Source organism: Notamacropus eugenii, chromosome 5 (genome assembly GCF_028372415.1).
Source record: "Notamacropus eugenii isolate mMacEug1 chromosome 5, mMacEug1.pri_v2, whole genome shotgun sequence".
NCBI lineage: Eukaryota > Metazoa > Chordata > Mammalia > Diprotodontia > Macropodidae > Notamacropus > Notamacropus eugenii.
In genome coordinates, this window is record NC_092876.1 from 4026958 (window position 1) to 4171136 (window position 144179).

A 144179-nucleotide genomic window follows, 5' to 3' on the forward strand; every position below is an offset into this window, starting at 1 on the left:
AGTCTTGGTCTCTTGGGACAATAGTTTTATATTGTAGTTGATGTGATCTTCCTTTGTGTCTTTAGCATTAACTACTTGAATATCATTTGTTGTTTTTGGTCTAACTCCGCCCAATAGAATATGAGGCCCTGGAGCCTACCTGTCCTTCCTTTCAGCCCTTTGTAACCTTCCAAATCTATGGTGCCCATCCCGTATCCTTAGATATCCCCTTGTCTGTGCCACATTCAAGAAGGGATGGTCACTTCCCTCCAGGGCCCCCTCATTTTCTAAGCCAATGTCAAATTCCTTCTTTTTGGTGACAATCTGATGGAGAATAGATTTTTTCCCCCCTGTAGGTTCCCATACCTTTGGAAAAATTAATTTATCTTGAAAAGCTGTTAATCTATCATTGATTCCTGTCCTATTTAGAGAAATCAGAGGAGAGATGGGGAGAGGGAGAAATGAGAGGAGAAGAGAAGGAGAAAGAGACCTAATGAAATTTCCCCAGCATTACTGTCTCATGTACCTGTTCCAGGCTTTGTCCCTTTTACCTGCAGGACCAGCAGATGCTTCCTCCTTGGATGGTTTTGGTGGGTCTGGCTCTTCTTGCATTAATTATTTTGTCCTTTCTGCTAGCTAATGTCTAAACTCCAGCCAGAATCTGACAAAGAGGTTTTATTCCACCCAGAGTCTGGCAAATTCCACCTGGCCTTGAGGGGGAGGTGTGGTGTTCACAATTCAGCTAGCAGTGCTTATATAATACTGGAGAGAAAGGAAAACAGGTGGCTATCCATTATGGTGAAACTGGTTATGCCATCACCTTGTGAATCTTTAACTACCATTGGTAAAGGAAGGTTTATCCTTGTTAGTATAACTAGTTACCCTAAATCCAAGGGGACTATTTGTCATCTGAGATAATGAAGAAGGGAGATTCCAGGGAATGTTTTCTTTAACCAATTTGAAGAGGTGAACCTGTTGTTGTAGCAGCTGGTCCTGAGCTTTGTACAAGGGTCATACAAAACAAAAGGTAGGTTATGGAACACAATGGAATCAGTCATGTCCTCCCAGAAATTTGCTTTCAACACTCCAAGGCTGTGCTGGAGCCAGCTTAAACTGGCTGGGGAGGGCTGGCTGCTCAATATGTCATGTGATCATCTAGTTCAAGGAAATCCACAAAAGCTATAAGTCAGGTATTGATGGTTTGGATGACTTTCTAGGCACAATGAAGTGATGATCCCAGTGAACAGAAAATGTAAATGTATATTGTGCTCACTTTTTATTTTTCTTTAAGAAAGTCATTTGTGAAACCCTTAGTTGCACATCACTGTTTGACTCACTTTGTGGTTTCTTTCTTATAGGGATACCAACAAATCCTTTTCCCTGTTCTGGGAAGGCATCAGGAAAACCACTAATCCCTTTTGCCCTGGACAAGAGTAAATGGGAGGTAGTGGCTAAAAGCAATAGGGCTTGGGTAGCAGTACTCCACTAACTATAACAAAAGGGGGAAGTTGCCTAAGTTTAAAATGGTAAAGACAGAAGCTTTAAAAATATATCTAGACCCAGAAACCAAGAAGGTCAACTTGTGAGAATAATAAAAAAAAAAAATGAAAAATGAGGGATAGCTCTGGAAAACAATTGAATCAAGGAAAATACATGGGAGTATTACAATCAGATTCTGAAACCCCCAGCTCAAGGATAAAATATTAAGAGCAAGAAGAAAAAAATATGAAAATGCCACAATTAGAATCACACAAGACCTAGCAATGGAAATACTATAAGACTACAGGTCATGAAACACTATATATCAAACAGCAAAATAACTTTGTTTCTGGCTAAAAATATACCCTGGAAATTTAAGCACAATCCTGAATAGAAAAAAAATGAATATTTGACCACCTGTGAGACTTTCAGGCCTTTGTCAAAAAAAATATTGAACCTAATAGAAGATTTGACATACAAGGGGCAAGAGAAACACAAGGTATGTGCCAAAGACTGATTACAAGGGGTTCAATAAGTAGAGACCATTTACCTTTTATATTTGTACAATGTAAAATGTATGTCTAACATTGTCATTAGTCATTGAGTTGTTCATAAGAAAGGTTGAGGTCGACCTGAGTATATGACTTTCAAAAGTAAAAACTTTTTGGAACAGCTAAAAAGAGTATCTGATCCAAATGAGGTGCAAGAGGAAGACAACACATAACAATGAGATGTGTCAGGAGGGTGGGTAGTTCTGGTAATCTAATTTTCATTGAGAATGGGTTTAATAGGGAACAATACATTATATAGATGGAAGAGTATAAAAGTCTTCTAAATTCAGAAGAGATAAAATGTAAGAGGAGAGGAAAATAGAGGGATCCCTAGATAGGAGCGAAAGGAAATAGGTTAAAGGGGGGGTATTGGAAGTGGTTTAGTTCAATGAGAATCAGGAAAAGGAAGGGATCTCTACAGGGGAGTATGAAGGAATAGGTTATGGGTGTTATAGAAAGGTGGATAGATTCATGGGAATGGGAGAATGGTATAGATCCTTGAAGGTGGGGATAGGCTATGTAAGGAGGGCAAGATCGGGAGGGACAGGAAGTAAGAAATGTAAACAAACAAAAACAAAAATTAGGAGTAGAATTTATTAGGAAAAATTTATGTTTATATATACATACACATGTGTATGTGTGTGTGTATGTGTGTAGAGAAAGAGGGAGAGAGAGTTTATATAGTTGTGTTTGTTCTTAAAGAGGACCATGACATCAGGGAGATGATAATATGACTTGCATTTGAGTTTGATTTCAGTGAGGGAGACCTGTGCAAGGTCACCAGTCTCACTTAGACCTCTCCAGAGCCATTTTGGTCTAGTGGCCAGGTGTTCATCAGAATAACTGGATTAGGGCCCAGGATTCAATGAGAAACTCTAGCCCTTTTAGGCTAAGGTCTTTTGAGGTTCAGATTTTGTGTGCAGTAATGCCCATTTAGCGAGTAAGCCTCTTTAAGAAGTGAATCAAGGCATGGTCCCTTTAATGAAAAGAAAAATCAAACAGAGGAAGACCCTTAGGATTTCTGGCCCAAAGAGAAACAGTTACTATTTACATGCTGTCTGAGCCATTAAGTAGTGCTTGATCAAGGACCTATTGTTCTCCAGTCCATGAGCTCCAGCATGAAAATGGGTTGAACGTTTGGTCTTTGAGAAAGAAACCTAGCCAGTAAGCCCCAACTAAACTTTCAGCCATCAAAATTCATCTTAGTCTAAAAAGGCATCCTGGACCTAGATGTCTCTGGAGGAGAAAGTGAGGCTGGTAATTTTGCACAGCCCTCCCTCACTCAAAGTCAACTACATCTTCCTGACGTCATGGTCCTCTTTGAAACAAAAGGCAAAGAACTTGTAAGCTGTCCAGGGTGCCAGAATGGGAACCCAGCCATTTGGGTAACTGGGCTTGTCCTCTCCCTGTATCTGTGCTTGTGCCTAAGCCATTCCTCTCCAAAGGAAGGTGAATTTTGTGTATTTGTGAATAAATGTGCATATATCTATAAATATGTCCACAGAGTTATAACCTTTGGGTTGTGGGAAGTAAACTGCACAGCAGAGAACAGAAGAAGCAAAGAGAAGATGGACAGCTCTGAGCACACTGTGCAGTGTTTATCATACGGCCGTTCTTGAAATGAAAATTCAACACTATATATTTGGAATCCTCTTAGGTCTTCCTATGCTCATGACATTCTCTTTTTCTTTTGTGTTTAAGTTTATGGCAGGTTTTTTTTCTTTTCTCTTCCGCATTTTTGTTTTGGTGTTTGAGTATAAATTAAATGACAGGAAAAAACTAAAAAGAAAGACCCAATCCATCACCAGCTGTTTATGACAGGCCTCCTATGGTTCATGCCCTCCACTAGGAATGAAGTGCAAGGGGACATAGAATAAAGTCAATTCTACTCAGATGAGTTTAGAAACCAATGGAGGAGAAAATGGGTGCTTAAATAAGCCCATAAAACTAGAAATCACAAAAATTTAATACAAAGGGACAAAATACAGGGTGGCTTACAAGGAGGGGGCCAGCAGGTAGCATTTCAAGGAAAACATAGCCCGTGGACCGTGTCTTATGAGATGAGAGGGATTCCAAGGTGAAGGGAAGGATGAAGCTCCAGGGTAGGGGTCAGGCAGTGCCCAGATTCTTCTGTGAGAAACCAAAGTTCCAGAGAGCTGAATCCCAACATGGCAGTGAGGATTGTCTAATATGGCTGCAAAGAGACATTGATGCCAGGATGTGTAGGGCTTTAGAGCTTTAGGAGAGGGGTTGGTATTTGTTTCTGAAAGACAAGGAGGAGACACTGGGATAAGTTAAGGTGGGCCCATGGTGAAATCTCTACTTGAGGAAAATGAATTTGGCAGGACTGTGGAGGATGGATTGTGTGGGGAAGGACATGAGGCTGGGCAACCAGTTATGAAGGTGGAGTGGGAAGGGAAGTGAAGAAATTGAGAAGTTATGTAGCACTCACTGTGTGCCAGGCCCTGTACTCTGTACTTACAAACAAAATTTCATTTGCCTCTCCCAACAACCCTGTTATTTTCCCCATTTTCCAGGTAAGGAAGCTCAGGAAACAAGTTTAGTGACTTAAGAAAGTTTCATATAGCTAATAAATCTGAGGTTGGACTTGGAACTGAGATCTTTCTCATTTCAGCCCTAGACTGGCTCTATCCAGTTTGCCCCCTAGCTGCCTTTATTCTAACATCTCATTGTAGAAATTGGATAGTTTCCCTAAAAATGTATTGGGACCATCCTCTGGTTGTGTCAGGGGTCTAAAATTTCAAGCAATTAATTCCCTGTTCCCATGATCACAAGGAGCCACAGGGAGCTCCACATGTACCCAGATACTTGGCTGAAGTGATGGACCCTGATGAGAGTTGACTGAATTGAATCAATGGTCAGTTTTGTCCTCAGTATTGATTCTAACAGAAAATTCTCTTCCTCTGCTGACTGAGCACATCTGCTTTTAACTGTTAAAATACTTCAAAGAGTCTGATGTTTTCAGTCTATCACCTAAACTCCCAGAGATCATCTTGGGTCACTCCCATCCCAGAGCAGTGGCTGCTGTACTAACCTGGAGAAGTGATGGAGTCCTGAAAGATGGTGGTTGCTGTGAATGTGGAGAGGAGGACTCAGATTTGAGAGATGAAGTAAAGGTAGTGAAGGTGAGATCTGGCAACTGACTGGATATGTGTTGTGAAAAAGAGGAGTGTAAGACAGTGACAGGCCTGTGAAGCTGGGAGGCTGGAAGATGGTGGTGACTTCCAAGGAAAGAGGGAAGTTTGTAAGAACGGGAAGGTGCAGGGCAAAAAATTTGGAGTTTAGGTTTTACATGTGTTGGGGTTAAGTGATCTTTGAGACAGTTGGAAATTTCCAAAAGTAAATGGGAGATGGGACTGAAACACAGAGGAGGGATTGAGGGATTGATCACACAGTCATTTGTATAGTGATGCCTCTTAAATTAATCCAACGGGGAATAACAAAGGACCCAGAATGGAGCCTTTGGGAATATGCACTAATTGGGTTGTATGTGGTCCATGGAATGTCAAAGAAAACTGAAGAAGTGTGATCAGACAGGTTGGAGGTAAAGCAATAAAGAAAACCCCCAGAGGAGTGAGAATCCAGGAGAAGGTACTGCCAACAATATCCAGTACAGAGAAAAGGTTCCCAGATTGGACCATTTAGAGTTCATTGATAAATTTGGAGGGAACCATTTGGGAGACTGAGGATGAAAGTCTGTTTCTAAGAGATTTTAGAGAGAAGGAGAGATCAGAGTTTAGTGTGTTAAGAGGGATTTTTCAAGGGGTTTGGCTAAGAAAAGGAGGTGAGAGAGAGCTCAGTGTGTGGAGAGGGTCTGGTAAAGGGTCTCTTGTGGATGGAGGAGGCAAGTGTATTTGAAGGCATCAGGAAAGGTAACAGCTGATAGAGCAAAGGTGAAATTTTGAGAGAAGGGGAAATGAGTGAGGCTGGGGTCAAATGCCCATGTAGAGAGGTGGCCTTGACAAAAGCAAGGGTAACCTCCTGAGAGCCTTGAGGAAAGAAGCTACTAGATTACATGAAGGGGTTTGGATGCAAAGAAAATGAGCGTATTTAGCCATTCAATAAACATTTCTTAAGTGCCCTCTGTGTGTTAGACACTGCTTTATGTTAACGATTGAAAAAAGGGAATATAAAGGTCTGCCCTCTAGGAGCTCCACAAATAACGGGGGAAACCACAAGCAAAGAAATAACTTGCCAATACGCTATAGGCAGGATACACTTAAAAGAGGGAAGACACTGGAATGAAGAGGGATTGGGAAAGACTCCCTGTAGAAAGAGGGATTTTGAAAGTGCTCTATGTCATTGAATGACCATATTTTCCCCTCAAGTATTATAATCAGTTTTGCTGATTCTTGGTTTTAATTCTAGTTCCTTTGACTTCTGGAATATCATATTCCAAGCCCTTCTATCGCTTAATGTAGAAGCTGCTAGATCTTGTGTTATCCTGATTGTATTTGCACAATCCTTGAATTATTTCTTTCTGGCTGCTTGCAATATTTTCTCCTTGACCTGAGAACTCTGGAATTTGGCTACAACCTTCCTAGGAGTTTTTCTTTGCGAATCTCAGGAGGTGATCGATGGATTCTTTCAATATTTATTTTGCCCCCTGGTTCTAGAATATCAGGGCAGTTTTCCTTGATAATTTCATGAAAGATGATGTCTAAGCTCTTTTTTTTTTGATCATGGTTGTCAGTCCCATAATTTTTAAATTGTCTCTCCTGGATCTATTTTCTAGGCCAGTTGTTTTTCCAGTGAGACATTTCACATTGTCTTCTATTTTTTCACTCTTTTGGCTTTATTTTATAATTTCTTGGTTTCTCATAAAGTCATTAGGTTCCATTTCCTCCATTCTAATTTTTAAAGAACTATTTCCTTTGGTGAGATTTTGAACCTCTTTTTCCATTTGACTAATTCTGCTTTTTAAAGCATTCTTCTCCTCATTGGCTTTTTGGGCCTCTTTTGCTGTTTGAGTCAGTCTATTTTTAAAGGTGTTAATTTCTTCAGCATTTTTTGGGGGGGTCTTCTTTAGCAAAATGTTGACTAGCTTTTCATGATTTTCTTGCATTGCTCTCATTTCTCTTCCCAATTTTTCCTCCACCTCTCTCATTTGATTTTCAAAATTCTTTTTGAGCTCTTCCATGGCCTGGGACCATTACATATTTATTTGGGAGGTTTTGGATCAGAAGCCTTGACTTTTAGGTCTTCCTCTGATGGTATGCATTGTTCTTCATCAGAAAGGATGGAAAAAAACACCTGCTCACCAAGAAAGAAACCTTCTATTGTCTTATTCTTTTTCCCTTTTGGGGGCATTTTCCCAGCCAGTTTCTTGACTTTTGAGTTCTTTGTGAAGAGGAGGGTATACTCTGGGGACTTGTAAGTTTTCGGTTCCTTCAAGGTGGCACAATCAAGGGAGAGGAGTTTATTCCTCTCTTGATCTGCGCTCTGATCCGGGAGCAACTACAAACATTCTTTTCTGCGAGTGGATTTCCCTCTCTAAAGCCTCCACCAGCTCCACCAGCCAGCTCTCCTCCTCACCCCAGGACCACCACTCAGGGCTGAGATCCAGATCAGCTGCTCAATTCTCCCCAGGGTCTTTACACCTTGGAACCTACAATAGAAGCTGCCTGGGACCTGGGATAGACTGCTGTGTTTCCTTCTCACCCAGATGAATGAACTTTCTCACTGACCTTTGAAGCTGTCTTTGGCGTTAGTGAGTTGAGGAATCTGGGATCAGCAGCTGCTGCCAGTTGCACCTTGAAGCCTAGTCTAGTAATGTCCTTGATGTAGTTTGGCCAAGGCCAGGCTGTGCTCTGTACCTGGTGTTGCAGAACTTTCCTGTCACCTTCCAGGCTGCCTTAGGCTGGAAATCTCATTCACTCTGTCATTTTGTGGCTTCTGCTGCTCTAAAATTTGTTTAGAGTCACTTTTTACAGGTATCTAATGGGCTGTGGGAAAAGAGTGTCTGGAGGTGAGTCCTTTTACTGTGCCATCTTGTCTTCTCCCCTCTTGGTTCAGGAAAGAGAAATTGTAAGGGGCTTACTAAAGTTGAACTGTCTATATTCCTACATGGAAAGATAATATTTGTAACTCTTGAAACTTTTCTCAGTATTGGAGTAGTTGGAGGGATCACACACACATGCACACACACACATAGATAGATAGATAGATAGATAGATAGATAGATAGATAGATAGATAGATAGATAGATAGATAGATAGATAGATAGATACACAGGGCACAGTGAGTTGAATAGGAAGTGATATCTAAAAAAATAAATTAAGGGGTGAGGTATCTATTGGGAGGAGAAGGGGAGAAATGGAATGGGGCAAATTCTCATAAAAAAGGCAAGAAAAGGCTTTGTCAATGGAGGGAGAAAGGGGGAATTGAGAGGGAAAAGGTGAACCTTACTCCCATCACATTTTACTTAAGGAGGGAATAACATGCACACTCAATTTGGTATGAAAATGTATCTTACACTACAGGAAAGTAGGGGAGAAGGGGATAAGTGGGGTGTGGCAGGGATGATAGAAGAGAGGTCTGTGAGAGGAGGGGGTATTTAGAAGGAAACACTTTTGGGGAGGGTTAAGATCAAAAGAGAGAATAGAATAAATGGGGGGCAGGATAGGATGGAGGGAAATATAGTTAGTCTTTCACAACATGACTATTATGGAAGTCTTTTGCAAAACTACACATACATAGCCTATATTGAATTGCTTGCCTTCTCAGTGGGGATGGGTGGGGAGGGAGGACAGGAGAGAAGTTGGAACTCAGAGTTTTAGGAACAAATGTTGAGAATAGGTTTTGCTTGTAATTGGGAAATAAGAAATACACATAATGGGGTATAGAAATCTATCTTGCCCTACAAGAAAAGAGAGAAGAGGCGGATAAGGGAAGGGAGGAGTGTGAAAGAAGGGAGGGTAGATTGGGGAAAGGGGTAATCAGAATGCACGGTGTTTTGGGGTGGGGGGAAGGGAGAGATGGGGAGAAAATTTGAAACTCAAAATCTTGTGGAAATGAATGGTGAAAATTAAAAATAAATAAATTGGAAAAAAAGAGAGAGAGGGATTGTGCTTGGGACTTGAAGATACATGAAGGCAGAAATCAAGAGAAGGAGCATATTGGCCATGGAGGATGGTGGATAAATGTCTTGGAGCTGAGAGATGGAGAATCTTGTTTCTAAAACAGGAAGGAATCCAGTGTCATCAGATCCAATAAAAGTAAGGTGTAAGAAGAAGGGAAAAGGAAGTGGTGCTGAGCTCACAGAAGGCTGTCAATGCCAAAAGATTTTGTATTTGATCTTGGAGATGATAGAGAATCACTGGAGTTTATTGAGTAGTGAAGTGACATGATTGGATCTTTGAATCAGGCAAATCACTGTGTTGGCAAATTGGAGCATGTATTGGAGTGGGACAGTCTTGAACAAGGCCAACCCATGAGCAGGCTACTAAAGTCCAAGGGTGAGAAGATGAGGGTCTGCACCAAGAAGGTTGAAAAATCAGTGGAGAGAAGGGAATGCATTTGAGAGATGTTGCTAAAGTGAAAGTGGATAAGATGGGATGAGAGAGAGGAGTCACAGAGGACACCTGGATCGTGAGTCTAAAGGGCTGGGAGGATGGTGTCGTCCTTGACAGGAACAGGGCTGAGAAGGAGAAAGAAAAGGGGTTCACTTTTATACATTTACAGCTGACAGTTATTAGTTGTGTGACCTTGTTCGATTAACCCCAACTGCCTCACTAAAAACAATCTAGTACAGGCTAGGAAATACAGTGTTGGATCAGTGAAAGAGATCAGGTACAAATTACATTATAGTAAGTGATCAAAGTAATCTATTATATGATAAACCCAAAGATCTGAACTTTTGGAACAAAAGCATTATATAACAAAAACTGCTGAGAACACTGGAAAACTGTATGGCAGAAACTAGGTGTAGACCAGCATCTCACACATGTGAGATATTTATCACACAAGATAAAGTCAAAATGGGTCAGTGACTTACACATAAAGGGTGATGCCATAAGCAAATTAAAAAAGTAAAGAATAATTTTCCTGATAGAGCTATGGATAAAGGAAGAATTTAGAATCAAAGAAGACAGAGAGCATTACAAAATGTGCAAAAGACATTTTTGATTATACAAAAATTTAAAAAGTTTTTCCACAAACAAAATCAATGCAATCAAAATTATAAGGAAAGCAGAAAACAGGGAAAATATTTTGTAACAAGTATCTCTGACAAGGGCCTCATTTCTCAAACATATGGAGAACTAAGTCAAATTTCCAAAAGTACAAGTCATTCCCCAGCTGATACTTATCAAAGTATGTGAACAGTTTTCAGACAAAGAAATCCAAGCTATCTACATTCATGTAAAAATGCTCTAAAACACTATTGACTAGAGAAATGCAAATTAACCACCTTACAGCTATCACATTGAGTAGTAATATGACAAAAAAATGGAAAATGATGGATATTGGAAGGGATGTGGGAAAACTGGCACACTAATGCACTGTTGGAGTTGTGAACCGATTCAACCATTTTAGAGAGCAATTTTGAACTATATCCAAAGAGCTGTAAAACTTCCTACCTTTTGATCCAGCAAGACCACTGCTACACCTATATCCCAAAAACTTCCAAAGAAAGGGAGAAGAACCTATTTGTATGAAAATGTTTATACTAGCTCTTTCTGTGGTGGCTAAGAATTGGAAATCAAAGTGATGCCTGTCAAATGGGGAATGGCTAAACAAGGCTGTGGTATATGCTTATAATGGAATATTATTGTGCCATAAAAATGATAAGCAGAATGATTTCAGAAACACCTGGAAAGACTTATATGAACTGATGCAGAGTAAAATGAACAGAACCAGGAAAATGTTGTACACAGTACCAGCAATATTGCTTATTGAAGAACTGTGACTTAGCTATTCTCAGCAATGCAATGATCCCATACAGTCCCAAAGGGCTAACGCTGAGGCATGCTATCTGCCTCTAGAGACATTGTTTGAATACACTCAGGTAAGGTATTTTGCACTTTCTTTTATTCATGTTTTGTTCAAATACATGTGTAACCTATTTGTGATTGCTTTCATCTCAGAGAGAGAAAACAGAAGGGAGGGAAAGAGATAGAATTTGGAACTCAAAATTTTAAATAAAAATGTTAAAGAATTTGTTGCCATTACTGAGTTCATTCTAAGAAAGACAAAATTAGGTTGTACGCTCATGTTTATTCTCTCAGAGCTGGCAGATCACACGTAGAAATATGCATGGGAGTGCATTGTGTAGAATGAGGTCAAGGATGATAGACAAAGGGCATCCTATATTTTTAGAGTAATTCCCTCTCACCCCTCTCTTGTTTCATTGCTCAGGATGCCTATGTAAGCAAAAATTATAGTGTCCATATGTGTTAACTGTAAAATGAGAAAGCATCCCTTAATTAGAGAGACTGTACATACAATAATATAAGAGACTGTCAAAATGTCCATTGAAAGTATAGATCCAGGATGTCTGGGGTTTCTTTGTCATTAACATGAGTAACATGACTGATTGCTGTGAGCCATTTTTGAGCCCCTCTGCCCCCATCACACAAGACAGACCTAAAACCTGGGTTGGCCAGTCAGGAGAAGACACCTTTTGAGCCAGTCTGAGCTTTACCTACCATAGTGCCTGGCATTCCCTCACCTAACAAACATGCTTTACCTTGCTCCCTGAGTGAACCCCCAATGCTCCTTCCTCTGTCAGGAACTACGAGGCCAAGGAGCTGACCAGGAGCATTCTGTTTACGAATGCCTTGAATTGGACGCTGTCTTGAATCACCAGTCTTTCTTATCTTGGTATTTTATGGACACTTGTTCTGGTATGTGATTCTCCCTCTCACCCTCTCCCCTCTCCCTCTCCCTCTCCTTCTCCCTCTCCCTCTCCCTCTCTCCCTCTCCCTCTCCATCTCCCTCTCTCCCTCTCCCTCTCCATCTCCCTCTCTCTCTCTCTCTCTCTCTCTCTCTCCCTCTCTCCCCCTCTCTCTCCCTCTCTCTCTCTCTCCCCTTCTCTCTCCCTCTCTCTCTCTCTCCCTCTTTCTCTCTCTCTCAGACCTCCCAGATCTCTAATTTCAGTTGATAATTTGGCACTTCTCTTATGTCACTTTATTTACAATCTCTCCTCTTAAGAAATTTCTCTTATTATGGCTAACACATGAGGAAAGTATAATTTTGGGTTGACGCAGGCTCCTGATCTGAGATTGCTCTAAGTATAGGAAGAGTCTCCCTCAGTTTGTTTACTCTGAGTTGAGAATCATTTTCTGACTGATGCAAAGCATGATTCTCTGGCTTAATGAGAATAAATAAACACATTACAGCCCATGCACAGCCTGATTCTGTTTGTACATTGGTCAAACTTTTGGTAAGGTGAATCCAATTCTGTTTGCTCTTGAACAGACTTTTGGTAAGGAGGAACCTCATTCTGTTTGTTATCTAGATAAACTTTTGCTTAATGGAGAAACTGATTCTGTTTGTTTTTTCCAAATTAATAAACTGTAATTTTTTTCCCCAAGATACATTTTTCCCACACACATCTACCACACACTGCAACCAAAAGCAGTATTGTATATGAAAGAAGAGAAAACAAATACAAAATCCCTAGCATAGGTAAAGAGGATGATCTAGTTTGGAACACAACTGAGTTTCCAGGAACATGAGAAGGCTCAAAAATTTTCTAAGGATGCCTGCTATCAAGGGTTCTAGCAAGGTGGTTGCTTGAGTTGTAATTCAGTCTTGAATAACTCAAACAGTTCTGTGTTTTCCTTTGTTGTTGTTTTTTTTCTGAGCATTTAGAATAGCCATCATTCTCCTGCAATGGCCAGACCTATCATATCCAGTAAGAGAGGGAGGGAGGGAGTGAAGGAACCACAGAGACAGCATAAGATCCAAATGTAGCATTCAAATATCATTAGTACAGTGGTGCCTGTTGGGGAAGGAGGAAGAAACTCTGGGATTAACCATCTTCTTGGGCAGGTGGGGAGGAGGGGATGTACCAGTCATTTTTTTTTTCATGAATCTGCACCAGGGACTTGTAGGATTGCTGCACTTTTCTCAGACTTAAGTTGTGTTGCTTCCAAACTGGACTCATGCTTTTCCTTTCACCAGGGTGGCACTGATCTGCATGATCATGGACTCTATGGAATAGGCAGTGGTTCAGGTCTGCTTAATGAGTATTTCCATGCAAATGGCACACCTACCCAGAACATGCCCTCCTGAGGGGCCTAGAGAGACAACCCTGACAACTGGTGTGTCAAAAGGAATGTGTCTTTAAAAGAAAAGTTGAGGAGAATGAAGTCAGCTCCTTCCTTCTCTTTGTGGATCCTGAGATCACTGTGCAAAGCACTGTCCTGGTCAACCTTGAGGAGTTTATCATTCCAGTTATATAGGCTATCATTTACTAGTTTGGCTGCATTGTCTCTGCCTTGGAAACTCTGTTATTGGTAAATATTCCTGAACTCCTTCATCAGTTGGTCTTTGGCATGCCTCGAACTGGACACTGCAGCACTTAAGTAATCCTGTCTCTGGTTCTTTTTAATTTTCTCTACTATGGCCAAGTTCTCCTTCCCAATGCCATCATCCTTGGACTTTTCCCCCTCAGTTGGCTCTTATTCTTTCATTTCATTGTGATCTAGGTCCTCTGTATCCTCAGGCATCTCTTAATCTGCATCTTCAGAAGAAACATCTTCTGGTATACACTGCTATGTAGTTGGGGCTGGCCCAGCATCTCAACATGTGGATTCTGAGGGAGGTTTTACAGTTTGCATAAGTCTGAGATGATCCTCTTCAGATGCTGTAACAACAGAGTATTCCCTCTATGTCTACAAGACTCTCTAGCGTAAGGGCAATGTGATATCCATGGCAGCCGTTATGAGTATGCATATATATTTCCAGGGTAAATTTGCAAAATATAATTAACTCTCTCCAAGGCAAAACCAAATATTGATTTGGAACATGCTCAGGGCCTGCCCTGAGCTGTCGCCTGGGGCTTACCTCTCCAACTGCTCCAACAGCCTTACCGGTCGTCCAACGGTTCCGGCCCCCTCCTGTGGGGGAGGGAAATGACCAAACAGTGCACTCGAGGAGCTGCTTACTACACTTTATTGCCTACCCCAATCCTCCCGACCTTCCCGTGTTCCCCCTCATATACCCTGCCGTAGCTCCTCCCAAGTTCCACCCTGGAGGCAGAGCTCAGCTCCGGAAGGGGCGTTCCACCCCCGGGCGTCTCCGGGCTCACCAGGGGGCCATGGTCCAGAGCTCGTCCCATGTTCCACCCTGGAGGCAGAGCTCAGCTCCGGAAGGGGCGTTCCACCCCCGGGCGTCTCCGGGCTCACCAGGGGGCCATGGTCCAGAGCTCGTCCCATGTTCCACCCTGGAGGCAGAGCTCAGCTCCGGAAGGGGCGTTCCACCCCCGGGCGTCTCCGGGCTCACCAGGGGGCCATGGTCCAGAGCTCGTCCCACTACAACTCCCCCTTTTTGTTTAAACAGGGGCGGTGTCCTGCACGTGGGGGTGTTGCGGGGGTGCAAGGAGGGAACGCAGGTCGGCCTTCGCATCCAGGATAGCTCGTCTGATCAGTGCACAAACACATCGCAGTAAGCAGGGAAGGCAGACGCAGGTCACTAGCAGGAAGGCGGCTGGAACCAGAAAGGTGGTAAGCCACTGGAAGTTCACTAGACCATCAAGCCAGTGGATGAGGTCGTTGGCTTCTTGCGCGCGCTGTCGCTGGAACTCAGCACTGGTGTTCCGCAGCTCCTCGATGAACAGGGCCAATTGCTGGATGTCCCCGGTTGCGTTCTCCACAAGTAGGGTGCCCTGCAAGGCAGCGCGTACACTGGTCCAGTCGCCAGGAAAGGAGGTGTTAGTCCCGTTGACGGGCAACGGGGTAACGCAAAGCGGGGCATATTTGTAGTGGCACGGCAGATGCATGTAGAGTTGAGTGAGCTGAAGGTTGTCTCCGAGCCACAGGACTGTGGTGGCAAGGGCCCCGATGGATAGCTGAAAGTGGTTGTTGATGGCGTTTTGGACAGCCCAAGCGCTCAGTTCTTCGTGCATGAAGGTCTGAAGAGTGGACGCCAGGACGTCAACGCTCTGTCGCAGTTCTTGGATCTGGAACTCCTCGTAGATTTCGATGGCAAGGTTCAGGAGCCCAAACACGATGCCGCCCGCATCCCGGCGCACGCGGGTCAAGGGAGCCTCTCGTCGCGTGCGGGTCAAAGGGGCCTTTGGGGGCTCGTGGGCAACACGGTGCCACAGTTCGTCAGTGGGTGTGAGAGCAAACTGTTCAGCTTTGACAGGAAGCAATTGATAGGGGACTCTCCACACTAGGAAGATCAGGCGGTCTTTGTACCGGACGTCGATGGTGTCTGTCAAGGTGGCCTTGAGGCAGGTGACATTGTACCTGGGCAACCCTGCTGTCGGTGGCATGGGCGTGACTGAGGTGTTGTCGGGGTGGCAAAGAAGGAAAGCTTCATCTGGCGGGGTGCGCACGGAAGCGCGCCACCGGTAACAAAGCGTGTCCTTGCCCTCGGTGCGAGGATGGCACGTGCTGTTGGCGTTACCGAACACCGCCTTCCACGTACTGCCCGTGAAGTCACGGCAGTGGGTCAGGGCCTTGGTGGAGTTGAAGCAGGGCCACACTTCCACTGTTGTATTCGTGGGGGCAAGAGCAAGTCCTACTTTCCAGAGTTCCGAGTGGACAGTCCCGTAGGGGAAAGCAACAGGGGCAGGGGCCGGCAGCCGTCGGTACTTCTTGTACTTGGCTACGTGGCCCCAGAAGTGGAGTGACACGTTCCCCACGGTCGGGCCGCAAGAGAACACGCCGGTGGAACAAGCCTTGAAGGTGCCCCACACAGTCCCGTACAAGCCTTCCGGACAAGGGGCTGGGGCAGCAGTACGGTTGAAGTGCGCCTGTCTCTGGGCCTTGGTACAGGCTAGCGAGTGGGGTATGGCTAGCAGGGAAACGTTGAGTCGGGTAGTGTGGTTGTGTAGGTCAGAAGCGAAATGCGGGTTAGATGTAACAGTCACGGGCCGCAACTGCAAGCAGTAGTCAGCAGAGAGGTTGGTGAGGGTAGCCGCAGTGAAGCAAATGGGCTGCGTGTAGGCTACAAAAGTCATGGGGCGCCGAAAGGTGTGTACAGCGGCGGCCTCGGGAGTTCCCAGCTGGGCGCCCCGGTGGATGTCATCGGAGGGGCCGTCTCCCACTAGCACGGTGGCGTTACCTTCCACGAACAGTTTGGAGGGTCCGATCCCCCATCCCAGCACTCTCACGGTTGGGGGGTCCTTCATGACGGCCCAGTAGTGCTGGCCTCGTTCGTCCGCTTGGCGTCGTTGGGGGCTGGTGAGATTGTACCACTTGGAGGGTGAGGCCTGGGCCATGGAGAGACTGAGCTGCAGGAGGAACAGTTCAGCCAGTTTCTTCGCCTGGTTCCTCCGGCTCCTGGTGCGCGCCGTGGGTCGGCGGCGGTGCCCCCGACGACGTCGCCGTCGTCTCGCCGTCAGCTCCGACTCCGGTTGCGGCTGACCCTCCGGGCTGTCCTGGTTGGAGTTCTGCAGCCCAGCGGGTCGGGACCCATCGTTGGTCAGCAACTGTTCCGCCATCTGGTAAAACACAAAGATGACCCTGTCCTCTAATAACAACTGTGCCGGGGCCTTCCCAGCCCCCGGTCGGTGACTTCCACATCACTCGCGCACCTGTTAAGCAGGTGGAGGGATGGGGCTCAGGGAGGGATAACGTGGTCTTAGGTCTCGTGGGGACAAAGAAGCGTAAAGCCGGTGTGGTGTTGTCGTCCCGAAAAGTCAAAAAATTATGGGTGAACACCGCCTGGGCCAGCAGAGCGCCAGAGAGGCGACCCCCGGCTCCCCCTTTTAGTTTAACGAGGAGGGCCTTGAGGGTGCGGTTGGCACGTTCCACGATGGCTTGGCCCTGGGGATTGTAAGGAATGCCGGTGACGTGGGAAATGGTGAACTCTGAACAAAACCGCGCAAAGGCACGGGAAGTGTAGGCTGGACCATTGTCGGTCTTAAGGACTCTGGGGGGTCCAGCAAGGGCAAAACACTGCAGGAGGTGCGCTGTAACGTGACGGGCCGCTTCACCCGGATGTAAAGAAGCGAAAAGGAAGTTGGAAAAGGTGTCAACCGTCACATGTATCAGGGAGGAACCAAAATGGGTGACGTCCATTTGCCACACCTCATTAGGGTAGGTACCACGAGGGTTGACAGCGTGGTCCCGTGGAGGTGGGCGAAAAGGGACGCAGGAGGTACAGCGCTTAACAAGGGCACGAGCCTCGTCCTTGGATAGGCCATAGAGGAGGCGCAAGGAACGGGCAGACAAATGGAACTTGGAGTGGGCTTGCTGGGCGTCGGCCACCACGGGGCACAGTAAGGCCTTGTCCACCACGTCATTGCCCTGATAAATCGGGCCAGCAAGACTCACGTGAGAACGGACATGCAAAACGTAAACGGGTTGAGTGCGAGCAGAAAGAAGGGTCTGCGCGTCACCCAGTAAAGAGGCCACTGGGGACAAACGGGGATTAATGGCTGCCGATGGCAAGGCAGAAAGGGCCGCAGAACAATAAAGGCTGTCCGTTATGAGGTTAAACGGGATGGCCGAAAAAAGCCGCAGAGCCTGGCAGATGGCATAAAGCTCGTTCTTCTGGGCGGACGTGTAAGGGGTAGAGTAGACCGTCAGCAGCTTACAGTGTGGGGCGTAAACAGCCGCGCGGCCGTGCTTTGTAGCGTCCGTAAAAACGTTAGGGCCCGAGACGGGCTGGGAGGACACAACACAAGAGGGAGGAGATAAAGGTAGTGCCGTCCATCCCCGAAGGAATGGCGGCAGAGGCAACGAGACAAAGACACACATAGACAAGAGAATGGCCCATTCTTCATGGCGATCCGCATAAAGGCGGAGGGCCTCTTCGCCGGTGGGGAAGTTGAATCGCGGGTACAGTCCAAAGATTTGGAGACCGCGCTGAGCAATGTCGAGACAATACTGGGCCAACAGGAGGTACCGATTGGGAAGGCTCCTTTTCGCCTTCTTGGGGTACAGCCACTCTATCGCCCCATGTTGTTGGTAAAGACAGGCGATGTGAGAGGCAGGGTTAAGTATGACAGCATAAATGGGGCTAACAGGGTCATACTGCACGATATAGCCGTCAGTTCGGTGTTGGATGTCAGAGAGGGCCTTCTTAGCCTCGGGGGTCCACTCCCTGGGGGAGGTCAGGTCACTGTCCCCCTTCAGAATATCGTACAAGGGTGTCATGAGGTTTTCGGGGATGGGCGTTGTGGCCCGTAACCACTGGAGAGAACCGATCAGTTTTTGGAAGTCGTTCAGGGTACGGACTTTCCGGGAATCAATGTTGGGTGGCTGCCGTGAGGCACGACCGGCCCGTAGGGTGTGGCCCAAATAGAGGTATGGGGCCGTGCTTTGTATCTTATGTGGCGCCACCTGAAGGCCGTACTCCGCCAGACAGTCCAGCACCCCTGTTACGAGGGCTGTCAGCTTGGCTGCGTCTGGGGAGGCCAGGAGTATATCATCCATGTAATGCAGGATGACAGCGTCTGGGAAGGTGTCTCTTATGGGGGCTATCACAGCCGCTACATATGCTTGGCACATTGTGGGGCTGTTAGCCATCCCTTGAGGGAGGACTTTGAACTGGTACCTACGAGAGGGACCCTCGAAATTTAGGCGAGGAACCGAAAAGGCAAACTTATGGCGGTCCTCGGGTCGTAAAGGAATGGAATAAAAGCAGTCCTTGATGTCTATGATCTGTATGCAATAACCCTTCGGTATGAAGGCCGGAGATGGAAGCCCGGTTTGTAAAGGACCCATGGGCCTCATGCACTGATTGATGGCACGGAGGTCGATTAACATCCTCCATGTGCCAGCCTTTTTCTTAATGACGAATACGGGAGAATTGAAGTTACTGGTAGTGGGTTCTATATGGCCCGCCTCTAGCAGGCCCTTCACTATCTGTTCTAAGGCGGTGAGCTTTTCTGCACTGAGGGGCCACTGTTCTACCCACACAGGGAGTTGGGAAGTCCATTCTATTCGTGGGCATCTCACCATACGAGTGGCCCCAATCAGTTTTCCGCCACGTGCTCTGGGGTGACTAAGCGCACGTGCATTTGCTCGAGGACGTCCCGGCCCCAGAGGGCTGACGACAGCCCTGCTATTTTTAATGGCCTGAACAGTCCAGTTTGTTCTGCGTGAGTCCATGTCAGGTGCCTGGCTGCCTTTCTGGCTATCTGGTCGCCTCCCACGCCAGCGACCGTGAGGGATGAGGCCTCTAGAGGCCATGTGGGAGCCCATTGTTCGGCGTTTATCACGGACAGGTCCGCTCCAGTATCTAACATGCCGAGAACAGGGCGTCCTTCTACCATAAGCGTCATCATAGGCCTCTGCTTATCTACGACTTGGCACCAGTTTATGTCCGGGGTGTTCTCTTCCACCCACGGGAGGGCGATACCGCGCCCGATAGGAGTCCCCGGGGGCAAAGTAACAGGGTAACAGTGGGGGTTGGTGATACAGACAGCAGAACCCCCTGCTGGGAGTAACTGTGTGTGCACGATGCCGGGAAAGTACCCGGTAGGCCCTACAACCAAGCGAGGAAAGGAGGCCGACGGGACATGAATCGTTGTTGTGTCCCACGGCTTGATTACCACGTCTAGCTCCTCTCCTTCCCCTTCTGCCGAGGTACATGTTAGTACTTCAGTTGTCCCAACTCTCGGCGATACCTGTCGCCCAAGCCTACGGGAAGCGGTTGTGGTCCTATCGGGGTCTCTGGGGCTACGTGGATGGGATAGCTTTGCGGGTGCCGGGGTCGGGGGCCCCCACGAGGAGGGCCCCCTCTCCCGTTTCCCGGCACCGAAGCACTGTACCGCTTGTTCCGGCACCGGTTAGCCAGGTGCCCCTTTTTGCCACAGATCCAGCAGGCCGGGCTAGGGTTTGACCGGCAGTCCCTACTCCAATGCCCGGGCTTGCCACAGCGGTAGCAGGTGCCGCCACCACCCCGCCTTCCGTCCCCAGCGTCCCGCCGGCCATGAAGGCCGGAGAGCAGCCCCTGCGCCAAGGCAGTAGCCATGGCGGTTAACTTGGGGTCTTCGCTGGGTGCGCTCAAGAGGCGGTCCACTACGTCTGTCAGAGTGGCAGTCGAGCTGAGACCAGACAAGGCCTTCTGATATGGGCTCCTAAGCCCCTCTTTCACAATTTGGGTAATGACCAAGTCGGTGCCTGCTCCCTGGCCAAGGAGGCGCTGTACTGTTGTTTGGACCCTGCTGACGAAGTCAGTGGGGCTTTCCTCAGGCCGCTGCTTCAGGCCTGTAAGCCTGGAGCGGCCTTCTCCTTGGGCCTCCACCTTGGCGAAGGCCCGCAGAGCACAGGCCGTGACCCCAGCAAACACCATAGGGGTGTAGTCCATTTGGCTCTGGAGGGTTTTCCACTTCCCAGTGCCAGTAAGCATCTCAAAGGCATCATCAGAGTTAGTGATGTCCTTTTCCTCGATGTAGAGGTCGGCCTCTCTCTTACACAACGCCTCCCAGGTTACATACTGGCCGGGAGTGAGGACCGTTTGTGCTACGTCCTTCCAATCAGCGGGGGTCCATGGCCAGGTAGCAGTGGCGTTCTTTAACAATTGGGAGACATATGGGGCCGAAGGGCCGTACTTCGCCACTGCTTCCTTCAGGTCTTTAAGTATCTTAAACGGTACTGGCTCATGGGCTCTTTGCCCCCCTGGGGGGGCATCTCTCACTGGGAACATCCGTGGTACGGTGTCCCATCCTTCCAGGGTCTCCCCCTGCCTCATAGCCTCCTGGAGGCTCCTAGCCACCATACTCCCTCCTGGGGGCCTACCGCTGCGCCCGAAGGCAAAGTCTGTGGGCAACGCCAGCGCGGCCAGGTCAGCGGCAACGTCCTCTACCTCTTCCTCTCTAGGGTAGCGTCTCCCTGGTTTGGGCCTGGCGCCAGCGCCGGAGGTACTTCCGGATTGCTGCGCCACAGCCCTAGGCCGCACGCCATCTTGCTGCGCCACAGCCCTAGGCCGTGCGCCATCTTGCTGCGCCACAGCCCTAGGCCGTGCGCCATCTTGCTGCGCCACGCCATCTTGCTGCACCACAACCCCTGAAGGACAGGGGGGTGCAGTTGGCTGAGGCCTCCATTCCTCCTCGGAGGTTTCTCCTAGTGAGTCCCCCACTTGGGTCGCACAGGACGCAGCCGCAGCCGGGCGCGGCGCGCCTTGGAGGACTATCTTAATCAGCCCGTACATGGTATAATCCATGTCCGTTAACAGACCGGGCGTGAGCTTCTCACAGGACGCCATTTGCTGGCCTACCAGCGTCCAATTGTTCTTTGTGATCCCCGAATATTCTAGCCATGGGGATACCTTCCAAATATGCTCAACAAACTCTCGACAATGGCTTAAATGGGGCTTAATTCCTTCCTTCTTGCAGAGCTTATACAGGTGACTAGCAAGCACTGCCTTCTCCTCAGGCTTGATCAGTGGGACACTATACCCCTGACCCATGGTTCCCGTATAACTGCGAGGCGCTGCTACCCAGCGACTTCTTCCCGCTTCCTGCGAGGCTCTCTCTGCGCTGTTAATCAGCGACTTCTTCCCACTACGCGCGTGGGGATCTCTGCGCCGACTGACGGCGACTTCTTCCCGCTCCCAGCGGGGCTCCCCCGTCTCCCCACTGCACGCAGTGAGGGACTCGCGCTGGCTGTCCAGCGACTTCTTCCCGCGGTTAGCGGGGATCTCTGCGCTGCCTGGCAGCGACTTCTTCCCGCTCCCAGCGGGGCTCACCTTACTCGCTTACGGGCGTTTGGTCCTTCCCCCCGGCTGTGGGGGGCCTACGGTCTCTGTTCGGGCGCCAGCTGCTCAGGGCCTGCCCTGAGCTGTCGCCTGGGGCTTACCTCTCCAACTGCTCCAACAGCCTTACCGGTCGTCCAACGGTTCCGGCCCCCTCCTGTGGGGGAGGGGAATGACCAAACAGTGCACTCGAGGAGCTGCTTACTACACTTTATTGCCTACCCCAATCCTCCCGACCTTCCCGTGTTCCCCCTCATATACCCTGCCGTAGCTCCTCCCAAGTTCCACCCTGGAGGCAGAGCTCAGCTCCGGAAGGGGCGTTCCACCCCCGGGCGTCTCCGGGCTCACCAGGGGGCCATGGTCCAGAGCTCGTCCCATGTTCCACCCTGGAGGCAGAGCTCAGCTCCGGAAGGGGCGTTCCACCCCCGGGCGTCTCTGGGCTCACCAGGGGGCCATGGTCCAGAGCTCGTCCCACTACAGGAACATCACTTCTAGGATAGCAGGAGGCAAGATTTAGAAAGATACTCATCACCATTCCAGGGAACACTGACATCTCAAGCAATCATTCCATTAGGCCTCCACACAAGCAATCCTTTAACATTCCTTTCCACACAAGCAAGTTACACTAAGCCAGTTCTTCCTCCAAAGGGCTCTATGTGACTCACGATGTATTATAGCTGTGAGCTGGACTAGAGGTCACAGAAGCCTATTAATAGATAGGGAAGATCATCCTATTCCATTAACATTATATGTGACCCCAAGATCTTTCATGTCCATTACAATAAGCTTATGGGATTTTAGGAGTAACTTGTATCAACATAATTTTCATAACAATTCAAAAGAAATACATCATGAGATCTATAAAATAACAATCAATTGAAGAAAACAACGTCTTAGGATAGGGGTTTGAGCACCAATACCCCATCATTTCACCCTCATATGAATGGGACCCAAAATCCCTTAGGGTAAAGGGTAAAGATCTCCTCTTCTAAAACTACTTCCCCCTGAGATTAGAAATAGAGCTGTCCCTGTCTTGAGAGGTCCCATTTGATGGGTCAGTTCCTTAGCTGGTATCCAAAGTTTGATGGAAGCCAAGTCTAGGGTTGATTTATCATAGTCTTGGACAAAGGGCAATGTCCAGCCTAAGCAGTCAGTCATCCACAAGTAGAGGGCACTAAGCTTGGAGGAGACAAATCCTTCAAACAGGTTGAATAAAGACCAAAAAGAATAAGGAAACAATAATCAGAAGCAGGGTAAATTGCTATATCCTACACAGCAGGGGTCACCCATAAGGGGACAGGAGCACATGCAGGAATACAAGACACCAAACTGTTCAGGGCACAGCCTGGGCAGGCTCGGGAGCGAGCAACTGCCCCGAGCCACTTCAGGAGTCAGCTTTTACTTAGAAATTGACATCATGGTTACATCCCAAGATAAGGAGAGGCAAACAAACATTTCCTGGGAGAGCACACAGATATACGCTGTATAACTTTTACAGCCCTTACAGCATCTAACCTTTATGGTCCATTGTCCTGTCTTCATGATATAGAATTCTGTACAATTCACTTAGAGGATATTCTGCCTCGCTGTGTTCCCAAGGAGGCATGCTTGACCTCACAGTCATGTCCTGCTGTTGCAGGAGACATACCTCATATACAACTTTTGCTGCTTAGGAGGCCTGTGAAATCAAGCTGCAGTAGGTTGGAGTCCCACAAATAACTATGTATGCTAACCTCCCAGGCCCTCAATCTAACTTCCCATGCTGTTAATAAGAATTAAAGGACCCTAACTTATTGTTGTTGGTCTAAAGTTCTAAGCCTAATAGCTTAATTTTAGATGTTAATTTAGTTTCACATATTCCCCTACCTACATCTATTATTTAATAGATCTGGTATTATGCTTACAAAACTTTTGATCATAGGAAATTGCCATTAAGAGAAGGGACATTTCAGGGAAACAACATCTCCCTACTTTCATGTCAATTCCAGGCAGGAGTAGATTGTCAACTGGCATTTAGCTAGGTATGTGTCAGTGAGGAAACGGAGTCAGGAAAATCCTACCTTAGCTCTGGTGAAACAGACCTTCTCCCAACCTTCCCATGAGATCACTTTTTTGCAATTTATGTCAGCATCTCACAGGCTTACTGGTATCATGAACCAGTGGCTCAGACAGCCTTTCTTACTATCCACCCCTGGAGTTAGACTCAGAAAAATAATTAATAATCCCATAAAATATCAAAATAGCAAGCTCCAATAATCAGTTTCAAATATGACAATAACTTCACTCTGACTGAGGAACATCTTTTGAAGCAAGTCTTAAGTAGCTTGAATGCATCATAAGTTATTACTCTAATAGATTTACATCTGTAATGCTTATCTATACCTTTCTAACTCTGCTCTGTCTAAATGAATGAGCTCCACATATGATACATTCAAACACTAACTTCAAATTATGAGCATGAGATGCATTCAAATCAAAACAGAAAGATTTAACTTTTCCATCAATGCAAAATATTACCAGAGGTTACCTGCCTCTAAGAAAATGGAAAAGGAAGTTCGAAAGCTCACTGAAGAAAATAGTTCTTTAAAAATTAAAATGGAGCAGATGGAAGCTAATGACTTTATGAGAAACCAAGACATCACAGAACAAAACCAAAAGAATGAACAAATGGAAGATCATGTGAAATATCTCATTGGAAAAACAACTGACCTGGAAAATAGATCCAGGAGAGACAATTTAAAAATTATGGGACTACCTGAAAGCCATGATCAAAAAAAGAGCCTAGACATAATCTCTCATGAAATTATCAAGGAAAACTGCCCTGATGTTCTAGAACCAGAGGGCAAAATAAATACTGAAAGAATCCACTGATCCCCTCCTGAAAGAGATCCAAAAAGAGAAACTCCTAGGAACATTGTGGCCAAATTCCAGAGTTCCCAGGTCAAGGAGAAAGCATTGGAAGCAGCTAGAAACAATTCAAGTATTGTGGAAATACAATCAGGATAACACAAGATCTAGCAGCGTCTACATTAAGGGATCAAAGGGCATGGAATATGATATTCCAGAAGTCAAAGGAACAAGGACTAAGACCAAGAATCACCTACCCAGCAAAACTGAGTATAATACTTCAGGGGGAAAAATGGTCTTTCAATGAAATAGAAGACTTTCAAGCATTCTTGATGAAAAGATCAGAGCTGAAAAGAAAATTTGACCTTCAAACATGAGAATGAAGAGAAGCATGAAAGGACAAACAGTAAAGAGAAATCATAAGGGACTTACTAAAGTTGAACTTTTTACATTCCTACATGGAAAGACAATATTTGTAACTCTTGAAACTTTTTTCATTATCTGGGTAGTTGGTGGGATTACACACACACACACACACACACACACACACACACACACACACATACACACACACAGAGCACAGGGTGAATTGAATAGGATGGGATCATATCTCAAAACAATGAAATTAAGGGGTAAGAGAGAAATATATTGGGAGGAGAAAGGGAGAAATGGAATGGGGCAGGTTATCTCTCATAAAAGAGGCAAATAAAAGACTTTTCAGTGGAGGGATAAAGAGGGGAGGTAAGAGAAAAAACATGAAATTTACTCTCATCACATTTGACTAAAGGAAGGAATAAAAAGGACACTCATTTTGGTATGAAAATCTATCTTACAATACAGGAAAGTGGGGGAGAAGGGGATAAACAGGGTGGGGGGATGATGGAAGGGAGGGCAACAAGAGGAGGGAGCAATTTGAAGTCAACACTCTTGGGGAGGGACAGGATCAAAAGAGAGAATAGGAGCAATGGAGGGCAGGATAGGATGGAGGGAATTATAGTTAGTCTTACACAACATGACTATTATGGAAGTCATTTGCAAAACTACACAGATATGGTCTATATTGAATTGCCTGTTTTCCCAAAGGGAAAAAGGGTGGGGAGGGAGAGATGGGGAAAAGTTGGAACTCAAAGTTTTAGGAACAGCTGTTGAGTATTGTTCTTGCAACTAAGAAATAGAAATACAGATAATGGGGTATAGAAAGTTATCTTTCCCTACAAGACAAGAAAGAAGATGGGGATAAGGGAAGGGAGGGATGTTAGAAGAGAGGGCAGATTGGTGATAGGGGCAATTAGAATGCTCGGAGTTTTGGGGTGTGGGGAGGGGAGAAATTGGGAGAAAATTTGGAACCCAAGATTTTGTGGAAATGAATGTTGAAAACTTAAATAAATAAATAAATGAAAAGAAATTTTAAAAAAAATCAAATTAACCAATTATTTATCTATTTTATTTTTTAAATAAAACTTCCTTCATTAAAAACAAAAAACCAAAAAAAACCAAAGACACCATTTCCAGAGCCCCTATGGATTATGTCCTTACAAAAATTGAAAACAGGAGTAACAACATTGTCCTGATCTCTCCTTCTGTATTTTGAACAATTTCTTGGCACTTTGGCATCACAAGCACTAACTTCCCCCATCCTAACGGCTGCCCTTCCATGTTCATTTTTAAAGTTTTCCCTCATGATCTCTGAGTCACAAAGACGACTACTCCACTCATTCCTCTCTGTCTTGTAGGGGTCTTGTCTTGCTCCCTTTATCCATGCCTGGCACCCTTCCCCCACATCCATACAACTGCTCCTCCTTCCCCTTTGCTTCTTTGGCCAAGTTCTCCCTGCCAGACCTGGAAGATAGGATGCTCTTCTTGTCCTGGAGGGTTCCTGTTGAACAACAGTGTATGGGTCTGGTGCATACTGACCCTTCCCTGTCTTGTAGCTGGTTAGACTCTCAAGGGTACACTAAGAAGGCTTCTTGTTGTTGTGTTTGTCCTTGGTTCTCAAAGACGACCATGACATCAGGGAGATAACATGACTTGAGGTTGACTTAGATTTGATTGAGGAAGGGCTGTACAAGTCTCACTTTTGTCTCCAGAGTCATCTGGGTCTCGTGGCCTGATATTCCTCAGGACAACTGGAGGTGGCCCAGGCTGCAGTAGGACATGGTGAAGTTTAAAGGAGCAAATATGAACTAGGGCTGAGGGGGAGGGTGGGCAGGGTCCTGGCTTCCAGCACACTCTGGTCCAGTGTTTTTGGTTATATGGTAGCTCAAGAAAGCAGGTTAAGTTGGCTTCTGGGTCACAGTCACAGGCCCTTAGCAGAGTTGTTTGGACCAGACTAAAGAAATGATGACCTTCTTTAGCTGTTAGTTACCTAGCACTTCTGAAGGGCTTAGCACTTCTCTTGCTAGAGAGGATACTAGGAAAGGGCTGAATTTGGGGAATTATTCAAAGTCCTGGGAGTTTTCTTTTCACCTCGTGTTGTTTTGGTTTACATTTCTCTTATTAGTAGTTTGGAGGGTTTTATAAAAAAAAAATTTCTTATTTGAAATTTTAAAAATTTAAAACAAATACAAGGATTTTTAAAAAAAGGCATTGCCATGTGCACAGCAGCACGACAGAGGATTCAAAACATACATCAGTAAGTTTCCATTTCAGGAAAAGCTATAATCACTCTGTCTTGTGTTTTAGCTGTCCATCTTTTATTTGTTTCCTTGTAAGTTTTCTTTTGTTCTCTGCCATGTACTTTCTACTTTGTTCTTTTTCCCCCCTACTATTCCCCTCCCCACAAAAAGGCTACAATGAAGTGTGGATATAAGTGTTTGGATATATAAACTTGCCCCAAACTACAACTTCGTCTTCATACTATAAAAGTTGTTAGATTGTCTCATTGTTGCCATTCTCTTTAATTAATTTATTAATAATTTCTATGATTTGTTCTTTGATGTATTTATTCTTTAGGATTAGGTGAATAAGTTTCCAATTAATTTTTAGTCTATCTTTTCACTGCCCCTCATTGAATGTAATTTTTATCACATTATGTTCTGAAGAGGCTGCATTTTATATTTCTTCTTCCTCTGTATTTGATTGTGAGGTTTTTATGCTGTACTCCCTGGGCAAGTTTTGTGTAAAGGTCAGGTACTGAAGAGAGAAAAGTATGTTTCTCTCCGTTCTTATTCAGTTTTCTCCACAGGTCTAGCAATCTAACTTTTCTAAAATTGTTTTGCCTCCTTAACTTCTTTCTTGTTTACTTTTAGTTAGATTTATCTAGTTCTGAGAGGAGAAGGTTGATGTCCCCCACTAGTAGTTTTGTTGTCTGTTTCCTCCTGTAACTCATTTAATGATGTTTAAATGGATGTTAAGAATGGATTCCTGGGATACAAGGAACTTAATGTTAGCTAACATTGGAAATAATGGTTGCATCTATTTGTATGGTTCATGTTTAATTTTCTTATTTATATTGGTGACATGTAAATCTCCCTTCTCAAAACTAGTCTATTGTGAGCCATCCAAGTTTATTTTGTACCTGACTTAATGTCATTATGCAATTTTGTGAATTTTGAGAAAAACTTTATTGTGTTGTTTGAATCTAGCCCTGCATGGCTGGGAAACTGAACCATTCTTAAGTGCTTTTAACTATGTTGTGCTGTTTACTCTCCATTATCAAATCATATGTTTTCTGGGAGCCCCTGTCAAGTCTTTCTGATTGTATGGACTCTTGGATCCATCTGTCACATCCATTGCCTCTGCTCCTGAGTGGACATCTGAGCCCATAGGAGGCCTTGCTCTCCAGTTTTGAAAGGACCTGCAAAAGACCACATCACATGTGGACAGCTTTCCCAAGAGTCCAGATCAGACCACAAAGAACAGCTCCCTCACTACCTGAGCCCCTTGCCTACCCAAGACTGGTTGTTGAGAGGTTTTCCATATCTTTCTTGGTCTACAGGGGAAGCCTTCTGCTTACCTATGACCAAAAGGAGGACATTATAACATTTGATATCATTTTTTACTTTTAATAAGGGCCAAAGCTTGAACTACTCAATCAGACTCCTTTGTTTTGTAAAAATGCCCTTTCCTGTGTCAGCAATTTCAAAGACCTGTTTATGATAGGATGTCCACAACCAGAATGGTCTTATCTTGATATGCAGAGACAGAGGAAAACAGACATTCTAGGATCTTAATTTCCAACTGACTCTACCTTGTTAATTGTCTTGTCTCATCAAATTGACAACTTCTACGACTAAGAAAATTCCTTTCTCATGGTAAAGTGTATTTAAGCCTGATCATCCTTCTATCAGGCAGTCAGAGGTTTCCTTCTGACTCCATGGCCATGTAATCACTAGCTTTAAGGAAATAAACTATATGTATTTGCCTGTTGCCTCTTTTAACTAAACTTTCAGTTTGGCACTCACCAAATGTTCACACGGACTATCTGTGCCCAATCTGTGGTAGAACATTCTGAGCTCCTATTGGTTTGATCAGCCACAGTTGGAAACATTGAAACTTGAGTTTATCATGGTGATGTCATTTTGGTCCTCTTCTAGAACGAAGGACAACAATCAGACCAGACCAGACCAGAGCAGACTATTCAGGTCATATCTGTAGGGTATGATGGTTTTCCCTATTTTCTTCACTTTGAGTCTGAATTTTGCAATAAAAAACTCATGATCTGAGCTTCAGTCTTATCCAGTTTGTGATCTGACTGATTTCATCACCTCTCCTTTTTTTCCCTAGACAATGTTTTAGGTTTTCACAGAATTGAGCAACTTTGGCCTCCTTAGAGTCAGTGTTAGAAGATAAACTTGTTACTGTGATGTTGAATGGTTTGCTTTGGATTTGAACAGCACTTGAATATACACTGGAAGAATTTTGCTGGAGATCAAATTTATGGATTAGGTGAGGTCACTTGTTCAGGACCTCATTAGATTTCCCAGTATAAGAGACCTCTTTAAATATCCAAAATAACTTACTGTGAATCAACCTCTATAAAGAGCTTCATGACTTTCCCCCCTTGAAACCTTATGTTTCTCATTACTCTTCGATAATATTCCCTTCAAGTCATATACTGTCATTTCTTTACCTATCCAGCAATTGATGGGAACTCACTTTGTCTCTTGCTCTTTGCTGGAATAAATATTTTGATAACTGAAAGTTCTGGAATAAATATTTTGATAACTGACTACAATCATCGCTAGACAAAGTGATTTTCTATGTAAGATAATTTGGAAAATATATTCAACTGAATTGATGTCATTCAATTGACAGCAAGTTTTGTTTTAAATCTCTTTTGTCAAAACAATAAGATTTGCTTCAGATCTATAATATTGCTTCTTTATTATGCTTCAAAATTTCCTTTTATTGTGATTTTGGGAAATTAATTGATAAGAAATGTTCATTTTTAAAATATTACCTAGAGGGGGATGCCATTGTATTCTTAGGAAATCAACTTCTCTTTTGATCTGGATGCTGTGAAATGATGAATTAAACTATTGGAGAATGTGGTTATAATGCGTGAAAACTGCTAAGTATTTAATTGGATATACACAGCATTTAAAAGAATAATCAGAATAAGCTACTGTTTGGTAAAAGTAGAAAAGGCTTATAAATTCTCCTTCTCTGGGAAGTTCTTTGGAGACTAATCAAATGCTTTGGCATCTTCTCTTGGAGAAAAGTCACCAAGTCTTATCAGCCCTGGGAAAAAGTTGCTTAAAGAAAAGGCTGTCCACTTCTAAAGTAATGGAGTGCTTGACTGAGTAATGGAGACCTCTAAGAGTCAAGGTAGAGTATGGAGAGGGGGGAGCTGGCAATTTATTTATGCTAGACGAGTTGTGAGAATTTGTCTGGTCGCTGATTATGGAAATTATAAAATTCCACCCACAGTAATATGTATGGCAGTTACCCCTTTGACCCAACTCAGGCTCAACAGACTGACAAATTCAAAATAGGACCCGTTCCTTGACAATTGATACTGTCAGATCTTGGAATGCAGAAAATAAGAGAATGGCTCCAATGCCCATGATCTGTGGACTGCATGGAATCAATTCAACATGCCTTGATTATGTGCCAGGCTCTGTGCTAAGTGCTGGGGGCACTAGGCAGGTGCTAGGCCCCTGCCCTCAAGCACCTCCCATTCTAATGGGTTTAGTCAACAAGCTTTGGTTAAGCACCTGGATTGGTATGAGCAGTTAGGAGGTTCTTGGGATTCCAAAAATGAAAAAAGAAAGTAGGAGACAATTTGCAAACAACTTACATAAATACATACATATCTACATACTTACATATGTACATACATGCATAATTACCGGGAGGTACAGTGGATAGAGTGTTGAGCCTGGAGTGAGGACCTGAACATAGATGTGGCCTCAGAGACTAGCTAGTTTGCCTCAGTTTTCTCTACTGTAAAATGGAGCTAATATGACCTATTTGTAAAGTGCCTGCCACAAAGCAGGCTTTTTCAAAAATGTTTGTTTCCTTGTTTCCTACGTGCAAACTATATGCAAGGTTAATTGCAGGAAATCAAACAGGAAGCCTTCTTGACGGAAGCCAGCGAAACCAGAAGGTGAGACAAGAAGGGACACCATTCAGGGTGTGGGGGGAGGGACTTTGGGGGTACCACTGAAAATACATTCAGGAGATGGAGATGTTGAGGTTCCGGTCCTGGGGACTCCGAATATACCAACACGCCAGGTCCTGCTTGATTGAATTTGACCCACACCTTCTTAAAGCCAAAGAAAAAGAAAATGTATTAAAGATTCTCCACACTGGGAGCCTAACCATCTGTGATGCTGGTATTGGCAAGCAGACCAGATAGAATCTTACCTAGACAGAGCCTGTGCTGGATTAAATCTGAATGCTGCCTTCAGGAAGTGAGATGGAATTTAAATAGAGAAAAAGACTGAGGGAAGAATCCAGGTGTAGCCAAGTAGGCTGTGATCCCAGGGATGGTCTTGATAGGGGAGGTCCTCCTGGAAAGTAGATCAAATCCAGGGAGGACTTTGTTGGAAGTGGCCCATAGTCTGGATGGTAGGATTTTGGTAGGATCAAGGATCTAGGGTTGGGAACAGCTGAAGGGAGTAATGGAGGGCTTAGGTGGAAAGCAGGTGGGAAAATCTAGAGCTACCTTGGCCTAAAGGGGTCGAGATCTTCCAGTGCATCCTGGGTCATCTCCAGTCATCCTGATGAATATCAGGTTGCTGGATTCAGATGGCTCTGGAGGAGAAGTGAGGCTGGTGACCTGCACAGCCTTCCCTCATTCAAAACAAGGTCAAGTGCAAGTCATGTCATCGTTTCTCTGATGGCATGGTCTTGTTCAGCAAAAAACACAAGAACAGACAATGGAGAGCCAGAATAGGGTAAGGGTAATAGATCTGAGTATGAAAGGCCAGATTAAGTGAGGAGATTCCAGGGGAGCTCTAGGAGGTTCCCAGGGTCTGTACCCCATTAGACAGTCACGTGTGACCAACAACAAGGAGACTCATGTCACTGGATCCCAAGTACATGGAGAGGAACAAGATGAGTGACACCTGGAGAACTAGCATCGGGAGAGAAATCGCTCTGGTCTGAGTTCTTGTGATGGATCATTGCTGCCAGAGAACGATTTTCCACAATGCAGACATTATGGAGGTGAAAAACCAGGCTTTAGTATTAAGCTCAAGTATGAGTTCAGGCCTCAGAAAAAAGTCCTGAGGATTCTGATGAGGCTTGTTTGAGGCAGATCTGCATCAGAGGGACAGAGAAATCATTACAACAGTTACCCATAAAAGCTGGCTCCATCTTGATTCCCTTGCTGACCTGAGGTGACCAACCCCTCAAGGTGTTGCTACCTTGACACAGGATAAGACTCTTAAACATTCTCTTTGTCCCTCTCTTTGCCTCCTTGATCAGGGTGAAAGGCTGAGTGAAGAATTTACAAAATCCTTTCTACTTTTCTCAGTCAATTCTTACTCATTTTAAAGCCAAATATATAGGTTTTAAACATTGTAATCACTCTCTTACAACTTAATTCATAATTTCCCAGCATTCAGATCAAAAGAAGAGCTCCTGTCAACCATTCACCAAAGATCTGGTCCAAAGAAACAAACAGATTCAGTTTCCCCCGTTAACACATGATTTGTCCTAAGAACAAACAGAATGGGGTTCCCCTTGTGTACTCTTCCCCAAACCGATTTGAGGGCCCCCCTCACCTGAGAAAGGCCTAAAACCTGGAATGGCCAATCAGGAGACAGATATTTTGGCCCACTCTGAGCTTAACCTTCCACAATGCCTTGTGTGTTCTGGCCTAACAGACATGCATTACTTTGCTCTCAAGGAACCCCACAATGCCCCTTCCTGTGTCAGCAGCTACAGTCGGCCACATGAAGCTGCCTGGAAGTATTTTTCTATTGATGAATGTCAAGGACAACGTGCCTTGAACTGGACACTATCTTGAATACTGGGACTTTTTCTTGGTATGTTATGGACACATGTTAAGCTATGTACAGTCATGTTAATGATACAAGAAACACAGACCCCTTGGATTAATCATTTCAATGGTCACTTTCACACTTCTCCTATCTTATTATATTTACAGCCTATTCAGTTAAGAAATTCCTTTCCCATGTCATGGTTAACACGTATGGAGACTGTACTTTTGGCTGACACAGGCATCCTGAGCCAGGAAGGGAGGGAGGGGGGAGAGGAAATTACTCTGAAGCCATAAAATCCCCTTTTCTGTCCTTCCTGGGCTCATTCACAATGCACCCCTAGGCATATCTCTGTATGTCCCATGCATGTCTCAGTAATGGCTAACGTGTTTACTTATTCTCATTAAACCAGAGTCAGGCATGATGGAGTCAGAAAAGAAGAAATAAAAATATTAGGGGTCAGCAGGTTAGAGCACACGTACAGCCTGATTCTGTTTGCTCCTTGTTCAGACCTTCAGTGAGGGGTGTCAGCCATTACTGAGTGTGTTCTAAGAAAGAGAAACAAAATTAGGCATTGAGTCTGTTTGTTTCTCTGGAAGCTGCTGGATCATGCATGGAGAGATATGCAGGGGGCTTCACTGTCTGTCATGCCAGAGCACGCAAGGCATGATGGTAGGTTAAGGTCAGAGAGGGCAACAATGTGTCTCCTGATGGGCCAATCCAGGCTTCAGGCCTTTCTCAGGGGAGGGGGGCTCCAGAGGGTTTGGGGAGGCCCCTGGCTGGTCCCACTCCTTTTCTAAGGGCACAGTTGCATGTCCCTCTAGAAACCATTTTTCCAAATTAAGAGCATAACTTAGAGCACGATTTCCTCCACATCCCCAAATGGAAAAATGTGAAGCAAAGTAAAAACATAAACAATGTTACAGTTTCAACACATGAAACAAAGTTGCCAAAGTACATCCTTCACTTGATGATCTCAGATTGTCTCAGATATAAAACCACTGTATCCATTTCTCCTTGGCCCTGCAGCCTGAATCAGAGAGGACAACGGGGTGATTCGGACCCACTTGCCATTTAATTCTCATTCCCTCAGCTCCTAAACACACCCCCTCACATGCCACATTTTAAGTGTATTTTACAGTAAGGGTGGCTCTGCCCTTAGCTGGTCAAACATCCCCATGATCCCCCTGGGATCTGCCTGGAAATGAGCCCACATTCCACTCTGCCATGGGAGAAACGTGAGAACCCAAGTGACTGCATTTTGGGAGCAACCTCCACCCCGAAACAGCAGAACTCAGCTTTACTGGGAATCTCGTGCTTTCCTGTCTAGCTCCTGGTTGTCTCTTCCGGGCTCTCCCCCTCCCCCCAATCAGGTGGTAGTGATAACCAGGAGATGACGGACCTGGCGGGTGGTGCCCAGGTGGAATCAGAGCCCGGGGTGGAGTTTGGAGGCCTGGGAGGGGTCTGGGGCAGGGGAGGGCTCATCCCACTGAGGAAGGTAATTGACGGGATGGAGGGCGGGGCTTGGGGCGGAGCTCCTGGCCCTGGGTGTGATTGGAGGAAACGGCCCATCCTGGGGTCTTGGGGGTGGGCAGAGGGTGGGAGGACCCTCCCAGGGGGCTGGCTGAGAACAGGAACTTGTGCTGAGGTGGCTCCGCCTTCTCCCTGCCCTGGGAGCAGAAATCTGTCCGCCTCTCTCCCGCAGGTCCAGATCTCTATCTCTTTCTCTCCCAGAGCCGAAATCTCGCCGCCTTCTCCTGGACCTGAGATCTCTGCCCTCTGGACGCCAGCTCTGTGGGTGCATGTCCCAGGTAGGTCCGTGCCCGGCCGGCTTCTGCTGGCAGTCCCTACTTCTGGGTCTCCTCCTCCTCTGACCACGTGGTCTGTGCCCCCTGGTCCCATCCTCCCCGCCAGGTCTGGCTGCAGGACAAGCTTCCCTTTGCTAAAGCTTTTCCCGACTCCCAATCACCTCCCAAATGACTAGGGTCAGTCTCCCCAGATTTAAGATGGGGTCACCCTTTCCCAAAGTTCAAACCGTCTCCCTACCCCATTTTTGGTTCTAGACTCAGTGGTTCTTTCTTCAGACCAAGCCCCTGTAAGGACCCAAAGCTCCCCCACACCTTGTCTGGACCCCCAGTTCTTGGACTGCTCCCTGTCTGATCCCAGCCACTGGCTCCCAGTGTCTGATCTCCCTTGAGAGATTCTAGTCCTAAGCTATTCCAGAGTCCTCCTGAGCTCCTATTTAGACCCCAGGACACAGGCCTCTTGCTCTCCTAGGCTCACTGTCCCCCTGGAGCCCTTCTGCCATTTTAGTGCAGTCCGTGTCATGAGCTGGGGTAGAATGTCTTCCTCTCAGACCCTACCTGGTCTCCCCTTCCCCAGGCCTCCTGCTTCCCTGCTCCCTCTTCTTTCAGAGCCCTCAGGCCCTGTGCCAGGGGGCTGAATCCCACATTGAATTTGGTTTCCCAGCCTCAGGCTTCTCCTGGACATTCCTTGGGAGCTCCATCCCAGAGCCCTCCCCACCCTTCACCTTCCTAAGTTTCCTTCCTCCCTAGATCAAGCAGTCAGTCTGTTGTCTAGATAATGTGTGTGTGTGTGTGTGTGTGTGTGTGTGTGTGTGTGTTAGTTGGGGAGAGGGTGTGCAGGGAGGGCAGAGGACCAACTGGAGGGAGATCTGTGAATGAGGAGATCCCAAAGCCCCTTCTGCCTCTTGGGTCTCTGAAAGAGAGGAAGGGGACTAAAGAGAAAGAGTAGGTGAGGGTGGGGTCATCTTTTCCAAACCCTACCTTACCTGTGGGTTGGAGGTTCTGCCCTGAAGGCAGGTCCTCACCCTCTGTAAACACCTTTAGCCCAGTCTAGTGCACTGGAAGAAAAGGATCCTACCTCCCCAGCTCAGCCAGCAGAGGACCCAAGCAGGGAGCCTGGAGCCAGAGGGAATGGCCCCTGGGAACTGCAGCCCCCCAGCCCAGGTGAGTGCACTCCGTCCTCAGACTTGACCACAATCAGCCAAAGAGGCCATATCATTGACAAGGAGGGATTGTCTGTAAGGCAGGCAATCCTCTCCTTATGGAGTGTTTCTTTACAAAAATAGGCAGGAAATTGAAAACAGTAGGAACAACACTTCCCTGCCCTCTCCTTCTGTGTTATGCGATGACTGAAGGCGTTTTCGCATCACAGGCTATAACTTACCCCCACCTCCACCATGCCCACTTGCTGCCCTCCCATGTTCATTTTTTAAGGTTTCCCTCACAATGCCGGAGTCACAATGACGACCACTTCGCTCATTCCTCTCTGTGCCATGGGGATTTTGTCTTGGCTCTCTTTTCCATGCCTATCACTCCCCCACACACATCCATCGAAGTGCTCCCCCCTCCACTTTCCTTCTTTGACCAAGCTCTCCCTCCTAGACCTCGGCTTGTCCTCCAGGGTCTGAGCTACACATGCAGTTTATCAGGCTAGTCTACACTGACTGGTCCCTGTCCTGTTGCTGGTTTGAATCTCAAGGGCACACTAAGATGGCAGTCAGGGCTGAAAGGAGCAAACATTAGAGGAGTTGGGGCTAGGGGTTTGTGGTCCTGGCCTCCTGCGTGCTCTGGTCCAGTGTTTCTGGCAAATACAGGAACTCAAGAAAAGAAATTAAGTTAGCTTGTGGGTCACAGATTCACAGGCCCTTAGCAGAGCTGTTTGGACCAAGCCAAAGGAAACAGTGCCTTCTTTAGCTGTTAGTATATTAGGATTTGTTAAGGGCTTAGGACTTCCCTTGTTAGAGAGGATGCAGGGAAAGGGTTGAGTTTGGGGAACTATTCAAAGTCCTGGAAGTTTTCTTTTCCAATGGGGAAAGGGGATACTGACTGAGACACCCAGTTCTTGTCAGAGACGTCTGGCTCGAAAGCAAAGACAGAATGGAGGGACTTACTTTCTTTCCAAAATCTACCTTTTTGGCCTTCTTCACAGCAACTTTATATCAGAGGTGTTCTTAGTGTCTTTATTTCACAGTTCAGGAAAAAGGAAAGAGGCTTAAGTGACTTGCCCAGGGACTCATTGCTAGTAAGTGTAGGAGGCCAAATTTAATCTCACATCCTCCTGACTCTAGGCTTTGTGCTACATCCACTGGGCAACCTAGATGCCATTGGCTATTCATCTTTTCGAAATAATATTTCGCTTTTTCCCCAATGACATAGAAAAATTCCTGCTTTGAGTTCCCAATTCTCAACCTGCCTCCTTCCTCTTACCCCTCCCATAGATGGTATGCAATCATAAATAGGTTATACTCTGCAATCCTGTAAACCATTTCCATATTAGTCATTTTGTGAAGGAAAACTTGAACCAAAAGAGAGAAAGTGAATGTATGCTTAGGTCTGCATTCAGACTCAATTAGTTCTTTCTATGGAGAGGGACAGCATTTCTCATCAGGAGCCCTTTGGGGTTGGCTTAGATCCAGGTATCCCTGAGAACAGCTCAGTTATTCAGTGCTGTCACCACACAATGTTGCTGTTACTATGTACCTCCTCCTCCTGGTTTTGCTGACTTCACTGCATCAGTTCATTTAAGTTTTTCTAGGTGTTCTGAAGTCCTGTCACACAGCACAACTTCTTAAGGCATTCCCCACTTAATAGGCATCTCCCAATGTCCAATTCTTTGGCAGCACAAAAGAGTTATTATAAATACCCTTCTCTAAATAGGTCCTTTTCTCCCCCTCTTTTTAAGAAACCTTTGTGTATATGGACTTACTAGTGTCATTGCTGGATGAAAGGTATGCACACTTTCATAACCCTTTGAGGATATTTCCAAATTGCTCCCTAGAATGGTTGGATCAGTTCACAGATCCACCAACAGTACATTAGTGTCCCAGTTTTCCTACTTTCCTCCAATATTTATCATTTTCCTTTTATGTTTTATTAGACAATTAAAGATGAGGTGGTTACCTGGAGTTGTTTTAATTTGTGTTTCTCTAAACCATAGGTCTTTGTAGCATTTTTATGTGACATTATGTGACATTTTTGATTTCTTTGTCTGAAAACTGTCCGTTCATATTCTTTGACCATTTATCACTTGGTTCATGACTTGTATTCTTACAAATTTGACCCAGAGGTCTATATATTTGAGAAAAAACACCTTTATCAGAGATACTTGTTGTTCATTTTTTTCCCAGCTATCAGTTTTCCTTCTAATCTTGTTTCATTAATTTTGTTTCTGCAAAAAACATTTTTAATATAACCAAAATTGTCTATTGTACAGTTAGTAATGCAGTTTATGGGTGAGTTCATTCCGTTCATATTTACAATTATGGTAACTGTGAATTTCCATCCATCTTATTTTCTCTCTGTTTATCCTCTCTCTCTTTTCATGCTGTCCCCCCTCACCAGTGCTTTGCTTCTGACCAATGCCTCCCCCAACCTGCCCTTCCTTCTATCAATCCTGCCCTCCCATTTGTCCCTGTCCCTTTTCACTTCCCTGTAGGATGAGATAGATTTCTTTTTTTTTTTTGTTTAACTTTTAACATTCATTTTCACAAAATTTTGGGTTAGAAGTTTTCTCCCCTTTTATCCCCTCCCCCCCAAACACCAAGCATTCTAATTGCCCCTATGACCAATCTGCTCTCTCTTCTATCATCCCTCTCTGCCCTTGTCTCCGTCTTCTCTTTTGTCCTGTAGGGCCAGATAGCTTTCTATACCCCTTTACCTGTATTTCTTATTTCCTAGTGGCAAGAACATTACTCGACAGTTGATCCTAACACTTTGAGTTCCAACTTCTTTACCTCCCTCCCTCTCCATCCCTTCCCTTTGGAAGGAAAGCAATTCAATATAGGCCAAATCTGTGTAGTTTTGCAAATGACTTCCATAATAGTTGTGTTGTATAGGACTAACTATATTTCCCTCCATCCTATCCTGTCCCCCATTACTTCTATTCTCTTTTGATCCTATCCCTCCCCATGAGTGTCGACCTCAAATTGCACTCTCCTCCCCGTGCCCTCCCTTCTATCATCCCCCCCACCCTGCTTATCCCCTTATCCCCCACTTTCCTGTATTGTAAGATAGGTTTTCATACCAAAATGAGTGTGCATTTTATTCTTTCCTTTAGTGGAATGTGATGAGAGTAAACTTCATGTTTTTCTCTCACCTCCCCTCTTTATCCTTCCACTAATAAGTCTTTTGCTTGCCTCTTTTATGAGAGATAATTTGCCCCATTCCATTTCTTCCTTTCTCCTCCCAATATATTTCTCTCTCACTGCTTGATTTCATTTTTTTAAGATATGATCCCATCCTCTTCAATTCACTCTGTGCACTCTGTCTCTATGTGTGTGTGCATGTGTGTGTGTGTAATCCCACCCAGTACCCAGATACTGAAAAGTTTCAAGAGTTACAAATATTGTCTTTCCATGTAGGAATGCAAACAGTTCAACTCTAGTAAGCCCCTTATGACTTCTCCTTGCTGTTCACCTTTTCATGGTTCTCTTCATTCTTGTGTTTGGAAGTCAAATTTTCTTATCAGCTCTGGTCTTTTCATCAAGAATGCTTGAAAATCCTCTATTTCATTGAAAGACCAATTTTTCCCCTGAAGTATTATACTCAGTTTTGCTGGGTAGGTGATTCTTGGTTTTAGTCCTAGTTCCTTTGACTTCTGGAATATCCTATTCCATGCCCTTCGATCCCTTAATGTAGAAGCTGCTAGATCTTGTGTTATCCTGATTGTATTTCCACAATACTTGAATTGTTTCTTTCTAGCTGCTTGCAATATTTTCTCCTTGACCTGGGAACTCTGGAATTTGGCCACAATGTTCCTAGGAGTTTCTCTTTTTGGATCTCTTTCAGGTGGTGTTCTGTGGATTCCTTGAATATTTATTTTGCCCTCTGGTTCTAGAATCTCAGGGCAGTTTTCCTTGATAATTTCATGAAAGATGATGTCTAGGCTCTTCTTTTGATCATGGCTTTCAGGTAGTCCCATAATTTTTAAATTGTCTCTCCTGGATCTATTCTCCAGGTCAGTTGTTTTTCCAATGAGATATTTCACATTATCTTCCATTTTTCCATTCTTCTGGCTTTGTTCTGTGATGTCTTGGTTTCTCATAAAGTCATTAGCCTCCATCTGTGCCATTCTAATTTTGAAACAACTATTTTCTTCAGTGAGCTTTTGAATCTCCTTTTCCATTTGGCTAATTCTGCTTTTGAAAGCATTCTTCTCCTCATTGGCTTTTTGAACCTCTTTTGCCAATTGAGTTAGGCTAGTTTTCAAGGTGTTATTTTCTTCAACATTTTTTTGGGTCTCCTTTAGCAGGGAGCTGATGTGCTGTTCATGCTTTGACTTCATGTCTCTCATTTCTCTTCCCAGCTTTTCCTCCACCTCTCTAACTTGATTTTCAAAATTCTTTTTGAGCTCTTCCATGGCCTGAGCCCATTGGGTGGGCTGGGACACAGAAGCCTTGATTTCTGTGTCTTTGCCTGATGGTAAGCATTGTTCTTCCTCATCAGAAAGGAAGGGAGGAAATGCCTGTTCACCAAGAAAGTAACCTTCTATAGTCTTATTTCTTTTCCCTTTTCTGGGCATTTTCCCAGCCAGTGACTTGACCTCTGAATGTTTTCCTCACACCCACCTCACCTCCTGATCCTCCCAGCCAGCCTTTGGGGTCTGAGATTCAAATACTGCTTCCAGCCTCAGGGCTTTGGGTGGGGGCAGGGCTGCTATTCAGTGTGAGATTAAGTTCAGATGCTCAGGTCAGGGCAGGGCCGCCTCACGGGCTCAGTTCCCTCAGGGAGTTTATGCACAGACCTTCAACAATGGATCCAGGCTCCTGCCTGCTTGGGGAGCCCTGGTCTGCCGCTGCCTCAGCTTCTGTCTCCCGAGGGGGCCCGAGCCATGGGGGCACCCCACTCCCCCCTCGACCCGCCAAAGAGACTCTCTCACCGACCCCTGTCACCTGTGGGTGGAGGGAGTTGTGCGGCCACTGGAGATCCTGTCCCTGAAGCCTGCTCGGATCTTTTCCTCTCAGTGCCGCAGCCGCGGCAGGGCTGTACTCAGCTCCCAGTCCCGGCGCCCAGCCCGCAGCACGAAGGACCTTTTGCGTGAGGTTTGCAGGTCTCTCCAGAACAGAAATCTCCCTCGCTCCAATGTTCTGTGGCCTCTGGGTGCAGAATTCGCCGTGAGTTACTTCTTTGTAGTTGTTCTATGGGTTGTGGGTTTGGAGCTATGTGTATGTGCATCTTTCTACTCCTCCATCTTGGCTCTGCCCCCCGAGATAGATTTCTGTATTGAACTAAGCATGTATATTATTCCCTCTCTGAGCCAATTTTCATAAGAGTAAGGTTCAAGTCCTCCCTTCCCACCTCCCCCATCTTCCCCTTCACTGTAATAACTCTGCTTTGCTGCTTTTATGTGAGATAATTCACCCCCTTCTACCTCTCCCTTCCCTCTTCTTGGAATATAATTCTCTTTCTCACCCCTTAATTTTCTTTTTTTGAATATCATCCCTTCACAGTCCACACTCTCAATGTATATTCCTTCTAATTGCCTTAATAGATATAACTGTCCTAAGAGTCTCAGGCATCCTCTTCCCATGTAGGAATATGAGCAATTTGACCTCATTGAATCTCTTCTGTTTTCTCTTTCCTGTTTACGTTTTGATGCTTCTTTTGGGTCTTGTATTTGAAGGTCAGCTTTTCATTGAGCCCTGGTCTTTTTGTTAGGAATGTTTGATTGTCCTCTATTTATTGAATGACCATTTTCTCCTGAAGGATTATACTCAGTGTTTCTGGGTAAGTGATGCTTGGCCTTCATTCTAGCTCCTTGTCTTACAGAATATGATTCCACACTCTCTGATTTTTCAGTGTAAAAACTACTCATTTCTGTGTTAGCCTGACTGTGGCTCTATGACCTTTAATGTCTTCTGTCTGGCTGCTTATCCTCTTTTCTCCTTGACCTGGGAGCTCTGAGATTTGGCTGTAATGTTGCTGGGAGGTTTCCTCTTGGGATCATTTCTAGGAGGTGATTGGTGGATTCTTCCAATGTCTACTTTGCCCTCTGGCTCTAAGACATCAGGGCTGTTTTCCTTGATAATTTCTTCACCCAGAAAATATCAAATGGGCTCATGGAGGGTCAGACATGACTGAAACAACTGAACAACAACTATAATATCTATACAGAGTGTGCTGTAAGATGCTGGTCTAATCCTAATGTCTTCAGCTGTTATCAATAATGTGTTGATTGAAGAAAATCCCGAAGGACTGATGAGGAAGCCCAGTATCCACCTCCAGAGAAAGAACTGACATGGTTTGCAGACAGACTGAAGGAGCTATTTTCACTTTCTTTTTTTTTTATTCTTTTTCTTTTTTTTCCCAGTTTTCCTGTACAGAATGACAAATGTGGAAATGTTTTACATGATCACATATGTAATCTATATCTGATTGCTTACTGTGTGTAGTGGGGAAGTGAGGGAAGAAGGGGTAGAATTTGGAACTCAAATTTAATAAATAACAAACATTAAAAAAATTTAATATGTAATTGTGGGAAAAATAAAGGATATTTTTTTAAATGTAAAAAAAAGAAGAAAAAATAGAAGTTCTCCACCATTCAGCACTGTGCTATCCATTGGTTACAGCAGTTTGAGAAATTTTGAATCCTCTGAATAAGTTCCTTTACCTTGACCATGTGCTTTCTAGCATGTACACAGAAGTGGTGAGGTTGGGAAAAGAATGACCTTTAAATCAGTATTTAATTACTTTGATTTATTTTTAGTTTCATTGTAGGATTAAGTTCCCTTCTTTGGGAAAAGCTTGCCTTCACAGCTAAGCCAACCTAACAGAGATACCCTTCCAAGTCTACATTACCTCTAGATGTAGTGAATACACAGATAATTTATAAGAACACATATATCTTTGTAGGACTAAAATAGTCATGGGATTGTAAGACTCTTTCCAAAAGTTAATTTCCCCATTCTGGCTGCTGGAGAAAGGGGGTTATTGAAAAGCTAAGTCCCTCTTTCTAGCCTTAGTGGACTAGCTCCTTTTCATTTTTTTTTCACCTGAAGGTCAAGTCGACGTTCAGTTAGTATAGTTTTTTTTTTATAAGGTTTCTGTCAGCTGGAAGATGGAGGGTGTAGTGACTGTTCACTAGAAACCACAAGCTCTTCTTTTCTAGTCTTTCTTCCTTTAAAGTAATATTTTGGTTACAGAACTCATCAGCTTCAGAGCAAGGACTTCTGGGGAAATCTCTCTTTGACAGACAGGCTGATAGACACAAGATAAATCTGGGTGATGAAAACCTGGGAGGATTCAGTAACCACTGCCCAGACTTGTCCAATTGCATTATATTCAAAACATGTTTCTTAAGATTATTGTAATTTTTTGTTCCTCTTTTGTTATAAAAATAAGCTCTGTAAGTCACACCTTGGTTACCAATTACTGAGTTGACCTGACTTAAAGGTAGCCTGTCAGCTGTTATAAGTAAATCATTATCTACTGGTAAATTTTGTGCCTCAGATTATTTTCTATTTTAGATAACTCATTTTAACAGTTGATGTCTGCTTTGCCAGAGATAGTTCAGCACTTGAGAGGCTGCCAAGGAAAGTATGAGAGAGAAGAGGTATTAGACTGATCAAGCTGAAGGTCTATAGAGCTGTTGTGGTGACCTCATTATTGTATGCCTGTAAAAGCTGGGCAGTCTACCAGTGCCATGGAGGAAACTGAATCACTTCCATTTTTATTGTCTTAAAAAGTTTCTGAAGGTCACCCGGCACCGTAAGGTGTTGGACACTGAGGTCCTTTCTCAAGTTAGACTGCCAAGCATTCCCACTCTACTGCAGAGAGCACAGCTGTGATGGACTGGCTGGGTTGTCAAATGCCAAGAGTCTGTTTGCATAAAAGACTATTTTATGGAGAACCCATGCAAAGAAGGTGCTCACATAATGGTTGGAAGAAGTGATACAAGAACATTCCCGAGGTCTCTCTGAAGAACTTTGTAATCAGTTGTGAGACATGGGACACATTAGACACACTGGCAAAGGACCATCCAGTATGGCCTACCCACATCAAAGAATGTTCTAGGCTGTGTGAACAAAGGAGAATTGAAGTAGCTCAAAAGAATGGGGAGATGTGCAAAGTGAGAGCCATCTCCAGCCCAGATGCTCACATGGACTATTTGTGCCTGACCTGTGGTGGAGCCTTCTGGGTCCTGTTAGTGATCATCCATGGTCAGACACACCTTGACCCAGACCTAGTGTCATCATTTTGGTTCACTTTGAGCACGCAGAACAAGAATATGGGAACTAAACATTAAAATAAAGAAATATGTGCTATTGATGAGTGCAGGACTCATAAAGCAAAGGCAGACGATGTTTTGGCCGTGACACATCATCCCCAGGGTAGCCTCGAGCACTCAGAGTAACAAGTCAGCTCTCCACCCTCCTGGAAAGTCTCAGATCCCTCAGTTTAGTCCAGATTGTAATTAGTGTGTTTTATGAATCTTTTTCATGTTTTATCTAGAGAAGACTTTGTTTCAGCTTCTGAGGAAATAAACTACATCTTTTCTTTCTCTTTCCTCTTCTACAATCCTGCATAAATCCCCCAGATTCCCCAGAATACACTTTCCTTGCCACCTTCTCACACATTCCTCACACAGTTTGCTTTATAACACATCACTTCTCTCAGTTTTGAGAAAGCAGAAATTTCACATTTTCTCTCTTTCTCTTCCACAGGTCCTCCGACCTCACAGATAAAACACACACTTTGTCTCAGATTCCATAGGGACGCACATTCCACAGTAAGACCTTTCTCAACTTTATTCCAACTGACCACATCAAATGCTTTTCTCAATATTCCATTGGGCTCTTAATGACTGTGGTGTCAAGTGTTGACTGACACTCAGCAGGGGTATGACCTCTGGGTAAATCCCCTTTCTCTGCTTCTGTTTCCTCCTCTCCCTTGATGAGGCCCAGACTCCACAAATTCTGGAGTCTCTTTCAGCTCTCAGTCTTCTGACTTTTGATGGTTTAGGAGTTGGTGACATTCAAGGATGTGGCTGTGGACTTCACCCCAGAGCAGTGGGGCCTCTTGGACCATCCTCAGAAGGAGTTGTACAAGGAGGTCATGCTGGAGAATGCTGGGAACCTGCTCTCCCTGGGTAAGGACACTTCCCCTGACCTCTCTGAGTCTGCTATAAGAGGGAATATCTCCATTGCTGAGTGTGCTGGCTTTGGAGCATTTATCAGTTAAAAGAAAGGAAAAAGTGCTGGTCATTTCTGTTCTAGAGACAGGGTCCTGCTATTGCCTGGATTTCCTATAAAAGGTCAGAACATTGGGTTAAGAGAATGTGGAGGTTTCCTGGTTGCTCCTGTCTCTTGCCAGTTCTAGGGAGCTTGAGGTTCAAGATCAGATCAGTGTTGAAGCATGTCAGGTGTGGATGTAAACCCCCATCAGGTAATTCAACCTCTCCCTGGACATGAATTGTGTCTGCCCAATGTCTGCCCACTGCTCAGGAGGCTTGGCCCTGCACCCCCTTCCTCTTTGGGAGGGGCCAAGTGTTTAAGACATTCTTCTTTGTGAGAAGCCTCAGTTTGTAGCTCCCAGCTCCCAGCTGTGCCTGGTAGGACACGTTTGTCCTTCTTCCTTTCCATTGCCCCAAATTCCAGCCCAGATGGTGGGAAAGGAAGGAAGGGAATCAGCATTTCTGTTCAGCTGCTGTTCCCCAGCTGTTGTGCTCAGTGCTTTCTTTGCAATGTGATGTCATTCGGTGATATTATTATCCCCCTTTGACATATGAGAAAACTGAAGCAAATAGAGGTTAAGTGGTTTGTCTAGGAGCACACAGCTAGTAACTGTCTGAGGCTGGATTTAAACCCTTTCCTCACTCCAGGCCCAGTGCTCTCTCCACTGCTCTACCAGCTGCCTCTAATTTCTAGATACTCGACTTGTGTTTTCCTTTGTTCTCAAAGAGGACCATGACATCAAGATGATGACGTGACTTGCAGTTGACTTTGATTTGAGGGAGGGAGGGCTGTGCAAGGTCACCAACCTCACCTTCTTCTCCTGAGCCATCTGGGTCCCATGGCATGATACTCATCAGGACGCCTGGAGACGGCCCAGAATGCAATAGGAGACCATGGCCTTGGTGGTATTACCATCCCCATTTGACATTTGAGAAACTGGAGCAAAAGACATGATATGACTTGTCCAAGAGCACACAGCTAGCAACTGTCTGAGGCTGGATTTATACCCTGGCCATCCTGACTCCAGTTCCAGGGTTCTCTCCACTGCCCTACCAGGTGCCTCTAATCTCTAGATACTGGAAGCTATACAATGAGTCCCTCCTCCTATGAAGAAGGGGCACCAAGACCAAATTTTCTGACTCCAGATTGTCTTTATGATCTTCTCCTCACCTCTCCCCAAAGGTCCCAAAAATCAATGCTGTGGAAACCTTGCTTGAGGACTTCTGGGCACCACCCTGTGACCTTGCTTGCAGGCCCTGTCACTGGCAGGAATGACAGACTGACCCAGAATCAGAATTTGACTGAGGTTCATTGAGCTCCCCAGCAGGAGAATGTCACCAGCAGAGGCAAAGACTTCCTGAATGAACAGGAGCAAGGTTTCTGTAGGTTTCAGGGAGTAAGGAGCAGGGGAGGGGCCAGAGCCAAAGCTGATTCATCGAGGTCCCTTTTACTGATGCCCAAGGCTGATCTGGCACATCCTATTCTGGGTTATTTACATTAGAAGCATTAATGAGAGAATAAGCCAGATCTGTGTGAACATGATGGAGTGATTCTGTAGCTTTGCATGCATACTCTTTTCCCTAAAGAGAACTGAATTACAAGGATTTCTCCATCTTCATCCTTGATTCCCCATTCCCAGGATTTCCAGTTTCCAGAGAAGATCTGAGCTCTTGTTTGGAGGGAAGGGAAGCACCCTGGCTGCTGTACCAAGAAGACCTGAGGAGCTGCCATCCAGGTGAGTGAGGGGAAAGCAGGTATGAGAGGTGTGGTTACAAGAAACTTGTGGGTGTGGGGGTGAAGCAAGTGCTAGATCTGGGGCAGGAAGAGCTGACTTGGAATTCTTTTAGGGACACTTTTTAGCAGTGGAGGCTGAACAAGTCACTGAAACCCACTGAGCTTCAGTTTTCCCATTTGGAAAATGTGGAAGTTGGACATCATGGCCTTGAAGCGCCCTTCCAGTGATAAATCTCTGATCATATAAAGAGTCATTGTTTGAAATTTAGGGACAGGAACTCCCCTGGAAGTGCAAAAAGGGGTTGGGATTTCCAATTTGGGCTCTTTCTTAAACCTTCTTCAAGTCAGTGAGCTTTTATTAAGTTCCTGCTGTGTGCCAGACCCTCTGCTATGCACCAGGGGTATAAGAGATACAAGGAACTTCCCCTGCTCTCCTGGAGCTCACAGGCTGGGGGGGACAGAGAACATGCCAACAACTATGTACCCACCTGTCATAATGTATTGCCAAGGCAATATTCATAGCCCTACTGGTGACTGAATATACCAGCGTAGTTCTCAATCGAAAAATATAAAAGACTTTATATCGAAGACAGAAGAAAAACATCTAAATGTACACCAGAAATCCGGATCCTAGAACCAGAAAGCAACATCTGTCATGATGACCAGGAAGTCAATAAACATGATCACTGCAGGAAGCCAAGCCATTTCCAAGCCTCCCCGCCTCAGCCAGGACCTTTTCATCATGACCCTGAGCCTTGCTGCATGTGCCTGTGTTCTGTCTCCTCTGACAGGACCAGGCTCACTGACTTCCTTCTAGTTCTGCTCCACCCTTCTTGTCCTGCCTGTTCAGCAAGCTCCTCCCACCATGTGACTTAGGCTCCCAGGTGATTTAAGTAAACTATATGGGCCTATTAGTGAATGAGAAAGATCTTTCCATTTATATTATTATTACGTTCGTCCCCAAGATTATTATTAACAGAACTTTAACAAGGATAACAGAAAATAAGCATAGAAAACAGTAGCTTACACTGGTGTCAACGGTACTCCACAACAGCATAACGAGGTTCACACCAAATGGGCACATAAAACAATGTTTTCGAGTGGGACGAGCTCAAATACCCCGTGATTCCCCTTTAACAAATGGAGCCGAAAATCTTGGAGTAAGAGAGGCAGATGTAACTACTTCCTGTTGAGATTGGACGTAGAGCTGTCCCTGTCCCAAGAGGTCCCATCTGAGAGATCAGTTCTTTAGCTGGTATCTGCAGTTCGGTCCACTACAGGTCCAGAGAGGGTACATCACTGTCATGGATAGGGGGTGACGTGGCTTAAGCAATCAGGCACCTGTAGGCAGAGGATGCCCACCTAATTGAGGCACTGGGTCAGAGGGTTATGCCCTCTGGCTCTAAAAGGTGTATAAATACTCTGAGGCTGGGGTTTTATTTTGGGGCTTAGTTTTTATAAGAAGTTTTGAGTATCAGACGAGAACTCTGGGATACTACTTTGAAAACCCATATGTCAGTGCTTCCCTCTCTGGTAGTAGCAAAGGATGCTGCCTTACTTAGCATTAATCCAAGGCTCTGCTTTGTGTAAATCATCAACCTCTGCCCTTCCCCTGATCTCTGAGGCTCAAACTTTGGCATGTTCTTGACCAGATTCATTGAGCTGACATCCACTCTCAGTTTGGGAAAATGAGAGGGGGAAACTCCCAGGTGTCCTTAGTCCAAGATGCTTCAGAAGCCTAGAAAGAAGTGTTTGTGATCTTCACTATGGGTCCCATCAGGGTTAGAACTAGACTAAGTGTCAGGCCTAGAGGCCTAAGGGCTACCCAAGTCTTACCTTACCTATCGCAGGTCTTCGGCTGGCCAAACCGGATAAACGTATGAGAGAAGAGACTTTCCAGAGTCGAACAAGGGTTAGGCTTTATTCAGGGTCTTGGTTACATGTGCAGGGGGAATTCTTCCTCAGGAGAGAGAAATCCTCTTCCCAAGGAGGCAAAGATCTTACAGTAAGAGAATGGAAGTGGAAGTGGGAGAGGGGAGAGGGAAGAGAGAAGAGAGGAGACAGGGAAGAGGGGCCTTCTGTCCTCTAACGGCCCCTCAACGCTAAGAGCACCTTCAGGCTTTCCTGACCCTACTTAAGCTCTCCTGCTGCATAGTTTGCACCTGAATACCTGCCTGTTAAACAACAATAGGTGTGCTCAGACCCCGGGCCAATCTCAAGGGCGGGGATGCTCTCTCCCAGCACATTTCCCACGGGAAGAGGTGGAAATGCACGAGATAGCCCAGTCTCACACCTCAATTCCCTGCTGTTCCCTGGGGGGCCTCATGAGAACTCTAAGGTTTAGAAGTCCTCACCTTTACCTGCCCGAGACTGTCCACATGGAACTGAGCTTACACCCCCAACAACTAAGGACACTCACTATAGGAGATTAGATGCAGGGAAGAGCCAGACACAGGGCAGAGGGCAGAACCTGCATTTGCCAACTGAATGACCAGAGTTTAGGGCCTGAGGTGGAGCCTGGGACCTCTGTCAACCCTAGGCCGTGTCAGTCAATATGCATGGATTAAGCACCTTCAGTGCACCTCCAAGCACCTTGCTAAGCTTTTGAAAGATAAAAGTCAATCCCTGCTATCAAGGAGCTCCCAGTCTGGTACAAAAACATGGAGATGTTTGAGAAGAAACAAAGACTTGGGAACTTTGGTCTTAGCTGCTCCAGGGAAAAAGAGAGTGTTTGGGAATGGAAAGAAATGTAGTTTAATGGGATATATGAGAACTCGAAGAGTGAGACTACTAATGGTTTAAGAAGGAGCGGAGAATTAGGGAGCAAAGAGTCAAAATCAAAAGAAGAATGGCAGAAATTTCAGGCACAGCCCAGGGGTATTGTGGGTTCTGTTCCAGAGCACTGCAACACAGCAAATATTGCAATTATATGTGTCAAAGTTGTTTATACTTATAACTTAAAATATTTTATTGCTAATAAAAGCTCATTGTCTTCAGGGCCTGCAGTGGATCATAATCTTGTTTCTGGGGGCAGCTCTAGCCCAGTATTGAGGGCTGCTGACTCATCATGGTGTTGATTGCTCAAGGTTGGCAGTGGCTGGTGGTTTCTGAAAATCAAGCTACAGTGAAGTTTGCCCCATTTATTGACTCTTCCTTTTCCTTGAATGTAAAGCCCCATTGCAGAATTATTAGTTGACCTGATTTCAATGTTGTTGCATCTCAGGAAATAGGAAGATACAAAGGGAGGGAGAGAATGATCAGCTTGCATTAATGAAGTATTTTTTCTTAGAAAAAAACAAAAGAAAAGAAAGTTCAATGGAGAACGACCATCTAGTACCATGGACAGAGCATGCCCACTTGCAGGGTTGGAGTTCTAGTCTCAGCTAGAGGGATACTGGGCAGGTCACTGAGCCATTTTTAGCTCATGGCCTGAGCTGAGACTGTAATGAGAATTTCTGGGTCTGCTTGTGTCACAGCTGTTTGTGAGGATCCAAGGTGATTGTGTGTGAAGCTCTTTGTAAATAAAATTATCCTGTAAGCTAATGGCATTTTGCAATGATGGATTCTGTCCATTGAACTTTGAAGACTTTACACTTAGCCTGGGGAATATAGATCAATTAGTTTACTTTCTGGCAATGGAGGGAAGGGCTTATAATTATATATGGTAGGAACCCACGAGGAAGTGAGGGTGGGAGCAGAGGTGGGGTTTCCCAGTTGTGCCAGGCCTTCTCTAGTTGACAGGGTCGTCTCCTAATTCTTCCTCCAGAAGAAGCCCGGGATTTGGAGGCCGAGGTTCTGGCCTCTAGTTCCTTTTGCCACCGATTATCCGTGTGACCTTGGACAAGTCATTTGCCTTCTCCAGACTCCCGGGTCCTCCTCCTCGGCACCATGAACCGAGGGGGCCCAATGGTCTCGGCACTCTCTTCCAGCTCTCTAGCTCAGTGAGCCTCATCAAATCCAGTAATACTGACAGCGGAAGGCCCTCGCCAGCAGCTGCTCCTGCCTGTGGTTCCAACATGCCTTTGCCCTGGGGCCTGTGCCTGGTGAACAGGATGTACAGGAGTTGGTCAGGACCTGTCAGAAAGACAACCCCATCACTGCTGGGCTCCTCCACCCGGTATCTGATGCTCAGCACACAGAAAAGAATCTCAGATTTTAATAGCTTTGTTGTCCAGACTAATACTTGTGGAGAATTGCATTCCTCTCACTTGGGCCAAGAAGTCACATTGTATGGATGGATTCAGTACAGAAGGCAAAGCTTTTTCCTGGTCCTGAGAGATTTCTATGGGCTAATTCAAGTCGTCATTCCTCAAGATGAGTCAGCTGTTATGTGAAGCTCCCCTAGAATCTGTTGTTCAGGTTACTGGAACTCTTATCTCTTGGCCTCCAGGGGCAGGAAAATCCAAAAATGCCAAGAGGTGAAATTGAAATTGAAGTGAAAACAGCTGAGCTTTTGAATTCCTGCAAGAAGCTACCCTTTGAAATTAAGGACTTTATGATAAAAACAGAAGCTCTTCATATGAAATATCGCTACTTAGATTTACGTAGTTCCCAAATGCAGTATAATCTAAGACTGAGATCCCAGATGGTCATGAAAATGCGGGAATACCTCTGTAATCTGCATGGGTTTGTGGACATTGAAACACCAACATTATTTAAGAAAACTCCAGGGGGTGCAACAGAATTTGTGGTACCATCAAGGGAACCTGGAAAGTTTTATTGTCTTCCTCAGAGTCCTCAACAGTTCAAGCAGCTTTTGATGGTTGCTGGTTTCGACAGATACTTCCAAATTGCCCATTGTTATTGAGATGAAGGTTCTAAGCCAGAAAGGCAACCTGAATTTACCCAGGTTGATATAGAGATGTCTTTTATAGACCAGACTGGGATCCAGAAATTAATTGAAGGTTTGCTTCAGTATTCATGGCCTAAGGACAAAAATCCTCTTACTATTCCTTTCCCTTCTATGACTTACACTGAGGCTTTGGACATATATGGGACAGATAAACCAGATACTCGCTTTGGAATGAAGATTGTTGATGTCAGTGACATATTTAGGAACACAGCGATTGAATTTCTTCAAGATGTGCTTAAGAAGCCCCAAGGCACTATCAAAACCATCTATATTCCTGGAGGAGCAAAATATTTGCAAAGTACAGATTTTGAGGCCATTAAGAAATTTGTGGTTGGCAATTTTAATCAGGAGGTTTCACCCTTATTTCTGAAAACCAGTGAAAGCAGGAAGTCTCCACTTACCAAGCGCTTAAAGGAAGAGGAAAAATCAGCCCTGGTCAGTCTAATGAAAGCCCAGGAGGAAGAGGTGCTCCTGTTAACAGCTGGAGAGTACAAGAAGGCATGTTCTTTATTAGGAAAATTACGCCTGGAATGTGCTGACCTTCTGGAGGCCAGAGGAGTTGTGCTTCATGACCCAGCTGTGTTCCACTTCCTTTGGGTGGTAGAATTTCCACTCTTCCTTCCTAAGGAGGAGGATCCCACAGAACTAGAGTCAGCCCATCATCCATTTACCGCTCCTCACCCCAGCAACATCCACCTCCACTACACTGAGCCAGAAAAGGTTCGAAGCCAACATTATGATTTAGTGCTGAATGGCAGTGAGATAGGGGGTGGCTCTATCCAAATTCATAATGCAGAGCAGCAACAGTACGTCCTGGAAACAGTGTTAAAGGAGGATGTTAAACTGCTCTCTCACCTACTTCAGGCTTTAGATTTCAGGGCACCCCCTCATGGAGGAATTGCTTTAGGGCTAGACAGACTTGTGTGCCTTGTCACTGGAGCACCAAGCTTAAGAGATGTCATTGTCTTTCCAAAGTCCTTCCGGGGACATGACCTGATGAGCAATGCCCCAGATTATGTGTCTTCTGAAGATATAGAGCCCTACCATATCCAGGTCAAGAGACCAGAAGTCACAGACAGAAAAGATATCCAGTCTGTCATCTGTGAAACTGAGTCTTCACAACAGTTCGTCCTTCCAAGCCGTGCTAAGACTTAGAATCTCTTGGGGAAATTGTCTTTGGGCCAAACTTCTGAGATTTCAGAAAGAAGAAAGTCTAGCAAGTATCCAGATAACCAATGAAGATGGAGTGAAGCAAATGGAAGATGTCTCTTTCTCGCGGTAATAGAGCACATCAGGTGTCACAGACTGAAAGAGGCTGTGCCCATCAGACATTGAGGGTCGGTGAGAAAGGCTCCTTTCAGATCAGCCAGGGCTTTGTGCCCACTAATCATGGATGTCCAGTGTATCCAGTGACTACCCCCCATGCATCCTTTAGAGCAAAAATGATCAAAATTGTGTCAAGATGGAAAATGCTTGTAGTCACTGAGATTGTAGGGTCAGGACGGTGTGGTTTTATTATCACCCTGGTAGAACTGGCTGAATTGTAACATTTCACTCTCAGTGTGGAGACTGAGCGCCAGGCAAGAAGTTAGTTGGGGGGCCCCGTGCTAGGTCCAGGTGCCCCAGGGTCATCTCATCTCTCTCAGCTTCAGTTTCTTTATCTTCAAACTAATCATGATACCACTTATTCACCTACTTCACTAGGTGGTTATGAGGATTAAATAAGATAATACCCACTGAAAAATTAAAGTGCTACGCATCTTCTGGATGTTGTTATTAACTATATACATAGAGACAGCTAATCAGTTGTATATTATGACGAATGCCCTAGCAAAGACTAATATCAACAGATTTGTAAATCAGCAGTTCATATTGTTTTAAAGAATAATTCTTGAATCATTAAATGTGATTTCTTTTGCCCTGATTAGAAGCATCAGCATATGACAGTACTAATTAAGATGTGTATGACACAGGTGCTAACTGCCACACTACCTGTGCCTTCTAGGATCAGGACTTGCAACACTCATCTACAATTCCTCAGTTACTGACCTCAGGAGATTATTGTAAGGAAAACATTTCATGGCCTATAAAATAGCGTTATATAAATGTGACCTTCATGGTACTAATAAAACAGAAGAAAATTGGTTCAATTAATTCAAGATTAGCATTGGCAATAGAAATACATAGAAATACAAACAAGAATATGATTAATTAGACTTCCCTTAAATTGGACAATATGCATTTGGTCCAGAATTTTAAAATAGCTTGAAATAAATGGCTATTTTTCATTAGGTTACAGGTGAGAGATAGAAATCTTGGGCCTTGGACATAGTCAGCTAAAAAATAATTTTTTGTGAATAAAATTTGTCTTCAATTATGTTTTGAGTTGTAAAAAAAAAATTATATATGGTATACAAGTGTCTCTGTATATAAGTTTTATTGTTTTTTTTTTCTTACAGAAAGAGAGCTTAGGCCTGAAATGAAGGCGATTACTGAAAAGTTAAACAATTCTGTGAAAGAAACTAATGAGGAAGGTTTAATGTGGAGTAGTCCTTGTGACTTCACTGAGATGCAGATATGTACTGTAGTTCATAGGATCCACAGAGGAGAGAGACATTATGAATGTAATCACTGTGGAAAGGCTTTTCATTGGAGATCCAGTTTTCTTGTACATCAGAGAATCCACACTGGAGAGAAACCTTATGAATGTAATCAGTGTGGAAATGCTTTCACACAGAGGTTCAGTCTAACCAAACATCAGAGAATTCACACTGGAGAGAAACCTTATAAATGTAATCAATGTGGAAAAGCTTTTAGAAGTACTTCTGATCTTGCTGGACATCAAAAAATTCACACTGGAGAGAAACCTTATGAATGTAATCAGTGTGGTAAGGCTTTCAGAAAGAGGTCCATTCTTGTTGTACATGAGAGAATCCACACTGGAGAGAAACCTTATAAATGTGATCAGTGTGGAAAGGCTTTTAAAAGTACCTCTGATCTTGCTGGGCATCAGAAAATTCACACTGGAGAGAAACCTTATGAATGCAATCAGTGTGGTAAGTCTTTCAGAAAGAGGTCCATTCTTCTTGTACATGAGAGAATCCATACTGGAGAGAAACCTTATGAATGTAAGCAATGTGGAAAGGCATTTACACATAGGTCCCCTTTTATTTATCATCAAAGAAGTCACACTGGAGAGAAACCTTTTGCATGTAATCAATGTGGAAAGGCTTTCAGTGGTAGCTCCAGTCTTGCTGAACATCAGAGAATCCACACTGGGCAGAAACCTTATGAATGTGATAAATGTGGAAAAGCTTTCACACAGAACTCCAGACTTGCTGTACATCAGAGAATCCACACTGGAGAAAAACCTTATGAATGTCATCAGTGTGGAAAAGCTTTCACACAAAGCTCCAGACTTGGTCTGCATCAGAGAATCCACACTGGAGAGAAACCTTATGAATGTAAGCAATGTGGAAAGGCTTTCCGTTACAGGTCCAGTTTTGTTGTACATCAGAGAATCCATACCGGAGAGAAACCTTATGAATGTGATAAATGTGGAAAAGCTTTCACAGAGAGCTCCAAACTTGCCCTACATCAGAGAATCCACACTGGAGAGAAACCTTATGAATGTGATAAGTGTGGAAAAGCTTTCACACAGAACTCCAAACTTGCTCTACATCAGAGAATCCACACTGGAGAGAAACCTTATGAATGTAATCAGTGTGGTAAGTTTTTCAGAAAGAGGTACAGTCTTGTTGTACATGAGAGAATCCACACTGGTGAGAAACCTTATGAATGTAATCAATGTGGGAAGACATTTAAACAGTGGTCCCCTTTTACTTATCATCAGAGAAGCCACACTGGAGAGAAACCTTTTGCATGCAATCAATGTGAAAAGGCTTTCATTAGCAGCTCCAGTCTTGCTGAACATCAGAGAATCCACACTGGGCAGAAACCTTATGAATGTGATAAATGTGGAAAAGCTTTTACACAGAACTCCAAACTTGCTCTACATCAGAGAAGCCATATTCAAGAGAAACCTTATGAATGTAATCAATGTGGGAAAATTTTCAATTTCAGTTCCAGTCTTGCAGTACATCAAAGAAGCCACACGGGATAGAAACCCTTTAAATGTGATAAATGTGCAAAGACTTTTAGTTGCAACACTAGTCTTGTGGCAAATCAGAGAAGCCACAGTGAAAAGAAACCTTGTCCATGCAATCAGTGTTGAAAGGCTTTCAAACATGGTTCATTCTTATGGAAACACCTTCAAACAGAGATGGCATCTTGCTCTACATCAGGGAATCCATAGTGGAGAAAAAAATTTTTTTTATGTAATCCATGTTTCATTGTTTGCTCCTATTTCTTCACATTGTTATTTAAGAAAACCTTATCTCTCCTTGCTGCTCTCTGGAATTCTGCATTTATTTCAGTATATCTTTCCCTTTCTCTGTCACCTTTCACTTGACTGCTTTCCTCAGCTATTGGTAAGACCTCCTCAGGTGACACTTTGCTTTCTTGCTCTTCTTTTCCTTTGAAATATATTTAGTTGCTGCCTCCTGTACAATACTTCAGGCACTCTATCTACCAGATCTAATCCCCTAAATCTATTCATTACTTCTACTTCATATCCATAAGCAATGTTATTTAGGTCATACCTGTGCAGTCTACTGCTTTCCCCTATTTGCTTCAATTTGAATCTGAATTTTGCAATAAGGAGCTCATGACCTCAGCCTGTCAGCTCCAGGTCTAGTTTTAACTGATTGTATGGAACCTCTTCACCTCTGCCTTTTTTTCTCCTAGAAAATGTTTAGGTGTTCGTAGAAGTGAGCAGCTTTGGGCTCTGCAATCAGTACTTGGAAGATAGACTTGTTACTGTGATGTTGAATGGTTTGCCTTGGATTTGAACAGTACTTGACTATACCTTGGAATAATCTTGCTGGAGCAAAACTAATGAATGTAGTTAATAAGGTTAGGTCTCTTGCTGAAAACCTCATTTGATTTCCCAGTATAAGAAACCACATTAAATATCCAAAATTTCTTGTAGTAAATAAATCCCTATAAATGTCATGGCTTTCCCCTCTAAAATCCTGATGTTTCTCATTACTCTAACAATTTCCTTTGAATTCATATACTGCGTTTTCTTTAGGTATTCAAGAGCTGTTGGGTGCTCACTTTGTTTCTTGTTTGTTGCAGGCACAAAAAGTTCTGGTGTAAATATTGTGGTAACTGGCTGCAGTCTTGAGTTTTACAATCATAGCTGGACAAAATGATTTCCTTTTTAAATAATTTGAAAATATATTCATCTGAATTGCTGTCATCTGATTGGCAACAAGTTTTTGTTGTCAGTCTCTTTTGTCAAAACGATAAGATTTATTTTAAATCTATAGTATTGCTTTTGTTATTATGGATCCAAATTTCCTTTAATTGTGATTTTGGGTAATTATTTGATAATAAATGTTGTTAATTTTTAAAGTGATACCTAGAGGTTAATACAATTTTATTCTTAGAAAATCAACTCCTTTTGATCTGGATGCTGTGCAATGATGAACTAAACTGCTAACGGAAATGTGGTTACAGTGTTTAAAAACTGCTAAGTAATTCCATATATTTAGATTTAATAATAATAACAGTTTGGGAAAGGTAGAAAAGACTTGTAAATTCTCCTTATTGTTTGAGGACTAAGCAAATGCTTTGGTACCTTCTCTTTGGGCAAGGTCAACCAAGGACAAATCTTATCAGCCCTGGGAAAAAACAGGTTGTCCAATTCTAGGGTAAAACAGTGCTTTACTGAGTAATTAAGACCTCTAAGAGCCAAAGTAGGGTTTGGAGAGAGGAGTTTTACAACTTTGCTTATAATATCCAAGTTTCATGAGAATTTGTCTGGCCTGTGATGATGGAAATTACAAAATTCCATCTGGTTGTTTGTTGTGCTTCATTTTTAAAGAAGATCAAGATGACATCACCATGATAAAGTGAAGTGTCGGTGTGTCCCATTGTGGCTGATCAGACCAATATGAGCTCGGAATGCTCCACCACAGATTGGGCACAGATAGTCCCTGTGAATATTTGGGTGGATACTACAAAGTTGTGCATCCTACTTTTACTTTGTGCTGTTGCAATTCTGCTTTGCAGAAAAGCACAGCACCCTTTCTGATGTGGGCACACCATGCTAAGTGGTCCTGTGCCAGTGTCCCCCATGCTTCACAATCAAATCCAAAGTTCTTGAAAGAGACCTTGAGAGTGTCCTTGTATCACTTCTTCTGACCACCATGTGATTGCCTGTCCCATGTGAGTTTTCCATAAAATAGTCTTTTTGGCAAGCATACACTTTCCATTTGAACCGTGTGGCCAGCCCATTGGAACTGCACTCTCTGAAACATATTTTGAATGCTTGGCAGTTTAGTTCAAGTAAGGACCTAAGTATCTGGTACCTTATCCTGACAGATAGATGATCCTCAGAATCTTCCTAAGACAGCTCAAATGGAAGCGATTCATTTTTCTGGCTTGGCTCTGGTAGACTGTCCATGTTTCACAGGCATACAACAATGAAGCACAATGGCTCTGTAGACCTTCAGTTTGGTAGTCAATCTAATACCTCTTCTATCCCAAACTTTTCTTCAGAGCCTCCCAAATACTGAGCTAGTTCTGGCAGTGAGTGTGTCAACCTCATTGTTAATGTGTACATCCCTGGAAAGTACACTACCAAGGTAAGTGAACTTATCCACAGCATTCAAAACTTCTCCATTTGTTGTAACCAATGGTTCCATGTATGGATGGTGTGGTGGTGGCTGATGGAGCACCTGTGTTTTTTTGGTGTTAATTATTAGGCCAAAATTAGCATAGGCAGCAGAGAATTGATCCATATTTTGTTGCATCTCAGATTCAGAGGTTACATTGAGTGCACAATCATCTGCAAGCAGAAAATTGTGCACCAACTTCAGTTTGGTCTTGGCTTGTAGGCTTTTCAAATTGAAGAACTTAACCATCAGTACACTAGCTGACCTTGATGACATGTTCATCCTCATTGAAAGCATTTGACAACATGACTGAAAACATCATGCTGAAAAGCATGGGAACAAGCATACAGCCCTGTTTCACTACATTGGTGACTGGGGAGGCTCGAGAGCATTGTCCACTATCCAGAAACCAGGCAAGCATGCCATCATGAAATTGACATACAATACTGATGAACTTCTCTGGGAAACTAAATTTTGACAGAATTTTCCATAATCCCTCAAGACTAACAGTGCCAAAGGCCTTGGTCAGATTTTCAAACATTGTGTATAGACCTCTGTACTGATCCTGGCTTTCTTTTGGAATTGTCAGGCAGCAAACGCTATATTGACTGTTCCTTGGACTTTTCTGAAACCACACCGACTCTCATGGAGATAATAGGGAAAGGGAAAGGCTCTAGATGTACAGAAGTGTTTCTACCAGCTCATCTTGTGGAGGCAGAGACTTGGAAATGGAGGAGACACCAATCAATTGGGGAATGGCTGTGTTATGGTATGAGAATGTGATGGCATGTTATTATGCTGTAGGAAATGACAAAAGGGAGGTTTAAAAATTACCTGGGAGGACCTATGTGCACTGATGTAAAGTGAAGTGAGCAGAACCAGGAGGACAATGAAGACAGTAACAGCAGTCTTGTAAAGAAAAACAACTGGAAGGGATTGTGTAATTTTTCTTTGTATCCTCAGCAGTTAGCATACCACCTGGCACATAGCAGTAAAAATGTTTATTGACTGATGAGTAAATGCTTTTTGAATTAACATCATCAAATCCCCAGTTCAAGAAAATGTTACACAATCTCTTATTTTCTGCCCCTCAATATCTGACAGTATCAGCTTTGGTCAAAGAAGGAGGCCCATTTGGAATCAAAGTTCAGGTTTCTTGAGACTAAGATGACTCAAAGATGTCAGTTCAATAGGTAGTCTTCCAGTTGAGATTTTATACTTTTCATAATCAGTGGACCAATAGATAGTCCATCAGATAAAAATCACTTCAAATATTAGACACAAACTTGTAACCAAACTTACAAAGCCTCCTTCCCCTGGAGGTGGTATGTCTCTGTCTTCTTCCTCTGGGCCATATCTCACTCTGCCTTCCTTTGGAGCTGAGATATCTCAGCCTTGTGGAAGCCAACTCTGCTGGTGCAGGACCCAGGAAGGTCGTCCCTGGGCCACACACAGTTCCTGGCTTCTGCTCACTGTTCTTTCCAATGGGTCTCTCTTCCCAATCTGCACCCCTCCCTTCAGCTATGAGAGGTCTTGGTTACTCAGTGGAGTACTTCATCACTTTAGAATTGGATGCTCTTTTTTCAGCAGTTTTTTAAAAAATTATTTTATTTGTTTTCAGTGTTCTACAATCACTTCCATATCTTAGATATTTTTCCCCTGCCTCCTCCTCCCCTCCCCACTCTCTCCCTGAGACAGCATGCCATCTTATATAGGTTCTACACATACATTCCTATTAAATACATTTTCACCTTAGTCATGTTGCATAGAAGAATTAAAATGAGTGGGAGAAACCATAAAACAAAACAAAACATAATACAAAAGAAAATGGTCTGCTTCATTCTGTGATCCAATTCCATAGTTCTTTCTCTGGATGTGGAAGGCATTTTGCCTCAAAAGTCCATTGGGAATTTTTTAGGTCCTTGCTTTGCTACGAAGGACTGAGTCTACCAGAAAATTATTCACACACTGTGGTTGTTGCTGTGGACAAAGTTCTCCTGGTTCTGCTCCTTTCACTCAGCATCAGATCATAAAAGTCTTTCCAGGCCTCTCTGAAGTCCTCCTGTTGGTCATTTCTTATAACACAATAGTATTCCATTAATTTCACATACCACAACTTGTTCAGCCATTCCCCAGTGGATGAGCATCCCCTTGATTTCCAGTTTTTGGCCACCACAAAGAGAGCTGAGCAGCTTCTTCTTGAGGACTAAGAAGATTTAAGGACCTTGCCCAAAGAGAAGGTGCCAAGGCCCTTATTTGGTAAGTTCCCCCCAAATTTCACAGGTAAGGAAAATTTGCAAAGTCCCTTTTACTTTTCTCAAAGAGTAAGTTTATATTATTAGTCATTTTAAATTAAAATATGCCCAGTTAAATACTTCAGATTATCTACACATTGTAACCACACTCTCACAGCTTAATTCATTATTTCACAGCATCCAGACCAAAAGAGTAATTTTCTAAGGATCCAATTGCATTAGCCTCTAGAAATAATTTTTCAAATGAGCATTTTTATACCAGGTTTCCCCCAAATCCCAATATGAGAATTATTAGAAGTATAATAACAACACAAACAAAGCTATGGATTTAAAACATGAAAGAAAATGGCCAGCAGAAGGACATCAAGGCATTTCTGAATGATCTTCCCTAGAAAATTCACTTCATCCTTCCATCCATTTGACACTCAGGACTGCTGGCATTCAGAGTAGAACGGAGTCATTCCCAAGGAATTCCCTTCAATTCTTGTTCTTACAGTTCCTAAACATATCAGCTTAATGCCAATTTTAAGTGTTTGTTCTAGCTGTAGAGGGTCAACCATCCCAATGATGGCTTTGGGAGAACACAGTGGAGTTTAAATAAGCCCACATTCTAACTGGGATTAGGAGAACTCAGTCCAAATAAATCTGGATTTACAGTTGCAGCTGCCATATAGAATCCCAATTTTCCTAAGGGCCATTTGCTGCTAGAGCCTCAAAGTGTAGCTACTTTTTTTTTTAATGGTTTTATATTTCCTTTATTTATTTTTAGTTTTCAACATTGACTTTCATAACATTTTGAGTTCCAAATTTTCTCCCCACCCCCCCCTCCCCACACTCTAAGCCAGCATATAAATCAATAGAGGTTTGACAGGTACGTTCATACGTCTCCCTTTTGATTCCTTCCTTTTTTGTTTTTCACCTTTGAGGGTATTCTGGTCTTTAAAAGAAAGGGCTGTTTGTTTTTTAATTAAAAATGATACTCACCTTGCTCTCTGCTACTTTTCACCTTTTAGAATTGAGAGGGATAATATTTAACAATTTACAAAGCAAGACAGCTGTATTTGTCTCATACCTTCACCAACGTTACTTATAAAAACAGATTTTACAATGTTAATATACATTTCAAGTACCAATTGTTGACATTCTTAATTGATTGCATTTCAGGCAATGATAAAAAAAAAGCTCTGATCAAAGACAAAGTTTATTTTTGCAACTTTAAACACATTACCCTGATGTCGGTCATATTGGGAAAAGTTCCATAGATTTGATTTAAACATAATCTAGAGTTTGGGTTGGATTCCAGTTATACCTGAATTCACAAACTTGGAAGTGACCAACAATTACAAGACTGAAAGAGAACTATCTAAGTTAAATTACTGTTCTTTACACATTATAGCCTGAGGGAACCTCACCCTACCGTTTGGGTTCCTAATGATGAGATAGAAAGGAGTAGGGGGGGCCCCCCCACGGGGCACATGGAGCAAGCAGGAGGCAGAATGTTAGCTAGGAGATAAGATGCAGGATGTGGTCAGAGAAAAGGGAGCAAAGAAGGCTGTGCACCAAAGCCCCCTCCATGGCCTGACCTGTGTGCTTTCACAAAGCCCAGACCATTCCAAAAGAACTTTTCCCCTCCCCTCCCCTCTCCTCTTCTCTGTGCTTATCTGTTTGACGATAAAGGTGCCTCCTGCCTACCTGATATCCCAGGCATTTCCAAGGCCTGCTTGTTCCTCCCATTCTCTTGTCCCCTTCTCCCCTAATTCCATAAAATTGTACTTAAACATAAAATGTATAGAAATATAAAATTGTATTTAAATCATACCTTTAGTCTGACTACAGCCTTTGCTTTTTATAGGAAGCAAGGGTGGAGGTGGGCATGCTCCTAATGCTCTGTTTCTCCCACATGGGAGCAGGCCCACTTGGGTGTGTTGCCCCAGTAATGCCTTTCTTTAACTTGAAGACTGAGTGAATTCTCTCAGGACAATAGGTCACACACATCTATTCCTCATCATTTCAGGTACTGAACTCATCCTGAACTCATCACTCTCACCTAGGAAATACAGGCCATAACTTAAAGACAAAGAAAAAATGCAGACAAAAACATACGGAGTACTCTCGTAATTGTCATAGTTCTGTTATCAGACCCTCTTGGATAGAACCCCCTCAAAGCACTCTGGCAGAAGACTCCACTTCCTGCCAGAAATCAAAGGCTCTTAATGAAACTCTACATGCAAAATGCTTGGACCATGTTTGCTAATTAGAGCAAGACAGAAATGGTTCAGGATCCAATTCCAAAGTAAATCCAAGGCTCCAAGGCAGCACCTCAAGGATTTCTGCCAGATCACCCTGAACACTCCCCAAACTCAATTTAAACTTAATTTTAAAATAGGACGTCTTCTCAAAGTCCTCTTTCACAATTTCATAGGCATGCAAAAGCTGTCCCCATAGCATGTTTGAGGGGAACTTTTGTTAGCGAGAGGGAAAATGAGAGAACAGCAACATCAAAACATTTAAGGAGACAACGAATATTACAATGAGATGGGCTATGTTACAATGAAGGTCTTAGAGAAAGTGACTTGGATTGCCTATGTCTTGGTCAAAGAGACATCAATTTCCACATCACTTGTCTAATAAAAGAAAGAATCAACATTTTCCTAGACTTATCTGAGTAAACACAATGAGCAGGAATCCTCCCATTAGCCTAAACTTGGAATTTCTTTACTGTCTCGTTAGATTTTGGCCTGGGTAAATCTTTGAGAAAGATTTCCCAAATTAGTTGATTTCTTTAAGAAGAAGTAGAAAAGTATTGATTCAATATTAGTTATTAATACAAGAGGGAAATAATAATTTCTCTCAAATTGTTGGCTTATACTCAGGTCCAGTCTTGATTTCCAGTTCAGTGTAGTAGGTGGTGGAGGCTGGGAGTCTAAACCTGATTTCTGTTGAACTCTGCCCCATTTCATGTCAAAATTGAGAATTTTTCACCTGCCCATTTATGTTCTTGATTGAGTATCAAATACTGGGCCGTTGTATTCAATTGCTGTTTTTTCTTCTTTAGTTAGTTCCCCTTCATCTGGTATGAACTGATGCAGAGATAAATGAGAACCATGAGAACCATGTACAGTGTATCCTGTACAAACAGAATGACCACATCAGTGTAACTGGAAAGACTAAAGCAAGCAGACCTCTGAGTAACTGTCCAGAACAGTGGCTATCTCTGAGATGAGACAGTGAGAGAGACCTCCTTCTGAGATTTACCAATGTGGGAAACAAGGAAGTTCTTTTTCCACAGAGTCATGACCTAGGACAGTCAGGTAAAGGTCAGAAACTACTCAGGTTCAATGAGTTGTTTGAGGGGAAGCCTATCAGAGAGGAGAACATGGAGTCACATGGCCAGGGGATGGTGTTGCAGGAGATCCAAAGTTCAGAAAACAGTGTAAGAAGCTTCCATTTTTCTGAACGTGTTGTAATTGTCCAGTAACCTTGCCAGGGAGGCCACCATTCTGGGGGATGGTCGTAAAGATCAATAAAAGCTTTCCTGAATTCACAACAGATATTATTCTTTGTTTAAACTCAGCATGTTTCTCACAGTTGGGGGCTTGTTCGAAAGGCTCTTTTCTTACAATTCCTGGGGGCTTGTCTGGGATTTCTGGCACTAGAAAGGAAGCTTGCCTTTGAGGGAATGGGAGTGCACCCATTGCTTTGCGGTGGCCCAAACACCCACAGGCAAGTTTCCCCTATTCTGACTGCTAACTTCTCTGGGACTGTCAGGAATTGTAGTGAATCCAGGAACGCACCTAAAACAATAGATTGAATAGCCAGAGGCAGCATAAGTTAGGAACCTGAGCAACAGCAGGAAAATATCTGTGGCTAAGTACTGCCTTGTGTGCCTCGGGATCTTAGGCATGACCAGTCCTTTGGGAACCTTTGGAGCATAAGTCCTAAGAAGAGAAATGAGCACTCTTAAAAGATAATGGTACTGGAAAAGGAATGAATAATCCTCTGAGTATTCTTTCTGAAGCCTTTAAAGGAATGCTGGCTACATTCCTTCACCTGTCTGCTCCCAAGACCAGTCCTATAGAAGGACCTTCAGAGAAAAAGAGCAGAGAGAAAGAGGGGGACTACAATTTGTTCAGACCAATGCAAGCTCTTTATATAGTTCCAGGTTTGAACTTCCCACCACACCCTCTATTGGCCACATGACTTCATGTTCTCTTCTCTGATAGGCTTTCCCTCAAACAGCTCATCAAGCCTGCATACAAGTTTCTGCCCTTTTACCTGATGATGCTAGGTCACAACTGTGATTAACTCCCATCACTGAAAGCCAGGAGGAGTTTTAACACTGTGGAAACAGAACTCCTTCCTTTGCTTCCCACATACCCCAATGACCTCATTTATATTTCATACGTGGGGAACAAGAACAGAAACATTTCTTAATGACTGAGCTGCCCCAAAACACCTTCAGTATTTGTCAAGGAGGCATGTGGCTGAAAGCAGACTTAACGGACACAACACAGTGACTTACTCTCTCCCCAAAATCCACTTTTGACAATCTTCCAGTAGGTATGATATTGAGCCAGATGTTATATTATTATAAGATATTACAAGTCAGATATGAGTCAGAGCTTTATTTCACTGTTGAGGAAACTGAGGCAAACAGTGGCTACATAAGTTGCCCCAAATCACACTTTACTAAGTGTCATAGGTCAGATTTGAACTCAGATTTTCCAGGTTCCAGACTAAGATTCCATCCACTGAGTCAACAGTGTCATATAACGGTAGATATAACAGTGTATCCCTCAACAAAAATTAAAAAAAAAAGTAGATAGATAAGAATGTCATAGAACTCTTTTAAATGATGAAAAGGGATTTTGTGAAGGATATGTGTGGAAATTATCACACTTTTTAAAAATCACCTAAACATAACAACAATTCATGATTTCACCTAGGATCAATGATAATTTCTCTTCTATTTTGCTTATGGGAATGTTTTCCCTTTTGGAGGTGTTTATTAAGTTCAGAATAAATTTAAAAACTAAAGAATCCTTCAAGACTCAGGTCAAAAGGCACCTTTCTAGGCAGCTTTTCTGATCCCCAAGTCAGAAAGATCAGAGTTCAAAGGCTACCTCAAACTGCTTACCAATACTTACCAGGTGTCTACACTGGGAGGGGAAGATCTTCAGGGTTGTTGGCCCAAAGAAAAACACTTACTATTGACATTCACTCTGATCCAGGAGGGCCTCAAATCCAGCCATTAGCTAGTGCTTGAGCAGGGACCTATTGTGGTCCAATGTGTGAGATCCAGAAAAGGCCTATTCACTGACTGGGCACTGCCTCACTCAAATTGAGAACCTGAAAAGACCTTAGCTTAAAAGGGCCAAAGTTTTCCACTGTACCCTGGGCCATCTCCAGTTATCCTGGTCAGTATCTGACAAGATCTGAAGGAGAAAGTGAGGCTGGTGACCTTGCACAGCCCTCCCTCACTCAAATCAAAGTCAAATGTGCCAGGCCTAGAGGCTTGTGTGGGCTACCCGAGTCTTCTTACCTCACCTCCGAGGTCTTCGGTTGGCCAAAACCGGATGCTCATATGAGAGAAAGGACGTTCCAGAGTCGAACAAGGGTTGAGCTTTATTTCAGGGTCTCGGTTACAAGTGCAGGGGGGTCTTCCTTAGGAGGAAGAGGGGGAGATTTCCTAAGGAGGCTAGGATCTTAAGGGATTGGAAGTAGAAGTACAAGCGGGGAGAGAGGGGGAGGGGAGAGAGGAAAGAAGAAAAGCAGAGCCTACTGTCCTCTTGGCTCCTCACGTGCTAAGAGAGCTTTCAGGCTTCCTCAATCCTACTTAACCTTCAACCGCATAGTTTGCATCTGAATACCGTGCTGTTAGATAACTAGGTGTGCCCAGATCCGGGACAATCTCGAGGGCGGGGAGATCTCTCTCCCATCACGTTTCTCACGGGAAGAGGCGGAATTACTCGAGATAGCTCGGTTCACCTCGATTCCCTGCCGTTTCCTGGGAGGGTCTCGTGAGAGCTCTAAGATTTAGAAGCTCCCACCTTTACCCGCCCGAGACTGTCCACACGGAATTGAGCTTCCAATCCCAACACAAATGCAAGTCATCATCTCCTTAATGTCATGGTCCTTTTTGAGAACAATGGACAAACTATACAACCACAACTCGGTGTTTTACATTGGACATGTCACTTTGCCTCTTTCTGCCTTAGTTTCCTTATCTTAGAGAAAGAAGTCAATAACACCACTTCTCTTGGTTGTTGTGAGGCTAAATCATTCAAAAAATACTTATTAAGGACCTACTTTGTGCCAGGCATTGTACTATTCTAACCCTTAAGACACCAGAGGTCCTTTCTTGAAGTAAACTGCCAAGCATTCAAACTGTACTTCAGAGAGCACAACTCCACTGGATTGGCCATGTTGTTCAAATACAAAATGTACATTTCACAAAAAGGCTATTTTATGGAGAACTCACACAGGTTTCATCTGATGGCCAGAAGAAGCAATACAGGGACACTCTCAAGGTCTCTCTTAAGAACCTTGGAATTGATTGTGAGACACAGGAAACACTGACACAGGAGTGTTCAACATGGTGTGCTCTCATCAGAGAAGGTGCTGTGGTCTGTGAACAAAGCAGAATTGAAGTAGCTCTAAAGAAACATGAGATGTGCAAATTTTGAGAATCCACCCCAAATATTCACAAAGATTATTTGTACCCGACCTGGGGTTGAGCATTCTCATATTCATCTGATCAACCACAATCAGACACGCTGAAATCGGACTCTAGCACAGTGATGTCATTGGTCCTCTCCAAGAATGAAGGACAAAAACCAGTAGTAGGCCCCAGGAATACCAAAAAAAAAAAGGCAAAAGACACTCCCTTCCTTTGAGGAGCTTACAATGTGATGGAGATGACAAGCAAACAAATGTACACAAAGCAAGCTCTGTAGGAGATAAATAGGAAATAATGAGTGGAGGGAAGGCACTGCAGTGAAAAGGAGAAGTGGAAGGCTTCCTGTAGGAGGCCAGGGAGGTCAATAGTTGGAGCAGAGGAGGGAAAGTATAAGAGAGGGAAAGGGGTGACAGTGGGAGTTGGAGAGTATTGGTAGTAGGCCAACTAGGAAGTCCATGTCACTGGAAGGAAGATAGGTTATGAAGAGCTTTGGATTTCCAACAGCCTTTTATATTTGACCCTGGAGACAGTAGGGAATTACTGGAGTTTATTGAGTAGGAGGGATGAAATGATGACACCTGCTCCTTTGGAAAATCACTGGAGTGGTTGAATGGAGGCAGGATTGGAGTGGGAAGAGGGCTGAGGCCACTGGACCCACCAGGAAGGTATTGCAGTAAGATAGCAGGGAGGTGATGAGGGCCTGCCTCAGAGTGGGGTGGGGAGGCATCTCATCCCTCAAAGGGATTTGCAAACCCTAAATAGCAAAATGCTAGCTGTTTCTATACATGATTATTTTCTTACCTGTTGTGTCCCTCACTAGGACTTTTTCCCTTTGGATGCTGAGCCAAGCCTGACCCAGTGGAAGTGCTTAATACATGCTACTGGCTTCTGGGGGTGGGGTGGGGGGGTGGGAGAGGCATAATCCTTGTCTTGTTCTGACACTTTTTGGGTGATCCATCCCTTGAGGCTGTCTGTGGCACAGAATGGAGCATGGGAAGGGCTCTCAATGCCCATGGTCCTCCCTATCCCCAAAGGGAATCTTCACTAAGAGCCATAAGTGGTCACCCACCTCTCCAGAGCTTGCTGCATGTCTGGAAGCAGCGTACCCTCCCTCCCCCAACAGGGCCAGCTCTCCTTCTTGGGAGGTGTGTAATTAGGGTTTGGTGGAGTCCTGATTTTTCTTATTAAACTTAAAGTGCCTTCTCTATAACATCTGTATTTGTTTCTTAGTTTTCCTCTCTGGAGACCAAGCAAACAAGTTCAAGTAGGAGCCCTCCTCCATAGCATTACCCTAGAATTACTGACATTGAATTTACTGGAGTTTCAGCTTCTGACTCCTGTTCTACTTCCAGTATTTCTACATTTTGTTTTCTGAACTAGGTTTGGTGGTGAGTTCCCTCTGAATCCCTATCTGTCTCTTGGGACAAAAGCTTTATCTTGTTTCTGAAATTATTTTCCTTTGTATCTTCAGGATTAGCTCCTTGAATGTCATTTGTTGTTCTTGGGTTTACTTCCCCTATAGAATATGAGGCCTTGGAGCCCACTCCTCCCATTTCTGAGCCCTTTGTAACCTAATTTTCCCAAATCTATGGTGCCCATGTGCCTATCCCTAGACATCCCTCATCTACTCCACTTTCTAGACAGGATGGTCATTTCCCTCCAGAGTCCCATCATTTCCAAACCAACATCAAGTTCTTTGTTTTGTGGTGATAATCTGATAGAGAATAGATTTCCTCCCCTCCCCCCCATAGTTTTCTGCACCTTTTGAAAGATTAATTTATCTTGAATACCAATCAATCTGTTATTACCTCCTCTGTTATGGAGAGAAATAAGAAGACAGAGGGGGAGAGGGAGAAACAAGAGGAGATGGGAAGGAAAAAGAGACCTAAAGGAGTTTTCCCCAGCATTACTGCCTCATGTACCTGTTCCAGGCTTTGTTCCTTTTCCCTGCAGGACCAGCAGGTGCATCCTCCTTGGATGGTTTTGGTGGACCTAGCTCCAGTTGAATTGTTTTACCCTTTCCCCCAGCTAAGGCCAAAAACCCAGCAAGAATCAGAGAAATAGGCTTTATTGAAGGGAAGGTGTGGCATTCACAATTCAGCTGCCAGTGTTTATCCAGTACTGGCCACAAAGAAAAAAAGGTGGCTATTCTTTATAGTATAGCTGGTTATGCAAACACCAAAAGGTTTGCTTGTAAAGGCCCTTGTTGAAGTGATGGAAGCTGATGAGAGGTGACTGAGTTGATTCAATTGTGGGTGCCCTCTGTGTTGATGCTTTTAGAATATTCTTCTCCTCTTCTGACTAAGCACATCTATTCTGAACTGTTAAAATACTTAGAAGGGTCTAAAGTTGTTCAATCTAGAACCTAAATTCCCAGGAACCACCTTGAGTCAGGCCCATCCTACCACAGAGTCTGTTGCACCAACCTAGGGGAAGATGTGATGAAGTCCTGAAGGAGGTGGTTGCTGTGAAAGCAGAGAGGAGGGCTCATATTTGAGAGATGGAGTGAAGGCAGCCAAGGTGAGATTGGACAGCTGACTGGGCAAGTGCTGTGAAAGAGAGTGCAGGATAGTGACAGCCCTGTGAAGCTGGGAGGCTAGGAAGAGGGTGGTGCCTTCCATAGAAAGAGGGAATTTAGTAAGAGAGGGGAGGTGCTATTAACAAATGAAACAATTCACAAAATGTTTCCTCTCCAACACATCACACCCAGAGCTTCTTCATGCCCTCAACATAGGACTAGAGTTTCCTTCTTCAGGGCAGCCAGGCGGCACAGTGGATGGAGCACTGGACCAGCTGGCAGGAAAGACCTGATTACAAATCCAGCCTCAAACACTCACTAGGTGTGCGACCCTGGGCAAGTCACTTAACCCTATTTTCTTCAGTTTCCTCAACTGTAAAATGAACTGGAGAAGGAAATAGCAAACCATTCCAGTATCTTTGCCAAGGAAACTCCAAGTGGGGTCACAAAATCAGAGATGACTCTACAACAACAAACGTCTTCTTCATTTGGATGGAAACAGTCTTATACCACTGAGTTCAGTCCAGATTGTGATTAGTATTTCTTACGGATCTTTTTTATATTTTCATGTAGATATGACTTTATTTCTAACTTTAAGACAATTAACTAGTTTTTTTCTGTATTACCATACAATATTTTTGCTCCTTTGTGCAATATTCATCTTTCTCCTCATTCATGTAAGTCATTCCAGGATTTCCTGACAGAATCCTGTTCATCATTTCTTACAGTACAGTAATATTTCATCAATAATCATGTTACAACTTTGCCATTCCCCAATCAATGGGCATCCCCTCAATTTTCAATTCATTGCCACAACTAAAGAAGCTGGTATAAATGTTTTTCCACATATAGGTCCTAGATACAAACTTGCCAGTGGTATTGCTTGGTCAAAGGTCATGCATGGTTGTGTAGACCTTCGGGCACTGACCAAATTACTCTTCATAATGGTTCGATCAGTTCACAGTTCCACCAACAATGCATTAGCGTCCCAATTTCCCCACATCTCCTACACCATTTGCCACTTTTCTTTTCTGTCCTATCAGCCAGTCTCATGGGTGAGGGACGGTACCTCAGAGCTGTTTTAATTTGCTTTTCTCTGTTCATTGGCGACGGAGACAGCATTGGATTCCATATGACTAGAGATAGTTTCGATTACCTTATCAAATCTTTTGACCGTTTGTCCATTGGGGAATGGCTCTTTATTTATTTAAGTAAACTTGGCTCAGTTCTCGATGTACATGAGAATGAGGCATTCACCAGAGATAGGGTAAGTGGTCTCCAGCTCTTATCACGTATGGACCTCGGTCTTCTTTGCCCCGTTCTCGCTGTCCTTCTGTCCGCTCTCCTTCTGTCCGTTCTCCGGTTCTTCTTTCTGACCGCCGCTCTCTGCAGGCCCCCTTCACTTCCACCGGCCCCTGCTCTCCTCCCCTTCCTGCCGCACTTTCCTGCGGGGTGAGCGGGCCCCGAGCCCTGGCACAGCCGCCGTCACGGGAGATCGCTGCCCTCCTGCCTTTCCCTTGTCCCTCCTCTCAACGTTTTCCAGGATGTCCTCTCTTCTGCTGCCCTCGCAGCCTGGCCCACGTCGCTGGGTTGGTCCTGTTCTCGGAGGACCCTGGCACCGGGGGCTGGGGGCGGGCTCGGACGGGAGGGAGGCCCCCGCCGCAGGCTCTCCTCCCGCCCTGTCTGTGGCTCCTAAATGTCCAAGTAAGGAGAAACGTCCTCCGCTCCGAGGCACCCGCCGGGCCGTCCTCCTGCCCAGCCGGCCATCGGGCACCACGAGGCGCGATCCCCCGCTCCGGCCCCCGAGGGTGCCCGGTGCTCCCCGGACTGGGCACGATGAGATGACCGTGTCCCCACGGAGCGCTCTAGGACTTCCTGAGGAAAGGCCACGTCTTCCCCTACCCTGGGCGACCTCAGCCATGGAAAAGGGAACAGGGCCAGCATCCTCCCAGCAGGAGAGTCCGCGACTTCCCGTAAAGGGACTAGATTGGGGAGAACCGACCAATCAGGAGCTTGGGCTGGGGGAGGGGATAGGAAGTTCCGCCCCGTGTGAGGGAAGGACTAGGGAACGAGGCATTCTGGGAAAGCGAGTCAGGCTGCAGAGCTTAGGAGACCCATGACCAGGCGGATCCGGTAGGCGCAAAGGCCGCCGGGAAATGGAGTTCGGAAGTGCCGCCGCCGGAGGGGGGAGGGGGGTGGGGCCACACCCTGGAAGGGAAGGCGTAGGAAACCAATGGGCAGGTGGCGCTGGCGGAGCAGGGGGCGGGACTTCCTGGTACGGTCCGGCTGTCCGGAAGCGGCCGGGCCGACGTGAGGCTGGGCAGGGGCTTCGGGGGCCAAAGCTCGGGGATGGCAGGTGCGCTGTGACCCCCTCGGCGGGAGGGAAGGGCCCCGGCTCCGGACGCGGGGAACGTGTGGAAACGGGCTTTCCCGGGGCGGCCCAGGAGGGGGCAGCGAGGACACAGCTGCCCCTGGGGCGGGGCGGGAGGTGGGGAAGGGGGGGAGGGGGCAGCTGTCCCGGGCACAGCCCTGCCCCCTCAGCCCCATTCCGGGCCCTCCCTCTCCCCCTCCCCGAGTCCAGACTCTTTCCTCCAATCAGGAATGGGGGGCGGGCAGAGGGTGGGAGGACACGCCCCCTCCGTGGGCCCGGGGAGTCTGAGGGAGCCCCGCCCCCCCACGGGGTGCCCCGCCCCCATCTGACCCCGGGGTCAGCGCCCTCCAGGTCGGCCCCAGGCCTGGCCGCTGGACATGCTCCCTCCGCTAACACTGTGTCTGCTCTCAGACCCCGGACCCCAGAGCGCCCCCCCACCTGGCCCCCCCCCACCTCCGGGGCTGCTTCCCTACCAGACCCCAGCCTCTGGCTCCCCCCAGCCCTAAACTCTCGCGGAGGGTCCCAGAGCCCTCCCCAGCTCCTAGTCAGACCCCAGGACCCCGGCCTCCTGCTCCCCCAGGCTCAGTGCCCCCCCCCCCCCCCCCGGAGCCCCTCGGTCCCCGCAGTGTCCCTGACCTCCCTGCCAAGAGCTGGGCTAGAATGTCCTCCTGCCAGACCCTGCCTGGGCTCCCCAGCCCCAGGCCTCCTGCTGCCCTGCCCCCTCTTCTGGCAGGGCCCTCAGGGGCTGAATTGGGGCTCCCCGCCTCGGGCTCCCCCTGCCTGGTCTCCCTGGGGGGGCTCCATCCCGGAGCCCTCCCCACCCCCACCTTCCCGAGCTCCCTCCTCCTTAGATCCAGCAGTCAGTCTTGTCTGGATACTGTGTGTGTTAGCTGGGGAGAGGGGGTGCAGGGAGGGCGGGGGAGCAGCTGGAGGGAGGTCTGTGATGCTGAGGCGCTGACGGGGCTCACCCCCCGGATCCCCAGCCCCTTCTGACCCTGGTTCTCTGAAGGAGATTGGGGGAGGGGAAGGGAACAGAAGAGAAGGAGGAGGACCAGGAGGGAAGTAGTCTTCCTGTTGGGACCACCTCCATTTCCAAACTGCCCCGGCCTGCTCTCCCTGCCTCTGTATGTTGGGGTCTCTGTCCTGAGGGCAGAACCAAGGTCATTGTAACTCCCGTGGGACCTCACCCTCTGACTCCCTGCAGGCCAGCCTCCTGCCCAGGAAGAGGAAGGGAGGACCTCTGCCCCTCTGGGATCCTTCTCCCCAGATCAGCCTGCGGAGGACCACGGCCTGGCCCAAGCAGGGAGCCTGGAGCCTGAGGGAATGGCCCCTGGGAGCCTCAGAGCCCCAGCCCAGGTGAGTGCCGTCCATTCACAGACTTGGCCATCATCAGCCAAAGAGACCTTTTCCACAAACCTAGAGGATTGTCTATAAAGGTGGCAATACCTCACCTTAGGATTGCTTCATTATAAAAACAGGCTGGAAATTGAAAACACTAGTAACAACACTGTCCTGCTCCCTCCTTTGGGGGTTTAAACTGATACATTGATACTTTGGCATCTCGTCCCCAGTCACCCCCCCCACCCCAAATTGCTGCCCTGCCATGTTCACGTTTTAAGTTTTCCCTCATGATCCCTGAGTCACAAGGAAGACCACGTCACTCATTTCTCTTTATTCTGTAGGGGTCACATCTCTGTGCCACTCCCTTCCCCCACACCTCCATGGACCTTCTCCCCCCTCCTCTTTGTTTCCTTTCCAAGATCTTTCCAGTACCAGCTGAAGGGACAGGAGACCCACACTGACCCTGAGTCTTGCCTGGCCAGGCTTGGAGCAGAGCTCTGAGGCTCCCCCAGCTCTGGTCCTTTGCAGGGCTGTCAGCAGAGCAGAAATTGTCCTTCTGGTGCTGCTCCAGTCCTCCTGCCTCGGGTCACAAGCCTTCCCAGGTCTCTCTGCATCCTTCCCACTTCTCATGTCTTACAAGCATTCAGAAAGGGTAGGGACACTGTGCTAGCCTACTGCGTATGCAAAGGAAGGAAAACCCCACCCCTGCCCAGTCTGATGGGGAGAAAACCTGTGAGCAGCTTTGTGCAAACAAGCTCTCTACAGTACAGAAGGGAGATGTCTTAGAGGCTCACAGAGGAAAATCTGTTTTTAAGAAGGTGAGCTCTTAGTTGATACTTGAAGCCAGAAGGTGATAAGGAAGGCCATTCCAAGCGTGAGAGACAGCCACTGGAAAGTCACAGAGTCAGGAGACGGCAGGCAGGCGGCCAGTGTCCCTGGGTCAGAGAGGTGGAAGAAGACTGGAAAGGGGTTTGGGGCTGGTTACCTGTGTCTACTATGTTCAGGAAATTGAGGCAGACAGAAGTTCAATGACTTACCAACCAGGGTCACATAACTAGTAAGTGTCTGAGGCTGGATTTGAACTCAGACCTTCATGACCTTCTACCATTTCCTAGCCCCCCCAACATTGCCTTAGTGTGCCCATCTTCCCACACGCCTCCAACATGGGCTGCTGCCAGTTTTTGTCATTTTTGTCACTTTTGCAGACTATGAGATGAAGCCTCCAGGTTGTTTGGTTTACCTTTCTCTTGTCAGTGGTTTGGAGCATTTTTCCTGTGGTTGGGAATATGTGGCAGTTCTCTTTGGAGAATTCTTGGGTTATGTCCTTTGACCGTTTATCTATTGGAGAACAGCTGTTAGTCTTCTGTCTGTTAGTTGTTTACGTATCTTGGACACTAAACCCTTATCACAGAAATTTCATACCAAAGTGTTTGGTTTTGTTTCCCATTTAACTACTTTCTTATCCTGGATTCTTGTCCTGGACAGTGTTGTCTGTGCAGAAGAAGTTTTCAGTTGCAAATCATCACTTTTCTACTTTATTTTTATAATTGCTTCTGTCTCTTGTTTGGCCCAGAATACATCTCCTCCTTGTTCCTGTGAAAGATACATGATCTATTTCTGTCCTAATTTTTTGAATAGTGTAATCTTTAATATTAAGGTCACATATCCATAGGGAAGGGGCAGCTGTATGGCACAGTACATAGAGGCCCCAGTCTGAAGTCAGGGAGACCTGACCTCAAATCTGGCCTCAGACACTTAGGAGATGTATGACCCTGGACAAGTCACTTAATCCTGTTTGTCTCAGTTCCTCATCTGTAAAATGAGCTGCAGAAGGAAACTGCAAAGCATTCCAGTGTCTTTGCCAGGAAAACCCCAAATGAGATTATAAAAAATAGGATGTGTTGGAAACAACTGAACATCAACAGTAACATCCCTGTGGATGTATTGTAGAGTATGGTGTAATATCTTGGTCTAAGCCTCATTTCCTCCCTGACTTTCCTTCTAGTTTTTTCAGGAGTTGTTTTTTTTTTTTTTTTAAGCTAAACAGCTGGTTTTCCACAACGTAGTTGTTTTCTACTTTATCAAACACTGGATTACTGGATTCTCTTGCTTCTGCATCTCCCTTTTCAGTCTCTTCCATTGATTTCTCTCTCATTGTTATTTTACCAAAGTCCAATGGTTTTGATGACTGCCGCTTTATAAAATAATTTGTGTTCTGGAAGTGTTGTTCCATCTTTGTCCTTACAAATTGTACTCATTGTTATCCTATTTGGGATTCTCTTGGTGGAGATATTGGAATGGTTTGCCCTTTCCCTGTCCACATCATATAACAGATGAAGAAACTGAGGCAAACAGGATTAAGGGACTTCTCCAGGGTCCCACAACAAGGAAGGGATGGAGGCTAAATTTGAACTCCAGTTTTCTGACTCCAGGCCCAACCTTCTTTCCACTCTGCCCCCTAGCTGACCACATTATTTTATTAGTATGGCATTAAAAGGGTAAATTATTTTGGCTAGTATTGTCATTTTTATTATTTTGCCTCACCCAAGCCATGAGCACCGAATATTCCTCCTGCTGTTTAGGTCATCTCTCATGTCTTTAAGTAGTCGATTTATACTTGAACCTATACAACTCTACTGTTCTTTGAGGGGCTCATCCCCAAATAGTGTATGCAGATTTTACTTACTTGGAATGTTTCTCCTTGCATTTTATTATTATTCTTATGAATATAATAGATATACTATTGATTTTGAGGACTTACTCTGTCACTACAACTTTACTTAAGCTGTGTATTTTCTCAATATCTTTGCTGATTCTCTGGGTTTTTCCAAGTAAACTTTTATATCATGGGCATACAGGAATCACTCGACCTCTTCTTTATCTGTTTGCATTCCTTTCATTTCTTTCTCTGGCATTTCCAGAATTATATCAAGTAATAGTGGAGAGGGGAAGCATCCGTGCTTCATTTCCAGATTTATTGAAAAGGATTCTAATGTATCCCCATTTCATGTATACTTGCTTTTTGGTTTTAGGTAAATGTTGTAATAATATTGACAAAGGCCCCACTATGCCGATACATTTTATTGTGTTTTTAGCATAAATGAGTGTTGTACTTTGTCAAAGATTTTTTCTCTACATTCAGTTGACCATGTGATTTTGGATACTCTGGTTTTGAATCTGATTAATTATGTTTTCTTAATGTTGAAATAGCATGTTTCCTTGGCAAAAATACCATTTGATCATAGTGGACATTTTTGACTAATTCACTGTGGTCATTTAAATAGTATTTTTCTTCAATGACATTTAAAACTATTTTCGATGATCATTGTTTGTCTTAAGTTCCAAATTCTTTCCCACACTCCCTCTCTAACCAGTCCTTGAGATGGTAAGCTATCTGATGTGGGTTATATATGTCTAATCATGGGAGAAATTTCCATATTATTCATTTTGTTGAAGAAAACTTGAGCCAAGTACGAAGGAAGGAAGAAAGAAAGAGAGAAAGAGAAAAGTGGTATGCTTTGGTCTTTACTGGTACACCGTCAGTTCTTTGTCTGGAGGTACATGACACTTTTCATCATGATTCCTTTGGGATTGTCTTGGACCATTGAAACACCAAGATGAGCTCAGTCATTCCCAGTTGTTCATCACGAGAGATGGTTGTTATTTGTATGATATTCTGCTCCCTTCCCTCTGTATGAGTTCATGTCAGTCTCCAGGTTATTCTAGAATTCTCCGCCGGTCTGCTGTTGTACTGAGAGTTCCTTGTTTAACATTTTTGTCACTTTTCATCAGTGATGCTGCCTTGTGGTTACTTGCTGTGCTTGATCTATGCCGGTTTTAAGTATTAGGTCTGTATTTGTTTCCTAACAGGATTCTGTAGGGTACTTTCTTATTTGGGGGATTATTTATGACCTCTGGGTACTAACTCTTTACAAAGTATAACCAGCATCTCACACTGTACGCCCAGATCAGGTCAGAATGGGCCCATGATTTACACGTAAAGGGTGACACCATGAGCAAAGGAGGAGAACAGGGAATCATTTATCTTTCAGATCTGTGGATAAGAGAAGAGTTTATGACCAAACTAGAGATAGAGAACATTGTAATATGTAAGAGCAATCATTTTGATCACATGAAATTAAGATGTTTCAGCACACAAAGCAATGCAACCAGAATTATAAGGAAAGCAGAAAACTGGAGGAAATTTTTTCTAAGATGTATCTCTGACAAAGGTACCATTTCTTAAATATATGGAGAACTGGGTCTAATTTGTAAAAATACAAGTCATTCTTCAACTAATACATGATCAGAGGATATAGACAGACAATTTTTAGACAATGAAATCAAACTATCCTCATATAAAAATGTTCTAAATCACTATTGATTAGAGAAATGGAAATTTAAAACAACTCTGAGACACCAACTTGCACCTATAAAATTGGCTAATATGACAGAAAAGGAAAATGATGGACATTGGAGGGTATGTGGGAAAACTGACACTAATGTACTGTTGGTGGAGTTATAAACTGATCAAACCATTCTGGAGAGGAATTGAAAACTGCCCAGAGAGCTATGAAACTGTACGTATCCTTTGATTCAACAATAGCACAGCTAGGTCTATATCTGAAAGATGTCACAAAAACTGTGTATTGGGGGAGGAACTATTTGTACAAAAATATTTATAGCAGTTCTTTCTGTGGTGGCTGAGAATAGAAAATCCCATTAGTTTGGGAGTGGCTGAACAAAGTGTGGTGTATGACTGTGATGAAATACTTTTGTGCTATAAGAAATGACAAGCAGGATAATTTCAGAAAAACCCGGAAAGATTTGTATGAACTGATGCGAAATGAAGTTAACAGAACCAGGAGAAGACTGTCCACAGCCCTAGCAATATTGTTCACTGAAGAACTGTGAATGACTCAGCTCTTCTCAGCATTCAGTGATCGAAAACCCTCCCAAAGGCCTCCTGATGAAGCGTCCTCTCCACCTTCAGAGAATGAACTGACACTTTCTTTCTTTCAGTGTTTCTTTGTTTCCAAGTCTTCCGATACAAAATAACTGATTATTTACTGTCTCTGGGAGGGGGAGGGAAGGAAGGGAAAGAGGGGTAGAGTTTGGAATTCAGCAGGAAAGAACCAAACGTTAAAAAGTTATTACATGTAATGGTGGGGATGAAGATACATATATTTTTTAAAATGTAAAAAAAAAAATAGAGGTTCTCCACTATCCTGCATGGCACCATATGAGGAACCATTGATCATAGCAAATGGAGAAATTTTGAATCTTGTAAATAAGTTCACTTACCTTGACAGTGTACTTTCTAGAATGTACGTATAGATGAAGAGGTTGTGAAAATAAATAGCCTTTAAATCAGGTCGTATTTAATTACCTTGACTTATTTTTAGTGTGATTGTAGGATTAAGTTCCCTTCTGTGGGAAAAGCTTGCTCTGTAAACTAAGCCAGACTAACATAAATCTCTTAAGTCTAGGTTACCTGTAGATTTAGTTAATACATAGATCCATAAGACTTTATCATTTAGTGGGAGATAATTTAGAATAAGACATATCTTTGTAGTACTAAAAGAATCATGGTATTATAAGACACTTTTCAAAAGCTAAATTCCTCTTTCTGGCTGCTGGATTAAGTGGGGTTGAGGAAAGGCTGAATTCCTCTTTCCCGTCTTAGTGGATTAGCTCCTTTTTAACTTTTTCTACAGGTAGAGATTAAGTGTAAATTGCGTAGTGTAATCTTCTAAGGTTGATTTTCCCTTTCCGGTAGCCAGAGGATGGAGTGTGACTGCTAACTACAAACCACAAGTTCCTCTTTTCCAGTCTTTCTTCAAACCATAGGCTCCTTTAAAGTAATCCTTTTGGTTGCAAAACTCATCAGCTGCAGAGCAAGGACTTCTGGGTTTGATAGATTCTCAGTTTGATAGATTCAGGAAGAATATGGGTTAAGAAAGCTCAGGAGAAGCAAGTAATCAGATGATCTGCTTTGTCCATTTGAAATATGTTCAAACGTTTCCTGAGATTGATGTATTTTTTCTTCCTCTATTATAAAAAATAAGCTCTGTAAATCACTCCTTTATCACAAATTAGTAAAGAATTAGTTGACCTGACTGAAAGGTAACCTTTCAATTGTTACTGTTAAATTTGTATATACTTGGAAAATTTGTACCTCAGTTTATTTTCTATTGCAGATAATTAGTTTAAACAGATAACAACTGCTTTGCCAGAGCTAGCTCAGTGTTTGGGAGGTTCTGAACGAAAATGTAGGGGAGAAGAGGTATTAGACTGGCTACCAAACTGAAGGTCTGCATAACTGTTGTGTTGACCTCATTGTTGTATGCCTGTGAAACCTGTGCAGTATACCAGACCAAGCCAGGAAATCAAATTGCTTCCATTTGAATTATCTTAGGAAAATTCTGAAGCTTACCTGGCAAGATAAGGTACTGAGACACTGAGGTCCTTACTCCAACTAAACTGCCAAGCATTCAAAGCCTGCTTCAGACAGCACAGCTCCAGTGGGCTGACCATGTTGTTCAAATGCAAAATGTACCCTTGCCAAAAAGACTATTTTATGGAGAACTCACACAGGGCAAGCATTCGCATGGTGGTCAGAAGAAGCAATACAAGGACTTTCTCTGTCAAGAAGTTGGAATTAATTGTGTGGCATGGGAGACACTGGCACAGGACTGCTCAGCATAGTGTGTTCATATCAGAGAAGGTGCTGTGCTGTATGAACAAAGCAAATTGAAACAGCTCAAAGGAAATACAGGATGTGCAAATTTAGAGTATCCACCCCAAGTGTTCACATGGCCTATTTTTGTGTGACCTGTGGTAGAGCATTCTGAGCTTGTATTGGTCTGATCAGCCATAGTCGGACACACTGAAACTTGACTCTAGCACAGTGATGTCATTTTGGTCCTCTTTGAGAACAAAAGACGACAACCAACCAACCAGTCAGCTGGGTAGTGGACAGGACCACAGCTGATTCGTCAAGGTATAATTTGCTGGAGCTCAAGGCTGATCGGCACATCCTAGTCTGGATTACTTGCATTACAGGTATTATTCTAGATCTGTGTGAACAGGATGGAGTGATTCTCAAAATGGGATAGCTTTGTATGCACACTATTCTCCCTAAAGAGAACTGAATTACAAGTTTTTCTCCATCCTCATACCTCATTGCGCGTGGCCAGGGATGCCAGTTCCCAGAGAAGAATTGATTTCTTATTTTGAGGAAAGGGAAGCATCCTGGCAGCTGAGGTTCTGCAGGACAGGTGAGTGAGGGGAAAGCAGGTATGAAATCTGGTATTACAAGAGGTTTCTAGGTGTGGGGGTGAAGCAAGTGCTCGATTTTTTCTGGGTGTGTGATGCTTGGTTGTAATCCTAGTTGCTTTGTCATGCTGAATATCATATTCCATACTCTCTGATTTTTTACTCTGAAAGCTACTCAATTTTGTGTTAGTGTGACTGGAACTCCCTGACGTTTGAATTGCTTATTTCTGGCTGCTTATACTCTTTTTCTCCTTGACCTTTTAACTCTAGAATTAGCTACAGTATTCCTGGGAGGTTTCACTTTGGGATCCTTTACAGGATGTGAGGATTCTTTTAATTTCTGTTTTACCCTCTGACGCTGAAGTGTCAGGGCTGTTTTCCTTGATCATTTTTTTGCCAAGAAAATACCAAATGAGGTCATGAGGGCCATGATTGAAATAGCTGAGCCACAATGACAGCCGTATAGAATGTCTCACAGAGCCAGTCCTCATCTACTTCCTGACGGCTTTCCAGTTTTCTCAGCAGTTTCTTTTCACCATAAGAAGTCTGTTTTCCACTTTGTCAAGCACTGAGTTCCTGACTGCTAGTGATTCTGAATCTCCCTCCTTGAATCTGTTCCATTCATTCATCTCTGTCTTCTGCGTTAGCGATTCCAGGTGGTTTTGGTGAGCACTGCTCTATGCCAGACGTTGTGGTGTGGACGCGCTGCCCCCACAGCCCTCACTGCTCTTCCTCAGGCCCTTGTTGTTGTAGGTCTCTTCCCTTCAGCCCTCCCAAATACTGCCTTCATGATTTTGTGGTCGTTGTTATTGACGCTGTTCTCTCGTCCACATCTTTGTGGTCCATGTGGGGGTTTCTTGGCAAAGATCGGGGTAGTTTTCTTTTTCTCCAGCTCATTTTACATATGAGGAAACTGAGGCAGAGTCAAGTGACTTATCCAGGATCACTCAGCCAGTGAGAGTCTGAGGCCATATTTGAGCTCAGAATTTCCTGACTCGAGACTCATCATTCTGTCTGCTCTGCCACCTAGTGGCTCCCATAATTTTATTAGTATAGTATGAAAAGTGAAAATATCAGTGTCTCCATTTGGATTTGAATCTGTTGTGGTCTCTGAACCAATTTTCCATTCTTATTTTATTAGGGAATGAAAGGATACATTGATAATTTCTGCTTTTTTTACATTTGTTTACAGTACCTTTTGGCCCTAGACCATGGTTAATTTTTTTAAAAGCTAAATGGAGTGCAAAAGAACAATTCTCTTCAGTTCTGATTTTCTTTCTAAATATATTTGTCTCTCTCTTTTTTTTATCATTGAGCATCCACTTTTTATCCCACATTGCTAAGCTCGCATTTGCAGGATAGGTCTCCCTGGGCTGCATACTGAGCACCACTGCTCATTCTTCCATCCTCTCCTCATTTGTAGTGGCTTTGGAATAGTCTTGCATATTCCAGTGTCCTTTGCAGGGTATTAAAGTCTTTTTCCTGGTGGCTTTCAGAAGTCACTTAGCCTCAGGGACCTGGCAGTCTAACAGAGGAAGACAACACACAAAAAAATCATGAAAACAGGTTGGAGAGAGAAGGTACCCCATTTAAAGGGCACAGTGAAGCAGTCAGAGGAGTCCCAAAGATGTTGAGCCAGATGAGGAACGAGATGTCTGAAATGAGCTTTCTCCTCCCACGGAGGTTTGGAGTTCATAACCCTATCCCATGGTGGGGAGTGATGGATGTGGGAGACCTGCAAAGGAAAGAGATTTGGAATAGCTTTTTGGGGTATAAGTTAGGGAATCAGAGATCAGTTATCAGTAAGAGGATTGCCTTCCTGTAGTGAAAGCCCACATGATGACTGCTATGCAATGAAGGACAGTGACTCAAGAGGCTCCAATGGGAGAAAAAAGAATTATAAATTCTTGGGAATCTCAGAAAGTGTAGAAGATCAATAAATACCTTAATTGTTCCAAAGTAAAATAATAGAATAAAGAAAATGAAAGTTGATATATGGGTTAAAAATAGACCATGAATTAGGTGTTTTTAGAAGAAATCATAATGATAAAAAAAGTAAAGGGCAATTTTATGCAGATGATGAAGAATTATTCCCAGATATCAAAATCTCTGATAAAGTGAATGATAGCCTAATGAAGAAAATGGAAGACCGTCACGTTCAATGCACGTTGGCCATACAGACGTCGTGCATGTGGAAGTTTGGAAACAGAGATGGCATCTCCCAAGTATCAAGGTATCTTCAGGTGTTGCCAAACTCTCCTGTATGTGGTCAGTCAGTAGGCTTCGTAACTCAGTGTCTTGACTTTTGCTCTCTCAAGTTTCCAGAGCTGTAGAGGTGTGTTTAGGTCCTTAATTTCTCTCGAAAAATCTGTCAGTGTCTTTCTCATGAATTAGCTGGAATACAACTTAAAAGTTATTAAATTTTGCTTTTTTATTATATGAAGGAACTCTCCACAATTACTCTTATTGCCATGTAACTGAATACCAGAAGGTAGATTGATTCTCTGATGCTTGTGCTAATTTTGTCCTGACACTAATAACAAGAAAATAGAAGTTCTCCAAAAAGTCTAGGATATCAAGGGAATCAGTGAAACAAAATATGAAGGAAGGTGGTCTAGCCATATCAGATCTCAAACTGTAGTAGAAAGTGGTAATTATCAAAACAATCTGGTACTGACTATGAAAGAGAGTGATGAATCAGGGGAATACATTACTTACAAATTACATTATAGTATATGACCCTAGTAAATTGGTATATGATAAACCCAAATATCCAGGCTTTTGGAAAAAAACTCATTATTTCACAAAAGCTGCTGGAAAAATGGAAAAACACAATGGCAGAAACTAGGTAATGACCACCATCTCACAGTGCATGCCAAGATAAGGTCAAAATGGGTACATAATTTATCCATGAAGGGTGATACCACGAGCACATTAGGAGAGCATGGAATCATTTATCTCTCAGCTCTATGGATAAAGGAAGAGCATATGACCAAACAAGAGATAGAGAACATAATAAAATGTAAAATCAGTAATTGTAGTACTGAAAAATTAAAAGAGTTTAGCACAAACAAAACCAATTCAACCAAAATTATAAGAAAAGCTGAAAATTAGGGGAAATTTTTTCCAACAAATATCTCTGATAAATGCCTAATTTCTTAAATATGTAGCTGAGTCTAATTTCTAAAAACAGAAGTCATTCCACAACTGATAAATGGCAAAGGTTATGAGGAGGCAGTTTTTAGAGAAAGAAATCAAAACTATCTAGTCATGTAAAAATGTTCTAAATCACCATCAGTTGGAGAAATACCAATTTACACAACCCTAACTTTTCACCTCATACCTGTCAGATTGGCTATTATGATAAAAAGGGAAAATGATGGCTCTTGGAGGGGATGTGGGGAAACTGTGACAATCATGCACTGTTGGTGGAATTATAGATTGATTCTGGAGAGGAATTTGATACTGTGCCCAAAGAGCTATGAAACTTTGCATTCCCTTTGATCCAGCAGTGCCACTGCTAGGTCTATATTCCAAAGACATCAAAAATGTGTGTCGGGGGGGAGGGAGCATCTATTTGTACAAAAAATATTTATAGCAGCTTTTTGTGTTATCTGAGCATAGGAAATCAAAGGGATGCCCATTCATTTGGGAATGGCTAAAATCTGTGATATATGATTGTAATGAAATATTATTGTGGTATAAGAAATGACAAACAGGATGTTTTCAGAAAAATTTGGAAAGATGTACATAATCTGATGCAAAATGAAGTGAACAGATCCAGGAGAACATTGTACACAGTAACAGCAATATTGTTCATTGAAGAACTGTGAATGACTTAGTTATTCTCAGCAATACAGTGATCCCAGAAAGTCTGAAAGGACAAGGGAAGCATACTGTCCACCTCCAGAGAAAGAACTGATACTGACTGCATAGAGACTGAAACATGGTATTTTTCATTTTCAGTCTTTTTCTTTTTTAATATCTTCCTCTACCAAATGACTATTATGGGAATGTTTTACATGATTGCACACAGATAACATATATCTGATTGTTTGCTGTCTCAGGGAAGGGGGAGGCAAGGAAGGGATGAGGGATAGAATTTGGAACTGAAAGGGAAAAAATGGTAATTTTTTCCTTTATTTTAAAAGTTTTATTTATTTTTAGTTTTCAACATTCACTGCTGTAAATATTAAATTTTCAACCGCTGCCTCCCCCACTTCTGAAGACAGCATAAAATCAGGTAGAGGCTCTACATATTCATTCCTCTTAAGTATATTTTCATATTAGTTGTGTTGTATAGAATTGGAACAAATTGGAGTAACCTTGAGAAAAACATGAAGCAGAACAAAAAAAAAAATCTGCTTCAATCTGCATTCAGAATCCATATTTCATTGTCTGTGGATGTCATTTTTCATCTTGAGTCTTTTGGAATTGTTTTACATCCTTGCATGACTGAGAAGAGCTAATTCTCTCAATCAGTCATCACCCACTGTCACTGTTACTGTGTAAAGTGTTCTCCTGGTTCTGCTCACTTCTCTCAGCATCAGTTCCTATAAGCCTTTCCAGGTTTTTCCGAAGTCTGCATGCTCACCATTTCTTGTAGCACAATAGCATTCCATTACATTCATATGCCACAACTTGTTCAGCCATTCCCCAACTGATGGGCAAACCCTTAATTTCCAGTTCTTGGCCACCATAAAAATTAGAGCTGCTACAAAAATTTTTGTACATGTGGGTCTTTTTCCCATTTTGATGATCTCTTTGGGATAAAATGTTAAAAAAAAAATTAACATGTAATTGGGAGGAAAATAAAAGGTGTTTTTATGTTAAAAAAAAATTGAGGTTCTCCACCATTCAGGATAGTGCCATGTATTGGTTACAGCAAATGGACAAATTTAAACAGGTGAATAAGTTCACCTACCTTGACGGTACATGTTACAAAATAAACATACAGCTGATGAGGTTGTGAAAAGATCCTTTAAATCAGTAGGTATGTAATTGCTTTGATTCGTTTTCAGTTTGATTGTAGGATTAAGTTCCCTTCTTTGGGGGAAAAACTATCCCTACCCTCTGAGCCAGACTAATGTAGATATTCTCTTATGTCTAAGTTATCTATAGATGTAGTGAATACACAGACTGATACAGCTTCATCATTTAGTAGCAGATTATTTAGAATAAAACACATATATTGGTAGGACCAAAATAATCATTGCATTATAAGACTGTTTTCAAAGCTAAGTTCCCCTTTCTGGCTGCTGGAGAAGGAGGTTGGTGAAAACAAGAGTTTCTCATTGCAGTCTTAGTGGATTAGCTGCTTTTTCATCTTTGCTTCAACTGGAGATTGTCTAAGTTGAGTAGTGTAATCTAAGGTTGGGTTTCCCTTTCTTACAGCTGGAGAATGGGGTGTGACATAGGGATGTCATTTGGTCCTCCTTGAACACAAAGAACAACAAAAATGACCAACTGTGGTAGCTAAATTTAATAATGAAGAAATACGTTCTATTGTTGAATGAAAACAACCATAAAGCAAAGGTATAACATCTTTTCACCATGACACATCATACCCAGGATAGCCTCAAAACCTCAAAATAACAACAGATAATTCTGCTTCACTTGAGTGGAAAGTCATATCCCTCAGATCAGTCCAGATTATATTAGTATGTCTTGGGAATCATTTTCATGTTTTATCCAGATAAGACTTTCTTTCAGCTTCTCAGGAAATGAATTGGATCTTTTCTTTTTCTTTCCTCTCTTTTCTATAATCACACAAAAATTTCTGCCCCTTCCCAGAATACTCTGTACTAATGAGATTCTCACAAACATCTCACAGAATCTGAGAAAGAAGGAATTTCACATCATCTTCTCTCTTTCTTCTCCCCAGTTCTTGCTGCCTCGCAGTAAGGATACATACGTCCACACTCATTTCATAAGGAGGCACATTCCATACTAAAACCTTTCTCAGAGTTATTTCATCTGTCCTTATCTACTGCTTTTCTCAGTATTCTGTTGGACTCTTAATGACTGTGGTTTTAAGTGTTGACTCTGACACTCATCAAGGGTACAACCTTTGAGTAAATCCTCTGTTATTGCTTCAGTTTTCTCCTCTCACTTGATGCTGGTGAGACTATATGAATTCTGGAGTCTCTTCAGCTCTAAGTCTTGTGACTTTTGATGGTTTAGGAGCTGGTGACATTCCAGGATGTGGCTGTGGACTTCACCCCAGAGGAGTGGGGCCTCATAGACCATCCTCAGAAGGAGTTGTACAAGGAGGTCATGCTGGAGAATGCTGGGAACTTGCTCTCCCTAGGTAAGGACACTTCCTCTGGCCACTCTCAGTCTGATATCAAAGGGAATATCTTCATTCCTGAGTATGCTGACTTTGGAGCATTTATCAGTTACTGGAAAGGGAAAACTGCTGGTCTCCTGTGTCACAGAGTCAGGGTCCTCCTGCAGCCTAGGTTTCCTATAAAAGGTCATTATATTGGGTGAGGAGAACGTGGAGGTTTCCTCGTTGCTCCTGAAACTCTCTTTTCCAGGTCGTTTGAGGTCTAAGATCAGATCAGTGTTGAAGCATGTCAGGTGTGGAAGTAGTCCCCCATCATGTAGTCCAGCCTCTCCCTGGACATGAATTGTGTCTGCCCAATGTCTGCACCCTGCTCAGGTGGCTTTGCCCTACCCCCCCTTCCTCTTTGGGAGGGGCCAAGTGTTTAGGACATTCTTCTTTGTGAGCAGCCTCAGTTTGTAGCTCCCAGCTGTGCCTCTGGGGCACATTTGTCCTTCCTCTTCCTCTTCATTGCCCCAAGTTCCAGCCCAGAGGGTGGGAAAGTAAGGAAGGGAACCAGCATTTCTGTTCAGCTGCTGTTCCCCAGCTGTTGTGCTCAGTGCTCTCTTTGTAGTATCATGTCATTATTATCATGATATTATTATCCCCCTTTGACATTTGAGAAAACTAGAGCTAACAGAGGTTAAGTGACTAGTCCAGCAACAAAGTGCTCCTAACTATCTGAGCTGGATTTAGAGCCTGGCCCTCCAGACTCCAGGCCCAGGGCTCTCTCCACTGCTCTACCAGCTGCCTCTAAGTTGTACATAATGGAAACTATGCGATGGGTCCATCCTCCTATGAGGAAGGAGAACCAAGACCAAATTTTGTGACTCGAAACTGGCTCCATGATCTTCTCCCCACCTCTCCCCAAAGCTCCCAAAAATCAATGCTTTGGAAACCTTCCTTGAGGACTTCTGGAAACCATCCTGTGGACTTTCTTGCAAGCCTCATTCAATGGTAGGAAAACAGGCTGGGTCAGAGGCATAGTTTGGCTAACTAAGGTTCATTGAGTTCCCCAGTAGGACAGTGTGAGCAGCAGAGGTAATGACTCCCTGAATGAACAGGTCCAAGGTTTTTATGGGTTTCATGGAGTGAGGAGCAGGGGAGGGGCCAGGGCCAAAGCTGACTCATCAAGGACCCCTTTACTGGAGCTCAAGGCTGACCTGGCACATCCTATTTTGGGTTAGTTGCATTACAGGCATTAATGGTAGGATACAGCCAGATTTGTGTGAACATGATGGAGTGATTCTCTAGTTGTGCAAACATTCTCTTTTCTCTAAAGGGAACTAAATTACAAGGTTTTCTCCATTCTCATTCCTGATTCCCCATGCCCAGGGCTGCCAGTTCCTAGACAAGATCTCATCTTTTATTTGGAGGAAAGGGAAGCATCCTGGCTGATGGAGCAAGAAAGCCTGAGGAGCTGCCATCCAGGTGAGTGAGGGGAAAGTAGGTATGAGAGCTGAGGTTACAAGAGTCTTCTAGGTATGGGAGTGAAGTTAGTGTTAGATTTGCAGCTTAAAGACCTGACATGGAATTCTTTTTGAGATGCTTTTTAGCAGTTGGATCCTGGACAAGTCATTGAACCACTGAGCCTCACTTTCACCATCTGTAAAATGAGTGGGTTGGACACCAAGGCCTTTAATCTCTTTTCCAGTCATAAATCTGTCATCCCATAGTTAGTCATTGTTTGGCATTTATGGGCATGGATCTCCCCTGAAAATGCAAAAGGGGTTGGGTGTCTTCAAGTCAGTGAGCATTTAGATCCCTGTGATGTGCCAGACCCTCTGCTAAGCACCAAGGATTTAAAGAGATACAAAAAACGTCCTCTGCTGTCCTGGAGCTCACAGAGTTGTGGGGCAGACAGATGCCAGCAACAGTGTCACAACCTGTCATGATCTCAGCAAATTAGAGCTCATTGAGTGGGGGAAGGCCCCAAAGTGAAGGAACCTGGAAAGACTCTTTGTGGAAGGTGAGCTCTAGCTGGAACTTCAGGGAAGCCAGGGAGAGCATTCTCAGCACTGGGATGGTGAGGAAGACCTATGGAGGCAGGAGGTGAAGTGTCCTGTTCACAAATTGTAAGGGAGGCCCTTACCACTGAAGTATAACATATGTGGTGTGAAAATAAGGTGAAAGAAAATTAGGAGAGTAGGAGAAGGGGAGATGATGAAGGGGTAGGTGATTAACAGCCTTAGAGAGGATTTTATATTTGATCCTTTTATTAGGGAGCCACAGAAAGTTGTTGGCCATGGTGACATGGTCAGTTATAGAACTTTGGGAAGATGAACTTTGAGAAGTAAGTGGAACAATGAGTGGAGCAAAGGGAGGCAGCTGAAGCAAGCAGCAGGTTCTTATAATACCTCAGGTGTGAGGTGATTAGGGTCGGAACCAAAACAGTTTTCAGTATTGGGAGAAAAGGGAGTGTATGACAGAGGTGTTACCAAGATGGAATCACAGGACTTTGCAGCAAACTGAATATGATGGCCAGGAGTGTGAATGTGTGAGAGTCACTGAGTTCATGACACCTCATTTGTGAGCCTGCAATAATGGGAGGATGCCTTAAAGAGAATTAGGGAAATAGGAAGAGGGGATGGAGCCAAGATAGCAGAATGAAAGCAAGGACTCACTTGAGCTCTCCCACAAACTCCTTCAGACACCACTAAGAAGTGAGTCTGGATAAATTTTAGAGTAGCACAGTCCACTGGAAGACAGAGTCTGGCAGATTTCCTGCCCAGGAGAGCCTGGAAAGTTGAGGGGAAGAATCTATTCCTCGGGGGTGGGGGAGTACAGAGCACATGGCCTACAGTAGCACTCACTCAGCCATAGCAGAGGTGCAACAGCCAAGGGTGGACTCAGTCAGAAGCAATAGTGAGGACTCCCAGACTTCTCAGGAGAGGACTGGAGTCCTCAGAATTCAGAGAGGCCCACAGTAGCAGTAGCAGCCACTCCTCAGACTAACAGCCCACAGACTAAATGTCACCTACTTGAACTTCCAGGAGCCAAGATGATGGAGTACATTGTAAATGCTCTCACCTTCCCTTGTTGATCTTGAAAAACCCAGAGAATACTGTCCTAGGAAAAGTCCTGGAATAGTGGAGCCAGCAGAAATGTTATAAAGTCTTTCAGCTCAGGAGGCTAGGGAGATTGACAGGAAGGTTCCCTCTTGTTGTGGCTGAAGGGGACCAGTGCAGGACCAGAAGTGACCCATCAAGCTCCACCTCAGCGGAGCAACAGGAGATCCTGAGTGCTAGTAGGGTGGAGGTCTGTAAGAGCCAACACCAGGACCCCAGGCATGCCTTAGCACAGCCAGGGGAATTGGACAAAACACCAGTGCAGACAGGTTCACCAGCCACTGAGCCTGCCTGTTTTCTAGTGCAGCCCTAGAAGAGGACGAGACCTCCCATGAGCAGATCACCCCTCCCCTGTACCTCACACCAGGAGCTTAAGTGTAACTTAAGGGAAACTCAGAAAAACTTCACCTGGCCTTTGCCTTGGCATATGCAAGCCAACTCAGCACCAAGTAAGCTATAGCATTATATAGATTCTAGCTAAAAGAACCCGAGGTCACAATACACAAAGGCAGTAACCAGGACCCAAGTTCCCAGCACAAACTTGAAACAGAGCCCCTTGTGTCCCAGAAGCAGAAATCCACTTCAAAAGCCAGGAAAAAGTCAATTACCGTGAGCCAGAAGAACATTAGAAAAGCATAGACCCTAGAATCTTACTACAGGGACAGGGAAGGTCAAAATACAAATCCAGAAGAGGACAGCATGGACAGTATACCCACACCTGAAACCTCAAAAGGGAATATAAACTGGTCTCAAGCCCACAAAGCATTCTTGGAAAAGCTCAGGAAGGATTTTAAAAGCCATATTTGAGAGGTAGAAGAAAAATTGACCAATGATTTTAAAAATACAACTGACACAATTAAAAAAGAATTCACTGAGAACATCTCCTTAAAAAGTAAATTGGCCAAATGGATAAGGAAGTACAAACCTACCTGGAGAAAATAACTGTGAAAGTGGAAATTTGAATAAATGAAAAAGGAGGTACAAAAGTTAACTGAAGAAAACAATTCGTTAAAAATTAGAATTGGGCAAGTAGAAGCTAATGCCTCTATGAAGCATAAACAATCCAACAAAATCTGAAGAATGAAAAAATAGGAGAAAATGTAAAATTACTCAGTGGAAAAACAACTGATCTGGAATATATATCCCGGAAAGAAATTATTTTTCTACTGGATACCATGATAAAAAAAAAAAGGGCCTTGTATCGTTTCTTGATTATATCCATATACACAGAGGGCACAGGGTGAGTTTGAATAGGAAGGGATGATACCTAAAAAAATAAAATTAAGGGGTGAGAGAGGAATATATTGAGAGGGGAAAGGGAGAAATAGAATGGGGCAAATCATCTCTCTCTCACATAAAAAAGGCAAAAAATGCTTTTTCATTGGAAGGGAAGAGGGGTGAGGTAAGAGGGAAAAAGTGAATCTTACCCTCATCACATTTGGCCTAAGGAAAGAATAACATGCACACTCAATTTGCTATGAAAATCTATCGTACACTACAGTAAAGTAGAGGAGGAGGGGATAAGTGGGGTGGGGGGATGATAGAAGGGAGGGCAAATGGGAGGAGGAGGTAATTAAAAGTAAACACTTCTGAGGAGGGATAAAATCAAAAGAAAGAATAGAATAAATGGGAGCAGGATAGGATGGAGGGAAATATAGTCTTTCACAACATGACTTTTATGGAAGTCTTTTGCATAACTACACATATATAACCTATATTGAATTGCTTGCCTTCTCAGTGAGGATGGGTGGGGAGGGAGAAAGGGAGAGAAGTTAGAACTCAGAGTTTTAGAAACTAATGTTAAAAATTGATTTTACATGCAACTGAGAAATAAGATATGCAGGTAATGGGGAATAGAAATCTATCTTGCCCTACAAGAAAATAGAGGGGATGGGGATAAGAGAAGGGAGAGGGGTGCTAGAAGGGAGGGCAAATTGGGGGAAGGGGTAATCAGAATGCATGCTGTCTTGGAGTGGGCAGAGGGGAGATATGAAGAGAAAATTTAGACTCAAAATCTTGTGGAAATGAATGTTGAAAACTAAAAATAAATAATTTTTAAAAATACTTTATCACTACAAAAAACTAACCATCATCGAGCCTTTATGGAGTCATAATCTTCTTGGTGAAAGCTCTTGCCCAAAGTTGATGGCTGCTGAGTGATCAGCAGTTACTCAAGATTGGGGGTGACTGTGACAATTCCTTAAAATAATGTGATGGTGAAGTCTGCCACATTGATACTTTTTTTGACTTGAACACTTAGAACTTATCATGGGACTGTTAATTGGCCTATTTTCAATATCCTTGTGTGTCAGGGAATAGAAGACCCAAAGAAAAGAAAGGAATAAGTCAACATTGCAGTAGTAAAATAAATTTTCTTGAAAACAAAAAAAAGTTCAGTGGAGAAAGGCTATCTAGTACCATGGAGAGAGCCTGACCACTTGTAGGGTTCAAGTTGTAGTCTCAGTTGCTGAGCTGTTGGGCAGGTCACTCAGCCACTCTGAGCTCATGGCTTCACTTGGGAATGTAATAAGAATGTGGATCCTGCCATTATGACAGGTGTTTGTGAGGATCCAATGTGACTGTGTGTGAAGCCCTTTGTTAAGCAAGTTACCTGCAGATGGGAGCTAATGGCATTTTAAAATGTTTAATTCTGTCCATTTAATTTTGAAGACTTTTCTCTTATCCTGGGGAAGTAGGATGTAGATCAGTTAGTTTACTTTATCCCAACGGCAGGAAGGGATTATAATTATAAAAGTGTGTACATATTTCTCTATATATGTTTTATTGTTTGTTTCTTGCAAAAGGAGAAATTAGACCTGAAATGCAAGAGGCTACTGAAAAACCAGTCACTTCTGTGAAAGAAACTCACGAGGAAAGCATCATAAGTGGTGGTCCCTGTGACAGTGGGAGACAAATCTGTGCTGTATTTCTCAGAATCCACACAGGAGAGAAACCTTATGATTGTCATCCTTGTGGGAAGGACTTGAGTCAACAGTCATCCCTTTTTAACCACCTAAAAATTCAGACTCTGGAGAAACCACATGAGTATCATGAATGGGGTGAAGCTTTTAGTGAACACTCATCCTTCCTTATACATCAGAGAATCCAGAGTGGAGAGAAACCTTATGAATGTAATCAATGTGGAAAGACTTTCACATGCAGCTCCAGTCTTGCTGTACATCAGAGAATCCACACTGGAGAAAAACCTTATAAATGTAATCAGTGTGGAAAAGCTTTTAGAAGAAGCTCTCATCTTATTGTGCATCAGAGAAGCCACACTGGAGAGAAACCTTATGAATGTAATCAGTGTGGAAAGGCTTTCACATGCAGCTCCAGTCTTGCTGTACATCAGAGAATCCACACTGGAGAGAAACCTTATGAATGTAATCAGTGTGGAAAGACTTTTAGAAGAAGTTCTCATCTTATTGTTCATCAGAGAATCCACACTGGAGAGAAACCTTATGAATGTAATCAATGTGGAAAGGCATTCAGCTCCATCTACAGCCTTACTTATCATCAGAGAATCCACACTGGAGAGAAACTTTATGAATGTGATCAGTGTGGAAAGACTTTCACACAGAGCTCCACTCTTGCTGCACATCAGAGAGTCCACACTGGAGAGAAACCTTATGAATGTAATCAATGTGGAAAGGCTTTCACTTCCAACTATAGCCTTACTTATCATCAGAGAACCCACACTGGAGAGAAACCTTATGAATGTCATCAATGTGGAAAGGCATTTAAACAGAGGTCCCTTTTTAATTATGATCAGAGAATCCACACTGGGGAAAAACCTTATGAATGTAATCAGTGTGGGAAGACTTTCACATGCAGCTCCAGTCTTGCTGTACATCAGAGAAGCCACACCGGAGAAAAGCCTTATGAATGTAATCAATGTGGAAAGGCTTTTAGAAGAAGCTCTCATCTTATTGTACATCAGAGAAGCCACACTGGAGAGAAACCTTATGAATGTAATCAGTGTGGGAAGGCTTTCACATCCAGCTCCAGTCTTGCTGTACATCAGAGAATCCACACTGGAGAGAAACCTTATAAATGTAATCAATGTGGAAAGGCTTTTAGAAGAAGCTCTCTTCTTATTGTACATCAGAGAAGCCACACCAGGGAGAAACCTTATGAATGTAATCAATGTGGCAAGGCTTTAAGTTCCAACAGCAGCCTTACTTATCATCAGAGAATCCACACTGGAGAGAAACCTTATGAATGTGACCAATGTGGAAAGACTTTCACACAGAGCTCCAGTCTTGCTACACATCAGAGAATCCACACTGGAGAGAAACCTTATGAATGTGATCAATGTGGTAAGACTTTCACACAGAGCTCCAGTCTTGCTACACATCGGAGAGTCCACACTGGAGATAAACCTTATGAATGTAATCAATGTGGAAAAGCATTTAAGCATAGGTCCCATTTTACATATCATCAGAAAAATCACCCTAGAGAGAAACCTTATGAATGTAATCAGTGTGGAAAGACTTTCAAACAGAGGGCCCATTTTGCTGCACATCAGAAAATGCACATTCCATAGAAACATGAATGCAGTCAATGTGGAAAGGCATTTAAACAGAGTGCACACTTTGTTCGACATTGGAGAAGCCACACTGGAGAGAAATCTTATCAATGTCAGCAGTGTGCAAAGGCTTTTAGAAGAAACTCTTTGTCTTCCTCAACTTTAGATCATCCCACAAGACAAACCTTACAAAACTCATGAATGTAATAAATATGGAAAGGCTTTCACATAGAAGGCCACTCTTGCTGTATGTGAAAGAACCAGACTGGAGAAAAATCTTTTGAACATCATGAATGTGGAAAGGCTTTCACCCTGTGCTCTATTCTGAAAGATCATCAGAGAATCCCCACTGAGGACAAACTCTTTGAAGGTAGTAAATGAGGAAAGACATTTACATAGCCCTCCAGTCTGCTGAACATCATAAAAGCCACAATGAAGAGAGAGAACTTTTGAATGTAATCAATCTGGAAAGCCATTCAAGTATTGGTCTGTTCTTATGCTTCAGAGAAGCCATACTGGAGAGAAACTTTATGCGTGCCTAGAATGTTGTAAAGCTTTTGCTGCACACTCTTTCCGTACTAAGCACCAGAGAATCCATAAATAGAGGATAACCCTCATTCATGTGATCAACATGGAAAATCCTTCAGGATAAAATCTCATCAGAGATTTCTCATATGTCTTCTGTCACAGAAAATAGAAATCATATTCTTGCAATGAATGTGGAAAGCCATACAAATAGGTTCAGAGCTTGTTAGACATCAGAAAATTCATGTTGAGCACAAGCCCAGTAAGGACTCAGTGTGGGAAGGCCTTCAGCCAGAGAGCTTCTCTTCCTTTTCATCAAGGATTCTTTGTGCAGAGGAGAGTTAGGAATGTGTTCAGTGAGGTCCTGCCTTTTCCTGGAAGATGGAGGTCACAAGACATCACACCTGGTTTCGTGGTGAGAGTCATCCTTCTCTTGTTCTGACACTTCCTGGGTGATCCATCCCTTGAGGCTGTCTGTGGCACAGACTGGAGCATGGCGAGGGAGCTCAGTGACACCTGGTCTTTCCCATTCCCAAAGTGAATCCCCCCTAAGAGCCAGAAGTGGTTATCTGCCTCTTCAGAGCTCCTTGCACCTCTTGAAGCAATGCATCCCTCCTGGGGACAGCTCTCACTGTTAGAAGGTGTTTAATTGGGGTTTGGGTGAGGTTTCTTTTTTATTTTTAAATAAATTTAAAAATGGTTTCTCTCTAACATCTATGCTTGGTTTTCCTCTCTGAAGACCAAGCAAATAAGTTCAAGTATGAGTTCTCCTTTATATGATTGCCCTAAAATTTCTGATAATTAGCTGGACAGTTTCATACTTTTAGTGTCATCCTCTCATTCCTGCTCTTCCTTCATCCCTTCATTTTGTTTTCTGAAATAAGTTTGGTGGGGAGCTCTGTCTAATTCCTTATTAGTCTCTTGGGACAGTAGTTTTATCTTGTTGATGAAGTTATTTTCCTTTGTGTCTTCAGGATTAGCTACTTCAATGTCACTTCTTGTCCTTGGGCTAACTTCCACTATAGAATATGAGGCCCTGGGGCCTACCTGTCCTTCCACTGAGCTCTTTGTAACCTACTTCTTCCAAATCTATGGTGCCCATCCCCTATCCTTAGATATCCAATTGTCTATGCCTCGTTCTAGAAGGTGTGGTTCCTTCCCTCCAGGATCCCTTCATTTTCAAGCCAATATCAAGTTCCTTCCTTTTGGTGACAATCTGATGAAGAATAGATTTTCCCCCTGTAGGTTCCTGTACCTTTTGAAAGATTAATTTATCTTGAAAGAGCAGTTGATGAATTATTGGGTCCTCTGCTATTGAAAGAAATAGGAGGAGAGATGGGGAGAAGGAGAAATGAGAGGAGAGGGGAAGGAGAGAGACCTAATGGAATTTTTCCAGCATTCCAGGCTTTGTTCCTTTTCCCCGCAGGAGTAGCAGGTGCTTTGTCCTGGGATGGTAAATCTGACTCCTGTTTAATTGTTTTATCCTTTTCACAAGCTAATGCTTAAAATGCAGGAAGAATCAGAGTACGGGGTCTGTCAAACTTCACCTGGCCTTGAAGGGAAGGTGTGGCATTCACAATTCAGCTAGTAGTATTTATACAGTACTGGAGACAAAGGAAAACTGATGGTTATCCATTATGGTGAAACTGGTTATACCAACACCAAAAGGTATGCTTGTAATGTCCCTGGTAAATCTTCAACTTCCAGTAGTACCTTGTGAGTATACTTAGTTACCCTAAATCTTAGGGAACTATTTGTCATAGGAGATAATGGAGAAAGCGTTTCCAGGGAATGCTGGGATTTTTTTTTTTTTTTGGCCAATTTGAAAAGTTTACCCTGAAGTAAACCTGTTGTAGCAGCTGGTCCTGAGGTTCATGCAGGGGTCATACAAAACAAAAGGTAGGTTATGGAACAAAATGAAGTCAGTCATATTCTCCCAGAAATTTACTTTCAACACTCAAGGGATGTGCTGGAACTCACTTGAACCAGGCTAGGGAGGGCTGGCTGTTAAATATGTCATGTGGACATCTAGTTCAAGGAAATCAACAAAAGCTGCAAGTTAGGTCTTGATGGTTTTGATGATTTTCTAGACATAAGAAAACGATGATCTCAATGAACAGAAAATGTAAAAGTATATCGTACTCACTTTTTACTTTTCTTTGAGAAAGCCAGTTGTGAAACCTTTACTAGTACACCATTGTCTGGCTCCCTTTTTGGTTTCTTTCTTATGCAGATACCAATAAATCACTTCCTCCATCATGGGAATGCATCAGGAAAACCACTAATCCCTTTTGCCCTGGACAAGAGAAAGTGGGAGGCAGAAGTGATGAGGGTTGCATACTGACACCCCACTAATTAAAGCAAGATGGGGAAAGAACCAAATTTTAAAATGCTAAAGAAAGAAAGGCTGGAAATATCTATGCCCAGAGGCCATGAAGGTCAATTTGTGAGAATAATGAAAACTGAGAGACAGCTCTAGAAAAAGACTCAACCAAGGAAAACACATAGGAATATTATAGTCAAATTCTGCAACCCCCAGCTCAAGGATAAACTTTGAAGAGCAATAAGAAAAAAACAATTTGTCAGTGCCACAATTTGAATCACACAAGATCTGGCAGTTGAGACACCAAAAGACTACAGTTCTTGGAACACTATGTATCAAAGAGTAAAAGAATTGGTGTTCTGACCAAAAATATCATACCCAGAAAATTTAAGCATAATCCTGAGTGAAAAACAAATGGATATTGGGTCAACTGTCAGACTTTCAGGCCTTTGTTTTAAAAATTGAACTTAACAGAATATATGATATGCAAGAGAAACACAGGGTACATACCAAAGACTGATTACAAGGGATTCAATAAGGGCAGACCATTTACCTTTTCTATATGTACAATGTGTAACATGTCTAATATTGCCATTAATCAATGGGAAGTTTATAAGAAAGATTGATGTAGACCTGAGTATAAGAGAAAGAATTGACACATAGGAATTAGGTGGGGCAGGAGGACTGGTAGTTCTGGTAATCTAACTTTCATCCAGAGTGGGTTTAAGAGGGAACAATAAATCTGGAAGAGCACAAAAGATTTCTAAATTCAGAAGAAATAAAATGGTGAATGGAGAGGGTAATGAAGCAATCTCTAGAGCCAAGAGAAAGTGAATAGGGGGTATAGAAGGTTGTTTAGATCATTGGGAGTTGGAGGAAAGGGATTTCTAAAGGGGAGAATGAAGAAATAGGTTATAGGGATTATAGAAAGGCAATTAGATTCATAGGAATGAAAGGATGGAATGGATCCTTGGAGGTAGGGGTAGGCTAAGTAAGGAGGACAAGGTAGTGAGCAGAAGTGAAGTAGAGGAGTCAGGACAGATAGGAGAAGCATAAACAAAAACAAAAATCAGGAGTAGAATTTATTAGGAAAAGCATATATGTATGTGTGTATATTTGTATATATTTGTGTGTGTATGTTGTGTTTGCCCTTCATTCTCAAAGAGGATCATGACATCAGGGAGATGATGTCCTGACTTGCACTTGAGTTTGATTTGAGGGAGGGAGGACTGTGCAAGGTCACCAGGCTCGCTTTCACCTCCAGAGCCATCTTGGTCTAGTAGCCAGATATTTATCAGAACAACTGGAGATGGCCCAGGATGCAATGAGAAACCCTGGCCCTTTTAGGCTAAGGTCTTTTGAGGTTCTTATTTTGAGTGAAGTAATGCTCATTTAGTGAATAGGCTTCTTTAAGAAGTGAGTCAAGGGATGGCCCCTTTAATTAAAAAAAAAGTCAAACTGGGAGAGGAAGATCCTTAGGGTTGCTGGCCCAAAGAGAAACCGTTACTATTTACATTTGCTCTGAGCCAGGATGGCCTAAAAATAGCCATTAAGTGATGGTTGGACAGGGACCTATTGTTGCCCAATCCATGAGCTCCAGAGTGAAATGGGTTTAAGGTTTTGTCTTTGAAAAAGAAATCTAGCTAGTAAGCCCCAAGTTAACTAGGCAGCTTTCAGCCATCAAAATTTACCTTAGCCTAAAAAAGGCCAAGGTCTTCCATTACATCTTGGGCTGTTTCCATTCTGGCCACTGGACCCAGATGACTCTGGAGGAGGCTGCAAACTTTGCACAGCCCTCCCTCACTCAAATAAAAGTCAAGTGCAAGTCTTGTCATCATTTCCCTGATATCATGGTCCTCTTTGAAACAAAAGACAAACACAACTTGTGAGTCCTCCGAGGTGCCTAAATGGGGACCCAACCATTTGGGTCACTCAGCTTGTCCTCTCCCTGTGCCTGTGCTTGTGCCTAAGCCTTTCCTCTCCAAAGAAAGGTAAATTTTGTGTATATGTGAATAAGTATGTACATATCTGTGTATAAATATATCCACATAGTTATAACCTTTAGGGGGTGGGAAGTAAAGGTGAAAAAGAACCAAGTGAACAGAGCACAGCAGAGAACAAAATAAATTTCCAAAGAAGCAAAGAAAAGATGGACTGCTTTCAGCACAACATGCAGTATTTATCATACAGCCTTTCTTGAAATGAAATTTATTGCCACATATTTTGAATCCTCTTAGTTTCTGCCATGCATGTGGCATGCATTTTTTCTTAATATAAATTTATGATGTTTTTTCCCTCCATCCTGCATTTGTGTTCTGGTTTTTTGAGTCTAAAATAAAATAAAAAGAATAAAAGGAAGACCCAATCGAGGGTTGTTGAGTATTTTTTTGCTCCATGTCCTCCACTAGGTATGAAGAACCAAGGTTCATAGAATAAAATCATCCCTACTCAGATGAATTTAGAAACTAAGGAAGGAGAAAATGAGTGCTTAAATAAGTCCATAAAACTGGAAATCACAAAAAATTAACTGAAATAACACAAAGGGACAAAATACAGGGCAGCTTAACAAGGAGGCCGCCAGCAGGTAGGGTTTCAAGGAAAACAGCCCATGACCTGTATCTTATGGGATGAAAGGGGTTCCAAGGTGGAGGAAAGGATGAAGCTCCGGGCAAGAGGGTCAGGCAGTGCCCAGAATCCTCTCTGTGAGAAACCTAAGTTCCAGAGGACTGGATCTCAAAGAATGGGGGTGAGGAGTTTATCATGTGGCTGGAAAGAGAGGCCAGGATGTGTAGGGATTTAGAGCTTTAGGAAATGGGTTGGTATCTGATCTGACAGGCAAGAAGGAGTCATTGGGATTGGTCGATTAGAATGGTCACGTGGTTGTATCTGTACTTGAGGAGAGTGAATTTCGCAGGCATGTGGAAGATGGATTATGTGGGGAAAGACTTGAGACTGGTCAACCAGTTACAAAGGTGGAGTGGGAAGGGAAGAGAAGCGATTTAGAATTTATATAGCACTCACTGCGTGTCAGGCCCTGTGCTCTGTGCTTTACAAATAAAATTTCATCTGATCCTCCCAATAAGTAATAAATCTGTGACACTGGATTTGAACTCACATTTCCTCACTAGCCCCAGAGTACCTCTATCCACCTTGCTGCCTAGCTGCCTCTATCTTAACATCTCATACCAAAAGTTGGATAGTTTTGTTCTAGAAATGTATTGGGTCCATCCTCTAGTTGTCTCAGGGGTCTAAAGATTCAGGCTGTTAAGTTCCTGTTCTCATGAGTACAAGTAGCCACAGGGAGCTCCACATGTGGCCAGATGTTTGGCTGAAGTGATGGGAGCCTGATGAGAGCTGACTGAGCTGAATGAATGGTCAGTGTCCTCAATGTTGATTCTTCCAGAGTATTCTTTTCCTCTGGTGGCTAAGCACATCTGCCCTTAACTGTTGAAATACTTGGGAGGGTCTGATATTTTTCAGTCTCTCAACCAGACTCCCAGAGACCATCTTGAATAAGTCCCATCCCAGAGCAGAGGCTGTTGTACCAACCTGGAGAAGATATGATGAAGTCCTGAAAGATGGTGGTTGCTGTGGGTGTGGGGAGAAGGGCTCAGATTTGAGAGATGAAGTAAAGATAGCAAAGGTGAGATTTGGCAGCTGACTGGATATGTGCTATGAAAGAGAGGGGTATAGGACAGTGACAACTCTATGAAGTTGAGAGACTGGAAGATGGTGCCTTCCAAGGAAAGAGGAAAGTTAGTAAGAAAGGGGAGGTGCAGGGCAAAAAAATTGGTGTTCAGGTTTTAGATGTGTTGGGGTTAAGTGGTCTTTGATACAGTTGGCAATTTCCAGAAGGCAATGGGAGATGGAGGTTTCTAGATAACACAGTCATTTGTATAGTGATGATATTTAATATTTAAGAGAGAGAATAGCAAAGGACCCAGGATGGAGTCTTGGAGAACATGCATTGGTTGGGTTGTATGTGGTCCATGGACTGTTTAAGAAGACTGAAAAAGTGTGGTCAGACAGGTCAGAGGTAAAGTAGTAGAGAAAACCCTCAGAGGAGTGAAAATCCAGGAGGAGAGAGTGGTCAACAATGTCCAGTACAGAGAAAAGGCCACCAGTCTGTGCCATTTAGAGTTTGTTATTTACTTTAGAGAGAACAATTTTATGGAAGTGAGGGAGAGAGCAGAAAGTTCAGTGGGCTCAGTAATTTTTCAAGGAGTTTGAGTAAGAAAAGGATGTGAGAGAGGAAGATAGTTCAAGGGCTGGAGAGGGTCTGGCAAAAGGTCCCTTATGGATGGAGGAGGCAAGCGTATTTGCAGGCAGCAGGAAAGGACCCAGCTGGTACAGCAAGGGTAAAACTTTAAGAGACTGGGGAGATGGTGAGGCTGTAAACTGTTGAAAAATACGGGAGAGGCTGGGTTCAAATGCCCAGGTAGAGGACTGGCCTTGGCAAAGACAAAGGTAACTCCTGAGAGCCTAGAGGAAAGAAGCTGCTAGAAGATTACATGGGGGGAGGGGGAGTTGATACAAGAGAATGGGAGTATTTAGCCATTCAATAAACATTTCTTAAGAGCCCGTTATGTGCCAGCCATTGTGCTTCTTGTTTGTGTAAAAAAAGAAAGTAAATGAAGTTCTGTGCCCTCATGGAGCTCCCATAATAATTCAAGAAACCACAAGCAAACAAGTAACTTGTAAACAAGCTATAGATAGGATAAACTTAAAAAGAGGGAAGACACTGGAATGAAGAGTGGTTGGGAGAAGCTTCCAGTAGAGAGATTTTAATTGGGACTTGAAGGTAACAGGAGACAGAAATAAGGAAGAGAAGTATATTGGCCATGGACGATGATGGAGAAATTTCTTGGAGCTGAGATGGAGAACCTTCTTCCTGAAATAGCACAGAAGCCACTGTCATCAGATCCAATAAAAGTAAGGTGTAAGACAAATGTAAAAGGAAGTGTTGCCAAGCTCATGAAAAGCTGTGAATGTCGAAGTTTTGTATTTTATCTTGGGGGTGGTAGAGAATCACTGGAGTTTATTGAGTATGGAAGTGACATGGTTGGATCGTTGAATTAGAAAAATCACTGTGTTGGCAAATTGGAGCACACATTGGAGTGGGACAGTCTTGAACAAGGCCAACCAGCCAGCAGGCTATTGTAGAAGCCCATGGGTGAGGTGATGAGGGTCTTCACCAAGAAAGTTAAAACATCAGTGGAGAGAAGGGAATGTATTTCAGAGATGTTGCAAAGGTGAAAGCGGGTAAGATTGGATGAGAGAGAGGAGTCATGGAGAACATCTTAATTGTGAACCTGAAGGATAGGGAGGATGGTGTGGCCCGTGACAGGAATAGGGCAGAGAAGGAGAAAGAAAAGGAAGTCATTTTTACACATGTTGATAATAAGACATCTTGAATTAGTCCTCTAGTTAGTAACAAGGCAATTGGAAGCAGAAGGGACTCAGCTTTTAAAGTAAGAGACAAGCTACCCAGATGAGAGTGATTGGGTGGAATGATCAATAAGCATTGCTTAAATGGCTTCTGTGAGTCAAGCTCTGTACTAAGGACTAGACATACAAATATGAATTAATATAGATAGTCCCTAAGCTCAAGAAACTGGCCATTTAATGGTGAAAGACAACACCCCCTTAAAAAGCAGGAAATAGGGGAGGGAAGAAGGTATCCAATGTGAAGGCAGGAGAGAGAAGTGAGTCTGAGAAGGTCCCAAAGTGGGCAAGCCAGGTCAGAAATGAAGAGATGTCTGAGATGAACTTCCTCCTTAAATGGAGGTTGAGTGTTCATAACCCTGGCCCTGGGTGGTGAATGATATATGTGGAAAGACTGGAAAGGAAAGAGGTGTGGAATAGCTTCTCTTGGAAGTAATTTATTAGTGAATCAATTTGGAATCAATTATTAATCAATAAAAAGAGTGACGGTCCCTCTATATCGAGGGATCATGCTTTGACTAAATACCATCCAATGAAGGATAGACACTCAAGACACCCTGGTGTAAAGGAAAGGTTTGTAAAGTCTTGGGAATCTCCAAACATGGAAAAGGATCAATCAATTTCTTACCTGTTCAGAAGTTAATTAATAGAATTAAAGGAGGTTAAAGATGAAATATGGATTCCAAATAGAGCATAAATCATGTGTTTTAAAGAAGAAATCAGAGCAGCTAAGTGGCACAGTGGGTCAAGTATGGACCTGGAGTCAGGAAGACCCCTTCTACTGAGTTCGAATCTGGCCTCAAATACTTCCTAGTTGTGTTATCCTGGGTATATGGCTTAACCCTATTTGCCTCAGTTTCCATGTCTGTGAAATAAACTGGTCAAGGAAATACCAAACCACACAACTATTGTTATCAAGAAACTCCAAATATGGTCTCAGAGAGTCAGACATGATTAGAAAGATTGAACGAAAAAGAATTTTAAATGATGAAATATCGAGAACAATTTTACGTACATAATTAAAGAATTGCTCCCAAATAAAAGAAATCCAGAACAAGTAAATGATATCACAGTCAGGGAAATGGCAGAAAATGAAATGGAAGATCATCAAACACCAAGCACATTGGCCAAACGTGTGTTCTGCATGTAGCAGGTTGAAAAAATTAGATGACCTTTGGAGAGAATGAAGGGATTTTCAGACCTGGCTGAGCTCTCCAATATAGTGTCTTCTATCATCCCTATTTCTAAAATTCTTCTCCTGACTCTTGTTCTCCAATGTTCTAAGAGTTCTGGGGGGTATGTTTATATCATTTTTTGTTCTCATAAAGAACTTGGAGATGTATTTTATGAATTAGTTCCAATTCTAACCACACCTCATAAAATATCACATTTTTGCTAAGTGAAGGACTTCTCCTTTTCCCAATAAAAATACTCTTATGTCTCTATAAATAAACATCAAAATGAATGAAAGTATGCCATTAATAAATGAAAGTAATTGTTAGCCAAGACATAAAATGTTTTGTCTCTAACACATCATAACCACAGCCTTTTTAAACCCTTAGTATACCAATAGATATTCCTGCCTCTGTGCCATTTAGATGTGTGAGTGGGAAGAGCCCTAGGCCTGAACGCAAAAAAATATGAGTTCACATGCAGACCCTTTACTACCTGTGTGACTCTAGGCTAGTCTGTTAACTCCATTTTCCTCAGTTTCCTCATCTGTAAGTGAGCTGAAGAAGAAAATGACAAGTCACTCCAGTATCTTTGGCAAGAAAGCCCCAAATGAGGTAATGAAGAGTCAGCTTTGACTGAAATGACTCAACCACAATAAATCTCTTCTTCACTTGCATGGAAACAGTTTCATACCACTCAGTTTAGTCAAGGCTGTGGTTAATATTTCTTAAGAATCCTCATCATATTTTCATGTAGAGAAGACTTTATTTCGGATTTTATTTCTGACCTTAAAGCAATTAACTAGAAGAGTCCTTGACCAAACAAGAGATTGAGGTTTGCAGAAGATAAAACAGGTAATTTTCATTACATGAAATGTAAAAAGTTTCATCCAACAAAACAAATTAAAATAAAATCAGGAAACTGGGGGCTGGGATTTTTATTTAGTTTCTCTGCAGAAGCTTTTATTTTTCAAATATATGGAAAACGAAATCAAATTTAGTTGATTTCTCTAGTTGATGAATGGTCAACGTGTATGAACAGGCATTTTTTGGAGGAAGAAATCTAAGATATTAACAGTCATATAAAGAAATTATCTAAATCACTAATAATTGGGGAAATATGAATGAAAAATAACTGAGGTTCCACCTTCCATCCATGAGATAGGGTAAAATGAGAGAAAAGGAAAATAACAGATGGTGGGGGGATGTGGGGAAGTAGCTACAGTACTGCCCTGTTGGTGGAGTTGTGAACTAGTCCATCCAGTCTGGAGTAAAATGTGGCTGTTTGCCCAAAGGGTTATGTAACTTTGCATGCCCTTTGACCCAGCAATGCTTTTCCCTGGTGTTTTCTCAATGGAGATAACAGAAAAAGAGAAAGGCTCTAGATGTGTAGAAGTGTTTCTAGCAGCTCTTCTTGTGGTGACAGAGATTTGGAAATGGAGGAGATGCTGATCAATTGAGGGATTGGCTATGTTATGGTATAAGAATGTGATGGCATGCTATTATGCTGTAAGAAATGGTGAAAGGAATGGTTCAAAATTACCTGGGAGGACCTATGTGAACTGATGCAAAGTAGGTGAGCAGAACCAGGAGGACAATGAAGACAGAAAGAGCAATCTTGTAAGGAAGTACAAAAGGAAAGGACTGTTTAATCTTACTTTGTATCCTCAGCAGTGAGCATAGCACCTGGCACATAGTAGGTGCCTAAAAATGTTTATTGATTGATGTGTAAATGCTTCTTGAATTAACGTGATGCTCCCCGGTTCAAGAAAATGTGAGGCAGTCTCTTGCTTTCTGTACCCCAAGATCTCAACAATATCAGCTCTGGTCAAGGATGAGTCCAGTTAGAAATCAAAGTTCAGATTTCTTGAGACTAAGATGGTTCAAAGATGTCAGTTCAATGCAGCGTTCCAGGTAAGATTTTATACTTTTCATAATTGGTGAACTGATAGATAGTCCATCAGATCAAAATCACTTCCATATTAGACAATCTTGTAACCAAACTTGTAAAGCCTCCTTCCCCTGGAGGTGATTTGTCTCTGCCTTCCTTCCCTGGGCCACAGCTCCCTCTGCCTTCCTTTGGAGCTGAGATAGCTCTGCCTCCTGGAAGCCAGCTCTGCTGGTACAGGACCCAGGAAGGTCGGACCCTAGGCCACTCACAGTTCCCTGGCTTCTGCTCACTGTCCTTTCCCCCAGGTCTCTCTCCTCACTCTGTCCCTCTCCCTTCAGCTGTGAGAAGTCTTGAGTACTCAGTGGAGTGCTTCATCACTTTAGAAGTGGACGCCCTTTCTTCAGCAGCTTCGCCCCCAGGGCGCCTAATGACGATATTAGAAACATGCTTGACACTAAAAGGTATCAAGGAAAATTTATTTCAGCGGAGTTCAGAGGAATTGAACACTGTTGGGACTGGAAGCTCAATTCCGTGTGGACAGTCTCGGGCAGGTAAAAGTGGGACTTCTAAATCTTAGAGTCTTACGAGGCCCTCCATGAACAGCGGGGGTTCGAGAAGGTCAGACCGAGCTAGCTCGGCTAGCTCGGGTATTTCCGCCTCTCCCCCGGAGATACCTGATGGGTGGAGTCTCCCTGCCCTCGAGGTCATCCCGGATTGGAGCACACCTAGTTACCTAACAGCACGGTATTGAGATGCAAACTGTGTGGCTGAAGATTAAGTAGGATTGAGGAAGCCAGAAAGCTCTCTCTTAGCACGTGTGGAGCCAAAGAGAAAAGTAGGGCTCCGCTTCTTTTCTTTTCTCTCTCCCCTCCCCCTCTCTCCCCGCTTGTACTTCTACTTCCAATCCCTTAAGCTTAGCCTCCTTAGGAAATCTCCCCCTCTTCCTCCTAAGAAAAAAGATCCCCTGCACTTGTAACCGAAACCCTGTAATAAAGCTCAACCCCTGTTTGACTCTGGAACGTCCTTTCTCTCATACGTGCATCCGGCGTGGCCAGCCGAAGACCTCGGGAGGTGAGGTAAGAAAGACTCGGGTAGCCCAATACAGGCCTCTAGGCTTGGCAGAACACTTTAGCCAAAGTGAGCCCTACCCCTCTTTTCAGGAGGAGGGAGTGCTGATACAGAAGGGAGACCATTCTTATAACGTTAGTTCAGGACAGATTCTCCCATCAGAGGGCAGATTGGTCCATTCTCCTTCTGATCACAAACTGTTTGACATGCTCACTACACATTGCTCTTTGGTGTGCTCCCCCCTCCCAAACATATTTCAACATAGGACCCATGATCAGAAAATAGAGGGATAATTTTATACAGGGTATGTCCACTTATATGCATAAGGTTCCTTAAGCAAGCTCAGTTGGAATTTTAGGTCACCCTGTCATTGACCCCAGCTGGTTCAAGCTGGACCAGTCTTTACCTCCTTGTTTTTGTGAAAGCCACTAAGCCTTTTCTGATTGGTCAGGGCCACCTGCAGTTTGCTAACTTTTTTATCTGACTTATTCAGCAACCTTAGGAGCTAACAACCAACATTTGTGGACACTTAATTCCTTGTTATCTCTTACAAATTTCTGACTTTTTTACCAGACCATGCCAGGGCACAAGTCTGATTAACTGTCACCACTCAAAGCTGGGAATTTTGACCCTGTGGAAGCACAACTCCTTTGTTCCCCACAATGGGATGCTTGGACCCCGGGTTCAAGATCATATTTTTCCCTAGCCTCAAAACACTTCCTCTGGTCATTTTCTCCCAGCCCAAGGACACTATGCCCAGTAATATCTCATGAGTGGGCTCGGTAAGTCAAGCTATCTGTCCCTGTTACACGAACAAGCTGACCTCTGGAGAATTTGGCTTGTAAAAACATCTCTGTCTATTATACCTACAGAATTATCGTGTATTGATTCCCACAGTTATCATATATAATCCAGAGTTTAAGCTATAGACAGAGCTATCTTTCTAGAGAAATAACACCAAAAATGCACCACTTAGCAAACCCTTCCACCAGGTTCCAATAGTGAATCCCCTCACAGACCTGCTGGCTTCGGCTGGCTGTTCCTACCATTGGGTCTCCTCCTTTGACCATGTGGTGAGTGACCTCTGCATCTGCCTAGAGTGATCTTCCCTCCCAGGCCTGGCTAGTGGAAAACCCTGCCAACTCTTTCCAAACTCCCAATAACTTCCCAAATGTCCAGGGACCTCCCCAGACTTACTATGGGATTACCTTTTCCCCAATTTCAGACTGATACCCTACAGATCACAAAATTCTGCTTTCTGTCTCCCCATCAGGACCAGGAGTCCTGTCTCCCTGCCCCCTTTTTTGGTTCAAAACTCAGTTGTTCTTCCTTCAAACCAAGCCCCCTGTAAGGACCCAAAAGTCCTGCCTGCCCTGAGGACCCCACTTTGGATTCAGGAATCAAAGCTCCTGCCTGGCCCCCTTTACCTGGCCCCGCAGCTCCTGGGCTGCTTCCCTACCACATCCCAGGCATTGACTCCCTGTGTCTGATCTCCTTTGAGGGATTCCAGGCCTAAGGTCTCCCAGAGGGTCCCAGGAGTCCTCCTCCGCTTTTAGTTAGACCCAGGACCACAGGCCGCCTGTTCTTCCAGGTTCAGCAACCACCTGGAGCCCTTCTGTCACTGCAGTGTCCCTAACCTCTCTGCCATGAGCTGGGATAAAATGTCTTCCTCCCAGACCCTACCTGGCCTGCCCTTTCCCAGGTCTCCTGCTTCCCCGCCCCCTGTTCTTTCAGAGTCCTCAGGCCCCCTGACAGGGGGCTGAATCCCAGACTGGACTGGGTTTCTCAGTCTCAGGCTTCCCCTGGACATTCCCTGGAGAGTCCATCCCAGAGCTCTCCCCAGTCCCCACCTTCCTAAGCTTGCCTCCTTCCTAGATCAAGCAGTCAGTCTGTTGTCTATATAATGTGTGCAGCTTGTTGGTACAGTGGATGGAGCACCAGTGCAGGAGTCAGGAGGACCTGAGTTCAAATCTCATCTCAGACACTTGACACTCACTAGCTGTGTGACCTTGGGCAAGTCACTTAACCCCACTTGCCTCATCCTGGGTCATATTCAGTCATCCTGATGACTATCTGGTCACTGGATTCAGATGGTTCTGGAGGAGAAGTGAGGCTGGTGACCTGCACAGCCCTCCCTCACTCAAAACAAAGTCAAGTGCCAGTCATGTCATTATTTCTCTGATGGCATGGTCTTCTTTGGCAACAAAGGACTAACACACAGTGTGTGAGTTGCGGGGGAGGGGGTTGCAGGGAGGGCAGAGGATCAACTGGAGGGAGATCTGATTCAGGAGCCATTGAGGCTATGACTGGTCTCATCCCACCTGGTTCTCTGAAGGAGGGGGGGAGGGGAAGGGGACAGAAGAGAAGGAATAGGAGAAGGATCATTTTTTCCAAGCCCTACCCTACCTGTAGGTTAGTCTCTGCCCTAAGGGCAAGGCCTGACCCTCTGTAAATCCCTGATAGCCTCCTACTCTGGAAGGGAAAGACTATCCCTCTGGGATCCTCCTTCCCTAGCTCAGCCTGCCCAGCACCAAGGGAGCCTGGAGCCAGAGGGAATGGCTGAAATTTGCTAACAATTTCATTTAGAAAGTTGTTTGCTCCCGAAATGTATTTTTTCAAGAACAAAAATGGCTATGGTATTGAAGAGTTAGGTAGAATCAAAGGAGTATAGATTATAGCTGAAGTTTTGGTTCAAATTAAATTCTTCAAAGAACCTCACCTTCAGTCAATATCAATCTACTTTTTTTTTGCTTGCCAGAAGTGGAGACATTTTGTAATTATTTTCTTTTAAAGAACAAATAAAAATGAATGAAATTTTTTTTTTTTTTTACAGAATCCTAAAAGTCAAAACTAGGAAAAAAATAAGTTTTTCTTTTCATCTATCTCTAGTAGTCAGAGACTACCATTATGTAAAATCTGGGTGTTCTTGACCACTGTTTTATATAACAGTAAAGGGGTTGGGCTGGTTGGTGCACACTGGACAGAGCACAGGGCTTGGAATCAGAAAGAATCATCCTTATGAGTTCAAATTATGCTTTGGACACTTACCAGCCGTAGGATCCTGGGTAAGTCCCTTAATCCTCTTTCATCTCAGTTTTTCATCTGTAAAATGAGCTGGAGATGGCAATGGTGAACCACTCCCATATTCCAATCCTGCCCCATCCTATGACTCGCTCTGAGTAATATCTCATTTATCCGAATTCCTACATCTACGGACTGTGCCTCTTCCTGACCCCTTGGCCTACATTTTCTTGCATTTTAAGCTATGTTTTTTGTGTGTGGTCTTTCCAGCTAGATATTAAGATTTAATGGGGTCAGAGGCAACGACTTTTTTTTTCTCTCATCACCTTGGATCAAAACTATGACATCATTGCTTAAAGAAAACACCCAGGGAGAAAATTCCCTTTACCAAGATACATCAATACCATTTTCCAAGCTATAGTTTTGGAGCCACATGGGGAAAATGAGAGGTTAAATGATCTGCTCAGTTTGACGCACTTGAGGGTGCTATGGAGAAAGCTTGGACCTGCGAGCCAAATGTGAGCATTTATACTTTGGACATTAGCTAATACTGCACATCAGGGTTTGGCTGATTGTTTTCTTCTCCATTTAGACCAAGGGTTAACAATCTTTTTTCTGTAAATGGCACGATTGTAAGTATTTTAGGCTTTGCAGCAAGAGGTAAAATTGACAATATCGCAGAAGTACTTATAAATCGACAGGAAAAAAACGCAGAAATAATTGATTAATAAAATTAAAACAAAGTAATATATGAGTAATTTTGGGGGTGGGGGCATGTAATGCAAGCCAGCAAATGAAAAGAATAGTACTATTTTTGGACAATAGATTACATTTCTGTGAACTGAAGTTCAAAGTCAGTGTTTCCTACTATCAAAATCATTTGCCACAGAGTATCTGTCAGTGCTGATCTGCAATGTGATCTTATGCATTTGATGTTTGAAAATGCCTTTTTACAGAGATGTGTACTACCAGATATTGACATCGATCCACAAGTATATGATTTTTAACTGTACGTATTCATCACTTAGAAGGTGTTTCTGTTAGACTTTTCGCTTGATTTTTGTCTTTTAGCATGTCATTAAAGTGAAGATACTTGTAATACTTCTAACTGGAGCTTAGGAGGAAATTCTTTAATTGAATAGTTCAATGGATTTTGAAATATGGAAATTCATTTTACATTTGCACTGAGGTCCAAAAAGTGATGCTGGAAATTTTATAACATTTAATATAATTTTTGGATTTTTAATAAGGGCTAAAGCCTGAACTAATCATTCAGACTGCTTTGTTTTGCTCTGAAAATACCCTTTTCTGTGTCAGCAACTTCAAAGACCTGTTTATGACAGGATGCCTGCAAACTGAGTGGTGTGATTCTTCTTGTCTTAGTACCACAGAGATAAAGGAAACTCAGATATCCTGGGATCAGAAATTCCAGCTGACTCTACTTTTCTCATTGTTTTGTCTCACTGTGTTTACAACATATACAAGTAAGAAAATGTCTTTCTCATGGTAAAGTGCATTTAAGCCTAGTCCTTCTTATATCGCAGTCAGAAGTTTCCTTCTGGCTCCATGATCATGAATCTGCTAGCTTTAAAGGAATAAACAATATGAATTGAGCCTGTTTGCCTCTAAACCAAACTTTCAGGTCAACAGTTATGGTGCCATGACTTAGATAGAACTGATGGGCTAGGAGAGAACAGCTCCCCACCTCACTAACACCAAAGACTCAAATGCCTCAAGATTCATTTTTCCTGGAGTCTTAACCTTGATGGGGTCAGGTAAATTTCTCTATTCCCACCTTTCAAAGGACTCCCACTAATTTGGCTGAAGTCCAAAATTTCCCTTTAAAGCTAGCACAGGGGGCAGGGATCAAGTCTGTGGTCAAATGCTCTATATAGATCCCCAGTATGGATCGATCTCAGAAAAAATTAGCACAAGGATTGCTAGCACTAGTGTCAATTAGCTAAAGATAGCCCTAAATTATGTTGGCCACGATAGGGCTCTTTTGGACCAGTCAAAGTTACTTTATCTTAAAACCAAATTAAGTGGAAAGGCCAACAAAACATCTAGCCAGTAGTGGGAATGTGTCATCTTGGGCTTGCTGAAATAGTTGAGGGAGAACAGAAGGCAGGAGCCTCTTCCTTTAAGGCTCCCAAAGCTGCTTCAGCACCACCCCTAATACTGGCTACTTCCCTTCACCCCACTCTCCCTTCTTTCCCAACAACCCCATTCTGACTTTCTCCTCCAAACTCCACTCCTCCTCTGTGCTATTCCTTACTTCCTCCCTCCCTTTCCCTTAAGGATTTCCTGCAGATTATAGCTGAGCTGGCCTTCCAGGTTGCCAAAACAGTAGACATACAGGCTGAGGAGGACCTTAAAGCAAAAAATAAAAAAGGAGGGGGGGACTTAGAACAGCCCCCACCCCTAACGTGGGAAGGGACCACAAACCTGATATTTGTCACTATTGTAAGAAACCAGGGCATTGAAAATCTGAATGTAGGACCCCTCTCAAAGTTATGGAAAGTCAGAAACTTCGGGGACACCAAGACTCCCCTCCCCTCCATGACCATAGGGGTGCTCCAAGCAAAGGTTGCAGGATCCACCTTTATTCTGTCAGGTCTTGAATCCTTGCAACTCTCTTTCCTCGGAATAAAAATAGCCAATTCATGATGGGGATTTCTTTTTTTTTATTATTTAATATGTAATTTATTTATTTTTTAACATTCTTGTCCACAAGAATTTGAATTCAAAATTTTCTCCCCATCTCTCCCCACCCCAGGACAGCATGCACCCCATCCACCCCTTCCTCCAGTCTGTCCTCCCTCTATTACCCACCCTTCTTCCATCCCCCTTCCCCTCCATTTTCCTGTAGGGCAGAATACATTTCTATACTCCATTGACTATATAGCTTAATTTCCAGTTACATGCTAAAATAATTTTTAACATTCATTCTTAAAGCTTTGAGTCCATATTCTCTCCCTCCCTCTTTCCCCACCCTGATTGAGAAAACAAGCAATTCAATATAGGTCATACATGTGTAACAATGCAAAGCACTTCCATGATAGTTATGTTGTGAAAGACTAACCACATTTCCCTCTGTCCTATCCTGCCCTCCATTTGTTCCTTTCTCTCCCTTGACCTGTCCTCCCACAGTAGTGTTTGCTTCTGATTATCCCTTTCCCCAATTTTCTGTCCCTTCTATTATCTTCCCTTTCCTATCCCCTTCCCCCTACTCTTCCTGCAGGGTAAAATAGAATTCCATATCCAATGGAGTGTGTATTATTCCCTCCTTAAGTCACATCCCATGAGAGTAAGGCTCAATTATTCCCTTTCATCTCCCCCCTCTTCCCCTCAATTGTAAAAGATTTTTCTTCCCTCTTTTATGTGAGATAATTTGCTACATTCTACCTCTCCATTTCTCTTACTCCTAGTACATTCCATTCAATAGCAAATTTTGTTTTAGGTATTCTCCCTTCATATTCAGCTCACCCTGTGCCCTCTGCCTATCTCTCTCTCTCTCTCTCTCTCTCTCTCTCTCTCTCTCTCTCTCTCTCTCTCTCTTTCTCTCTCTCTTCTATCTATCTATATGTGTGGGTGTGAGTATACATATACACACACACACATATATATATATACATATGCACACATTATATATATCCACATACATGCATACACCCATGTACATATACATACCTACACATATAAAATATATACATACATACCTGCCCATACACACACACACACACACACACACACACACACACATATATATATTCCCTCTAACTACCCTAATGCTGATAAAGGTCTTATGAGTTACAAATAACTTCTTTCCATGTAGGAATGTAAACAGTTCAACTTTAATGAATTTCTTAAGGCTTCTCTTTCCTGTTTTATGTTTCTCTTGATTCTTGTATTTGAAAGTCAAATTTTCTATTTAGCTCTGGTCTTTTCAAAAAGAGTGCTTGGAAGTCCTCTATTTTATTGAAATTCCATTTTTTCCCCTGAAATATTGTACTCAGTTTTATTGGGTAGACGATTCTTGTTTTTAATCCTATTTCCTTTGATCTCTGGAATATCTTATTCCAAGCCCTTCGATCCCTTAGTGTAGAAGCTGCTAAATCCTGTGTTATTCTGACTATATTTCCACAATATTTGAATTATATCTTTCTGGTTGCTTCTAATATTTCCTCCTTGACCAAGTAACTCTGAAATTTGGCTACAATATTCCTAGGAGTTTTTCTTTGGGGATTTTTTTCAGGAGGTGATCAGTGAATTCTTTCCATTTCTATTTTACCCTCTGGTTTTTTCACACTCTCTGGTTCTAGAATATCAGGGCAGTTTTCCTTGATAAATTCTTGGAAGATGATGTCTAAGCTCTTTTTCTGATCATGATTTTCAGGTAGACCAATAATTTTTAAGTTATCTCTCCTGGATCTGTTTTCCAGGTCAGTTGTTTTTCCAATGAGATATTTCACATTATCATCTATTTTTAATTCTTTTGATTTTGTTTTGTGATTTCTTGGTTTCTCATAAAGTCATTAGCTTCCATCTGCTCCATGCTAATTTTTAAAGAACCATTTTCTGCAATGAGATTTTGAACCTCTTTTTCCACATGGCCAATTCTGCTTTTTGGAGTGTTTCTCTCCTCATTGGTTTTTTGGACCTCTTTTGCCATTTGGGTTAGTCTATTTTTAAAGGTGTTATTTTCTTCAGCATTTTTGGGGATCTCCTTTAACAAGCTGTTGACTCGCTTTTCATGATTTTCTTGCATTGCTCTCATTTCTCTTCCCAATTTTTCCTCCACCTCTCTTATTTGATTTTCAAAATCCTTCTTGAGCTCTTCCATGGGCTGAGATCACTGCATATTTTTTTGGGAGATTTTGGATGTAGAAGCCTTGACTTTGATGTCTTCCTCTGATGGCATGCTTTGTTCTTCCTCATCTGAAAGAATGGAAAAAAAATACATTTTCACCAAGAAAGTAACCTTTTTTCCCCCCTTTTGTGGGCATTTCCCCAGCCAGTTACTTGATTTTTGAGTCCTTTGTCAAGTGGAGGGTATAATCTAGGGACCTGTAAGTTCTCAGTTCCTCCAAGGTGGCACAATCAAGGGAGAGGAGTTTACTCCTCTCCTGGCCTGCATTCTGTTCTGTGAGCAACCAAAACCATAGGATCTGTGAGTGGGATTTCCTTTCCACAGTCACTACCAGCTCCACCACACCAGTGCTCCTCCTCACCACAGGACTGCCACTCAGAACTAAGACCCATATCAGCTATTTGATTCCCCCAGGGTCTTGAGGCTGAGGGTTTCAAAAGTGGACATTGCTGCCACAGTGGCTGCTGCTGCCCTGGAGTCAGGGCTGGGGCCACACCATGCTCCCCTCTCACCCAGGTAAAACAGCTTTCTCATTGACCTTTGAAGCTGTCTTTGGCGTTTGTGGGTTGAGAAATCTGGGAATCGCAGCTGCTACCTGTGATTACGCTCTGTGAAGCCTGCTTCAGTCCTGTGTGTGTCTTGTGGCCAAGTCTGGGCTGTGCTCTGAACTTGGTACAATAGACTTGTTCTATTGGCCTTCCAGGTCTTGGTCTGGAAATCTCTTTCACTCTGTTGTTCTGTGGCTTCTGCTGCTTTAGAATTTATTTAGAGTAATTTTTTACAGGTATTTTATGGGCTATGGGGGAGAGAGCTTCTGCAGGTTTGTCCTTCTACTCTGCCATCTTGGATCTGGCCCCTTCATGATGGGGATTTCTAACAAACTTTGATTTCCCCCTCTCCCTATAGTTAATTGTGAGTTCTGTTTGTATTTGTCCTGTCATTAATTGTCAATTTGTCTGTTAGTGTATCTCCCTCTCTGTATCATGTGTGCTGTGAATGATAACCCTGTTATCCTGTAAGATTTAAAATGCAGGCAGTCAGAGATTTCTAAGGACTGTATCTAGGGAAACAAACAAAACTGTAAGACCCTTTTCTTTGTTGTTCCAGTCTGGCCAACCTGGAATTACAGTGCAGCTGTTGGATGCAGTTGAAAACACCTTAGCAGATTTTGTAGGTTGTGAGATTAATCATCAAAAAGTTTGAAAACTAATCATTTGAAATTTCTATTAAAAAAAACAAAACTCCTAGAGACTGTGGGTAGCTCCAGGAACTCACCTTGCCAAAATGTCCTCTCTCAATCCTGATCACTTAGCATTCCCCACTGCCTCCCTAGAGTTAAGAGAGTATCTCAGTATGGGGATTTTTAACAGCCACAAAGGTTCATGTTAACCCCTCTTATCCCAGATCAGATTGAGGGAAGAAAATTCAGGAAAATAGTAGGGACAGCAATATTTGCAGACTGGCAGTGATCCTAACAGTCCTTGACCCTGGGCTTTACCCTTCTGGATAAATCTTGGAAATGTCACATGGATCCTATATATTCAGAATAAATTTTAAACTGTTTTTAAAGAAGGGGAAATACTTTTAGAAGAAATGTTTGGAAAAATCTTGTGTGACTTTTAGAAGACCTGCTAAAATTTCAAGATAATCTATTGCTAAATAAATGTAATGAGCTGTAAAGCAGAAGAGATCTTGCTGTTTTGATGGGAAATTGCAGTCATTCCATGGCCTAAGCAAGAGTTAAAATTAGTGTTTGAACTTATCATATGTAAACGATTTACTTCCTGAAGTATTTCATTCTTCCAGAGTGAGTATAATTAAGGAAGAATAAACAACCTTGTGAAACAAGGACATAAATCTATCATGCTGTTAGATTAGCCATTAACCTCTTTGCTTTGTTTAAGCTGGAATGGGGTTCCAGTACAGATGGTTATGTTAGTAAGAAGTAATAACTTATGAGCTATCTTGTCTTATGGTTGGTTGGTTGGTTGGTTGTTGTCCATCCTCAAAGAGGACCAAAATGACATTACCATTGTAAAGTGAAATTTCAGTGTGTCTGACAGTGGCTGATCAGACCAATATGAGCTCAGAATGCCGTACCACGGGTTGGGCACAGATAGTCCATATGAATATTTGGGGTGGATATCCCAAATTTCCACATTCTGTGTTTACTTTGTGCTGTCTCAGTTATGCTTTGCTCAAAGAGCACAGCACCTTTTCTTATGCGGGCACACCATGCTGAGCAGTCCTGTGCCAGTGTCTCCCATGTTGCACAGTCAATTCCAAATTTCTTGAGAGAGATCTTGAGTGTCCTTGTATCCTTTCTTCTGGCCTCTGTGTGATTGCCTGCCCCATGCAAGTTCTCCATAAAATAGTCTTTTTGGCAAGCATATATTTTGCATTTGAACAATGTGGCCAGTCCATCAGAGTTGCATTCTCTGAAACATAGTTTGAATACTTAGCAGTTCAGTTTGAGCAAGGACTTCAGTGCCTGGTACCTTATCCTGCCAGGTGATGCTCAGAATCTTCCTATGACAGTTCAAATGGAAACAATTCCATTTCCTGGCATGGCACTGGCAGACTGTCCATGTTTCACAAGCATGTAACAGTGAGATCAGCACAGCAGCTCTGCCAGTTTCAGATGGTTTAAGTATGTTTAGAGAGTGTGAAGAAGTATTTCAAGAAGACAGGAAAATTACATAACTTGATTTTATAATTGATAACTCAATCAAATTTGAGATGATCCTATCTGAAGGATATCAGCCCTTATTTATTTGCTATTTGGGATTTTATAAGACTACAAGTTGCTATTGTTTTAAGCTCTGATTACGTGAATAGTTGCCTAAATTATCATAAAGCCAATTGAAATGTGCTGCAGGCTGAGAACTGCTAACGGTGGATGCCTGGAAATGTTTTGAAGAAGACCTTGGACATGGCCTATGTAGGATCTTCCTAACTCTGTTTCCCAATTTTGCTATATCCTTTCAGAAAAAGGAAAATTCCCCACCTGATTACTCCTAAGCCCTTCTTTGAGCACCTAGTGGCTACATGATTGCCTATCAGATATGACTCATTCTTGAAATCAAACAAAGCTAAGGAATTCTTTCCTTCTTTTAAGATATATGACATTGTCTCTCCTTTCCTTTTATAGCAAATTTCTATAATCAAGAAATTATGTGAGTACAATACTAAGTCTATTAAATGATAGATGGATATTGGAACATCCCTGAGTTACTATCATAGGATACAAGAATGAATAACCTAAATTTTTGTTTTTGTTCCTATTTTGAAGTTTTAAATAGTATTTTATTTTTCTCTGCCTATTCCTCTTAACACTTGCAAGAAAACAGGTGTAGGGTGCAAATAAATCATTGTTGTCATTTTTCACATATTCAGACTTTCTCATATTTGATACCTGCTTTTTCTTGCTCAATGTTTTTTCAGTAACTTCACTCTTTTGCTAATTCTCCTTAGACACTATTTCAATAAATAAGTTTAGGAGTTAAATCCTTTCATATCCATCCATGGTTTTAAAGTACCCTATTCAGCAGACGCTGAAACCAGCAGAGACCACATCCATTCAAAATAAAACACTGTTAGTTCATAATACAATGACTTTCTTTCCTTTTTCTCTTACATACTTATATTTCTTTTATAAAATTTATTTCTAGTCATGAGAATGCTTCTATTAGGAACTTGAGTATAAACCTGCAGGGCAAAACTTTTTTGTAAGGGAGATAACTTTTCAATAAATGAAATCAAGGTATCTCAATAATCCCAGGTCCCAACACCCATTTTTATTTTTTTGTTTTGTTTTCTACTGGCTTTTTTTATTTAGTTAGAATGACTTAGATGCTTACTCCAACTGTATACTTTTTTCCCATGACTATGTCAATAATTTACAAATCTATTTTCACAGGTGTAGTGACTCTTTCCAGAAACATATTAAAAAGTCTTATAGACACCAGTGAAAGGAAACAAATTAAGGAACTTACCCAGGATCACACAGCAATAGCCTGATTGCCTGTTTTTCCAACTGTAAGTCAGGTCTAACATTTTACCTACTGTGCCACTTAGCTGCTTAAGGAACACTCAAGTATTATTCCTTAAATTTAACTGAATAATATAAGAGGCTTAGTCTAGATTTTGCATACTGCTTATTAAAAAAAAAGTTTTCAACAGGGTAATTTTGTCACTACTATATTGTATCTAATTTGTGGTTAAAAAAATATGTGTAAGGTCACAATTTCATATACTACCCTCTTTTTTTTGCTCTTTGTATGTTAGAAATTTCCTGTTTCTTGACAATTGTTAAAAATTCAAAAAAAAATTTTTTTAATCCTCCTTAGCTTCTGCATAAGCTATTATCAATTTTTAAAATATTTTAATATTTACTCTAATACAGTAGAAGAAGAAATGTATCTAGTCAAGTCCTATAGTTATTAGAGAAGAAGCAAAAATGAACCTATTTTCATTTTTTAATTATTGACTACTCTAGGTCTTTGGTTAGTCTTTAAGTTGTCATGAGACCTGGAACATCAGTGTCAATAATTTCAAATTCATCCCCAGGCTTATCTATGATTTGAAAGGTTAAGGAAGCTTAGATCTCCCTCTGATTGTATCATGATTGTTAAATTTTCTTTCATTTTTAGCTTTTTAAAAATGATTATTAACATGTACTATGAACAGCAGCAATGACATCTTGTCAGTTGACTGTAGAAAATTAGAAGGGAAAAGAATGAATTACACACCAAGTGTTTTAGACATTTAAAAAATCGATGTAGCTCTTTTTTTGTTGTTATTTAATTCAGCATTTAGTGTTTTTTTTAAAACACAGAAGGAGGTAGTGATGACCTTTTAAAATATCTTCCTGTTCTTTCTGTTCTTACCTTATGGCCCCATTTGCTACGTCTATCATGATGACAGAACAGCATGAGGGAGAAAGAAAGGTCATGAGTTTGTAAGCTGCAGAAAGAGAAGAAAAATGACATCTTAAATCCAAACAAATCACTGAAATATATGACATGTTTTTCAGCCTTAGCAGTCAGCTAGTGCTTGCTTAGGAACCAACTCAAAGACCATACGCTATTTATTTGGAAGTCTTCTCAAGTAATAAATAGAATGTGGACTGTTATGGGGGAAGCAGGGTGGGGAGAATACTATCAGTAGTAATAGATGAGTCAGGGAATTTAGCAAGCCAAGAAATATCAAGACTATACTGTTCTGACCCTGGAAATATTTTTTAAAAGCATGTATCGTTGTTCTTTATACAGATTTATCTTCATTTCACCAGGTTGCCCTATCTACATTTAAGTAGCTTACTGTCATCTCCATTAAACTTAATTTGCCACAAGAAGTCTGAATCTCCTAAAGAAAAAAAAATTGAATTTAGCTAGTAATGGGCATGGTGGGAAAAGCAGAAAGGGAGAAAACTGATATAAAATCTCACAGGATTTTGTAGAAAAAAACTAAAAAATTAAGCAAATATGGGAGTTAAAAGCAATGAATAATACAGACCACATGGGATGATGGGTAGCTATTAACCTACTGAGACAGTAAGTAATCATCACACAACAAATTGGGTTAGAAGGCATAATACAGGAACTTGTTACTCACAACCTTTATTTTAAACTGATTATACAACGGTTTTTTAATGAACAAGTGGTTATAAATATACCTTAAGACTGCATCTTATTTTTTTGCTAGCTTAAGAAGTACTTTTCAAATGTAAGTTCATATCTGTCTATCCACCTAGGTACACACACCTGTATTTCGATCCATAGAGCTAGACTTCCATTTACGACCAGACTGAATGCCTGTCAGCTATGGATTTATTGCATGTCATCAACTGAACTCTTTTGCCACTAATAACCTCATGTTCAGCCCACTGCTCTCCCTATTAGACTCTCCCTTACTACTTCTTTTGGCCGTAGTTCCTAGCCAATGAACTTTACACATGAACGTTTTAAAGAATCAGAGAATCTCAGTGTAATGGCTATGAAAATGGGAAGATCTTTTCCATTCATTAATAGGCCAATGTGATCTCCTTAAATCACCTGGACGCCTAAGTCACATGTGGTGGGAGGAGCTTGCTGAACAGGTGGAACAGGAAAGGTAGAGCAGAGCAGTGAGGGAGTTAGTGAGAGTGGTTGGGGTGGAGGAGAGAGGATGCAGGCAGGCATGGAGGCATGGGAAGGTCTTGTGAGTGTTGGCTTGTGGGAATGCCCTGGCAGGGGAGGGGAGGCTTGGGAATGCCTTTGTCCACCACAGTGCTCATGTGTGTTGACTTCCTGGCTCCTATGACTGACTTGACTTTCTGGTTTGGGGATTTTGGTCTGAATAAATATTTTTCTTCTGCCTTCTATATGGGGAGTCTGTTATACTTTACCATTCAGAACTAGACCAGCATATTCATAACCCTCCTCAGTGCTATGAATGTTGCCCAGCCAATACAAAGGTTAATGGTGTTTGGTGGGAAGAGTTAAAGATCTTCCCAGACATTAATAAGCCTCAATACCTTTTGTTAATTTCTATTGAGGCACTGCGTCAGAGGGTCCTGCCCTCCAGCTCTGAAAATGATCAAATACTGAGATGAGGCTTTACTTTGGGGCTTATTCATTAGAAGTGTTTGTTTGACCATACCAAACTCTGGGTAGCTGCTAAGGAGTCCCTGGCTTTGAAAACCTAGGTGTTGGTGCTTTCTCTCTCTAGTAACTATGTATGTGTGTCAGGCAGTTGGATCTGTCTGTTGATCTGTGATGTATGCATTGCTTATGGTCAGACAGTTAGCAGCCCTGTCTGCTGGTCTTTATTTTTCTGTTTGTATTTTCTCTGAAGTTCAGGATGCTGACTTTTTCTCTGAACTAAATGAATGATATCTGTGCTTGAGTAAAGTAGATTGTTGACTCCTCAGAAGTTGCTTCCCTTTTTGAAAAGCAGATCTAAGACCCTGTACAGCAGGCTCTGCTGTGTATGCTGGGGTTCTTGCTGTTACACATATCCATAAATTCACATTTTTTTTTGAAGATTCATGGTGACAATCCCAGCTCCAAATTGCCTTTTACTTCCTGGAGTTCCCTGTCCCTTTTACCTTTGAGACTTATTAGATGAAGAGTGGCCCTAAGCATTTTCCATTCTCGTCCTCTTGGACATTTTGAGCTGCATATACTAGAAAATGTATATAAAGTTTTAAGTTAACAACACAGGTCACAGAGACCTTGTTACCTGGGCATAGGTACCCCCAAAGAAAACCAGGCACAGAGGCCCACAGGGTAGAGACCCTAAAATTGGGGGTCAGGGATCCCCAAACAAAACCAGGAGCAGAAGCTAACCTACCTGCCTCCCCCAACATCCCACAGGGGAGAAGGACAACACAGGGTAAAAGTCAGATCAAGCAGAGGAAGATGCCTTTTCTTTAAGTTTTGGACACCAGATTTCTCACTAAGCCTGTCTTGCTTAAGATTCCCTTCAAAAATCGCTTTTCTAGATTATATTGAGACCAGACTGTGTTACAGAACAACCCTAGGGGCTTGTCCTTAAGATCTCCTCCCCTGAATTTCCTGTCCTACCAGTCTCCTAGCAGCCTCTCCCTCTTTGTCTCAGCCTCCCAAGACAGAGGGAAGAAAAAAATGTGATCAGACCAGCAGAAGGGTATTCCCTTGTACAATGGTCAACAGTCCCACTGACTGCCCAGAAGTCAGCGGAGTTTCAGATGCTGCTGGCAGTGTCTGGGCACTCCAGGGGTCTCGCTGCTAGGCAGACAGTAGAAGCAGAAAGGTCTGGGAAAAAAACAAAGGGACGATTGCCTCTTGCCCTGGTGGCTAGGACGTCAGCAGAGTCCAGTGATTGTTATTTGGACTCCTGGTGCCAACACCATTTTATTTTGAGGTCTGGAGAGCAGTTTGGGTGTGAAAGAATTCACATAGACAATGTTCTCCTAGTCACTAGGAGCTTCATTTAATGTGAAAGCATGTGGCCCTTTACTGTAGCCACACAGCTGAAGAAAGGTAAAGGTGTTGGGGCAGGGTAGGGGGGAGAACAGAGTAGGCTTATACAGACAGAAAGCTGTAAAGTCTGTTCCGGATGATGATGTAAGTGCAGTGTTTTATGGTGGTTAACGTTTAAGGACAGGAGGAGGGAGGGGGCCTAAGTTAAGATTACGGACAAAGGGGACACAGGGTAAGGGAGATGAACAATTCTTTTGACACAACTTATCCAGAACTTTTATGGTGATTTCAAGATAAGGGGAAAAGGACTTTAGGATGCTCTCAAGTTACAGGGCGAGTTAGAGAATGATCCCCCCCCCCCCCAGAAGGGGCCTCACAAAGTACTGGAAAAGCAACCCCTAAAATTCTTTTTAAGCCCTAGGGTACCGTTTGTATCCACATCACTATCGCATCCTAGCCACTGGCTCCCTGTGTCTGGTCTCCTTTGGGAGATTCCACACCTAAGCTCACCCAAAGGGTCCCAGGGTCCTCCCCAGCCCCTAGTAAGACTCCAGAACAGAGGCCTCCTGCTCTCCTAGGTTCAGTGTCCACCAGGAACCCACTGCCACTGTCCCTGACCTCCCCCATCCAGAGAAAGAACTATGGAATTGGATTGCAGAATGAAGCAGACCATTTCCTTTTGTATTATGCTTTGTTTTGTTTTATGGTTTCTCCCATTCATTTTAATTCTTCTATGCAACATGACTAAAGTGAAAATGTATTTAATAGGAATGTATATGTAGAACCTATAAGACTGTATGCCATCTCATGGAGAGAGGGAGGAGGGAGGGGAGGACGAGGGGGAGGGAGGGGGAAAATCTAAGATATATGAACGTGATTGTAGAAAACAAATAAAATAATTTTTAAAAAAAAGAAAACAAATTCCTGTTCCAGGATCTCCTCCTCCCAGATAGTCTGAATTGCTCCTCTGAGGAGAGGTGTCAGGGCAGTTTTTCTGCCTCCTGTTGACATCTAGCAGTAACACATTCCAGCCAATCTCTATCCTGAGTGCTCGAAACCAGGTCCCTTGCATGGGCCCTTCCGTTTGAGGCTTAGAAGACACTCCCCCCAACTCTGGTAGCCCAGGCTGGCTCCAGGGAAACGTTCTGGGCTGGCCTGGGGCTGGCATTCCCAGTCCAGCACAGCTAAATTGGAAGATGCAGATCACTAGAATGGAGCTCATGGCTTTGGTTTGTGAAGATCTGCCTTACTGAAAGGCAGATGCTTAGATCAAGGTAGGTGCTGGGCATTCCTGGAGCTGGGCCCTTATGCCGATGCTTTCACATGTAGCATAAGTAGACTGGTCTGTGGAGGGGACAGTCCCAGAAGCACATGCTGATATTTCTCTCCTGGTTCCAGTCCAAGTGACCACATGGAAGCTTGGACTGGGCATGTGAGACTAGGGCAGTACAGAGTGCTAAAATCAATCCTCTATTTGGCTATACAGTGAAACAACTGAAGACTTAGGGGACTGGTTACTGGGGGTTTCAAAGGGGTTTCTTTCCCTGTCTTTTCCTTGATGAGTTTGAGTGAAGCGGGATTACTTTCAGTTGCTTCCCTGAGGGTTGGGGGGGGAGTAGGAAGGGGAGGGTAGCTGCCCTATTTCCCACCTAGGCTGAGCAGTGGTGAGCAGTGTTTCTTCTTGTGTTAGTATTCTGGAATTCAAGAATCCTGGCAACCTGGGGAGGTCATGAGACCTAGAGGTCTCATCCCCAGATAGAGATGACTAATGGGTGGTGTCTGCACCCATAGGGGAGGCTGAAAAACAAGTCATCCAGTGACAGGCACCTTCAGGTACCTTGAGTCCTCCACTAAGAGACTACACAGAGCTGGGACCCATCCAAGAGTGCACCACGGGACCCTTGGGGAAGGCTCTAGAAAGGGAGACAAGGCTCCGAGAGCCTGGACTAGGGGGTCCATGTTGTCTTCCTACCACACCTATCAGCGTTCGTGGGAGAGGTGTAGACAAGGGAAACTTTCAGTAGTGTCTTGACTCATGACCACTTTGGGGGTTGTCTTGCTGAGATACAAATGTAGTAAGCAAGATGGTGCAGGCCCTTAAGCTCACACTCTAATGGAGGAGGCTACACATAAAAGGGAGCTGCTCGGTACACAAATAGAAAAAGCGAGACAGGCCCTGCCTGCCCTCAGGGAGCTCCCAGGTTAATCCTGATGTGGGAGGATTCAGTTAAAGATGTAAATACCCTATGATGCTTAGAGTGCAGTGACAAAACCACATCCATCCGTTGAGTCATCTGACAGAGCTAAGCATGTTGGGAATTAGAATTTTCTTTAGCAGCTGTGGCTGCAGGAGAGGCATACAGGGCTCTAGTACCTTCAGAGGTAGCTGACTCCTCCAAGGGTTAGCTCCCAGCATAAATAACTATTGAGGCTGGGCTTGGCAGCTGGGCTGGGATTGCAGGCTCTTTCTGAGGCTCTTGTGTTCAGCATCTTGGGATGCCCCTTCTGGCTTTGAAGAGAGATGATGGGGATGGTTTGACTGGCATGACCCATAGCCTCTGTTTTATCCCTCAGTTAGTCATCAGGATTTATTAAGCACTTAGCCTGTACTAGGCACTGTACCAAGGACTAAGAATATAGAGAAGGCAAAAACATCGTCCTGCCCTCAGGAAGCTCACACTGTAACTGGGGAACTACGTTCATGCCAAGATAGGTCAGTCTACCTGTCTGTCTGTCCACGTAAGGTGATCTCAGAGGGAAGATAGGGAGAAGATAGAACTGAAAGGCCTGCTGCCAAGGGTGGGATTTGAGCTGTCTAAAAGGAGGTCCCATTATTGAGGTTCAGCTGGTTTGGGTACCTTCAGGTAAGGGATGGTGGGAATAAGTGGGTCCATTCTTCACAAAGATTGCACCTCTGGATGCTGGCTGCAGGAACCAGGGTGATGGTCTAGGCAGCACTTCTATTCCCAAGGTTCTAGGTGTCAGAGACCTGTTTCTTCCATTGAGGTTATGGGGGGTGTGAGGGCAGAGGCATGACTGAATACTGCATCTGGACCATGACCTAAATTCACCATAGACACCTAGATGTCCTCTTATGGTATGTCTCCTTACTTATCTTTGGCATCAACTCCCTGCTGGTCATATTTGTTCCATGTAGTTCCCCATCCCCAGCAGCCTGCTGGGTATAAACTAGATACCCCATCAGAATCTCACTCAATGTGTCCAAAGAGCTCATTTTATTTCTCTCTAAACTCAGCTCTCCTCAATACTTCCTTATGACTTTGAGGACACTGGCATCCCTGCCACCCCCAACCCTTCCAATGAACCAGTTTGGTAAACTTGAAGGCCTCTCTCATTCCTATTTTCTTCCCTCTTCACATCCATCTGCCATCTTGACTCAATCTCCACTTCTCTTATATTTATCCCTTTCTCTCTATGCTGATGAAGATGACCCCAGGTCAAACCCTCCTGTCCCCTTACCTGGACTACTGCACAAGTGACCTAATTGTTGTCCCTGCTTCCACTGTCCTCCCTGTCAACCTTCCCAATCCAACCACCACCTACTTGGCAAATACTCCCCAAACAAAGGACTCCCTACTGCCATGTCTGAGCATCTTCCCTGAGTCCTTACTGCATCTAGGCTGAAATGCAGGGTCTGGCAAGGTAAAACCTTACAATCTGGTCCAACCTCCACCTCTCCTCTTTCATGTACTTTAACAGGCAGACAGAATGCCCTACTCCACTTTCTGGGGCTTGGTGCTTCACTGCTTGTATCAACCGCTGCAAATGCTGCCACCTCCTGATCGGAATGCCTCTACTGTGAATCTTAGCTTCCTTCACCCTTCTGCTTAGGTGAAGGTCTTGGGGGAAACCTTTCTGAAACCCCTTCCCCTAAACTATCACATGTTTGCTTATATGTGAATACATATATTCATACTTATATGAATACAAATCAGTCCCTGTGGAAATATTTAAATATATGTGTATATGTATATATATATACGTACATATGTGTGTGTGTGTGTGTGTGTGTGTGTGTGTGTGTATGAATATAGTAAGGGGGAAAGAAACTTTTCCCAAAACATAAGAGTCAGCAAAAATAGAATCCAGAAAATTACATGAAAAAAAATTCACCATGGTAAACAGAAGCAAACAGGACTTTTAAAAATATATAATAGTTAAAGTTAATGCACATGTTTTTTTTTTATTGAGTAAAATGTAAATATCAGTTTAAGTTGCACTTAAGTCACTTAAAAGTTTTCTCTTTTCAATGGAATTTTTTATGTTCTTTTAAAACTAAGTAAAGAATTTCAAAAAGGAAACTAACCACTTAAAATTATAATTAATATTTTTAAAATCTTGTAGTTCAGGCAACGTTGGAGAAGAGAACAAGCATTTCTTCAGCACCTACTGTGTGCTAGGGACTGTGCCCAGCACTTTACGGAGATTATCTCAGATGAGCCTCACAACACACCGAGGCAGGTGCTATTATTATCCCCATCTTACAGTTCAGGAGACTGAAACAGACAGAAGTGAAGTGACTTGCCCAGGATCACACAACTAGAACATGTCTGAGGCTGGATCGGAACTCTGGCTTTCCCGACTCCAGGCCCAGTGCCTGGAGTAACCTCAGTAACCACTGAGCCCCACGGCTGCCTGAGATCAGGCACCAGTCTTATGTAGCTCTACTGACACCTGTTGACATCTACCGTGTATTGTAGGAAGGTTCAAGAAGCAAGATACAGTCTTTGATCTCTCAGAAGACCAAACAGTAAAGTAGCTGGTAACAACTTCCACCTTCCCAACTCCACAATATTTAACAAGACATAACTTTAAATACTCTTTTATGTTTTATAGCTGTATTACCTCACTGTCCTTTCCTAACGGCTCCTCCCTCCCGCCCAAAGAGCCCTCTATTGCAAAGTATATCTAAGCAAAAACGAACACACAAGTGGTCCGTGTCTAACAAGGAGTGCCTGGTTCAAAGCTCCATCTCTTAGCCAAAAAGAGGGAGACGTGCTTCACTGTGAGTCTTCTGAAGTGGAGACTGGTGGCTCCATTGATAATGGGTTCTGATGGCTTTATGACTGTGGTCAATGTGGAGATGCTTCTTCTGGTTCTAACTCTCCTCTGCATCATTTCAGACATCTCGCCATGCTTCTCTGCAGTAATCCTGCTTATCATCTCTTTTTTTTTATTTTTTAATTTTTTATATGAATTTTATTTATTTTTAGTGTTCTACAATCATTACCGTAGAACTTGGATTTTTTTCCCCTTCCCTCCCTGCTCCTTCCCCTAGACAGCATGCAATCTTATATAGGTTCTACACATACATTCCTATTAAATACATTTTCACTATAGTCATGCTGTGTAGAAGAATGAAAATGAATGGGAGAAATCATATAACAAACCAAAATGTAATAGAAAAGAAAATGATCTGCTACATTCTGTGATTGAATTCCATAGTTCTTTCTCTGGATGTGGAAGGCGTTTTGCCTTAAAAGAGACCATTGGGAATTTTTTAAAGTCCTTCCATTGCAATGAAGTTCCATGTCTACCAGAAAAAATTCTTGCACACTGTGGTCGTTACTGTCCACAAAGTTCTCCTGGTTCTGCTCCTTTCGCTCAGCATTAGATCATATAAGTCTTTCCAGGCCTCTCTGAAGTCTTCTGTTCATCATTTCTTATGAAATTCCATTCCATTTGGATGCCACATTCTATTCACTCAGTGCTCCAATTGATGGGCACCCACCTTGCTTCCTGTTCTTTGTTACAACAAAAAGGGATGCTCTCAATATTTTTGTACACAGGCTTTTTTTCAGCTCTCTTTGACTTTCTCAAAGCGTCCTTACAGAACTAGTATCATTGTGTCCACCAGTAGGCACAGAACAGACTTTTATAAATTCCAATTGTTTTCTAGAGTGGAATGACCAATTCACAGCATGACTCAACTGTTAGAGATTCACTTGACACATAAAAAAGGCATCAAAAAAAATTTATTAAAAATGGAATTCAGAGGAGGGAAGGCTTCCAGATGGCCAGCAGAAGGACTACAACCAGGTCAGGATGAGGTAGGACCCTTACAGAATTCTGAACTTTGGATTTCCCGAAATATTGTCCCCTGGCCATGTGACTTCATGTTCTCCTCTGATAGGCTTTCCCTCACACAATGTATTGAGCATACACAGCAGTTTTCTGACTTTCACCTCACTGTCCTAGGTCACACACCTCCCATCAAAGTGTGGAAATAAAACTTACATCCTGTTTTCTCACACCAATCATGAAAGTGACTCTCTGTAATTATTTCTTTATTTCTGTAAAAAAAATTTACAATTGTATTTGTCAAAGACTTGAGTATTTCTTAGTGGGTTGTCCCCCAGAAATTTTTGACATTTTCTACTTATCCTGAAAGGAGTTTCTTTTACTATCTCCTCCTGGTTTATTTTATATACTAATAACTTATTGAAGTTATTATTTCAATTAATTTTTCTGTGAGGATCCAGGATTCTCTTAGAAAAATGATTACAACTTCCATGAATGGAGATAATTTTGCTCACTCTGGCCATGCTTATTCTGATACCACATCAAGCACTTTGAGAATGATATAATATTGGTGACATCCAATGTCCTTGTCTTGCTCCTGATCTTACTGGAAAAGCTTCTATAATTTCTCCACTACAAGCAATGCTAGCTTTTGGTTTAAATAGATACTGTTTACCATATTAAGCAAAGGTCTTTTTATTCCAATGCTTTTTACTTTAATGTTTTCTAGCACAAATGAGGGCTCATTTCCTGTCAAACATGTTTTAGGTCTCTATAGACCTTGTCATTTGATTTTCATTGTTTTTGACATTAATGGAATATGTTACAGTAACCTCTTTGATTATATTTTATTTAAAATTTTTGTATTCATATTCATGACCGAAACAAGTCACCCATAAAACTAAGAGTGGCAAAATGAACAAATAAAATCCCATAATCTGTTGTTCAGAAGAAACACTTAAAATATAAAGATTCATATAGAGTTAAAAATGAGTAGGAATATATAATGTCTTGTCAGAATTAAAAAATAAAACATATGAAATAATCATGATCAAAGATAAAAGCAACAAAAAACCCCAGAAATAGTTAAGAGATTACTAGGGAAACATGCACAGCAGTACCACGGATCATGAAACAATGTCAATATTAATTATGTATATGCTTAATAGCATAGGATTTAAAGTCTTAGGGGGAAAAGCTAGCTAAAACACAGAGAGCTAAGCAAAAAAGCACTAATTATTGTGGATTTAAAGACAGAGGGAAAGCTAAAAAACTGTTGACCTGAAAACTTACCAAGAAAAGGCAACATGGCTAAATGCATACATTTTATGATTTAATTAATTAATCAATTCCCTATTAAAGAAAACAGTAACATAATGCATTATGGAGCCAGAAATGTTCTGGCTACCCAGTGCAGAAATCTTCTGGCTTATATACATTTTGCCGTGAGAAAGGAACTCTCCTAGTTGAACAAATCATAAATTCAGTAAGACAGGACAATTAACAAAGCAATGTCGGTCAGGCCTTGGGATTCCAGGCTGGGTAAACATATGTCTCGGTGAAAAGGAAATTCCACCACTAGTAAGTGGCAGGCTTCCTGCCCTAAACAGATAACTGACATAGGAAAGGGTAAACAAAGTTCAATAGAAATTACGACCTAAGATGTCTGTGTTTTCTTTACCATTAACATGCCATAACATAGTGTAGGTCTACAAATATTAAGATATGGAAAACGTCCCATTATTCAAGATAGTGTCCGAGGTTAAAGGTCTTCTAAGGAATGTAGAGTCAGTCTTGGCTGGCTTTTGCTGACATAGGAAGAGGCACTCTCTGAGTTTGCTTCAGAGAGAACAAAGAGATTATTCCAAAATTTTATATTAAACATTATCAAAACAAACAAAGTTAAGGATCTGAAGAGAATATTAAAAAAATTAGGCATGACAGACCACTGAAGACTACTCAATGGAAAGCAAAAGGAGTACACATTGTTTTCAATCTTACAAACCTTCACCATACATAGTAGCATAAATAAATAAAATTTAAAAGGTTGACTTAAAAAAAATTGTTATACACTACAATCCAGTAAAAAATTGTAATTAATGAGGCAAATCTAAAGAAAGTATTCCGACTTCAATAATATAGTACTAACAAATGAGTGGGTCAAAAACCTATGATAGGAAGAGTAATTATACCAAAGAAAATGATGAAAAAACACAATATAGTAAAACTTCTGGGATGAAGCCAAGGTGGTCCCTAGGGGGAGACAGATATAAATATATGTACAGATAAAGATATACTCTCATCAGCAAGAAAGAAAGAAAAGGAGAATAAATGAATTGAGCATGCAACTACACTAGAAACACATTCATCAATCAACAGTCTGTAGTGATTGCCTACCAACTGCCAGACACTATGCTAGGCACTGGGGACACAAAGACAAGAACAAAACCATCCCTGTCCTCAAGGAACCTATATTCTATTGGGGAGATGCCAATTATGTAATAAGTATATACAAAATAGCTAGAGAGTACATGGCAGATGGAGAGAGCCTCAGTGACTGAGGGGAGCAGGAAAGGCTCCAAGTAGAGACATGTCTGGAGCGGGCTGGAAGGAAGTAAAGTCTCCTACAAGGCAGAGGCGATGGCAAAGCAGGAGCACCTTTGGGAAGGGGGAAAAGGCACAAATAAGGGAGGGGACGAGATGTGAGTAAGGAACAAGGAGGTGACCAGGAGGGAAGGGGAGTGACAGGAAAGGTGGCAAGGTAGGTCAGAGGTGTTTAGATGTTATCCCAGAGGCAACAGAAAGGCCCTGGGGCTCATTGATTAGGGGAGTGACTCAAAACTGTATTTTAGCAAAACTACAAAGTAAAAATCCTTGTTTGAACACAAAAACTGAAATTCTGAAAAGAGAAGAATCAACAAAACTGTAAATTATGAACAACTATTGAGATAAGTATAGCACATTTTAAAAAACCTTAATAAGAGAAACCATTAGATAAATTGATAAGAAAAAGAGAAAAACCACATCACAATTTAAAAAAAAATGATCATGAGGAATTCACAACAAATAAAATGCACTTTCAGAAACTATTATATCTAATTATATGACAAAAGCCTGAAAACAAATGAAATCATATTTACAAAAAAATATAATATACTCAGATTAATAGAACAAGATGTTGAGAGCTTAAAAAAAATTGAATTTCAAAAACAGAATTTGAATAAACCATAAACTAACTCCCAAGGTGGGGGTGAGAAGGTACAAGAACAATGTCAGGTACACATACAAGTGAATTCTATCAAATACTTAAAAAACAATTAGACTCCATATGACATAAACTATATACAAAAATGAAAATAGAGGCATCTTATGAAATACCTGCTGAGATAGAAATGGTCCTGAGATCTAAATCATAAGAGAGACAACAGAGAGCAACAAGTCTTTATCCAGTAGAAGCCACATTGTTACATCCCCACTGTTGGTTCACATTATGGAATCTCTGGTGTTTGAAAAGGGATAGAGTACCCTAAGTTTTTTTTCCCAAAGATCATTACATTCATAAAGCTTTTTATTCATATGAATCATTTGATGCTTCCTAAGGTTTCAAATGAAGCCTTTCCCCAATTCATTACTTTGATGTTTTCTTCATGATGAGTTCTCTGATATTCATTAATATAGTTGTACATATGAAAGCTTTTCTACATTCATTGCACTCAAAAGAGCTTCTCTCTGGTGTGACTTATGTGGTGTTGGTTATGGCTTACCCTGTGCCTGAAAGCTTTCCCACATTCTTTACATTTGAAGGACTTTTCTCCAGTTTCAGTTCTCTGATGTATACTAAAGTGTCCCCTCTGGTTGAAGGTTTTACTACAGTCATTACATGCAAAAGGTTTCACTCCAATATGAATTCTCTGATGTACATTGAGGTCTCCTCTGTGGTCGAAAGCTGTCCCATATTCATTGCATTCAAAATTTTTCTCTCAGAGAACACTGATATCCATTAAGGTTTTTCCTATGGTTGAAGGCTTTCCCACACTCATTGCAAGCAAAGGGTTTCTCTCTAGTATGACTTCTGTGATGCTGAGAAAGGCATGAGGCATTTGGCAAGGCTTTCACACAAAGATTACATTCAAAGGATTTCTCTCCTATATGGATTTTCTTGTGTTCCCTAAGTTTCCCTTTGTGTCTGGAGGTTTTCCCACATTCATTGCATTTATATGGTTATTCTCCAGTATGAATTCTCTTATGATAAGATATTCCCTCTGTCTGAAAGCTTTCCCACATTCACTACATTCAAAGGGTTTTGCCCCTATGTTGATGTTCTGATGCTGATTAAGTCTTCCCTGGTGCTTGAAGACTTTCGCATACTTAGTGCATTCAAAGAGTTTCTCTCCAGTAGAAACTCTCTGGTGTTTGTTAAGATTTCCCTGATAGCTGAAGGCTTTCCCACATTCTTTACATACACATGGTTGATCTCCAGGGTGTACTGTAGAGAATTCAACAAGATCTGGATGGTAACTGAAGAGCTTCCTGCATCCTAAGGATGCTACATTATGATTCCTTAGGTCTGAAAACTGTATTAAGAGCTTTGATTAATTTCTGTAGAAGTACTTCTTGTGGTACAAAGAATGAACCCAGACCAAAACTTTCCCCAAATATTTTACATTCATGGGCATTCACCTTAGAAGATTTTGTCAGAAACTGTTACTTGTCTGGATTGTTTCTCCCCCATGTCCTTCTGTTTCTCTAATCTGACACCAAATTCCCAAGCTTCTTCTATCTTGAAATCCCAAGGACTATCCTTTGTGAATTTCTTCTTAGAGGATACCCCTGTACAAATGATAGGGTTCAGACTCTGGGTACCTCCCTGAACTCCCCATGAATCTTCTCAATTAATCTGACCTTTCATATTCATATCTGTTGCCTTTGGACTAGCCTGGCCTTCCATTATCTGTTACCTCTGGATTGCCCCACCTGCTTCCCACCCAAGCCCTCCATTGTCTGATATCTCCTGATTGCCTCCAGCCACTTCCAACCCTTGACCAGTCACCCCAGTCCCATTGAGGTCCTTCTTGGACTTCTCCTCAAGACCCTCCCTAAACCCCTTCTCCCACCACCCTAGACTACCAGACCACCCCCAGATCCTTCCTACAGTTTTTTCTGTATTTAAGTTCCATGTTGCCTCCATGAAGGAGCTCAGATTCAATCCTGCTCAGACTGTCTAGTTGAAATTGTATCTGGCCCATCTGTGAATACAAGTATTACAAATGCTTAGGCTCAACCCAATATGGTGAATCTTAAAAAACTTTGTTTTTCTTTGGCTTTCAGAAGACTTGAGTCAAATTCATTCAAGCAGGACCCAACTTATCGGTATTTTGGGGTCCCCAACACCCCTGAACCTCAACATTTTGGTTCCCTGACCAGGAATAACTGCTAATCTCAAGTTCTTCTGCCAAGACTGGATGATATGTAAGCCTCCCCATCTCCCTATCCCCTTCTGTCTCTCTAAGCAACTTGGAAGGGGTTTTTGAAGCTGACCTCAGGTACCAGTATGGGGAAGTGTGTGCCCAACTCTCTGAATTCCCTGGGCACTAAGGAATTAGGGAAATGTCATTTACTTTTTTTTCCTTTTGTTTTTTTCAAGGCTTACTCCCATGTAAGAAGGGAGGGACTTCCTGCCTCGTGCCTGTAATGTGTCAATCCTCTTCAGTCTCCAAAAATTCGTCTTTGGGTTGTCTCTTACAAAATTGGAAAAAATTTAATTTCTCTAAGGAACTTAAAAAGAAAAAGTTGGTGTTCCTTTGCAACAGAGTTTGGCCTCAGTGTCATCTGGAAGACTGTGAAGTATGGCCCATTTTGGGGACCTTACAACACAGTGCTCTTTTACATTTAGAATTATATTGTTGTCAAAAGGAAAAATGGATAGAAATAACCTACATAATGGGCTTTGTCAAGCTCTCTGAGAATCTCATTCTTAAATGATTGTAAAATGCTTGTAGCTAGAGCCACCCCACGAAAGGGCAATGGAGGTGAATTAGACGTTTTGTGTTGAGGGCCAGGGTGGAGTTCTGTTGACAAGATCAGGAAAGACCTTCTGGGAAACTGGTCTTTGAGACTGTGCTTATTATCATCCAGAATGGCTCTCCATGCCTCCCAGATGTTGCTGTCTCCGTGAGACAAACATGAGAATTACAGAAAACAAGGGATATGTAAAATAGATGTCCTCTAGGCTAACAGTCTTTAAAGACAATAAGACTAGCCAAATCACTGGGACAGGACACAAGAAGAATGTCATGTAGACTTGCAGTTTCTGTCTATATATACCCTAACCCTCGGATCAATAAACGGAATTGGTCTATCTTTTCCCGCCTCCCGTGTCTTTTTTCTTCACCACATCACCAAGTCGTGTAGGGATGCGGGTGTCTGCTACATATGGTGCCTCAACAGGGACCTGATCCAGGAAAAGGACTCGTCTTTTGGTGTTCGTGGCCCCTTTGGAAGGAATTCTGAATTCCAAGTTGTGAGAAGACAACAAAGGTAATGGGAAGCCTCAAAGAACCCCAGCAGGGACGTTTCACTTTGTCCGAGGTTCACGCAGGCACAGTAAAATCTCAGCACTTACAGGCTTACAGGGAGAATTTACTGTGTTAACAGAATCAAAAGGCAGATTCTGTCCATAAGAAATCAGTACTGACGGGTAAATAGCAAAAGTAAGGTTAACAATAGGTCAGATACTTTTTAAGAGCAGAAACACTAAGGTAGAGGCAGTTGTGGAGAAGGAGGAAGGGGAAGAAGAGGTGGATTCCTGGTCAGAGGAAGCCTCAGCACCGCTGAAACCCTCAGCTCCCACAGAACCTCTGCCATTCTATACTCCTTCAGAAACCCCAGATCCCATTAACCCAGGAGGAGTTGCAAGAGAATTCACCCCTTTGGATTTTAAATTTTTAGAGGAATTAAAGCAAGGGGCAATCAATTCTGGACCAAGTAATCCTTACATTCAGTCTCTTTTAGACCACATTTCTCAGACAGCCCTATGCCCCACTGATTAGTGTAATTTAGATAAAGCCACTCTTGAAGGAGATTACTTAATGTGGAAGTTTGAATTTCACAAAGTATGTTTGGAACAAAGTAAAAGAAATCAAGCCATAGGTCTAATTTGTGCAGAGGATTTCTGACAATCTTTTCTCAGTTTTTTGAATTCTTTCTTATTGTCTGTATATGTATTCTGTCTCTATGTTCTGTGTGAGTGTGTTTGTGTGTTAATCTCTTTCCCATGTTTTCTCTTTCCTTCCCCCTCATCTCTTCTCTGTGATGACTGCAGCATCAGGGAGGAGTATTGGAGAAAGAGAGGAACTAATCTTATATTGCTAAAGGCAGCTTCAGATAAAGTATACAAGGAAATAATGCATGTGCAGTTTTAAAGAAAGCATAAAAGTTTTGGAAAGTTGTTAGTAAAATTCTCTTTCTCTTTCTACCTTTTAACCCTGGCCAGGTTGGAAAGGTGGAGAGAAAGACAAGAAGAAATCAGGGAAGTTTTTTCCTCATATTGGAGGCAGGTTGACTAGAATTTTAATTATCTCATGCCTCACCTAAAAGAGAAGTTTTTGTATAATGGGAAATAACCAAAAAGTAGTTATTCTGGTCATATTTTAAGTGAAACATGTCACCTCTAATTGAATGTTTAAAACAGATAAAAATTTGTTATATTATTTGGCACTAAGGCAAATTGAAAAATGCATAGATCTGAAAAAGAGACACCTCAGCAGAGATAAAGCTTTTGAACTCTGCAGTAGAACGGAGGGGACTTGGTGCCACTGGATAGTTGTCCAGAAGTCTCCCTCACTTCAGCTGATAGATTCAAAAGCCCTCTCTTTCAAAGAAGTTCTTAAGGAGTGGACACAGAAGTAAAATTTACTTGAGTAAAGGTTAGAACCATTAAGATTTTTTTTTGCCCTGCAGTCCCAACTCATCACCCAGCTAGGACTACAGTGAATTGTAACTCTTTATCATCCCAAATTAAATCAAGGGAAGAGAATGCTAAAGAATAGTAGGGAATTAAATTTACCCTTGCTGAGGGTAGGGGTTGGGTCACAGCAGTAGGAGATCACAAGTCAACCAGCCCCTACATTTAGTAAGCCCAGTCTTCTATTAATGACACCTAAGGTTCACTATTTGAGTTACTGTTGTGCTTCTAAAATGTTATAGTCTTGTATTGTAAAAATTGAGTAACCTCTGCAATCCAGAAACCAATTTCGTGTCCCAGACTAATTGCCATGGGCTGCCCGGGTCATCTTACCTATCTCCAGGTCTTTGGTGGCCAGCCGGATAAACGTATCGAGAGAAGAGACTTCCAGAGTCAAACAGAAGTTGTAGGCTTTATTCAGGATCTTAGTTACATGTCAGTATGCAGGGTGAGTTCTTCCCGAGAAGAAAGGAAACCCCCCCCCTAGGCTTTCCTGTCCCCATTTAAGCTCTCCCCGCTGCATAGTCCGCTCATGGATACTGTGCATGCTCTCAGCCCCTTAGCTAATTAACAAAAAGGTGTGCTCAGACCACAGACCAATCTCAAGGGTGGGATGCTCTCCCCAGCAAGTTTACACTGAGAAGAGGTGGAAAAACAAGAAAGCTCAAGTCTCACTCCTCAATTCCCAGCTGTTCCCTGGGGGGCCTCATGAGAGCTCGCAATCAAGAAGCCCTCAACTTTACCTGCCTGAGCCTGTTCATGTGAGAACTGAGCTTACACCCCAACACAATCTCAGCAGGAAGCAATTTCAGAAGTTGAGACCTTCATCCCTTACCCCAAAAGATCTTGGGTCCCATCCCATACACAACTGCCAGGGCCTATTTCAGAGGGAAATAGACAAGCAGACAGCTTGCTCACACTGACAGTTTTAGAAGCACAGCATTCCTACAACCAATTTCATCAGTCAGCTTCCATGCTTCACAGGCAATGTCATATTACTACAGAGTAAGCAAGAAGCATTGTAGTAACGTCTTGTCCACATTGCATTCCATTTTTGCCAGATCCACCAAATACATCCATCAATCCTTGAGGATGCAATCCTCTTGAAATATGGCAAATGGATGTCACACATGTCCCAGAATTTGGAAGGAATAAATACCTTCATGTGACTCCACCCCACTGACTGGGGAATCAATAAAATTTGTTATTGATCATCTGTTTAGGTGTTTTGCAACTCTAGGTATTTCACAAATTATAAAAACAGATAATGGTCCAGCTTATACTAGTCAAGCCTTTACTAAGTTCTGTCTGTCATGCAGAATACAGCATAGAACTGGCATCCCATATAATCCTACTGGTCAAGCCATTGTAGAATGTCCCAATCATGACATAAAAACTATCCTCCAAAAACAAAAGAAAGGGGGAGGAGAAGGCAAAAGAATAAGGAGAAGAGTTGACATGGTGTTGTATACCTGACACCAGATAGAGAGAGGCTTACGCCTGCTGAAAAAGTTTCAAAAAGGCAAAACACACCTCACCGATCGGAAATAAGTGAAGGTGAAATGGAACAACACAAAGACAGGCCCTGTGTTAACACGGGGGTGAGGGAATGCTTGTATTTCCACAGAAAATGGTGAAGAAATGATCTGGGTACCAGAAGGAAACATCTGACCAGCCATACATTGGAGAAGATAATGGATCGATGGAAAGGATTGGAATGACAGGACAATGAAGACACTCATTCTGCTTCTGGGCACCCTCCAGCCAACCACTGCAGCAGAAGGAACTGATTGAGAGGAAGATAGATGGACTTTTTGTACATAATTCACCTTGGGTTATGGGTAGTGAAATGGGGAGGGAAAACAGAGGAGATAATTATGGTAGCACATGGGTTTAAGGTTTTTGGAAACAAATTGATATAGATTTTTTGCTTTTATGATTGGGAAATAACATGCTTTAATTGTACTATCACTGAATACCTTGGTTTTCATACAGCTAACACTAGCATTATGTGTCCTAGGTTTGCTTTAATGCCTACCAAAAGTGAAGGCTGGTATCTGTCTGTATCTGATCTTTAATCAGTTAATGTTGAAAGTAAGACAGAAAAGATGAATAAGTTGCATTATTTTAGGCATTATAAGCTTTGTGGCAGCATTGGCTTGCTCTGTATCAGTTGGTTTATCGGTACATACAATTTAATGGATACTTTAAGGGAAACTGTGGTGGTGGTGGGAAACAAAGTTGATGTTTTTGAAACAAGATTGTTCATAAGAGGTGATTATAGGTTCATTTCTATTTGTGTTACTCCTGTCCATCATAATAGCACCATACATGATTTATAGATCAGGCCTCCAAGGGAAATCTTGACCCCCCAGAAAGCTGCAAGTGATTTGGGATTATGTTGCTAATACAAATCCCTTTGCATTCCTGTTCCATTGGCTCATATCTATATTACCTCTATCCCTTTGTTTCTCTATATGGCCACCTATTCATAGGTGCTTTCTCTCTCATGGGTAAGCTTTTCAAACCCAAGTACCTTGTCTGGGCTTACAACAAAAGACAGGGGGAATTGTTGAGGGCCAGGGTGGAGTGCGGTTGACAAGATCAGGATAGACCTTGGGGAAACTGTTCTTTGAGACTGTGCTCATTATCATCCAGAATGGCTCTCCATGCCTCCCAGATGTTGCTGTCTCCATGAGACAAACATGAGAATTACAGAAAACAAGGGATATGTAAAATAGATGCCCTCTCTGCTAACAGTCTTTAAAGACAATAAGACTGGCCAAATCACTGGGACAGGAGATGAGCAGAATGTCACATAGACTTGCAGTTTCTGTCTATTGATCCGAGGGTTAGGGTATATATAAACAGAATTGGTCTATCTTTTCCCACCTCCCGTTTCTCTTTCCTCCACCACATCACCGAGCTGTGTAGGGATGCCAGACGTCCACTACAGTTTTGGATGACCCCCTGTTTATGACTCCCAGGGTCTTGACCTCACCTCCTTCCCTACCTCTGTTTCTACCATTCCAACTCCTATGCCCACCCCAATCTCCCCCAGCCCCTTCCGTTGCTTCCTTGCATTTCCCAACCCTGGTCATCCCTTCTTTCCCTTCCCTTTTCCTCTACCCCAAACCCTCTCAATTCCTGTCTCATTTACTTTCCAAGTCTCTTATCCTGTATCTCCTCCCATGGCCTCTCCTGCCTTGGCAACCACTGCTCAGGTCCCAGCAATTTGTCTTGCTGAGGTGCCTCCTTTTGCAGCCCCTCTCCCTGAGGTAACATCCACTCAGGCCTCAGACACTGCACCCACCACACTCTCTGGGGTATCTCCCCTTCTGACCCCTTCCCTTCCTCAGGTACCAACTGATCTTTCCCCTTGCCAGCCCGATCCCTTGACCCTGCAGCCCAATCCAGTTCAGCCAGCATTTCCCAGCCTCTTCCTCATGAAAACAGGGACTTTTCTATCTCTCTAACCAAGCTCCTGCCCCCATAGAACCTCATGTCCCATTCTCCATCTCAGACCTCATTCAGGTTAAAGAGAAACTGGGGAGATACTTAGAAGACCCCACTAGGTTTACTGAGGCTTTTAGGGACATATCCCTACAATTTGAACTTTCTTGGAAGGATCTGCATATTCTTTTCTCTGCCTGTTGTACCATTGAGGAGAAGGAGAGAATTAGGGAATGTGCCAAAAAGTTTGAGAATTGTATGGCTAGCAAAGATCCCATAAAATATCCCTCAGGAGAAGCTGCTGTTCCCCTTAGTGATCTAGGATGAGATTATCAGTGTTGATCTGAAAACTTGGTTAAAGAAAAGGCAACAGGCTAAATGCATACATTTTATGATTTAATTAATTAATCAATTCCCTGTTAAAGAAAACGGTAACATAATGCATTTTGGAGCCAGAAATGTTCTGGCTACCGCTACAAAGAATTGGGCAGCCTTAAGTATGTTTTAGGACAAAGAAGTGCTCTGCGTCCTTCAGATCTATGGTCTCCATAAGTGATTCGCTAGACCATTAGAAAGGAATTTCTTAATTGCATAGGTTGTAAATACAATAAGATAACAGAGTTTGACAAAGTTTCACATAGAAATTACGACCCAAGATATCTGTGTTTTCTTTACCATTAACATGCCATAACATAGTATATGTCCAGAAAATACGAAGATATGGAAAACGTCCCGTTATTCAAGATAGCGTCTTAGGTTAAAGGTCTCTTAAGGAATGTTAAGTCAGACCTGGCTGGCTTTTGCTGACATAGGAAGAGGCATTCTTTGAGCTTGCTTCAGAGAGAACAAAGAGATGATTCCAAAACTTTATGTTAAACATTATCATCAGAAAAGTGAGGATGGGGGAGAAAGAGATCGTGTGGTATTTGTTTGCTCGAGGGCCTAAAAACTGCATTTGAAAAGCAGGTAAATTTTCAAAAAATTGAAGAAATTACTCAGGGAGAAAAGGAAAACCCTGCCCTTTTCCAAGACAGGCTGATAGAGGCTATTAAAAAATACACCAATTTAGATCCTGACTCTGTGGAAGAGGCAACAATCCTTAGCATGTATTTCGATAATCAGTCTGCTCCAGATATTAGGAGGAAACTACAGAAATTGGCAATGGGACCCCAAACGCCTCAAGCCCAATAACTGGAGACAACTTTTGGAGTCTTCAATAACAGAGATGTGGCCAAAGCAGAGGAAAAAGAATGGGAAGACAGAGCTAGGGACAGAAAGCATGCTCAGTTCTTGGCTGCTGCCATAGCCAGGACAAGACCTGAGGGTATTCCTGGTAACTCGGGTAGTGATGAGTCCTGTTTTTGATGCCACAAGGAGGGCCACTGGTCCAGGGAATGCCCCTCTAGGACACTCCTCCGGAGGAAGCTTCCAGGACTGATACCTCCAGAACCATGCTCAATCTGTTAACCAGGAAGGACATTGGAGAAAGATTGTCCCCAAGGTTGGAAGAGTGGTGGAGCCACCCCCCCAGTACCCTGTCTTCCAGTCCTCTCAGGATTCAGAATGACGGGACAACCCGGGGCTTGGCAGCACTCCCACTTTCTCCATCTCTCTTGCTGAGTCCTGGATAAATATCAAGGTCAGAAGTAAGATCACCCGATTTATGATTGACACTGGGGCAACATTCTCTACCTAATTACTCTGGCCCTGCACCTGCCAGATTGGGAACATAGAAGGGAAAACTAAAGGATATCAAGAGACACTCTTTCCTTATCATCTCCTCTTGTCCCACTCCTTTGCTGGGAAGAGACCTGATGGTGACATTGGGAAGCCAGTTTTCTCTCATCAAGCCTCGCATTTCCATTTTCCCTCTGGTTACCAGACCTCCTCATGTTCCCCTGGAAGTGTAGAAGACAGTTAAGGCAATTGTTTGGGATCAGGGAATTCCTGGGAGAGCTACTCATGCCACCCCAGCCACTGTTCACCTTAAGGATCCTAATGTATTTCCCCATCACTGTCAACATCACATTAAGCCTGAGGCCTGGGAAGGACTACAACCTTTAATTGAAAAGTTCCTTAAGTACAAAATCCTAGTCCCTTGTCAATATCCATACAATACTCCTATCCTTCCTGTAAAAAAACCTAATTGAAAATCCTGAATGGTCCAAGGCCTTAGAGCCATTAATGAAGCTGTTATTCCAATACACCCCATAGTCCCCAATCCATATACTATACTGAGTGGGATAGGTTTAGTGAAGACTTCTCAGATTGTAATTCTTCTCCCAGGGGTGAGGTAAGGCCTAAAGGCTCAAGGTTACTATATTTTTAGAACAGAATAATTCCATATAAGGATATAAAACTCTGTAGTACATTAGGGTCTCAATGATTGGATAAAGTTTACCTAATTCTTCAATGTCTTCATTTCAAAAGGGATTGGTTAGATTTCGTGTCTAGAATGTAAGATCATATTCTCAGCTAATGAGAATAATGGTCAGTGGTGGGGAGGGACTTGGGTTAGGGTCTATATAAATCACTGCCTTTTCTTTGTCTTGGGCTTTCCTCCTCCTACAGGTTAGCCCCGCTTCTTGAGAATCGAATAAATCACTTTTCTGTCATCACTTTGAGAGGCCTCTGAGTAACTGATTTGTGTAGGGACCTGAGCCATCCCACACATATACTCACTCAAATCCTTGGGGACATCCAATGGTTTTCCATTCTGGATCTCAAAGATGCTTTTTTTGTATACCTCTCCATGCAGATTCACAGTTTATTTTTGCCTTTTAGTGGACCCTTCCTGGTGAATTAAGTCCATGCCAATTAACATGGACAGTCTTGCTCCAAGGGTTTCGAGATAGCTCTCATCTATTTGGCCAGGCTTTGGGAAGGGATTTAAGGGACCTGAAACTAACAGATAGTAACTGTTGACCTGAAAACTTTGTTAAGAAAAGGCAACATGGCTAAATGCATACATTTTATGATTTAATTAATTAATTGATCAATTCCCTATTAAAGAAAACAGTTACATAATGCATTATGGAGCCAGAAATGTTCTGGCTACCCAGTGCAGAAATCTTCTGGCTTATATACATTTTGCCGTGAGAAAGAAGCTCTCCTAATTAAGCAAACCATAAATTCAGTAAGACTGGACAATTAACAAAGCAATGTTGGTCAGGCCTTGGGATTCCAGCTGGGTAAGAAAATCCCACCAGGCTTCCTGTCCTAAACAGGCCTTTGAAGTTGTTATCTTAACAGAGTTTGACAAAAGCTGAAGTTACAACCCAAGGTATCTGTGTTTTCCTTTCTTCACACTAGGATGCTAGAAGAAGGGTCTGATAAGGGAGTAAGGGAGTCCCATTATTCATAACATAGTATGTGTCTATAGATAATAAGATTCATCAAAGGAAAGTTTCATTATTCAAGATATAGTGTCTTAGGTTAAAGGTCTCCTTAAGGAGTGTAGAGTCGGCCTTGGCTGGCTTTT

The 144179-nt window shown here is 43.0% G+C and overlaps 2 protein-coding genes and 2 pseudogenes across 3 annotated transcripts; 3 read left to right on the forward strand and 1 right to left on the reverse strand.

The window, feature by feature from the left end:
* Nucleotides 1-13005: 13005 nt before the first annotated feature.
* LOC140504768 (ubiquitin-conjugating enzyme E2 Q1 pseudogene) lies at nt 13006-14394 on the reverse strand (annotated as a pseudogene).
* Nucleotides 14395-34711: 20317 nt separating this feature from the next.
* Nucleotides 34712-62689, forward strand: LOC140508156 (uncharacterized). The gene is made up of 5 exons (XM_072615924.1): nt 34712-34902; nt 35941-36060; nt 45076-45202; nt 46927-47022; nt 54333-62689. The coding sequence occupies exons 1-5, from the start codon at nt 34894-34896 to the stop codon at nt 55994-55996; spliced, it is 2016 nt and encodes a 671-aa protein (XP_072472025.1). The 5' UTR covers nt 34712-34893; the 3' UTR covers nt 55997-62689.
* Nucleotides 50105-54250, forward strand: LOC140508158 (aspartate--tRNA ligase, mitochondrial pseudogene; annotated as a pseudogene).
* A 9612-nt stretch (nt 62690-72301) lies between the features above and the next one.
* On the forward strand, nt 72302-100192 carry LOC140508152 (uncharacterized). Of its 2 annotated transcripts, none has more exons than XM_072615920.1 (5): nt 72302-72424; nt 73644-73795; nt 87242-87368; nt 88719-88814; nt 93253-100192. In XM_072615920.1, exons 1-5 carry the CDS (start codon nt 72418-72420, stop codon nt 94995-94997), a joined length of 2127 nt encoding a protein of 708 aa, XP_072472021.1. In that variant the 5' UTR covers nt 72302-72417; the 3' UTR covers nt 94998-100192. The 2 variants fall into 2 exon arrangements, with proteins under 2 accessions (XP_072472021.1, XP_072472022.1); XM_072615921.1 differs by having other exon boundaries at nt 72319-72424; nt 93256-100192.
* Nucleotides 100193-144179: the final 43987 nt, after the last annotated feature.

Excerpts from the sequence above, each read along its gene's own strand:
- LOC140508156 (XM_072615924.1), top strand. Across the intron at positions 45,203-46,926 it reads TGGGAACCTGCTCTCCCTGG|GATTTCCAGTTTCCAGAGAA; the intron begins GTAAGGACACTT and ends CCCCATTCCCAG. Across the intron at positions 47,023-54,332 it reads CCTGAGGAGCTGCCATCCAG|AAAGAGAGCTTAGGCCTGAA; the intron begins GTGAGTGAGGGG and ends TTTTTCTTACAG.
- LOC140508152 (XM_072615920.1), top strand. Across the intron at positions 73,796-87,241 it reads GCCTCAGAGCCCCAGCCCAG|GAGCTGGTGACATTCCAGGA; the intron begins GTGAGTGCCGTC and ends TTGATGGTTTAG. Across the intron at positions 87,369-88,718 it reads TGGGAACTTGCTCTCCCTAG|GGCTGCCAGTTCCTAGACAA; the intron begins GTAAGGACACTT and ends CCCCATGCCCAG.